The sequence below is a fragment of the Macaca thibetana genome, chromosome 4, assembly GCF_024542745.1.
Source record: "Macaca thibetana thibetana isolate TM-01 chromosome 4, ASM2454274v1, whole genome shotgun sequence".
Classification (NCBI taxonomy): Eukaryota; Metazoa; Chordata; class Mammalia; order Primates; family Cercopithecidae; genus Macaca; species Macaca thibetana.
In genome coordinates this window covers 32,351,715-32,486,541 of record NC_065581.1, presented here as the reverse complement: position 1 = coordinate 32,486,541, position 134,827 = coordinate 32,351,715, and the positions used below count along the sequence as shown (strand labels likewise).

The 134,827-nt window shown below is 50.9% G+C and overlaps 11 protein-coding genes and 2 long non-coding RNA genes across 23 annotated transcripts in view; 6 read left to right on the top strand and 7 right to left on the bottom strand.

Moving 5' to 3' along the window:
- C4A (complement C4A (Rodgers blood group)) overlaps positions 1-8,224 on the bottom strand; it is a 21,226-nt gene extending 13,002 nt beyond the window's left edge. The window contains exons 1-9 of the mRNA XM_050788583.1: positions 8,081-8,224; positions 7,751-7,949; positions 7,343-7,544; positions 7,063-7,133; positions 6,896-6,984; positions 6,595-6,677; positions 6,328-6,424; positions 6,084-6,189; positions 5,860-5,992 (exon numbers count right to left, since the gene is read on the bottom strand). Of these exons, the coding sequence (XP_050644540.1) occupies positions 5,860-5,992; positions 6,084-6,189; positions 6,328-6,424; positions 6,595-6,677; positions 6,896-6,984; positions 7,063-7,133; positions 7,343-7,544; positions 7,751-7,949; positions 8,081-8,145 (1,045 nt within the window). The 5' untranslated portion in view covers positions 8,146-8,224. The remainder of the gene's footprint in view (positions 1-5,859; positions 5,993-6,083; positions 6,190-6,327; positions 6,425-6,594; positions 6,678-6,895; positions 6,985-7,062; positions 7,134-7,342; positions 7,545-7,750; positions 7,950-8,080) is intronic.
- Positions 8,225-8,796: 572 nt separating this feature from the next.
- On the bottom strand, positions 8,797-16,483 carry STK19 (serine/threonine kinase 19). Its single transcript, XM_050788635.1, has 8 exons — positions 16,237-16,483; positions 15,942-16,151; positions 15,674-15,810; positions 11,186-11,281; positions 10,683-10,822; positions 9,691-9,788; positions 9,441-9,588; positions 8,797-9,238 (listed from the first exon to the last, which is right to left on the bottom strand). The coding sequence occupies exons 1-8, from the start codon at positions 16,481-16,483 to the stop codon at positions 9,193-9,195; spliced, it is 1,122 nt and encodes a 373-aa protein (XP_050644592.1). The 3' UTR covers positions 8,797-9,192.
- A 206-nt stretch (positions 16,484-16,689) lies between these two features.
- Positions 16,690-18,638, top strand: DXO (decapping exoribonuclease). 2 transcript variants are annotated; one of them, XM_050788609.1, is made up of 6 exons: positions 16,690-17,138; positions 17,309-17,544; positions 17,631-17,850; positions 17,978-18,113; positions 18,251-18,345; positions 18,430-18,638. In XM_050788609.1, the coding sequence occupies exons 1-6, from the start codon at positions 16,783-16,785 to the stop codon at positions 18,575-18,577; spliced, it is 1,191 nt and encodes a 396-aa protein (XP_050644566.1). In that variant the 5' UTR covers positions 16,690-16,782; the 3' UTR covers positions 18,578-18,638. The 2 variants fall into 2 exon arrangements, with proteins under 2 accessions (XP_050644566.1, XP_050644567.1); XM_050788610.1 differs by lacking the exon at positions 16,690-17,138 and adding an exon at positions 17,191-17,211.
- Positions 18,639-18,697: 59 nt separating this feature from the next.
- Positions 18,698-29,305, bottom strand: SKIC2 (SKI2 subunit of superkiller complex). Its single transcript, XM_050788593.1, is given in 29 exon segments — positions 18,698-18,934; positions 19,045-19,185; positions 19,375-19,593; positions 19,668-19,778; positions 19,926-20,136; positions 20,382-20,508; positions 20,602-20,749; positions 21,087-21,191; positions 21,335-21,472; positions 21,630-21,767; positions 22,466-22,696; positions 24,128-24,238; positions 24,345-24,557; positions 24,730-24,826; positions 24,904-25,004; positions 25,006-25,051; positions 25,374-25,480; positions 25,667-25,751; positions 25,880-26,026; positions 26,407-26,552; positions 26,786-26,914; positions 27,075-27,265; positions 27,369-27,422; positions 27,688-27,762; positions 27,882-27,996; positions 28,093-28,210; positions 28,312-28,421; positions 29,014-29,117; positions 29,200-29,305. Coding segments are annotated over 29 exon segments (3,741 nt in total). The 5' UTR covers positions 29,222-29,305; the 3' UTR covers positions 18,698-18,733.
- Positions 29,306-29,308: 3 nt separating this feature from the next.
- Positions 29,309-35,888, top strand: NELFE (negative elongation factor complex member E). Its single transcript, XM_050788612.1, is given in 12 exon segments — positions 29,309-29,522; positions 29,960-30,042; positions 31,423-31,492; positions 31,595-31,740; positions 32,832-32,906; positions 33,029-33,066; positions 33,233-33,440; positions 33,443-33,575; positions 33,688-33,832; positions 33,996-34,050; positions 34,295-34,397; positions 35,718-35,888. Coding segments are annotated over 11 exon segments (1,146 nt in total). The 5' UTR covers positions 29,309-29,522; positions 29,960-29,967; the 3' UTR covers positions 35,816-35,888.
- Positions 35,889-36,031: 143 nt separating this feature from the next.
- CFB (complement factor B) lies at positions 36,032-41,981 on the bottom strand. The gene is made up of 18 exons (XM_050788594.1): positions 41,815-41,981; positions 41,494-41,727; positions 40,907-41,092; positions 40,578-40,751; positions 40,256-40,357; positions 40,015-40,151; positions 39,608-39,746; positions 39,155-39,286; positions 38,775-38,876; positions 38,562-38,699; positions 37,968-38,065; positions 37,712-37,829; positions 37,346-37,496; positions 37,172-37,248; positions 36,873-36,973; positions 36,642-36,774; positions 36,511-36,560; positions 36,032-36,241 (listed from the first exon to the last, which is right to left on the bottom strand). Exons 1-18 carry the CDS (start codon positions 41,876-41,878, stop codon positions 36,086-36,088), a joined length of 2,292 nt encoding a protein of 763 aa, XP_050644551.1. The 5' UTR covers positions 41,879-41,981; the 3' UTR covers positions 36,032-36,085.
- A 445-nt stretch (positions 41,982-42,426) lies between these two features.
- Positions 42,427-61,010, bottom strand: C2 (complement C2). 2 transcript variants are annotated; one of them, XM_050788595.1, is made up of 18 exons: positions 60,694-61,010; positions 60,326-60,535; positions 59,573-59,758; positions 55,722-55,895; positions 55,540-55,638; positions 55,206-55,339; positions 53,164-53,302; positions 51,782-51,922; positions 49,930-50,019; positions 45,000-45,140; positions 44,780-44,874; positions 44,571-44,682; positions 44,289-44,454; positions 44,105-44,181; positions 43,872-43,963; positions 43,247-43,373; positions 43,070-43,119; positions 42,427-42,921 (listed from the first exon to the last, which is right to left on the bottom strand). In XM_050788595.1, the coding sequence occupies exons 1-18, from the start codon at positions 60,737-60,739 to the stop codon at positions 42,742-42,744; spliced, it is 2,259 nt and encodes a 752-aa protein (XP_050644552.1). In that variant the 5' UTR covers positions 60,740-61,010; the 3' UTR covers positions 42,427-42,741. The 2 variants fall into 2 exon arrangements, with proteins under 2 accessions (XP_050644552.1, XP_050644553.1); XM_050788596.1 differs by lacking the exons at positions 55,206-55,339; positions 55,540-55,638; positions 59,573-59,758; positions 60,326-60,535; positions 60,694-61,010 and having other exon boundaries at positions 55,722-55,832.
- A 25,622-nt stretch (positions 61,011-86,632) lies between these two features.
- On the bottom strand, positions 86,633-87,536 carry LOC126953239 (uncharacterized). Its single transcript, XR_007725159.1, has 2 exons — positions 87,389-87,536; positions 86,633-86,909 (listed from the first exon to the last, which is right to left on the bottom strand). It is a non-coding gene; the product is annotated as an uncharacterized LOC126953239 (long non-coding RNA).
- A 144-nt stretch (positions 87,537-87,680) lies between these two features.
- ZBTB12 (zinc finger and BTB domain containing 12) lies at positions 87,681-90,321 on the top strand. The gene is made up of 2 exons (XM_050788605.1): positions 87,681-88,099; positions 88,610-90,321. Exon 2 carries the CDS (start codon positions 88,630-88,632, stop codon positions 90,007-90,009), a length of 1,380 nt encoding a protein of 459 aa, XP_050644562.1. The 5' UTR covers positions 87,681-88,099; positions 88,610-88,629; the 3' UTR covers positions 90,010-90,321.
- Positions 90,322-91,252: 931 nt separating this feature from the next.
- On the bottom strand, positions 91,253-92,165 carry LOC126953238 (uncharacterized). The gene is made up of 3 exons (XR_007725158.1): positions 91,991-92,165; positions 91,666-91,699; positions 91,253-91,280 (listed from the first exon to the last, which is right to left on the bottom strand). It is a non-coding gene; the product is annotated as an uncharacterized LOC126953238 (long non-coding RNA).
- Positions 92,166-92,234: 69 nt separating this feature from the next.
- Positions 92,235-111,192, top strand: EHMT2 (euchromatic histone lysine methyltransferase 2). Of its 7 annotated transcripts, none has more exons than XM_050788590.1 (28): positions 92,235-92,297; positions 92,944-93,010; positions 93,109-93,327; positions 93,416-93,669; positions 97,656-97,740; positions 97,832-97,872; positions 98,003-98,155; positions 101,277-101,411; positions 101,537-101,651; positions 101,811-101,912; positions 102,132-102,280; positions 102,373-102,516; positions 102,603-102,838; positions 102,918-103,100; positions 103,220-103,302; positions 103,777-103,883; positions 103,981-104,103; positions 104,194-104,295; positions 105,917-106,021; positions 106,134-106,288; positions 106,374-106,541; positions 106,980-107,124; positions 107,497-107,574; positions 107,951-108,066; positions 108,175-108,261; positions 109,854-109,932; positions 110,106-110,281; positions 110,689-111,192. In XM_050788590.1, exons 1-28 carry the CDS (start codon positions 92,256-92,258, stop codon positions 110,867-110,869), a joined length of 3,630 nt encoding a protein of 1,209 aa, XP_050644547.1. In that variant the 5' UTR covers positions 92,235-92,255; the 3' UTR covers positions 110,870-111,192. The 7 variants fall into 7 exon arrangements, with proteins under 7 accessions (XP_050644547.1, XP_050644545.1, XP_050644549.1 ...); XM_050788588.1 differs by having other exon boundaries at positions 105,917-106,042; XM_050788592.1 differs by lacking the exon at positions 101,811-101,912.
- Positions 111,193-111,910: 718 nt separating this feature from the next.
- SLC44A4 (solute carrier family 44 member 4) lies at positions 111,911-128,419 on the top strand. 3 transcript variants are annotated; one of them, XM_050788602.1, is made up of 21 exons: positions 111,911-112,016; positions 113,858-113,906; positions 114,805-114,878; positions 115,004-115,082; positions 116,223-116,322; positions 116,405-116,530; positions 116,732-116,792; positions 120,009-120,096; positions 120,173-120,256; positions 120,523-120,758; positions 120,867-120,966; positions 121,627-121,722; positions 122,010-122,109; positions 125,452-125,705; positions 125,794-125,888; positions 125,988-126,091; positions 126,201-126,274; positions 126,509-126,579; positions 126,679-126,773; positions 126,855-126,939; positions 127,867-128,419. In XM_050788602.1, the coding sequence occupies exons 1-21, from the start codon at positions 111,977-111,979 to the stop codon at positions 127,983-127,985; spliced, it is 2,130 nt and encodes a 709-aa protein (XP_050644559.1). In that variant the 5' UTR covers positions 111,911-111,976; the 3' UTR covers positions 127,986-128,419. The 3 variants fall into 3 exon arrangements, with proteins under 3 accessions (XP_050644559.1, XP_050644560.1, XP_050644558.1); XM_050788601.1 differs by having other exon boundaries at positions 111,989-112,016; positions 113,715-113,906; XM_050788603.1 differs by lacking the exon at positions 114,805-114,878 and having other exon boundaries at positions 111,953-112,016.
- A 228-nt stretch (positions 128,420-128,647) lies between these two features.
- Positions 128,648-132,373, top strand: NEU1 (neuraminidase 1). The gene is made up of 6 exons (XM_050788580.1): positions 128,648-128,964; positions 129,386-129,578; positions 130,128-130,390; positions 130,955-131,137; positions 131,312-131,534; positions 131,631-132,373. The coding sequence occupies exons 1-6, from the start codon at positions 128,803-128,805 to the stop codon at positions 131,855-131,857; spliced, it is 1,251 nt and encodes a 416-aa protein (XP_050644537.1). The 5' UTR covers positions 128,648-128,802; the 3' UTR covers positions 131,858-132,373.
- The last annotated feature ends 2,454 nt before the right edge of the window (positions 132,374-134,827 follow it).

Here is a 134,827-nt window from a genome sequence, read left to right as displayed (position 1 = left end):
CTCCTTGGAATTCCCCAGTATTTGTAATTAAGAAAAAGTCCGGTAGATGGCCCATGCTGACCGACTTGCCAGCAGTCAACGCTGTAATTGAACCGATGGGAGCTTTACAACCCTGGCTCCCATCCCCCACTATGCTCCCTAAAGACTGGCCACTTGTTATTATAGATTTAAAAGACTGCTTTTTAACAATTCCTTTAGCAGAGGCAGATTTCAAAAAATTTGCCTTTACCATCCCTGCCATTAATAACAAAAAACCTGCATCCAAATATCGTTGGAAAGTTTTGCCCCAGGGTATGTTAAACAGTCCCAAAATTTGTCAAACTTTTGTAGGCAGAACTATCCAGCCTGTTAGAGATCAATTTCCAGATTTGTGCAGCAAAAAATAGAGACCAACTTATTCAATGTTATTCATGTTTGTAAAAAATTACAAATGCTGAATTACTTACAGCACCTGACAAAATTCAAATAACCACTCCTTTTCAGTATTTGAAAATACAAGTACAGGATAGAGCTATGAAGCCTCAAAAGGTTCAAATTAGAAGGGATCCTTTCAAAACCTTAAATAATTTTCAAAAATTATTAGAAGATATTAATTGGATTTGGCCCACTTTAACAATTCCTACTTATGCTATGTCTAATCTTTTCTCAATATTGAGGGGAGATTCCAACTTACACAGTAAAAGAGAACTAACACCCAAGGCCATGAAAGAGTTATGAGTAATTGAAAAAAAAATTCAGCAAGCCCAGGTCTGTAGGATTGTCTCAGACTTGCCTTTACAATTCATTGTGTTCCCTACTTCACACTCCCCAATGGGGGTTATTGTTCAAAATGATGATTTAGTTAAATGGTCCTTTTTGCCACATAATACCATAAAAGCACTTACAGTATACTTAAATCAGATGGCAATTCTAATTGGACAGGCTCATATACGAATTATTAAACTTTGTGGCACTGAGCCCAATAAAATTATAGTTCCAATAAATAAAAATCAGGTTAAACAGGCATTTATTAACTCAGTTACATGACAATTTAACAAAATTTGTTGGATGTATTAATAATCATTATCACAAAAATAACACTTTCCAGTTCTTAAAATTAACTACATGGATTCTTCCAAAAATTACTTGTGATGCCCCTTTGGAAGGAGCCATAGCTGTTTTTACTGGTGGGTCTGGTAGACATGAAAAAGCAACAGTCTGGTGGAGACCACATAATCCAATCACTTGATCTGAATTTACTAACATTCAGAGAACTAAGGTTATTCTGTTTATTTATTTAAAAACTTTTAAAGCCTTAAGTTTGCTCTGGAGCCCACTGTGTGCGCTCTTTTTCTTCAACTTCAGCAATTACTAGACCAAGGTACACATCCTATTTTTATTACACACATTCGAGTCCACACTTCTCTGCCTGGCCCATTGGCTTATGGCAATAATCAAGCAGACCTTCAGGTTATGACATCACTGATTGACCAAGCCACCCAATCACATCAATTTTTCAGCAAAATTGGAGAAACTTATCTAAATAATTTCAACCTACACAGAGGCTGGCTAAACAAATTATCCTACAATGCCCAGATTACCAGCTCACAGTCACATCCCCTCCTCCAACAGGTATTAACACTAAAGAATTTGAACCTAATCAGTTGTGGCAAACAGATGTTAAACACATCCCTAAATTTTAAAAACTAAAATACGTACATATATCAATTGTTACCAATACTCATCTAATTATTACACATTTTAAAAAATAATAATAAAGTTAAAAAAAACTAAAAAAGACAAAAATCAAAAAATAAATAAATAAATAAAAGTAAAAAATTTTTAAAAGTTATAAAAATGTATCTTTAGTAAAAAAATTATAAAACATGAAAAGACAAGCCGGGCGCAGTGGCTCACGCCTGTAATCCTAGCACTTTGGGAGGCCGAGGCAGGCAGATTACAAGGTCAGGAGACCGAGACCATCCTGGCTAACACGGTGAAACCCCGTCTCTACTAAAAACACCAAAAATTATCCAGGCGTGGTGGCAGGCACCTGTAGTCCTAGTTACTCGGGAGGCTGAGGCAGGAGAATTGCGAGAACTCAGGAGGCGGAGCTTGCAGTGAGCGAGATCGTGTCACTGCACTCCGGCCTGGGTGACAGAGCGAGACTCCGTCCCCCCTCCCCCCCAAAAAAAAACCATAAAAAGACATGTTAAAAATTGTCTGTAAAAGTCATAAAAAATTTTATAAAAATTTATACAAAAACGGTTGTATAATTTATATTTTAAAGGTCTAAACAAGTTTTAAAATGATAATTGTAAAAAATTCTGGTGTTAACATGTTTACTAAAGTTAGAAAGGTATCCAGTTTTTCTATAAACTAAACATTAACAAAAACACAAGTTTTTCTTAAAATAGTAACCTGCTCTTTAAAAATTGTAAAGAGTCTCTTAACACAGACACCACCCCTAAAATTTCCAGTACCAGCCTAAAGACTACGTCCTCATCAAAGGATAAAAAAGTTTAAAATTAAAAAAAATTCGAGCCAGCCTAAAAAAGACCCTACAGGAACTACAGCCTCAACAATACGACTTCCACAAACAACACAGGCCCCAGACATTATACTAAAATAAAGAAAGTCTAAGCCAAATAATTTATTCATTTTTAATTCTCTCACTTTGCCTACTACCTATACCTGCTACACTCTATTTAAAGTTCATACCTTAAATCCACCTTTCTTCTGCCCTGCTACTTTAACGAACACCCCCTTCTCAGTTTCTAAGAACTGCTTAGCTGAAATAAATTAACATACCCCAGTGGCATTCCTCATTAATAACATATAGTAAACTAAGATGCCAAGTAACACTACAGGTCACTCTTTAACTAAAAAAAAATGTTACTAATTATACTCATGTTTGTCTTCTGTTATTTACTAATCCTAGAACACCAAGCCAAAATAAAAACAGTGACCTCCTCACCTAACAAACCTGTGGCTACAACTGCCCAAAATTATACCTATTGGGCATATGTCTCATTCCTCCCTTTAATTAGGCCTGTCACATGGTTAAAACCCCCAGTTGAGGTTTATGTTAATAATAGTGTTTGGATGCCTAAGCCTACAAATACTCATGGGCCCTCTCACCCAAAGAAAAAAAATGTTAATAAATGTGTCCATAGGTTATTAGTTTCCCCCTCTTTACATAAGGCCAACTATCGGTTGCCTAAAAGGCTACCGACAACATTGACTAGTTAAAATTCCAGGTCATAATCAAAGACCAGTATCCTATCATTTATTTTCTGGATGGAGCCTGGATCATTCACAGAGTTCAATTCAATTAAAACAGTTTAAGCCCCCAAAAAAGAGGTGCTGACAACCTCAACAATGGACAAGGAATTTTAAAATATTAATTTTTAAAAATTACATATCTGATCACACTATGGTACTACAAAATAATTCCTATGAAATTATCATTATTTGGTCCCCTAAGGGGACCTTTACAGTTAATTGTACCAATCAAAATAATAAATACAAGACAAAACTAAAACAGAAACTATACTATCAAAAAGATAACACTACTTACACTGAAAAATGTGCTCATTTTCCCATAATTTGGATCAATTTTAGTACGGCCAGCCCACATCCTAAAATAATTAATCCAATAATAGGCCCTAAACACTCCAAATTATGAAAGTTAATAATGGCCCAATTTCATATTTAAGTTTAGAAAAAACTATATTATCTTTAAAAAAAGGTTAAAAACTTCAATTTGTGTATCAGTTTTCTTCCAACCAAACGGTGACCATTTGGAGTTGTATCAACCCTCCTTTTCTGTTAATGGTCAAAAATATTGATATTCGACCTAATTCGCAAACTATGACTTGTCAAAACTGTCACCTTTTCACCTGTATTAGTTCCACATTCAGTGTAAAAACATCTGTGTTACTGATAAAAACTAAAAAAGGAGTTTTGATACCGGTTTCCCTCAATAGACCTTAGAAAGCCTCTCCTTCCATTCATATCGTCACAAATATGTTTTTTTAAAAAAAAGTATTTACCAAAACAAAGAGATTTATTTTTACCCTTATAACAGTCATTATGGGCCTTCTTGCAGTCACAGCTACTGCTGTGGCTGCTGGAATTGCTTTACACTCCTCTGTTCAAACTACAAAATATGTAAATAGTTAACAAAAAAAATTCCTCAAAATTGTGGAATTCTCAGACCCAAACAGACCAACAACTTACAAATCAAATAAATGATCTCAGACAGTTTTTTTGTTTTTGTTTTTGTTTTTTCAGATGGAGTCTGGCTCTGTTGCCCAGGCTGGAGTGCAGTGGCCGGATCTCAGCTCACTGCAAGCTCTGCCTCCCAGGTTTACGCCATTCTCCTGCCTCAGCCTCCCGAGTAGCTGGGACTACAGGCGCCCGCCACCTCGCCTGGCTTGTTTTTTGTATTTTTTTAGTAGATACGGGGTTTCACTGTGTTAGCCAGGATAGTCTCGATCTCCTGACCTCGTGATCCGCCCGTCTCGGCCTCCCAAAGTGCTGGGATTACAGGCTTGAGCCACCGCGCCCGGCCTAGACTGTTATTTAAATGGAAGATTGTACGATAAACTTGAAACATCAATTACAAATACAATGTAATTGAAATACTTCTAATTTCTACATAACTCCTCATTTGTATACTACTACTAAACATCATTTAAAAATAGTTAGACATAATCTAAAAGAAAGAAATAAAACTTCAACATTAAATATAACCAAATTTTCAAAAAGCAGGTTTTTAAAGCATCTCAGGCTCATGTAACTCTCCTGCCTGAAACTGACATTCTCACTGGACCTACTGATAGACTTTCAAACGGAAATCCTCTTAAATGGATTAAGACCATTAAAGGATCAACTACTGCAAATTTTACTTCAATGTGTATCTGTTTATACTGTTTACTTTTAGTCTACAGATGCAAAAGATGCTTCTGAAAACAGACCAAATACCACAAATAAGCCATAATAGCAATAGCAGTTTAAAAAATAAAAAGGGGGGGTGCATTTGGGAAAAGGACTTGTGAGGTGCCTGTATAAACTGGCCATAAAAATATAGGACAATAAGTTGTGGAAAGCCACAAGAGGCCTCTCAGGAGAAAAGTCTCCTAATTGCCATCATGTTCCCATGCTCTGAGTGAGACACGCTCTCTTATCTGTAAACACTGTGTTCAAGGAGAAAGACCCTCCTTTGAAGCATTGGAATGTGGACAGAAGTACAGGCTCCTAGTTAAGCCCACGTCCACTAGCTACTCTCCAATAAGTTAAAGACATGCTGTTTGAGCACAAAAGAGATTCATTTAAACCTCTATTGCTATACATTACGCCTATGATGCACTGCCACCCTTTCACTGTTTCGCCCTGAACATCTGCTTCTTAGATCTAAGTGATTGTACTCAATAAATAGTGTGGAGACCAGAGCTCTGGGCCTTTTGCAGCCTCCATTTTGCAACTGGCCCCCTGACCCCCACTCTTTGTGAACTCTTAAACTGTATCTTCTCATTCCTTTGTTACCACCAGACCTCAGGTACCCTACAGGTGGTGTTGAGGCTCGTCCCCAACCTGTCTGTGCATGCTGGGGCCCAGCACAGGACATTGAACAACACATGTCCACTGGAGGAGTGAATGAATAGCAGAACAAGGAAATAAATACACAAACTGAGCCAGGGAAAAGGGCCAAGTCACAGAGACAGAGTGGGAGAGAGACCAGGTCTCCTGGGTGTTTCCTGGTTTTGAGTCTGAGACGAGGTGGGAGAAGTGGCATGGTGTTGGTGCTGGAGGACAGAGGGTTAGCTCAGAGGTCAGAGGCGAGGTCTGGGGTTACAATAAGGGAAAGTCACCCACCTGGAGACTCAATGATGGCTGCAGCAACGTAGAGGCGTAGCCCCAGGAGGTCAGTAATGCCCATATTCAGCTTCCCCAGGGCATCCTGGAACTCTGCCTTTGAGAGGGAAATGTGGCTCTGTCCATTCACCAGCTGGGGCATAGAAAGAAACAGGACATATGATGGTGACTGAGTCTCACCTCCCTTGCCCCTTCCCCTCCCCAGTCCCTATTCTCCTTCCTACCTTGGTCTGACTCTCCAGCCCCCGAAGGAAAGTCTTCTTACTATCCTCATCTAGGAGCCCAAAGCGCACATATGCCACCCCCTGCACTGGCTTCCCATAGATGTACCTGTCGTGACAGAGAGAAGAGGGTGGGCCAAGGGCTGGGGGGAATAATGGCCTGAGGGCGGGGAAGCAGGAGCCCATTCATACTGAGTAGGGAGCAGGACACAGTGCTGGCGGGCAGAGGTGGGGAGGGAGGTATTACCTGGCCTGGATGTCTAACTGGATTTCATCAAGATGGCCTGGCACCGTCAGGATGTAGGGCTTTCCAGGGGTGATCTTCACCTCAAAGTTGGGAAGGACTGACCCAGGGTGAAGGGATAGGCAGGTCAGACTCTAGTTCAAAGAATCCCCTCCACCCAGGGCTGTGGCACCCATCTCTCCCTGCCCTGAGCTGCACCCACTATGTTTCCTCCCACCCTTATTTCCTTCAGGAAAGCAGTTGCCTGTCCCTCCAGTTTCCAGCTCTCACCATATTTCTTCACCTCAAACTGGGTGCTGCTATTGGATTCCAGGCCATCTGAGAATCGGGCTGAGATCTTCCAGGTCCCTGGCCTGAGAATGGACAAGGAAGGGACTCAGCCCATCTGTGCAGTGGGGCACGGAGAGCCAGAGGCCTGCTTCCCTGGGCAGAGGACTGTGGGGGTTAACCAGAGGCTCAGGAGGCTGAGGGCCAGGGCATCCCGGGACGTCCCTCTGTGTGGGAGGTGGAGAGCCTAACAGGAATTGGGGTGGTGTAGCTTGGGGACAGCCCCCACATTGGGAGAGCTCACTCTGAGATGTCTGGGATCACAAAGTCATCCTGGAAGATGGACGAGGGCAGGTACACGTCCTTCTTCCGCACGCGGAGGCCGTGAGAGTTCTGCAAGGGGAGAAGTGGTCACAGGCAGGAGGTCACATCAGTGGCCAGGATCAGGAAGGCCAGAGGTCGGGGACTCACCTCCACCGTGACTGTGATGGTGTCAGTGCTCGGGCGCATCTTTTGATCCAGAGCAAAGACCCGGTACCGAACTGGGAGAGGAGGGGGAGAGAGGTGAGCAGGGATCCATGTGCAAGGGGAGAGTGGGTCCAACTCCACAGAGGGAGTGGGGGACAAATATTTCCTAAGCAGCCCTCCCATGTGGCACTTTCTTTCCGGTTATCTCACTTAGGGGGCACCAAACTCATCCTGACAGGGCTTGGAGGGGGTTCAATGTTGAGGCCCTGGGGCTGAGACTCACCCCGCTGGCCAGGGTTGTAAATGGGCTGGTCCGTCTGCAAAAAGAGGTGCCCCCGGCGAGAGGAGAAGAGCAGGTTGACGCCCTGGATGTTCGTCTTTCTGGACAGAGAGTCCTTTAGCCATGGCGACTGGGCCACCAGCTGGACCTCAGGGCCTCTGAGGAGTTGATGGAGGCCACAGCTCTTCACATCTTTTAAGGGCACCTGTCAGGAGAGGGAGACGGAGCGGGTCACAGAGCAAGAGAGAGCTGGCCAAAAAGGAAAGAGACCAAGGGAGAAACACAGAAGGAGAATGCGAGGCTGGGAAGACAGGAGGAGAGGAGGCCGGTGGGAAGATGAAGACACTTACAGGACAGAGGGGAACAGGGCGGGAGCCCCACAAGCAGCAGGAGGGCGTGGGGTCTAGTTACCTGGAGACTGAGGAGTGCGAAGTCTCTGTCTGAGCTAAGGGTGAAGTCCACCTTTGGGGAGCAGGGGACATTATTATGAGATGGGTTTCGCAGGAACACTGATCCTTTCACTACCTGTCCTCGGGGCACATCCTGGAGCTGCACCCCCACCGATAGGGGGACCCCCAGATGAACCACAGAAGGAGAGAACAAGAGCAACCTGGGGAGAACAGACAGGATCAGCAGTCAGACTTGGCTCTGACCCTCCAACCCTGCTCTCCCTCACTCCTGAATCGGGTCCTGTTGCCAGCCCTGCCCCAATCCAAGCACCCAGCATCCCGCCTCCAGGACCTGGGCTTCTGCAGAGACAAGGTGAAGAAGCTGGATGCCCAGATCAGCCCCCAGAGGAGCCTCATGGCTGGAGGATGCAAGAGGGGTTAGATCCGTCTGTCTGTCTGCTACCTTCTGGCCAAGCTAGGGCTTGGGGCAGAGTTGACTCTGGACCTTGCTCCTCCCCCAGCCCAGCTAAGCTGGGAAACCACGTGACAGCCAAGAACTGCAACTGGCCTCGGGCCCAGTGTTGTGGGGGCGCCCCGGACACCTGGGTCTCCAGGGGAATCTCTGAATCTTGGCCCAGAAATAACCTTGTCCTTCCCTGTTAACCCCTCATTCCAGTGCCTGAGCACCTCCCCCTACCAGGTATATCTGTATCAGGGTATAGGTGCACACAAGCTCCTGTGTACATGGGCGTCCAAAGGCCCAACATGGCCCACGAGTGCAGGATATTTAAAGGCCCTCACAAAACAGCGACAGGTTTCTAAGACACTTGTCTCTTACTTTCATTCCAACACAAATTGAACAATACTAGGCTTTTGCTTTTTCAGGCCCTAACAGAAATTCCATGGTTTAGGAGATGACGTACACCCCTAACACTCCACAGGGAGAGTGGTCTGGTGAACCCCTAACCCCTTTCCTCTCTGAACGAGGCAAAGCTCAGACTTCACCTCTACCCCTAAACAAGGCACCCAAGCGCACGTCTCAGTAAATAAAGGACGTCCAGAAAATACCACAGGCAGAAGTACTTTATTTGGCAATTTTAACATGACATGTAGGGAAAAGAACCCTGCCCTCCTTCACCAGCCTCCCCAGAAATCCCACCTTCCTGTTTCAAGACAGAGTAATAACAGCACCATTTTACACGAAAGGGAACAGCCACAGCCTTGGCACCATTTCTGGTTCCACTTTCCGTGGAAGGACAGAGAAGCACTGCTCAAACCCCACCACCGGGTCAGAGCCCAGGCAAACAGCAGCAGCCACATCTGACGCTTTGCATACACGAGAGCCCAACACTCTTCCTGGCTCCCAAGCCTTCCCAAGGTGACCCTGTTTCAGCCACCATCATGCAGCAATTCCAGTCCCCTCCAGGCCCACTCTGGGGAGCTGAGCAATGATGAGCAGAATCTTCATGTCTCTGGCAGGCGGAGGAGGGTTCCAGAAGTGGTAGAGATGCTGTGCAGGAGAAAGACAAGGCTGGAGCCAGACGCCTAGGCTCAAGTTGTGAGGAGAGCTTAGAACTTGGGAAGGGGTGTTCCCGGGTTCCAGAGAAGAATGAGATCCACTGGCCTTCACTAGGGAACTAAGCATGAGCTGGGAGGAAATCCGACCTTGGGTCATTGCTCCGTCATCTGCCAGAGGCCCGGGCAAGACTCACCAGTCCACTAGCTGGGCCCCAATGAGGTCGTGCACATGGTAGGTGAGACCAAGCCGTACAACGGCAGGAGCCCGCCGGCCCAGGAGCTCTGATAGGAGCAGCTCCCGATACTTGGACTTCCGGACCATGCCAAGGACAGCCTGGCGCCCTGGAGAAGTGGCAAAGGAGAGGGGAAAGGTGAATAAGGCGTAGAGGCCTGAGGAGTCACCAAAAGGTGAGGGGCTGCAGGCCTGAGCTGCAGATGGGATACCTTTAACAAAGTACTTGATGAATCTCCCAGCTCCAGGCACAGCTAGCCACCAGCTCCCAGCATCTCGGACGGTGAGGACTCCGGCGTTCACCAGATGCCTGAGGGCAGTGGGAAGCCAGCAGAGATGAGGTCTGGGCTCTGAGAACAACCTCTTCTCCTCATCCATTAATATTTACACAAGTCTCGAGAAACATGGGCAACCACGCAAGAGAAAGTGGTAACAACAGCCCAACCTGGGGTGGTTGTGTGCTTGCACCAACTGCCTCTGTTGGTGCAGTTGCTTGTTCCAGGACCCCTACGTGGACTGCCCTCCCTCCACTCTCTTTTCCTGCTACTATTACTCATTCATTTAAATAGTTTCTCTTCCCTGACTACACATCCTGACACACATTCAGTCTCAGGAGTGAGGAGAGGAATCAGGGTCTTCTGCGCTCCTGCCACCACCTAGGTAGACCTCGCCAAGGCTCCCATCACATCTCTCTGAGAGTGTGTCTGCCCATGTGAGACCGGTGCTACAGCTCTTCAAATACTTTCACATATTCCATGCGTTACAAAGTAGGAGGCCTGAGCCAGATAGAGCCTCTCAAAATTATATTTTTCTTTAGCGCCTGCCCAGTTGTTTTTTAGCTTTGGGGTTTTTTTGTTTTAATGTGAATGTTTAGGGGTATCCCAACTCCTATCATTCTCTATCCTCTTAGTCCTAGTATAATTAACATCAAGCTTTTACGGTTCCTGCCAGGCCCCTGCATACTTTTGATAAGCCACCAAGGACTGAATTCTATTCCAGGGCTCTTTCTAAGGCCCCAGGTAAGATAGGTCTCCTCTCTTGTGGGGAGGAATAAAAACTTGGGTCATTTTATTAAAAAGAAGAGTCAGCCTTTTGGCAGCTTTTCTGGCAGGTTCACCAAAAAAGCAAAAGGACAGGCTGCATGGAACTGGAGGGAGCCAGGGAGGCGTCAGATGCCTGACTTTGTTGGTTCCACAAGTCTCACGTGATTTCTGAGTCCCTGAAGCCAAAGGTCTGTGTCATTTGTTCCTGCTGGAAACTAAGGTCCCCACAGGCTGGAAGTACTGAAGCTAGAAATTTCTGCACTGCCCCAGCATACGGTCGGCCATCACAGGCCTTGAGGACCTAGAAGCAGAGATGAGAAGCATGGTCCGTCCCCACCCTCACTCTCCACCAACCTCTCCACCCCTAGGACAGCATTTCTCTTCCTGTCTTACCTCTTGCTCAGATCCTTCCACCTCTCATACCCTTCCTCCTCCTCCTCCTCCTCCTCCTCTCCCTCCTCTCCCCACTCTTTACCCTCTCGCTCCTCCCTCTTTCCCTCCTGTCTCTCTCCCTCATATTACTATTTACCAGGGCCTGTGCCCTCTCCATGGGATGTGGGGGCAGAGAAATTCTTTCTTTTGTTTTTATTTCTGTTTCCCAACTTCCCTATCTCCCCCAACCTGTTCTCTGCCCCTGGCACCCCTGACACACACAGTCACATACTCTGGTCCTGTAGTCCTCAGTGAAGATAATTCCATGGGCATCCAAGTCGAAGCCCAGCTGGACGATTCTGATCTCCCCCTGCTCTTGAAGCTCCTTCTGTCTCCACAGAGAAGAGAGTGAAAAGAGGGGTATCAGGGTAAGATGCTCTGCTATACTCTGGGCACTCTCAGGCAGGGAGATTTTGCCAATATTGGGGCAAATTTCTCTTAGTAAAGAAAAAACTGTGTGAGAAGATAATCAGGTAAATGACCAAGCAGCCTTTTCCAACTAGCTACCCACTATCTCATCCACCTGCCTTATCTATGGTCTGTCAAACAGTCAATATAATTTTCTAAGACCAAGCACTAAGATAAAACAATGATTAAGATGCAGGCTCTGGCTTCAAAACATTAACAGGAAAATTCTGGGTGGGGTAAGGTGGGGAGGAGTATGGGATTCAATGTTTAAAACAAACAAAAATGAACCAGGACTTCTGTTTATGAGAATACAGCAAGAACTAATACACCTGTTGAAAATTAACTAAAATGCTGGATAAAATGTTATTTAAAAATTGTTTAAGACCAGGTACAGTGGCTCATGCCTGTAATCCAGCATTTTGGGAGGCTGAGGTAGCAGGATCAATTGAGGACAGGAGTTCAAGATCAGTCTGGGCAACAGTGAGACCCCCATCTCTACAAAAAATGTAAAAACTTAGCCAGGCGTGGTGGCAGAGACCTGTAGTCCTAGCTACTTGGCAGATTGAGGCAAGAGGATCACCTAACCCAGGAGTTTGAGGCTGCAGTAAGCTAGGATTGCAACTGGGCAACACAGTGAGACTCCGTCTCTTAAAAAAAATTGTTTAGACACTAAAGACCTCACAAGATAACAGGAATTACCACTAATATAACATCTAAGTAGGCCGGGTGAGATGGCTCACACCTGTAATCCCAGCACTTTGGGAGGCTGAGGGGGGGTGGATCACCTGAGGTCAGGAGTTCAGTATCAGCCTGACCAATATGGTAAAACCCTACTAAAAATACAAAAATTAGCTGGGCGTGGTGGTGTGCACGTGTAGTCCCAGCTACTCGGGAGGCTGAGACAGGAGAATTGCTTGAACCCAGAAAGTTGCTGTGAGCCAAGATCATGCCACTGCACTCCAGCCTGGATGACAGAATGAGACTCCATCTCAAAAAATAAAAATAAAAATAACTGGGGCCGGGCACAGTAGCTCATGCCTGTAATCCCAGCACTTTGGGAGGCTAAGGGTGATCACTTGAGGTCAGAAGTTCAAGACCAGCCTGGCCAACATGACGAAACCCAGTCTCCATGAAAAATACAAAACTTAGCTGGGTGTGGTGTCAGGTGCCTGTAACGCCAGCTACTTGGGAGGCTGAGGCAGGAGAATCACTTGCACTCAGGAGGCGGAGGTTGCAGTGAGCCAAGATCGTGCCACTGCACTCCAACTTGGGTGCCAGGGTGAGACACTGTCTCAAAAAAAAAAAGTAATTGGAACATGGAGTGCATTTATTAATCTAGGCAAATCTGCCCAGAACATTTTCAAAAGTAACTGGGTGCATAAGGAAACAAAACGCAAAGAGACAATAAAAACAAACCCCAAAAGACAAATAATAGTGGATTTATCGAAAAGACAAAAAAAACAAAACAAACAAACAAACAAAAAAATGGCATTTTGGGAGGCCGAGGCAGGCAGATCATTTGAGGTCAGGAGTTTGAGACTAGCCTGGCCAACATGGTGAAATCCCATACCTATTAAAAATACAAAATGTGGCCGGGCGCAGTGGCTTATGCCTGTAATCCCAGCACTTTGGGAGGCCAAGGGGGGCAGATCAAGAGGTCAGGAGATCGAGACCATCATGGCCATCATGATGAAACCCTGTCTCTACTAAAAATACCAAAATTAGCTGGGCGTGGTGACATGTGCCTGTAGTCCCAGCTACTCGGGAGGGTGAGGCAGGAGAATTGCTTGAACCTGGAAGGCAGAGGTTGCAGTGAGTTGAGATCGTGCCACTGCACTTCAGCCTGGGCAACAGAATGAGACTCCACCTCAAAAAAAAAAAAGGAAAACCAAGGGAACAATGACCATAGCAGTCACCTCCCAGGGACACTCTGATCAGAGACATTTTGATCAGAGAGGAATATATGTGGGATACTGGCCATGTTCTATAGTTTGACCTAGGGAATAGCTAGATGGGTATCTGCTTTATAAACATCATTTAAATTATATATGTTTATATTTTCATTCAGCAACTTTTAAAGGTTTTTAAAATAAAAGCTAACACTAATATATTAAAGACAACAAATACTTCTTAAGGAGTGGTTCCATCTGGCATGCTTCCTCACAGGAGACCTAGTGAGGGAGACTAGCTCACCTCAAGGGACAGCCAGACTGCCTTCCTTTTCTTCCCTCTTTTCTTGAAAGATCACTATTAACCTTCTACCTGCTAAATCCGATGAACAGATTTCAGTTCTGGGTTTTTTTTGTTGTGTTTTCATTTTTTTTTAGAGACAGGGTCTTACTCTGTCACCCAGGCTAAAGTGCAGTCGTGCAATCATGGCTCACTGCAGCCTCAAATTCTTGGGCTCAAGCAATCCTTCTGCCTCAACTTTCTAAACAGCTAGAACAACAGGTGCATACCACCATGCCCAGCTAAGAATTTTTGTGTTTCAATTTATTTTATTTATTTAGTAGAGATGGGGTCTCAGTTATTTAGTAAAGACGGGGTCTCACTTTGTTGCCCAGACTGGTCTCAAACTTTTGGTTTCAAGCTATACTCCTGCCTCAGTCTCCCAAAGTGGTGGGATTACAGGCATGAGCCACCACACTCAGCCTAGATTTCAGTTTATATTTTACTTTACCTCCTCCCTCTTCTTAGACCACTGTCTTGAATCACAGGTTCTAATACTGCCAACTACTTCACTTTCTCAAAAATCTCTTTACTTTTACAATAGGCCTCTTCCTGGGTTACCTTTTTTTTTTTTTTTTTTTTTTTTTTTTGAGACAAGGTCTAGCTCTATCACCCAGGCTGGGGTGCAGTGGTGCTATCTCAGCTCACCTCCCCAGCTGAAGCAATCCTCCCACCTCAGCCTCCCCAGGTGCATACCACCATGCCTGGCTAATTTTTGTATTTTTTTTGTAGAGATGGGGTTTTGTCATGTTGCCTATGCTGGTCTCAAACTCATGAGCTCAAGAGATCCACTCACCTCGGCCTCCCAAAGTGCTGGGATTACAGGCGTGAGCCACCGCCCCGGCCTCTGGGTTCCTCTTAACTCAGGCAATTCCTTCTCTGCCTCTGCCACAGATTCCTCTTCTTCTGCTTTCCCTTTATGTCAGTGGATCTCAAATTTTAAGGCACACTTAAAAAGGACTTGAGGCAGTTCAAAAGTGTAGAGTCCCAAATCCCACCCCAAGTGATTGTAACTCATTAACTTTGGATGAGTCCCAGGAACCTGTATTTTTTAAATAAACAGCCCATGTAATTTTGACACAGGCATAACTCAGCTCATACATTCAGTAACACTGCCTTAAATGACAGTGTTTCCCAGCATTGTGGATTTGACCCTATCAACTTCCACTCTAAACTTGGAGTCCTTAACCATGGACCTCAGAAGATTAGTGAAGTATTTCCCCCCAACTGTACATACATCCTATGTATATGTGGCATACGTGCATTTTTCTGGAGAGAAATAGCCATAACTTTTATCACCTTCTAAAGATTATAAAAAGGTTAGAAATCACTCCTCTACCCACTCTTCCTACTGGATCTCACCACATCCACAGAATTAACCACTTGCTATTCACACCTCCATGACTTGTAATTCTATTATCACTGGCCAGAATTCTCTCCAACTCTAATATCCACTTGTCTAATACGTTTGTCTTTGGATGCTCCACATGCACCATCAACTCAACTTGTACAAAATTAAACACATTATCCGTAGTCCAACAACTAAATGTGCTCCTAATACCACCAGCCACGCAGTCATCCGGAAAGTCTGAGTTTTCCTGGACTCCTCCCTTTCTCACTCTCCTCTCCCTCCGTACTGCACTGACCTAATTTAGGCCTTCACCACTTCTCAGATGCAGTGTCTTCTTAGCTGACCTCCCTGCCTCATCCACTACCTCCAATACACCATTCCCTCTCTCTATGACATTCTCTACCAGCCCATCGCCTCAGTGTAAGATGGAAACAACACTGATGTACAAGGCCTGTCATGATCTGACGTCTGTCTGCACTCCCAGTGCTCTATGTTCGAACCATGCCCCATGACTCGGTTTCCCCAAAAGCCTCGTTCTTCTCCCTCCATGGTTGAAATGCCCTGTACTGCCTGCGACCCATTTAACAGGGTCTCTGTGGCACCCCAGTGCCCGGAACAGTGCCCTCCCCTGAAAGGCCTAATGCTTGCTGAACAGCTGGCGGAGTGACTGAGGGACAGGAAATTTTAGGAGTCAGGAAAGGGGCCTCCGGCGGTCGCACCGACGCCCCTCACCAGCTGCCGGTCGGCCACGGTCCTGTCAGGCACGAGGCTGTACACCTGGCTCCTCAGCACGATGGGCGGCAGAGCGTCCTCAAACAGACCTCGCGGGAACAGCTGCATGAGCTCTGAGACAGCCGCGCGCGCCGACCCTGGACCGAGAAACCGGGTCAGAGACAGGGAACTGGGGCGGGGACGCGGTTCCAACAAAACTCTCGGCTACCGGAAGCGAGGCCCCACCCAGCTGGGGTCTTTAGCCCCGCCCCGGGGTTGCCATGGTTACCTGGCTCGCCACGAAGAGGATCCGACTCCACAAGCCCTCGCTTCCGCCGCCTCTTAACTCCAAAGGTCTCCGGGACCAGGTGATGCCTTTTTCGGCTCATATCCCGGGATTTTATGGTACCGGGGAAGAGGTAGGAATGGAGGGAAGAGAACCTGAAAATAGGGTCTTCCGGCGCAGAACAGTGACGTACGGTCTCCCCGGGCGTCCCTCCTAGACCAGGTGGTGACGAAAAGGGCGTCAACTTGTCATCCCTCAGGCCAGTCAGTGTTGGGAGGGGCGGTGGCGACGCAGATACCCGCACCACGTCCGCCGGGCCGGGCCTCACGCCGACCGCGGATTGGCTCCCTCCAAGGGCACGCACGCCTGGGGACTCGTGGGCGGCGTGGAGGGGCGCCGGTGGCCACGTTGGGATCAGCCTCCTTCGTAAAGCTCACACCTCCCCGGCCCCGGGAGGGGTTTGCCCGCCACTGTCGCTGAATGATTGCATCATCGAAAGCAGAAAAACCACTTTTGCATCCTTCGGCCTCTGGTGTGCCTGCCATGACGTCATAGCCCTGCGGAGGTGGAAGTTGGGGAAGTGGATTTGAGGTAACTGGATTCTTGATCTGAGCGCAGGCGTCCTTCCTAACCTCACTGCATTTGGAGGACCTGGAGGGAGGGTGGGTGAAGGGCAAGGAAAGAGGCAGGATGAGAGGTTGGCCGCGGTGGCGTCTGAGGGGCCTGAATGTTTCAAGGCCAGAACCTGGCGATCAGGTGGCTCGCTTAGTCCTAAACCAGTCATCCTTCTCCAGGCCTCCTCTGTAAAATGGAAACTCTGTCCCCCTGCTTCCCTTAGGACCTCATGGATCCCAGGGGGACCAAGAGAAGAGCTGAGAAGACAGAGGTAGCTGAGCCTCGGAACAAACTACCCCGTCCAGCACCTTCTCTGCCCACAAACCCTGCCCTCTACTCTGGGCCCTTTCCTTTCTACCGGCGCCCTTCGGAACTGGGCTGCTTCTCCCTGGATGCTCAACGCCAGTACCATGGAGATGCCCGAGCCCTGCGCTACTATAGCCCACCCCCCACTAACGGTCCAGGCCCCAACTTTGACCTCAGAGACGGATACCCGGATCGATACCAGCCCCGGGACGAGGAGGTCCAAGAAAGGCTGAACCACCTGCTGTGCTGGCTCCTGGAACACCGAGGCCGGTTGGAGGGGTGAGCAAAGCGTGGCAGGCAGTATATCTGGAGACCCGTACTACCCTCTAAAATTAGGAGAGCCACAGCTGGGGTGAGAATCAGTCCTTAAAAGAAACAGACTATTCTTCGAGGGGAGCATCTCACTAATGCTTGTGTCAGACCTTCAGCCTGTAACTCCTGCCTCTCAGGGGTCCAGGCTGGCTGGCAGAGGCCATAGTGACATGGCGGGGGCACCTGACAAAATTGCTGACGACACCGTATGAGCGGCAGGAGGGTTGGCAGCTGGCAGCCTCTCGGTTCCAGGGAACACTATACCTGAGTGAGGTGGAGACGCCGAAAGCCCGGGCCCAGAGGCTTGCTCGGCCACCGCTCCTCCGGGAGCTTATGTACATGGGATACAAATTTGAGCAGTATATGTGTGCAGGTGAGTTGCCCCTGCTTCATAGCCCCCTTCCCCTTCCCAGAGATTGAGAGTCCCCCACCCCTGCTGCTGCTTCTCTCCTTGTGCAGACAAACCTGGAAGCTCCCCAGACCCCTCTGGGGAGGTTAACACCAACGTGGCCTTCTGCTCTGTGCTACGCAGCCGCCTGGGAAGCCACCCTCTGCTCTTCTCAGGGGAGGTAGACTGCACAGACCCCCAGACCCCATCCACACAGCCCCCCACCTGCTATGTGGAGCTCAAGACCTCCAAGGAGATGCACAGCCCTGGCCAATGGAGGAGCTTCTACAGGTTCAGGACAGGGGTGGGCAGGGCGAGAGCTTAGACTTGAAGGCTGGGAAAGGGACTTGGGGAGGAGGGTGAAGGCAGAATGGAGGGTGGACGAGGGGTCCCACTGACCCCTTGCTTTTCCTGACAGACACAAGCTCTTGAAATGGTGGGCTCAGTCATTCCTCCCAGGTGTCCCGAATGTTGTTGCTGGCTTCCGTAACCCAGAGGGTTTTGTCTCTTCCCTCAAGACCTTTCCTACCATGAAGATGTTTGACTATGTCAGGGTAAGGGAATGCTGCTGCAGCTCCCACCCGCATCCCCAAACACCAAGACCACAGGTCTAGCGTCCAGGGCAGCAGCCTGCCTTCCCCTCGTCCCACCACCCCCACTGCCAATCTTCTGCCTCCTCTGCCTGCTCCAGAATGACCGTGACGGCTGGAATCCCTCTGTGTGCATGAACTTCTGTGCCGCCTTCCTTAGCTTTGCCCAGAGCACGGTTGTCCAGGATGACCCCAGGTGAGGCATTCGGCTCTGTCCATCCTCTCTGGATCCCAGGATCCAGCCTCTGGTCCTCAGCTGATTCCTCCATCTGCCCCCCAGGCTTGTTCACCTCTTCTCTTGGGAGCCTGGCGGCCCAGTCACCGTGTCTGTACACCGAGATGCACCCTATGCCTTCCTGCCTATATGGTACGTGGAAGCCATGACTCAGGACTTCCCATCACCCCCCAAGACTCCCTCCCCCAAATAGTGATGTTTAGAGGGGGGCAGTCATATCTCTGTGTGCAGATAATAAAAGCATATTTCTAAGAGGTTCTGCTATCTTCTTAGCTGAGTCATCCCTGCCCAACAACTCAAGCACACACAGTGGTTTGCTGTTTTATCATCACATTTTTACATGGGGCATTCACTGGGTGTAGAGGCTGGCCGCAAATACGATGTCCCGCCGTAGCAAGGTAGCCGCTGTCTCCATCTTCGCGCCCAGCACAGGCTCTCCTACTAGGCGGGCTGCCCCCCGCAGTGAGCGACACATCTCAGCCAGGCGCTGAATGCAGCGGACCACCAGGCCCTCAGGGGTCCCTGAGAGCCCTGCCAACTCAGAGAAGGGCTGTGGGGAAAGTAGGGTGAGAACTGGATGTGCTCACCCTGGGCAGGCTCACCCTGGGCAGGCTCACCCTCAGCCAGCCGTCTGCAAAATCCCAAACCTCAGGTACTCACCATGCCCCGGGCCCACTCATACACAACCTCGACCAGCCCAAAATTCAGCTCGCCCACAAATTCCTCCACCGTCTGGTTCAGGCCACAAGCCACCTGGACCTCACCAATCCGCTTGGCCACAGCCCGAACACGTTCTATTCCCTGCAGGGAAGAAGGAGAGATTAAGGCCTGCCTTCCTGCTCCAGGAGAGGGAAGGACTAGATCAAGAAGGCAGCCATTCCCATCCTCGGGGCACTTACAGGGCAGCAGGGGGTCACCTGGGGGACTACCTGAGGGTGGAGGTGAGGAATGCCACAGCCCTGGCAGGGAGAAAGGAGTGATATCCCCTACCTGCTTGAGGGTGTTTGGGAGCTGATCTCCAGCGTCCCCAGGGCTCTGGCAGACCAGGCCAGAGAGCAAGGCAGCAATCTCCTCAGGCCGCAGGGTGCTTAGTGCATTGTCAAACATGAGCTCAGTGAGGAGCAACTCATGGCTGCTCATGGCACAAGCCACCCGCCCTGCCAGCTTCACAGTGCCTGCCTCGTCCACGTAACCCAGGGTTCGGAGCACCTGTAAGAAAAAGAGTGGGCATTGGACACCCTGCTATCCCCTAGCCCCCCCGCCCCAACCACTGCCCCGCCCACCTCTACTCGCTGGTGGTACTCAGGAAGCAGCAGCAGTGACTGATCTGACAGTAGGAAGCGCAGCCGCTCCATCTCCTTCTGTATCTGCATTCGCTCCCGCAGCTTCAGGTACTGCAGAGAGCCACCCGTCAGCCTTCTCCTTGCCCCTTAGCAGGGGTGGACTGAAGACAAGGGCTGAGATGGGGGTGGTCGGTCTACAGGGAACCACAGAGGAAAAGCCCCTACTCCCAGCTCGGGAGTTAGCACCCAGGGTCCTACCTGGGCAGGAAAACGGGGGCTGTGTACACACTGAGCCCCCCGGATCAGCTCCTCCAGCTTCCGGGCCCGGAGCCCACCCTCTACAACCGACACGTCTTTGAGCTGCAGGTCATTGACAGGGTCGAGGGTCGGGGGTCCGGCTGGGTGAGCCTGAGCCAGACGCAGTAGTTCCTGAACAGCAGTGGTCACGGCTGCAAGGGGAGGATCCTTCCTGAAGAGGGAGGAGATCTTAAGATCTGGGGTGAGATCTTCTCTCCCACAGAAGCCCCCCTCAGGCTGTGGGAGCCCTCTTACTACAACCCCCACTTCACAGTCTCCCTTAGGCTGGAAGGGCCCCCTCACTACAACCCCACCACTTCATAGTCTCCCTCAGGCTGGGGAAAACTCCCAGACCACTGCCCCTCCCCGCTTCTACATGCCCCTCTGGAGGAAAAGGGCCTCCCTAGCATCTCTGACTTGAATTTTGGCTGCTGCCTCTTGCTGAAGTCCTCCAAGATCTTCTCCCCATTCACCCGGAGCACTTTGGTGGTGATGGCAGCCATATCTGCTGGCTGGAGCTTGACTACGGTGTGCTCACAAGGCCCTGTGAAAAAGGGAGAGCAGGGCAGACCTTGCCGTGGACCCAGGCATCCTGCTCATACTGCTGGCAGAAAACAGGCATCTGCCGCACTCTCACCTTCAGGCAGGAACAGCTTGAATCCCACGAGGTCATCTGGATAGGGCACCTCTGGAGTGGCCGGCCCCCTGTCCTGTGGGTCCTGGGACAAGGGCTTATCACACAAGACCAGGGTTGTGAATACTCTGCTGGTGGAGTTCGAGGAGACCTGGGGGTGGTCAGAGAGGCCAGGAGAGCGGGGTGTGAGGAGTAGACATCAAAGGTAGGAACCAGATACCTACCCTTGGGCAGGAATCAGGAAGCAACCATGCAGAGCTCACCAGTAGAGAGGGGCGACCAAGTCAAGCGATCAGAGCAGACTTCTTGGGGTGGTGGGAGGAAGGAGTGAGCATGATGTGGTGATGGGAAGGGAGAGGGTGAAAAGGAGGGCAAGAGGGGAAAATGAGGACCCTGTGGTAATGCAACCTGCCCTGGCCAAGTGGGGAAAATGGAGAGAGGGCTTGCTCCCTCCCACCCTCTGGAGTCCAAATTCCCATCGCCCTCACCTGTAGGATCACTCCCAGTGCGTTGTGATGCTCCTGATTCTTCACAACCACCACCCTTCCTGCTGAGAGAGACTTCAACCCGTTCACAGACTCCATGATGCGTCGCTGAAGAGCAGGGACGCACACAAAGCACAGATGGGAGGAGGCATCACAGGGACAGACACTTGGACTAAGTTTAATAGCACCTAGAGTGACACGATCTCCTCCTCCCTTCTCCTGTCACCCCCTCAGCACTCACACTTGCTCACCTGAATCATGTGCTGGGTCTCTGTCAGTTCCTCCCCCCAGCCGTAATATTCAGGCAGGTCGACCAGTTGGCCAGTCACGTCAGGCTCCTCCAAAGCCCCCAGCCTCTTGGTCAGTTCGGCCAGGGCTTGTTCATGGGCCTTGGGTGGAAGCAGGGGGAAGCTGTGAAAGGGGACTCTCCAGGCCCAGTCTGCCACACCCCCGACCCTCAACACACTGGCCTCTGGATGCCTACCTATTCCCAGCCTGGCTTTGTACAACCTCCTGCTCCACATACTGGTTACCCAGGCTCCTCACCTTGCTGTCCTTGCGGGAGGGAAACTCAGAGAAGCTCCTCTTCATCATGTCCTCCACCCTGAGGGCATCCACCCGCAGCAAGTTGAGGATCATAGTGTACGTGAGGCGGAACTGGGACTGCAGCTGGGATGGCTTCCCCTGGAATCAGGTCAGAGAAGTCAGTGAGATCACGGTGGGACCTACTGCACCCCAGCCAGTCTTCTGGACTGGGCCTACTCCCATCAGACCTGGTCCCAGCTCTGCAACCATGGGGCCTTTGACAAACCACTTGCTCACCTCTTCTGTAACATAAGGGAGCAAACTGAAATAAATAGACTCAAAGGCCCCATCTAGCTCCGTATTCATGGGAGAGAAAACTGGAAGAGATAGGCTTCAATCTCATCCTTGGATTCGCTCACTCCTACCTCGGCTTCTCCCAGACAAAACAAAAAAGTCAGAGGAAGCTGGGCGCTGTGGCTCACACCTACAGTCCCAGCACTTTGGGAAGCTGAGGCAGACAGATTGCTTGAGCCCAGGAGTTCAAGACCAACCTGGGCAACATAGCAAAACCTCATCTCTACAAAAAATAGAAAAAAAAAAAGTTAGCCAGGCATGGTGCATATGCCTGGAATCCCAGCTACTTGGGAGGCTGAGATGGGAGGATCACTTGAGCCTGGGAGGCAGAGGTTGCGGTGATCCAAGATTGTGCCACTGCACTACAGCCTAGGTGACTCTGCCTCCAAAAAAAAAAAAAAAAAAAAAAAAAGAAGAAAAAGAACAAGTCAGAAGAGAGGAGAATGGAAGAATCCAGCAAGGTCCTGGAGCTGGGGCCCTGCCCAGGATGCTGGGTCACTCACCATCATCATGCGGTGCAGGTCTGCCATCTCGGGCACTCGGCCCTTGCAGAGCAGGATAACAGTGCCTGTGGGGTCCAGGCCCCTCCGCCCTGCCCGGCCTGCCATCTGCACATACTCCCCAGGGAGCAGGTCCCGGAAGGTGGAGCCATCGTGCTTGCGCATGGAGTCAAACACTACTGTACGAGCCGGCATGTTTACTCCCATGGCAAAGGTCTCTGTGGCAAACAAGACCTGGGACAGAGGAGAACGGAAAGGATCAGCAAAGGCTCTACATATACACGCCCCCAGCCCTGGCCAAGCCCACCTTACTTTGTAGGCACAAGGCACCATCCCAGTTGTTACTTATGGGATCTCATCGAACTCTCCAGGCAAATCTATGGGATTGGTACTATTGTTTTCCTCATTTTACTTATGTAGCTACTTATTTCTATTTCTTTCCTTTTACCCCCATATCCCATTCCCATCCCTGACTGCAATCATTCCAATATATCCAACAAATATTTTTATATAAATATATTATAGAACATGTCTTCTTTTGTGAGCTTGTAGTTTATAATTCATATAAAAAGTGGTTATATATCTGATTTTTTGTTTCTTCTTTTTCTCCACCCTAGTGTTTCAACATCTGTCCATGTTCCTGTGGTCACTGCTTCCAACTGCTGCAGAACACTCTGAGTGCACCCCCCACACTAACTTTCCCTCTCTCCCAGGGAAGGGCACCCTGGTACTACCAACACCCTGCCACCACAAACAAAGGAAGGGTGGAAATGTTCTCTCTCAGACCACGGTGAGAATTTCTTGGTGATACATACCCAGGAATGAAATATAGACTCAGAGTACGATATACCTTTTGTTTGTTTCTTTGTTTGTTTTTGTTTTAAGATGGAGTCTCACTCTGTCACCAGGCTGGAGTGCAACGGCATGATCTTGGCTCACTGCAACCTCCACCTCCTGGGTTCAAGCAATTCTCCTGCCTCAGCCTCCCGAGTAGCTGGGACTACAGGCACGCGTCACCGTGCCCAGCTAATTTTTGTATTTTTAGTAGAGACAGGGTTTCACCACGGTGGCCAGGATGGTCTCAATCTCTTGACCTCGTGATCCACCCACCTCAGCCTCCCAAAGTGCTGGGATTACAGGTGTGAGCCACCATGCCTGGCCAATATAGTTATTTTGTCTAAATAGTGCCAGGGTGCATTCCAAACTGGCTAAGCATCCTGTACAAGGATTCCCAGAACCCTGCAACTTCCTACAACTCTGGCAACACTCGGCATTAACTAGTTTCCTAAATTTTACCAGTCTAATAGCTATAAAGTCGTATCTTATGCGTACTTCCATTTGTATATTTCTGATTATTAATAACTTTTCAAATTATTAGCTAGCTTGCTAGCTTCCTGGGTTTCTTTTCTGAGACCTACGTGTTCATATCTTATGCATCCCCATTTTAAGATGAGAAACCTGAAATTCAGGAAGGTTAAGTAATTTGTCCAGGATGATACTATGAATACACGGTGGACCTGGGATTCAAACCCAGGTAGTCTGGATCCAGAGCCCAGGTTCTTAACCACAGCACTGGCCTGCCTAAACCTCTGCCCCTCTGCCCTCTGGGCAGCCCCTAAGCAGGTAACAAACACCGAGGAGTCCCTTTCCCACCACCACATGCACCTTGACCAGGCCACGGCTGAAGAGCATCTCCACGATCTCCTTGAGGATGGGCAGGATGCCGCTATGGTGCACACCCAGGCCACGATTCAGGAGCTCTGACATGTGCAGGACCTTTGGTGGGAGGAGGCCCATGGTCAGGGATGGAGTCTCAGAACACCCTATCCTTACCAGTCTGCTAAATGGGTACATGCATACACACATACACACATAGATGCACCTGGGGCAGCTGGCGGTCAGAGCCACGGAGGCGAGCAAGGCAGCGCTGCAGGAAGAGGTGGATCTCACTCTTCTCTGAACTGGTGGTGAGGTCAAGGGAGGTGAGGCCTGAGGCCTGCTCATCACAGCGGCCCCGGGAGAAGGTGAACACCACCACAGGCAACTGGGCCCGTGTGCGGAGGGAGGCCAGGAGGGACAGGTACACTCCGCGGTCCTGGAGAAGGAAGGGGAAGGGGCAGAGGTTGAGTTCCTGAACCAACGAGAGGTGAGCTAGTGTTAACTGGGGCAGTGCTCAAAGTTCAAGTCAAAACCCCTGGGGAACAACGAAAAAAAAAGATGGGAGGAAAAATGGGTGCTGGCAGGTACAAAACCCTCCCAGTTCTCACCTGTGCAGGGCCCCCCTGATGTGTGGGCTGCTTGGCCCCAAAGGTCTGGGCATGTTTGCTCATTCTCTCCTTCTTGGCCTCCACAGCTGCATAGTACCTGGGGCACAGGGAGGGGTAGCCGTCATGTCCAGCTAGGGGCCCAGCCCTAACTCTTTCCCCCATCTCGGGGCTCACCCTTTTGTATGGAAGGCTCCTCGAGAGTCCAGCAACAAAAAGAGCTCCCCCTGGGTCTTGGAGCTGTTCCCTGTGAAAAGATAGTGCTCCAGGGGCACAGGGGCGGGTTACAGTGCTAATCACATAGATCTGACGACGCTTCAGTCGCCTGAAGGAAGGAGAGGGTAGCAAGTCAGGGATGGGAGTGTGGGAAGGAACCCACATCCCCACCCCCTTCCCTACCCCTCCAACTTTACCCAGTCTTTCCTGAGACCCAAAATGGAAGGCTATCCCCCAACATCCCATTCCATTTCAACATGCAAAGTAATCTGGACCCAAAGGGGATCCCACAGCCACCAGGTGGGACATGTTCCCCAGCATCACCCCTAAGGCCTGACCACTCTCCTTGCTGTGGTAGACTTAGTCCCCCCACTCCAATCAAGCAGTACTGTAGCCCCCATCAACCAGGCAACCCAGGACACACGTCTCACCCAATCCAGTCAGCAAACTCAAGGGCGTTGGGGACGGTGGCACTCAGAAGGATGATAGAAACGTGGTCAGGGAGCATGATGAGCACCTCCTCCCACACGACCCCACGCTGGGCACAGAGAGGGAAGAGAGGTCACAGGAGGGCAGGGGCTGCCCTTCTGCCCCTAAAGAGGCACGGGATTCCGTATGGGGGTAAAGAAAGCAGGAAGGTGCCCTGAGTGTGTAGAATAAGGGAGCCGTTCAACTGGTCCCAAAGGAAAGGACTGCCGGCATCTGCGGAGCCCAAGGCCCTTACCTCGGCATCGTTGATATAGTGAACCTCATCAAAGATGACCCACTCCAGGTCCCGAATAACATCTGAGCCACTGTACAGCATGGAGCTGGGGAGAAGAGGCCAAGGATTGACTCCCCAGTGGCTCGTCTCCATCCCCTCTTCAGACAGCACACTCTCCACAACAGCCACATCTTCCCAGCCAAAACTCCCCTGTATTGAGTGTCCATCTCTCACCGAAGGATCTCTGTGGTCATGATGAGGCAGGAGGCCTCCGGGTGCAGCTGCACATCCCCAGTGAGCAACCCCACATCCCCAAACGTGTTTCGGAAGTCCCGGAACTTCTGGTTGCTCAGGGCCTTGATGGGCGAAGTGTAGATGGTGCTGGGGAAAGAACATGAAGTTAGCCAGTCCCTCTGCAGACTCATGGCCCACGCCTCCTCTCCCACATGGAGCTCTCGAAGCATGCCCCAGAAGCTTAGTTGCTCTACTTCTTCACCCAAACTGCCCTACATTCTCTTTCATGATATAACCTCAGAAAAATTCTGTCCCCAACCCCTTCCTAAACTAACCCAGGTCATTCTTCTAACCTTTCTCCCCACCATGCCTTTTTGTTTCTCTCTGAGCTCTTGTCTCAGTCTCACGCCTGAACCTCTCACTTAAAGGATGAGCTAGAGAGGTGGGGGAAGAGATGGGATTTTCAAAGGCTGCAGGAGAAAATGGGGCTGGCTGGTGAAGGGGGAGGTTGGCGAAGCAACTCGTACCGTGTCATGTGTTTCTGGGCCAGGGCAATGGCATATTCAGCCACAACTGTTTTTCCTGCAGATGTGTGAGCTGCAACAAAGACAGAGTCATGCCGCTCCAAGTGCAGGATGGCCTGTTTCTGAAACACATCTGGCTCAAATGCCCACTATGGGAGAGAGAAATAGATAGGAGCTGAAGAAAGGAGCAGGGCCTTCCTGCCTCCTGCTCATGGAGCACACAGGGCAGGGGGATGAAGGCCAGAGCCAGCCGAGGCTAGGACTAAGGACCAAGAATGGCCTGGGATGGATATGACCTCTGGCGGACAGAGGAGACAAGGGGTCAGCTGGGAGTGTGACCCAGCAAGAGGTAGAGGAGCATGTGAAGATGGGGCCAAAGTACCTGGAAGGCTGGCTGGGGAATGAGGCGATAGAAATCACCAACGGGGGAGGTGGCATCCACAGGTATGGCCCACTGCTCCTGAGGTGGAGGCTCTGGGGCTTCTGGGGTGGATACAGCTGTGGACGCTTCCTGGAAGAGTCAGGGGTAGGGGTGACAAAGATACAACCAGAGGGCTCTCGATTACCACTGCTCCCAAAAGATGTCCCTTTCTTCCCCTCAGACCCATCCTAGCCAGCCCACATCCTGGTGGCAAGGCTCTTTCTTGCCTCCACTATGCAGAACCACCAACCTTCAACACTAGGTCCTCCAAACTGCTTGCTCGGGCCAGGGGAGTACTGCAGGGAGAGGCTGAAACAGCGTCCCTTCTGGAACCTCCTGGCTGTCCCACTGCCTCATTCTCATCCTCGTCACCCCCACCCAAATCCAGAGGCTCCAACAGATAGCTAAGGCTTAGTAGTCCAGGAGCTGGAGTTGGACGATCTGAGAAGCAACGCAACAAGGTCAACCTCGTCATGCTGACATCTCTGTTCCTTAGGAGAAAGACATGATTTCTCCTACACCCCACTCAAAAACCAAAACGAACCTTTTGGTGCAAAGTCCATGCCTTTCTTGAAACCAGGTGGAACAGTAAGAAGATCTGTAGGACAGGGACATGGAATCAGGGTCACTGCACACTGGTGAACAAATTGTGTACATTATATAAACCTAAAAGATATCATTTACAAGACAGATGCTATAGATGGGGATGTTTGCTATGACACTTTCCCAACAGATGACAGTAAAGGTTGTTATGGACAGGATATCTTTTTCTAATTTTCTCAGAGGCATGGGAGGGCTAGTAGTAGCCCAGTGATAGCGTGGGCTCTTCCTCCTCAGGGCTCAGACTCAGAGCCCTACCTTACCTTTCTCAAAGTCTATCTCCTCCTCAGCCTCCTCCCATGTGTTCAGATCTGTTATGGTGGGTTCATCCATCCCCCCTGGGAAGAGACAGGACAGACAGGGATTCATGGGATGAGGATAATACGAGATAGGTGGGGAACCCTTCCCTGGAGATTAAGGACACCCTCTTCTACCATCCCATCTCCACAAGAGTCACCTGGCCAGAAGGGATACTGAGTTGGATTTCCCCATAAGGACTGGGAGGCTGGCCCTGGAGGCCGGCGAAGAGACAAGGAGGTTGTGGCTGAGAGATTTGTGTTCTCCAGCAAGACCTAAAGCAAGAGATCAGAGCCCCAATGAGGCTGAGCTTGTCTCTGATCACCTCCCCTTCTCCCCAACTCTGTTTCTTATGACCCCTGACCTCCTACCTCTTTGTAACCCAGTATCTGGCCTGTGGTTGGGTGTCTTTGGGCCTGTAGGTCAGATGGGACTGGAGCTCCCAGGACAGCCAAAAGAGACCAGGGATCCATCTTCCTTTGCCATTTTCTGGAGAGAAAAAAAAGTAACTTTTGGGTCTTTTTTCTTCCTCTGCCCCAGCTTCCTTCAGGAACCCATCACCCTAGTCTAAGCCCCTCCAGACTCCTCACCGGGCTGAGTGCTCCACACCATGCAGAGGCAGCCAGGCTGGGGATGACAGAAACAACTGTTCTGCTTCTTGCTGCAGATCTGGGGCACAGGGAGGGAGGCCATGGGGAAGCTGAAACAAGGGCAAGATGAGAGGCATTAGGTAAGGAAAAAGAGTAAAATGCAGACAAAAGAGGTGATGGGATTTGTGTTCAGATCAGAAATGGTAGATGTGTCAAACAGACTAGGACAATCAGGCTTGGCCAAAAACTACCCGCTACTGAATTACCTGGGGCAGATTTTGGATTTCAGAAACATGGAGGCTGGACCTAGGAATCTGCATTTTTAAAAAGCTCCCTTGCTAGTCATGAAGCACATGAAATTTGAGACTCACTGATTTTAGAAAAAGGGGTCCCAGACCTAAGGATGAAGAGTTGGAGGCTCAAAGCCTAGCATCTCAGTCACCAAGTGCCCTGGTGCTTGGAGACAGAAGGGAGCTCCATGGAGAAAGCGCAGCTCTGAAAGCAAAAATATCCCCAGGACTCTCTGCTGTCTTCACATGGACTGCAGGTACACTGGGCTGGAAGCTGTCCAACACCCGTTCAGGCTGGGATGGACAGCAGTACAAGCACAGATGAACAAGGTTAAGCTAGATCCTACTGTGAGGAGGGTGAAGGAGGTTTGGACTCAATGAGGGTCAAAGGTTAGGGTCAAAAGTCACTCACGCTGCTCTCCGGAGCTCCAGGCAAGTTCAGCAGCTCCCAGCGACCTGTGCATCCGAGCTCCACGGCCCGAAGGGGTAGGTCCAGGGGATCTGGAGGAGGTAGCACTACGGGGAAAAGTCAAAAGTAAGGGGTCAAAGGTCATTCCATGTCTGCTACTCCGTGCCATTTCACTCCCCTCCCCCTCACCGAGTCGCTCTGTCTCCATCATTCTGGAGCCACAGCGGCTGCCGAGCCGCCCGGAAATGCTGCAAGCAGTCCCTGCGAGGTAAGCCCCGCCCCGGAACGGGCGGAAGTAGAGACAACTTCCGGCACGGCCCCGCCGAGAGCGTGAACTATCGCTGCGGAGGTGCAGACCTGGACCGGTGGAAGGCCGGGCGGAAGTGCGTGCCTGGGGCCGCCTTGGTTACCGCGTTTTCCGCCCTTCGCTACGTCATCGTTGTGAGCCCGCTATCAGCGGCCAGCGCGGGCGCGGCCGGAGACCGTGGGGCCCGCGGTTGCCGCCCCCTCAGGTAAGGCCCTCTGCTTCTCACTCTTCGGCCCCTTTTTTCATAGCCTTTTCTCTCTTCTTCCTCTTTGAGTTGCTCTGAGGGCGCTACGCTGGCTCCACCGCCTTCTCTGCCGTTCGAACCCCGCGGCTGTCCTTACCCCAGCGAGGGTAGGGGGGTCGGGTGCCATCGTCTTGCCGACGGAGTGGGTGTTTGTCCCTCCCTGAGCCACATGGTTCCTCGAGGTGCTGGTGTCTGTGATCCCTGGAGACAGGAGGGAATGCTGGATGATCCCGACCAGCGGGAGCTTGGACAGCATCCTGTTTTAAGCAAGGAGTAGGGAAAGCCAAAGGCAAGAGTAGGCAGACCTGAAGGGGTGGAGTTGGGTACAGTGTGGACGGCGTGCGAACCCCGGGTGGTAACAGGGGAGAAAGATGTCTTGGGCCCTGCCCCTGAACCAGGAGCCACCATGTTGGTGATACCCCCCGGACTGAGCGAGGAAGAGGAGGCTCTGCAGAAGAAATTCAACAAACTCAAGAAAAAGGTGAGGGACTGTGTGTGGACATGGCCTAACCTTTCACAGACTGTGCACTCTGAGAAGATCTGGGGTGAGTGTGAGCGAATGGGAAAGTTTTTCTGGCCCGTATCTAGAGATATATCACCCACCTCACAGTGTAGCTTCGAGAGGTGGGCTTTCCCAAGCCCTGGTGTGGACCTTCTGTCTTTTCTATGCAATCGGCCATGGGATTGTCTTCCTTTGCAATGGCTTTTAGTACCACCTAAGGGCTGATGATCCCCAAGTTTGTTTTTCCAGTTCTATCCAGTGTCATACTGATAAACTTCAGATACCCAAAGTTGGAGCTATCATCTTTCTATTCTTGATCTTCCAAGTAAGATTGACTACACCAATTCTGCCACGCGTTTGGACTCAAAATCTCATCTCTGACTTCTCCACTATTTGCATAGTCAAGCGTTTGCCAAGTCTTCTTGTTTTTTCTTTTGAAGCAATTTTTCCTGTTTATTCTTCATTGTGTATTCCCCTGAGCAGGGCTTTATTGACATTTACATGAGCGATTATAATGGTCTCTCAACAAATTTCTCAGTCTTTTTTTTTTTTTTTAACAGACTTCTTCACTCTTGGTCAAACGATCCATTGAAAACACAAAATTCTGCTCCCTCTGTTTCTCAAAAACCATAAATGGCTTCACATTGTCTATATAACAAAGCCCCAAAACCTTAGTTTGGCAGCCTTGTCTAGTAAAGTAGAACTATTCACTACTCCCAAAACATGCATTCCCAAAGCGTTCTTACCTCTGCATGTTTGCCATCCTGTCTTCTTTTTCTAAAATACCCTTCTTCTCTCTGTGTCGTGCAGAGATACGGGGGAGGGCCTAGTTTAATAGCCATTAAACATCAGAAAATCTTACTAGCTTTCAGCTATGAATAATCTGCACCTCTTACCGCATTGCTAGCTCACTCAGTTTATTTTTATTTCTCAGACTATAAGCTTCTTGAGGGTAGGAACAATGCTTTATCCTCCTGGATATCCCTGTTACAAAGTCATGTCTGGGCCTTATTCAATATGCAGGAAATAGATGGATGAAGCCTCCAGGAAAGGCACATAGACTTATACTTACTTGCAGCTTATATCCTAGGATTCTAGTCCATGATCAAATTCTTTGTCTTCAACCTCAAAAATGTAACACTCTGGAAAACCTTTGGGTTCCGTGGTTTGGTTAGATTAGGAATTTCCGGCATCATTCATGATCTAGGGGACCAGAGGCAAGAGGCAGAGCACATCAATGCACCACTCTAAGGACATCAAGAAAGATGGTCCCTGGAGTGATGTGCCCAGGGGTCTTGGGAGAGGAACCGGCTAGGGGCTGGCCCTCACTGACCTCTCTCCTCTCACCCTTGTTCCCAGAAAAAGGCATTGCTGGCTCTGAAGAAGCAAAGTAGCAGCAGCACAACCAGCCAAGGCGGTGTCAAACGCTGTGAGTGACAGGGGAAATGGGGATGGACTGGAAGTGGGCAGCATGGGGCTGACCTTCATCATGGCCTGGTCAACATAATGCCTCTTCCCCTTATCACTCCAGCACTATCAGAGCAGCCTGTCGTGGACACAGCCACAGCAACAGAGCAGGCAAAGCAGCTGGTGAAATCAGGAGCCATCAGTGCCATCAAGGCTGAGACCAAGAACTCAGGCTTCAAGCGTTCTCGAACCCTTGAGGGGAAGTTAAAGGTGAGCACAAACAGAAGGATTGTTTAGAGGGCATCCCTCCAAGTTGGAATGTAGATGGGTTTGGGGAAAAATATGCATACTCAAGCACTGGCAAATTGCTGTACCATTCTGAGTTTTGCCTCTCAAATATAAAATGAAAAAACTAGATGACTCCTGAATTCTCCATTTTACAAATTTTGTAGTTCTAATCCACTTTGGATTGGAGCTCTTGGAATATGTCGCTCTAAGGGATGGAAAGGGCAGAAAATGTTATCAGATTCAAGAGAGGTTGAAATAAACTGAATATATAACATATCAAGTTACTTATAAAAAGTATCAGCCAGGCGTGGTGGCTCATGCCTATAATCCCAGCACTTTGGGAGGCCAAGTTGGGCGGATCACTTGACGTTAGGAGTTTGAGACCAACCTGGCCAACATGGTGAAACCCGTCTCTACTAAACATAACAAAAATTTGCAGGGCATGGTGATGCACGCCTATAGTCCCAGTTACTGAGGAGTCTGAGGCCAGAGAATTGCTTGAACCCAGGAGGCACAGGTTGCAGTGAGTGGAGATCGCACCACTGTACTCCACCCTGGGCGACAGAGCAAGACTCTATCTCAAAACAAAACCAAAAAGCTGCAATGGCAGGTGTGGCAGTGGCTCATTCCTATAATTAGAGCACTTTAGGAGGCCAAGGTAGGAGGATTGCTTGAGCCCAGGAATTTGAGACCAGCCCTGGCAACATAGTGAAACCCTATCTCTACAAAAAAAAAAAAAAAAAACAGAAATTAGCCAAGCATGGTAGAGCGCATCTCTAGTCTCAGCTACTAGGGAGGCTAAGGTAGGAGGATTGCTTAAGCCTGGGAGGTCAAGGCTGCAGCAAGCTATGATTGCACCATTGCACTCCAACCTGGACAACAGAGCAAGACCCTGTCTCAAAAAATAAAAACAAATAAATAAAACCACATAGTCAAATAAGAAATGTATATAGTGTTAAAAGGAAAGAAGAGATCAGAGGAAATCTAGAAGAGGGTGAGGGAAGAGGAACATCTCTGTTCCATGGTTGGGCAGCCTCCTGCTCCACACTGAGGTAGGTCTCTCCCCTCTCCAGGACCCCGAGAAGGGACCAGTCCCCACTTTCCAGCCGTTCCAGAGGAGCATATCTGCTGATGATGACCTGCAAGAGGTAAAGGCTTCTAATTTCTGTCCCTGAGGGGTTGGGGATGGAGGAACATGAGAAACTAACTTATTTTGGACTACATGTTAGCAACTGGGAATCATCTTAACTGTTCTTGGTCTCTTTTACAGTCATCTAGACGTCCCCAGAGGAAATCTCTGTATGAGAGGTTAGAGAGTAGAGATAAGACTGGGCCCACTTGGCGGGGTTGATTGCCTGAGTCCTTGGGAGGTTTGGGCTGTAGAAGCTGTGCTATTGAGGGAATATTGAGTCTCCACAGGGTCCAAGGGGAGAAGGTAAAACCCCCCTTTGATCTTCAGTCTGCATCTCCCCAGCTTTGTGTCTTCTAGCGATCGACTTCGAGAACTAGGGCCAGATGGAGAAGAGGCAGAGGGCCCAGGGGCTGGTGATGGTCCCCCTCGAAGCTTTGACTGGGGCTATGAAGAACGCAGTGGTGCCCACTCCTCAGCCTCCCCTCCCCGAAGCCGCAGCCGGGACCGCAGCCATGAGAGGAACCGGGACAGAGACCGAGATCGGGAGCGGATCGAGACAGAGACCGAGAGCGGGACAGGGATCGGGATCGGGATCGAGATCGAGATCGAGATCGAGACCGGGAACGGGACAGGGATCGGGAGCGGGAGCGGGATCGAGACCGAGACCGAGAGGGTCCTTTCCGCAGTGAGTGATCTTGGCTGGAGGTCAAGGTGACCTTAACTGAGGTTTATGTGGGTCCTACTAAGTGAAGTGTGGGATGGACCATGTCTTGTGACTGTGATTCCTGCTCCCAAAGGGTCGGACTCCTTCCCTGAACGGCGAGCCCCTAGGAAAGGGAATACTCTCTATGTATACGGAGAAGACATGACGCCTACCCTTCTCCGTGGGGCCTTCTCTCCTTTTGGAAACATCATTGACCTCTCCATGGACCCACCCAGAAAGTAAGGATGACGACAGGGCATGATGAGAAGTCCTGGGCGAATCCTGGGGTGTGAGACTTGAGGGAGGAAGCTGCCCTCCCGGCAGCCGCCTGTGATCGCTGGGTTTGGTTGGGTCCAGAAGAGCCCCTTGGCTCTCCACTGACCCTGTTTTTTCTTATCCCAGCTGTGCCTTCGTCACCTATGAAAAGATGGAGTCAGCAGATCAGGCTGTTGCTGAGGTTGGAACTTCGCAAATCTGTTCTTCCCATCGCTTCTGCTGTTCTCATGTGTTCTCATCAAAATACTAGATGCCAGGAAGAAGTTGGTTCCTCTTGATAAAGTCTCTCCCTATTCACACAGAAAAACTTACATTCTCAGATTCCTTATTCAGTCTACTCCTAGGATAGCAACTCCTGGAATAGCTTCTTTGGTGTATCTGTAATGTTTTCCTCCCCATCCTCTGCCTCCCCTCTTCTGCTTTAGCTCAACGGGACCCAGGTGGAGTCTGTACAGCTCAAAGTCAACATAGCCCGGAAACAGCCCATGCTGGATGCCGCTACTGGCAAGTCTGTCTGGGGCTCCCTCGGTAAGAATGGGATTTTCTTTCCCGTCCTCTCCCCTACAGCACACTCCTTTTGGTTCCCCCACACATCCTTGGGTTTCCTAGAGATTATCGAGGTCAGAGTGTGTGCAGAGGCTGTGGGAATGGGAAGGAAAATTTCAGATCATATGTTAGTTAGAGGTAAAGAAAGGAGAGAAAAGGATTGAGAACAGCTTCCAAAGCAGCAACTGGAACAGGGAAGAAAATGGGAGCTGGAGTGAGATTGGTGAGAAAGATGAATGTCTCATGGGGCTTGTTCATTTTGAGATGGAGTAGAGTGAATTTCGTAAGTATTTGAAATTAGGGGTCTGGAACTCAGGTGTGAGGTAAGGAATGAAAACATAGATTAAGTCATCTGCATCACAGGGTGGCTCCCCGATCATGAGGGAGACTGATTTCGGAGAAAAAAAACGACCCAGGACTAGACTTGAGGAATACTCAGGGACTATGTTAGGAAACAGGACTGTCCACCTTACGCCCCACGTGTCTCCAGCTCTCCTGACACGTTAGGCTAACGTTGAGCCTAACGTTAGCAAAGGAGACAGGAGGAGGGGTCAGAGGGCTGGGAGCAGCACCAGAGGGGCCTGGGCCACTGAAGCGAAAGGACACGTGCTTTGAGAAAGAGGGAGTAGCCAGCAGTGTCAAGGTACAGAGATCACAGGATGAGAAGTGGGTGGGAGAGATTCTCTCTAGGTCAAGGGTGGTGGGGATGGAATCTTTGGATGGGGTGAAGAGAGTAACATGTCTGGTGGAGGGAGGAAAAGAGGAAGGGGAAGAAACAGCTAGAGGCTTGAGAAAGAATGGTGAGGGCCAAAGCTACATGCTGGATGAGTTCTGGTGGAGCTAGTAGCATTCCTTAGTATGAGTAACCCATTTACCTGAAAGTAGATTTTCCTGGGAAAGGAGTGAGCAGAAAGAAGGACTCAGAGCAACAGTGGCCTTTCAGGCAAAAGAAAGGAACTAGAGTTGACCAGCATGTCAATAAAGGGCTACAGAGGTTTTCTAGTTTTTAGCTTCTGACATACTGACTATAAGTAGTGGGTTAATATCATTCATATATCTCAACAATGACATTTGGGATTTTTCTAAGAACAAAACATTCATCAAAATGTCCACTTACACTCTCCTTGGCCATGGGTTGGCACAAAGGAGCTAAGGAAGACAGGCCATCCTGGCCACCAGAGGGCAGCGTGGAAACTGGGTTTCCAGGGGCCAGCAGCCAGGACTGAGGTGGTCAGGAGTCAGCCTCAGGGTCTGATCTATGATCTCCTTTAGACCTTAACTGTTCCTCTCCTCCCTCCCTAGCTGTCCAGAACAGCCCTAAGGGTTGCCACCGGGACAAGAGGACCCAGATTGTCTACAGTGATGACGTCTACAAGGAAAACCTTGTGGATGGCTTCTAGGGAACAGAGCTGGATTCCTTGTGCCTCAAATGCCCCAATGCTGGTCTCAGTAAAACACTGAGGTGGAAGCTTACACATCTCCCTCAGCCTCTGGTTTTTCAGCACTTGGGATTGGGGTTAAGCCTTTAAAAATGGGTGTCAGGTTTGATCTCAGTGTAACAACATGGCCAGTGCCCGTTCCCCACTCCCTTGCCCCAAAAGGATCTGGAACACAAGTGTTGTCGCAGCTGTTTTAATTCAATCCCGCGCCCCTGTCCAGCAGGAAACCCCTTAGAGAAAACCCAAATCCTCATCTTGGAGTTTCTCCTTCAGCCAGGGCAGCACTTGGAAGAGGTTGACGTGAAAGTCTCGGGCGTGAGCAGGTACCTGCTTTTGCCGCTTCTGGTTTTTGCAGACATCCACTACTCCCCAGCTGATGACACCAACCTGCAGAGGCAGTGGGGTGCCATGGATCATTCATAGAATTCCTAATCCTGGAAGCATGACTGTTCCTGATTGTGTCTTAGCTGACCTAAAGGAATCAGGCTAGGGACCCAGCTCAGCCTCATTCTTGACACACACAGGCCAGACATGCAGTCCTAAAGTGAGGCAGGCTCTGCCCACCTCGAATTACTAGCCACATGCATTGTGCTTTCCTGCTTTGGGGCCCATGCTGACCACTTGGCATCTCCCCAGATAGGAAAGGGAGGACTCACTTGAATGAAACGACTTCTCTTGTGAACTATCAAGGGGCCGCCAGAATCACCTGCAAGGAGAGGAGAAGCTGTAGGGAAAAGGACTCTTGGCCCTCGGGCACTTGGAGCACAACCAGAGAGCGTTCTCTCACCTCTGCAAGTATTGGGGTCAGCATAGGGACTCACTCCTCCAGTACAAAGGAACCGAGGGGTGACCACCTCCGAGATGTCCTTGACTTTGTCATAGCCTGGGGCATATTGAGCATCTCTCTCACAGCTGCCTTTCTGTAGGGGAGGTGGGAAGCATGGAGAAAGGTAATGAACAGAGGTGGCTTAGGAAGGATTAGGGCCTAGAGTGCCTCCTTAGGATGCCCATTTCTCACCTTATCCCCATTCTTGATGTAGACCTCCTTCCGAGTCAGCTTCTTCTCCTCCTCAGACACAAACAGAGCTTTGATATCCTGTGCAGGGAGCAGCTCTTCCTCTGGACAAATAGACTGCATCACTTCAGCTGCTCCCACCACTGTCATCTCCCTATTGACTTTGTCACTCAGCAGATGTCCCCTAAGCCCTTCCTAGTGCTAGGTTCTGGGCCAGGCATCGTCTCTTCCTATTGCATCTCCCTCTCATGCCTCACTTGTCTCGGGATCTCATCCTTATCCTCCCCCCTAGTATGTCTTACTCTGTTGCTGGCAAGTGGTAGTTGGAGGAAGCCTCAAAGCTCGAGTTGTTCCCTCGGTGCAGGGGAGACAAATGGGCCTATAAAGGATGGAGAAAGAACAGCAAACTAGGCCTGCTCCTCACCCCAGTCCTCCAGCCTTTCCCAGCCTTTCCTCAGGGATCTGGATGCTCTCACCTGATAGTCGGGTCATAATTCAACTTATTCTTGAGCTTGATCAGGGCAACGTCATAGTCATAAAATTCAGGAATTCCTGCTTCTTTTTTCCCGCTAATGTTGTAGTCGGGGTGAAATAGGACTTTTTCTATCTCCAGGTCCCGCTTCTTCCCTTGAAGTAGGAGAATAGGTACCACCTCTTTGTGGGCAGCTTCTTGCCTCTGGCCCCATGTCATTCCTAACTTCAAGTCTTCCCCATCCCTGACTGGTCTGGGGTGCAAGGGATGGGGCTGCATTGCAGATGAGTGGAGTGTGGGATCTGTAGAAAGTGGGAGGTGTTGCCTGGAGGGCGTAGGTGCAGCCCGGGACCTTCAGTTGCATCCTTACCCACGCTGACCTTGATTGAGTGTTCCTTGTCGTCCACAGTAAAACAATGTGCTGCTGTCAGCACAAAGTACTCAGACACCACAGCCCCCATACAGCTCTCATGTCCCTTCGAAGGGCGCTGGGAACAGAACAGTAGAAAGGGAAAACTCAACTTTCACAAACCACCATCTCTTACGGCCATTTTGCCCTTCCCCTACTCCCATTTCACCTTGACCTCACCTCCCCCAAGTCCTCACTACTGGGATTCTGTGCTTACAGTGACTGAGATCTTGGCCTGCCATGGTTGCTTGTGGTAATCGGTACCCTTCCTGTGTTCCCAAACCATGCCACAGAGACTCAGAGACTGGCTTTCATCTGGCAGAGAAGGAGAATGTGCTGAAAACTTGGAACACTTCATTCCCAAACGGCAGCAGCCTTTGGGTAGAAGTCTGTGGGGGGCAGAGGCCCAAAAGGAGAAAGGGAAAGGCCACAGGTATTTGTTTCCTCGTGTTAGGAGAAAACTGCTGTGGTGGAGTGAAAAGGGAAAGAACTTGGGATCAAGCTATCAGAGGCCTGGCTGTTTTCAAGCCCAGCCCTGTTGCTAGCTTGCTGCCCCTTGACCTCCTTTGGCCTTTGTTTCCACATGTGTCAAATGTAGGACAATAGAAAGATCTCTGAAGTGCCTAGAGCTCTGTGATTCTAAGGTTAAGAAGCAAACAGTGCCAGGAAACAAGAATAGTGATACTGAGGTAGAGAAGGAGGAATGAAGAAGGCTTTCCAGGCAACTAGAGCTTCAGGGGTAGAGGAAGAATGAATTATTTCAGGGGAAGCTGAGGAGAGTTGCGTTCTTGATTCCCTTGTATCTGCCTACCAATCATTTGGAAGAAAACGTCTTCCAGGTTTTCCATATCCTTGACTTTGAACACATGTTGCTCATTGTCTTTCTTGGAAGCCAAAGCATTGATGTTCACTTGGTCCACCAAAGGTCCAACCCCAAACACATAGACATCTGAGGGAGAAAAAGGAAGGATGACGGTCCAAGCCCTGAGGAAGTAGGGTGCTGGGTCCTAGGCAGGTTACTCACCCAGATAATCCTCCCTCGGGTTTTTGCGATCCTTGCCGATGTATAACAAGTCCCGGATCTCATCAATGACAGTAATTGGGTCCCCGCCCATGTTGTGCAATCCTGCAGAAGAGACGGGACCATGAGGGTAGGAGATAAGATAAATTGGCTAGAGGCAGTGATACACGTGGCAGGGTGAGTAAGTTGAGGAAGGGTTAGAGGTAGTTGATCACAGGGCTTTAGGAATAATTCTTTATGAAGGGTCACAGGAGAGATGAACAGCCAGTTATGAGTCACATTCAGGGCCCCAACCATGGGTATAGTGTTACAAGTGGACTTAAGGGCCACATGCTGGTCTGAGAAGGTGGGGAGGCTGGGACAGGAGAGAGGTCCCTTCTGACCATCGGTCATGAGGATGATGACATGGCGGGTGCGGTTCCAGCCTTCAGGAGGGATGTCCTCTGGCCAACTCATCATGCTGTACACTGCCTGGAGGGCCCTCTTGGTGTTAGTCCCTGACTTCAACTTGTGGTCTGTGGAGAGGGAAGAGAGCATCGTCTCACCTGGTCTTCCAAGCCATCTTTTAACCCCAGAGACCAATCTGCAACTGAAATCTCACATCTTTCAACTTTTTAAGTTAATCATCATATGGACTTCCCTTTGACCACAAAGTGGCCCTTCCAGCCCTCAGCAGGTTCCCACTAACCTCCATTGCCCAATGACCCTGCTGTTCAACCTTTGACTACAAAGTGGTCCCCCTGTTGCCTTCAAGGTAGTCTCATGACCCCCTCCACACAACACTCCTGAACCTCCTGACCCCAAAGTGAACCTCCCACCATTCCCTAACCTCTGACCTTCATAATTGATTTCACTGAGCTTCTTCGTGACCCAGTCTGCATTGCTGCTCTCTTGGTCAGACACTTTGACCCAAATTCTGGGGTATGTGGCATATGTCACTAGAGCATATCTTGGCTTCACACCATAACTTGCCACCTGTGGGTGAGGAGAACAAGGCGCCATGGCATTGAAAGTAGAATACTGTGATTGGGAGACCAGCAACGTTGCTGGGACGGAGGCTCTTAGGAAGAGGCTCAAGCACTGAGGTTCATGGAGGAATCAAGTACAAGGGAAGGAAGACAGAATAGGACCTGGAGACTTTCCTGGGGCCCTGCGGTTCAGAGGGGCTGGAATGATCAGGGAGCTAGTCCTGGAAGATCAGCAAGATTCCATTCCCCCAAGTTCAGGGATAGGAGGACTCCACCTTCTCAATTAAGTTGACTAGACACTTTTTGGCTCCTGTGAAGTTGCCGGCCCCAATGCTGTCTGATCCATCTAGCACCAGGTAGATGTTCATGGAGCCTGAAGGGTCTAGGATGATCCTCCGCTTCTGTTGTTCCCCTGGGTGCCAGGAGAGTGACTCAGGCTCCAGCATGAATGATTATCTTGTCCCTTCTCCATTTTCCCCCAGTTCCCTGCCTTGCCTCCCCTCTCTGCCTTCAAACCTGGGCTGTGCCCATCCTCGGCATCGACTCCTTCTATGGTCTCCGTCAGGGAAGACAGGAAAGCTTCGGCCACCTCTTGAGGGGTGTCGTACATGAAGGAGTCTGGGAGAGTCAGAAATGAGGTCAAATGTCTAGGAGTGTCAGGGACACAGTGACCAAAGAGACGGGGGATTGTGGGTTTCCAGGGTAGAAAAGGCTCAGAAGTGAGACAGTTCTAGAGGAAGGTTTAAAAGAAGTGAGGAAAGAGCAGGGTTGAGGTGGGGAGAGAAGACAGTAGGATGCAAGATCAGGATCTGACCTGGGGGTACAGGTCAAGGGTCACCTTGGCAGGAAGGCTCCGTCCCGCTCCAAGAGCCACCTTCCTGACATGTTCGCCGCTGGGAGCCACGCAGGGTAAGCCCCCGGCTGCAGTGGTAGGTGACGCTGTCTTCAAGGCGGTACCGGCTGCCCACCTTCCTTGTGCCAATGGGGATGCCTGGGTTGGAGCAGTACCCCGCTGCAGAGGCATGAGACATGGAGGTAAGCGCTGAAGCCTGAGGCCCCGAGGGCAAGGTAGAGAGCAAGAGTTACAGTGTCCGGGGGCAAATGCCCACTCCTCAGGCTAGGCGCTGTCAGGGAGACAGCAATGTGGGGGGAGAGGATGCTTCTCACCTCCGTTGTCACAGATCGCTGTCTGCCCACTCCACCGGCCATTCACTTGGCAGGTGCGATTGGCAGAGCCCCGGAGAGTGTAACCGTCATAGCAGTGGAAAGAGATCTCATCACTCACATTGTAGTAGGGAGACCGGGGCCGGTATTCCCCGTTCTCGAAGTCCTGTGGTCGTGGACAGCGGATTGCTTTGAGAAGAGGGGAGAAGTAGAAGTCATCAAGAGGGAAAGGCTGCCTTAGGTGTTTCCCTCCTGGTCTCAGAGACCAGGTCACTGAGAAACAGAGCATTCCCAGTCCTGCAGAAGCTGCATCTTACCTACCCTTCAACCCATAGGGGTTTCCGCTGCTCCTCCCTCCCCATTGCTGAGTGTTCTCTTGACTTCCAGGGCTGCGTGGAAGCCCAGGGTAAATGCTTACTAAAGGTTAACTCCCCTTTTTTTTCCCTTCCTTTCCCTCTACAACCCTAAAACTGCTCCTACTCCTGGTCAGCCCACCTTGTCACCCTGCCTAGTCTCATCCTAGTCCTGACCTTGCTGCCACCTGCCCTGTTTCTCCCTTAGGCCACTGCCCACACTCATTGCCCTCAAACCTCTGCACTCTGCCTTCTTGACAGTTTTTCGATCTTGAGTCTGCAGGGTGCTCCAGGACCCCGTGGATCTGCAGGTACGTGTCTGCACAGGGTACGGGTAGAAGCCAGAAGGACACACGTATTCCAGTGCCTGGCCCTCTTGGAGAAGTCGGAAGGAGCCACCTTTGATCTCTACCCCCTCCAGAGAGCAGGATCCTTGAGGCTGGGCCGAAGACAATGGAGTGGTGGTCACACCTGAAGAGAAAGGCTGATGAAGCCTGGCCCCAAAAGGCCAAGGAGGGATGCTGGGGACAGCAGGAAGGGAAGGTTACCCTCACTTACCTCCAGATAAGAGGCCCAAGATGAAGGGCATCAGGTAGAGCTGGGGGCTGAGACTGCTCCCCATGGCGTTAGAAGGCAGGAGAGAAGCTGGGCCTGGGGCAGGATGGCGTGTCCTGGCTTGTTTTGCTTGTCTACTTAGCTCAGTGTCCAAGCTGAAACTCCAGACCTAGACCTGGTCACATTCCCTTCCCCTGCCCCCCACCAGCTCCCGGCCTTTTATGCAATCTGTGTTCTGGCACCTGCAGCTTGCCCCGCCTGTCCTACCCTCATCACTTTCCCGGAACATCCAAGCGGGAGGGCCCCGCTGAGCTGCCAGTCAAGGAAGCAGAAACTGCAGAAGTCCCACCCTTTGCTGCCCAAGGTCCAGGACTCTCCCCTTCAGTACCTCCTTCTGGCCTCAGCTCCTCCCCAGCAAGCCCAGACCACCCACTTAGGGACCAGAAATAAGGATCCAGCTCACTCCCCTGTTGCTTGTGTGTTATGGTACAGAGTCCAGCCACTGTTTGTCCAGTGGGGTCTCTGACCTGCCTTCCTGTGGCTCTTGGAGTCATTCTGGCCTCCCCTTCCCCCCAGGCCAGCCCTACCTGGCCTCCAGATAGAGTCACAGACAGATGTGGAAACCACTGATTTTTATTAATTTCATAACTGGGAAATTCCATATGAAAGTGAAATGAGCATGAGTCAAGTCAACCAGGGGAGGAATTTGGGGACAAGCCAAGGAGCGGGAGGTGGGGCAGCGAGGCAGTCCCGCTGGTAGGAGCCCTGAGGATTTCCCAGCTTGTGTGCGCTGCCCCTGGCATCCTAGAGACCCAGATTTACTCAACTAGGAGACGGCATGGGTCACAGAGTCTAAGGGTGGGCATTCAGAGGTAGAAGATGGAGGGGGGGCGGATTCTAACAGGACAGCAGAGGGCTCAGTGGCCATGACTAAAGGGGTAAAAAATTCAGGACATCCCCCAGGTGCTGCCTCAGCCAGGGCTGCATGCGGAAGAGATTGATGTGAAAGTCTCGTGGCGGCGGGACCTTGCTACGAGGGGCCCTTTTGCGGGAGTTTTTGTCAGCAGAGCCAAGGCAGGGGTTGTAAAGACCCCAGCTCACCAGACCCACCTGGAGAAAAGGAGAGAACTGGCTGGGAGGCTGCCACAGCTCCAGCTGTAAGCCCCAACCTCCCTAGATCCCTCAAAGGCCTCCCTCATCCCCCCAACAAGGCTGACATCCTGTAACCCCTGGGTCCTGCAAGCTTCCACCTTCTCACCTGAAAAAACCTGAATCTCCGCTCAAGGAAAACTGCTCCCCCAGATTCTCCTGCCAGTAAAGGGTGACAGGAGACAGCGTCATACAGGGCAGTGGACTGGTGTTCTGGCATGCACCCTGGCCACAGAGACACAGGTGGCCTTCCCCTTTGGGAATCCAGGCATGGTGAGGGACTCACCCTTGCAGGGACTCTCATCCTCCTGGGTCCCACTGCATAGAAACTGGTCTGTCACCACCTCCCTGACATCTGTCAAGTTGGGGAACATGGTTTTTTCTTGGGAGACGACCTCGGCACAGCTTGTCCACTGCCGTAGGGGTGGAACCAGAGAGAAGGGAAGAATAAGCAGACCTGACTGGGTGCAATGGCTCACGCCTGTAATCCCAGCACTTTGGGAGGCTGAGGTGGGCGAATCACTTGAGGTCAGGAGTTCAAGACCATCCTGGCCAACATGGCGGAATCCTGTCTCTACTAAAAATACAAAAATTAGCTGCATGTGGTGGCAAGCACCTATAATCCCAGCTACCTGGGAGGCCGAGGTAGGAGAATCACTTAAATCTGGGAGGCAGAAGTCGCAGTGAGCCAAGATCGTGCCACTGCACTCCAGTGTGGGAGACAGAGCAAGATTCCATCTCAACAACATCAAAAGAATAAGCAGACTCAGGGACACCTAGCAGGTTTGTGAGACTTGGGAGGAGAGGTGACCCACGTCAGAGAGAGAAAGCAGCCAGAGCTGGAGAAGGAAGAGAGAGATTCTGCGAGCTGTCACAGGGGGATCCCAGCATCCCCAACCTGAGACCCTCACCTCCACTCCCATCTTAAGGTTAATGTTCAGTTTGCTCCCATTCAAGGCGACAAAATGAGCAGGAACACTCTGTTTGTTCAGCAGTTCATTCTCTATAGTCAAGAGAAGAGGATATTGGTGCTGGTCCTTTTACCCAGAATCCAGATTCCTGGCTTGGGGACTGCAGCCTAGTCCTTGTTATCACCCCTAAACCCCGGCCCCAGCTCTCAAGCACCATAAGTCCCAGCACTCACCATGGTCCCTACAGGTGCTGCCTTGAGGTCTCCGCAGAGCCAGATTGGCCTCCATGGTGCAGGGAAGGCAGATGGGCCTGGGGAGAAGAGCAAGAGTCACACCAGCCTGTCCCCAGTATCTCTTCCAGGGCTCTCCAGAGCACTCTCCCCTGGAGGGCACCCTCCCATCCCAGACTCCAGGCACCTGGCATGGGTGGACATCTTTACTTTCTGGGCCAGCTTCAGCAGGGCGATGTCATCACCATAGAACTCCAGGATTCCCTGGTTCTTTTTGGCAAAGACATCAAATCCTGGGGAAATCACTGCCTTCTCAATAAGGAATTCTTTGCCCCACTGGGATTTGGGGTCTCCTGGAAATGATATGCCAGATTAGGCTAGACCAGGGCTCCTGCAGGGGCCAGAGGCTGGGTCAGGTGGTGGGATCTGTGGCTTCAGGATCGGGAGCCTGGTGCATCCCCTGCCTTACCCACATTGACCCTCCATAGGGAGTGGTCGTTGCCATCGCGGAAGCAGTGAGCCGCTGTCAGGACCCATTGGTCGGAGATGAGGGCTCCCCGGCAGGTCTCTTGGCTCTTGGGCTACAGGGGGAACAGGTGATCTTCAGGGATTGCAGTATCTCTGGCCCATGGCCACTTTCACCTCTGGAATCCAAGCCCCGCCCCTCCTTCCTGGTACCTTAATAGTGACATGCCAGGGTGTCCTCTCTTGGTCAGAGGCGTTTGCTGACATGTTCCCCACCCCGCAGATGGTGTCTGTGAGCTTGGAGACATCTGTGGGTGTGAGGATCAGATGGGGAAGGAAGCAAATGAAGGGCACTGTGTCTAGCTTCCCAACGTGGGCTTCTGACGGGCTCCTCACCATCCTCCCTACACCAGGGAGGGCAACGCTCACTCACCCAGCATATGTTCAAAGACCTGGTGCAGAGCCTTTGTGTCCTGCAGAATGAAGGCATGCCTCTCGCCATCCTTCTTGGACCCCAGCTCATTCAGTTCTCTCCAGTCCACATCCAGCTTGCCCACCCCGATGGCATAGATGTCTGTTGGGGAAGAAGGAAATCACCAGACTCCTGTGGCTTTGGGGCTACCCCATGAGACAGGAGGCTGTCATCTGAAACTCACTGTGTCCAACCAAGACCTACATAAGCTGGACCCCTGCGTCCTCCCCACTGCTACCTGTCTGCCCTCATTTCCTGCCACTGCCTGCCCTTCACTCTCCTGTAGCACACAGCCTCTCTGAAGTTTATCAAATCCTTAGGCGTAGTCACACCTCAGGCCCTTGGCCCCAGCTATGCCTCTGCCTAGTTCACTCCTCCCCTAGACTTCCACATAGCTCACTTTCGTACCTTTTTAAGTCTTGGCTCAAATGTCACCTTCTCAGTGAGGCCTTCCCTGGTCTTCCTGTCTAAAACTGCAATGCCCCAGACACTTTCATCCCCACTTTGGGAGGTAAAGTGGGAGGATCCCTTGAAGCCAGAAGTTTGAGACCAGCCTGGGCAACATGACAAGACCTCTTAGCTTGTGTCACCTACCACCTGCTGGGTTCTATGGTTTTCTTATCCTGTTTATTGCCTATAATGGTAGAATTGTGTCCCCCAGAAAGATGTGTTCAAATCCTAACCCTTAGTATCTGTGACCTTATTTGGAAAAAGGATATTTGCAGATGTAATCAAGTTAAGATTGAGTCATACTGGATTAGGGTGAGCTCTAGTCCAATGACTGGGGTCCTTATAAGAAGAGGTAAGCCAGGCCAGGCGCAGTGGCTCATGCCTGTAATCCCAGCACTTTAGGAGGCTGAGGTGGGCAGATCATGAGGTCAGGAGATCGAGACCATCCTGGATAAATGGGTGAAACCCTATCTCCACTAAAAATAATAATAATAAAAACAAGAAGAAGTAAGCCGGGGCCAGGCATGGTGGCTCACACCTGCAATCACCAGGAGGCGGTGGTTGCTGTGAGCCGAGATCAATCGTGCCATTGCACTTCAGCCTGGGCAACAAGAGCGAAACTTCATTTCAAAAAAAGAAGAAGAAGAAGAAGTGAGCCAGGCGCGGTGGCTCACGCCTGTAATCCCAGCACTTTGGGAGGCTGAGGCAGGCAGATCATGAGGTCAGGAGTTCGAGACCAGCCTGATCAACATAGTGAAATCCCGTCTCTACTAAAAATACAAAGATTAGCTGGGCATGCTGGCACATGCCTGTAATCCCAGCTACTCAGGAGGCTGAGGCAGGAGAATCGCTTGAACCTGGGAGGCAGAGGTTGCAGTGAGCCGAGATTGCACCACTGCACTCCAGGCTGGGCAACAGAGCAAGACACCATCTCAAAAAAAAAAAAAAAAAAAAGTGAATTGGCTGGCCATGGTGGTGACTCATGCCTGTAATCCCAGCAGCTTTTGAGGCTAAGGCAGGCAGATCGCTTTGAGGCCAGGAGTTCAAGACCAGTCTAGCCAACATGGCGAGACCATGTCTCTACTAAAAATACAAAAATTAGCTGGGCATGGTGGCACATGCCTGTAATCCCAGCTTCTCGGGAGACTGAGGCATAAGAATCTCTTGAACCGGCCGGGCGCGGTGGCTCAAGCCTGTAATCCCAGCACTTTGGGAGGCCGAGACAAGCAGATCACGAGGTCAGGAGATCGAGACCATCCTGGCTAACACGGTGAAACCCCGTCTCTACTAAAAAATACAAAAAAACTAGCCGGGCGAGGTGGCGGGCGCCTGTAGTCCCAGCTACTCGGGAGGCTGAGGCAGGAGAATGGCGTAAACCTGGGAGGCGGAGCTTGCAGTGAGCTGAGATCCAGCCACTGCACTCCAGCCTGGGTGACAGAGCCAGACTCCATCTCAAAAAAAAAAAAAAAAAAAAAAAAAAAAAAGAATCTCTTGAACCCAGGATGCAGAGGTTACAGTGAGCTGGGATCTCGCCACTGCACTGCAGCCTGGGCTCCTGGGTGACAGAGCGAGACTCTGTCTCAAACAAATGAACAAAAGAAGAAGAAGGGAATTTGGACACAAAGACACAGGCAGTGGGTCTCCTATCTATATAAGAGAACAGCATGTAACGACACAGAGGTGCACACAGAAAAGAAGGCGAGTTGAAGACAGAGGCAGAGAATGGGTTTGTGCTGCCACAAGCCAAGGCACGATTGGAGCCAACGGCAGCCAGAAAAGACAGGAAAGAATTCTTCCCAAGAGCCTTCCAAGGAAGCACGGCCCTGCAACACCTCGATCTCAGACTTCTAACCTCCAGAACTGTAAGAAAAAGAAATTCTGTGTTCTAAGCCACCCAGGTTTGTAGTACTTTGGTAAGTATTTTTAAATGACTGAATGAATAGAAAGAACTCAGAACATAACATGGAAACAAAACCTCAGATGTGGTCTTCCTCTGTAAAAGGTAGCATCTGGGAGAAGGGCCTAAAGCCACGTCCTCCCACTGGAGGCCCTGGACCCACGCAGCAGGCCGCGCCTGTTCTCTGACTGCGGTGCCAGTCGGAACTGCCCTCAGGCAGATCACGGAGTCTGCTCCTCTCTCAGCCTTTGCAACCCTTGTGGCGCATTTTTGCTCTCAGAGAGCCCTGCGTTGTGTGTAAAAGCAAGGTGCTTAGGTAGACCAAGAGAGCTTCATCCAGGAGGCAATCTGGCAATGGCCCAGAGAGAAACAGTTACAGTTGGAGCTAGACAATGATCATGACTTGTGCGTTTTCTTTGACTATTTTCATTTGGTTTCCTACTTATTTTCAATAAAATGTTTTTGTAGCATTTGGCCCAGTGACGTAACCTTGGCCCAGTGATGCTAAGGAGGAAGGGAGTGGGCTTTAAATTTTGTCTTCCTTGGGCCGGAGTTTTAAAGAGGAATCAGCTTACCCCCAGGGCCAGGTGAGCTGGGAGGGAGCAGTGTGAATGGAAAGGAGAGGAGCTAAGGGGAAGACGAAATGTTGGGGCTCAAAACCGGTTGCCCTCCCTGTCTGAGCATCTCTCTCTGAAATTACTTTCTGATCAAAAGTCAGTGCAATTTGTGTTTAGTCTGAACCTGAAGAATTGTTCCTTTAGAGGCTGCAACTGCCAAAGCCTTAGTTAGCCAGCTGTGCTGCTGAAAGAGAAACCACCAGGGACATTCCCTAGAGGGAATCGAGGTCTCTTCTTCCTGGAAAGTTTCCTGAAACATGAGATACTGATGATGATGATGATGATGATGATGATGATGATAACGATGACAGTCATAGTCATGGCTAACATATGCTGGGCATTTTTCTGTGCCAGGCAGGCAGTGTTTCTCTGAGCATCTTCCCCTGTCAGCTTGTGAGCTGGGTCCTAGTACTATTCCCCTTTTGCAGATGAAGAAACTGCCCATGGCCACAGCCCACTGAAGATGAAACCAAGATTCTCTGTCTAAAGCTGTTGATTAAAAATAATAGGCCGGGCACGGTGGCTCAAGCCTGTAATCCCAGCACTTTGGGAGGCCGAGACGGGCGGATCACGAGGTCAGGAGATCGAGACCATCCTGGCTAACCCGGTGAAACCCCGTCTCTAGTAAAAAAAAAATACAAAAAAATAGCCGGGCGAGGTGGCGAGCGTCTGTAGTCCCAGCTACTCGGGAGGCTGAGGCAGGAGAATGGCGTAAACCCGGGAGGCGGAGCTTGCAGTGAGCCGAGATCTGGCCACTGCACTCCAGGCTGGGTGACAGAGCGAGACTCCGTCTCAAAAAACAAAAACAAAAACAAAAAAATAATAATAATAAAGGCCGGGCGCAGTGGCTCACACCTGTAATCCTAGCACTTTGGGAGGCCGAAGCGGGCGGATCACGAGGTCAGGAGATCCAGACCATCCTGGCTGACACGGTGAAACCCCATCTCTACTAAAAATACAAAAAAAAAATTAGCCGGGCACGGTGGCAGGCACCTGTAGTCCCAGCTACTCGGGAGGCTGAGGCAGGAGAATGGCGTGAACCCGGGAGGCAGAGCTTGCAGTGAGCCAAGATTGCGCCACTGCACTCCAGCCTGGGCCACAGAGCGAGACTCCGTCTCAAAATAAATAAATAAATAAAAATAATAATAATTTAAAAATTAAAAATTGGCTGGGCACAGTGGCTCACGTCTGTCTATAATCCCAGCATCTTGGGAGGCCAAGGCAGGCAGATCACTTGAGGCCAGGGGTTTGAGACCAGACTGGCCAATATGGTGAAACTCCACCTCTACTAAAAATACAAAAATGAGCCGGGCATGGTGGCACACACCTGTAATCCCAGCTACTCTAGAGGCTGAGGCAGTAGAATCACTTGAAGCCAGGAGGTGGAGGTTGCAGTGAGTTGAGATCCAGTTACTGCACTCCAGCCTGGGCAACACAGCAAGATTCTGTCTCAAAACAAAAAATTAAAAATTAATTTTAAACAATTCGTAAAGATGGGCTGAGCATAGTGGCTCATACCTGTAATCCTAGCACTTTGGGAGGCTGAGTTGAGAGGATCGCTTGAGCCCAGGAGTTTGAGGTTGCAGTGAGCTATGATTGCACCACTGCACTCCATGGGTGGACATCTTTACTTTCTGGACCAGCTTCTGGGCCAGCATGGGTGGACATCTTTCCAGGGATATACCCTGAGTGACAGTGAGACACTGTCTAAAAAAAAAAGAAGAAGAAGAAGAAGAAAAGGTTGAGACCATGGGCAGTAGTTTGACTCCAGACTCTTCAACATGATACTCAGTTGCCTTTGTACAGAACGACGCAGAAATAAAACCGTGTGGCTCTGGACCAGAGCTAAGATGCTGGGATCCCTGGCTGAAGATATCGTGACCTCTGCAGGAGCAGCACAAATGTGGTGGCAGTGGCGGGGGCTCACCCAGATAGTCATTCCTCTTCTGGTTGATATTCAGGATCTCTCTGATTTGGTCAACAGCTGTTTTGGGAGAGCCACCCATATTGGACTTTCCTAGAACAAAGAGAATAAAGACTTCTTCTAGGTAATATCAGGATTTCCCAGGGCCCTGGAAGAGTAGGAAAACATTTAGCCTGGGAACCTCAACACTTACACTGCCTATAAGAGATTCAAAGTATACTTTTAGACTGGGCATGGTGACTCACGCCTGTAATCCTAGCACTTTGGGAGACCGAAACAGGTGGATTGCCTGAGCTCAGGAGTTCGAGAGCAGCCTGGGCAACATGGCAACACCCTGTCTCTACTAAAACTGCAAAAAATTAGCGAGGTGTGGCCGGGCACGGTGACTCATTCGTGTAATCCCATCGCTTTGGGAGGCCGAGGCAGGCGGTCACCTGAGGTCGGGAGTTTGAGACCAGCTTGACCAACATGGAGAAACCGTGCTTATACTAAAAATACAAAATTAGCCGGGTGTGGTGGCACATGCCTGTAACCCCAGCTACTCCAGAGACTGAGGCAGGAGAATCGCTTGAAGCCGGGAGGTGGAGGTTGCAGTGAGCCAAGATCACACCATTGCACTCCAGCCTGGGCAACAAGAGTGAAACTCTGTCTCAAAAAAAAAAAAAAATTAGCCAGGTGTGTGACAAACACCTGTAGTCCCAGCTACTCTGGAGGCTCAGGCATGATAATTGCTTGAGCCCGGGAGGCAGAGGTTGCAGTGAGCCAAGATCACAGCACTGTAGTCCAGCCTGGGTAACAGAGTGAAACCCTGTCTCAAAAAAAAAAAAAAAAAAAAAAAAAAAAAAAATATATATATATATATATATATATATATATATATTTTTTTTTTTTTTTTTTTTACTGAAATTTTCTACATTCCAGGCACTGGACCAGGTGCTTCCTATACTTTATCTCATTTAATTCTCATGAAACCCCAGGAAGAGTCGGTATCCTCATCTTATAAACTAAGTCCTGGAGGAACTGTGTAATTTGGATAATATCAAGAGGCAAATGACAAGGCCAGATCCACTACAGACTGTTCCTTGCATCTGTGCCCCTCGACATTCCTGCTCGAGAGCCACGTTTCCTCACCTATCTCCAAGTTATCTCCCAGAGGGTAACAAGAGCTAACACAAAGCACTTTCACACAGGCAACTTAAATAGCTTTCCATAAAAATTGTGTAAGGAAAGGAGGACAGCTATCATGATCATCGTTGCTGTCGTTGTGGTTACAGTCATCATCATCAACACTAATTCTATTTTTTTAATTTAATTTTATTTTATTTTGAGACAATGGAGGGTCTCGGTCTGTTGTCCAGGCTGGAGTGCAGTGGCATGATCTTGGCTCACTGCAACCTCTGCCTCCTGGGTTCAAGCGATTCTCCTGCCTCAGCCTCCCAAGTAACTGGGATTACAGGCATGTGCCACCACACCCAGCTAATGATTTTGTATTGTTAGTACAGACAGGGTTTCACCATGTTGACCCCTCTGATCTCAAACTCCTGACCTCAAGTGATCCACCCACTTTGGTCTCCCAAAGTGCTGACCACACTCGGCCCTATTTTATAAATAAGAAACTAGGCCAGGTGTGGTGGCTTATACCTGTAATCTCAGCACTTTGGGAGGCTGAGGCAGGAGAATTGCTTGAAGCCAGGAGTTTGAGACCAGCTGGGCAACAGAGCAAGGCCCCATCTCTAAAAACAAAAAACCAGGGCCCAAAGTGTCAGGCAGAGGGAGAATCAGAACTCAGGGCTTCTGACCCCATATTGTTGCCCCTTCCACTATTCCAGACACACTCAGAGACCATGATACCCACCATCTGTCAGAAGGATGATGGCATGTCGGATTTCCTGCCAGGCCATCGTTTTCATGCCAAGGAGTTGCATTTGATTGTTCATCATGAGATAGACACTGTTTAGGGCTGCATAGGTATTAGTCCCAGTTCCATTTTCATGATCTGGAATATGCCAAAAGGAAGGACTCTCTTAGAAACTTCCTGCCTACCACTAAGGGATAGGGGATCATTCTATTCCCCCAATTATTGGAAATGCAATTTTTTTCTTTTGTTTTTTTTTGAGACAGAGTCTCACTCTGCCACCCAGGCTGGAGTGTAGTGGCGTGATCTTGGCTCACTGCAACCTCCGCCTCCCCAGTTCAAGCGATTCGTGCCTCAGCCTCCCAAGTAGCTGGGATTATAGGCACTGGCCACCATGCCCAGCTAATTGTTTGTATTTTTAGTAGAGATGGGGTTTCACCATGTTGGCCAAGCTGGTTTCCTGACCTCAAGTGATCTGCCCATCTCAGCCTCCCAAAGTGCTGGGATTACGGGCATGAGCCACCACACCCGGCCTGGAAATGCAATTTATCAATTGCTTTGATAAACTCAGACATTTGCCATTCAGATAGAGATTTGGCATCTTTGCTTGTTCAAACATTAAAAGCCTTTCCACCTTAGAGATGTTCATTGCATAGGGCTGGGCAAGGTGGCTCACACCTGTAATCTCAGCACTTTGGAAGGCTGAGGCAGGCGGATCACGAAGTCAGGATCATAAGACCAGCCTGACCAACACAGTGAAACCCCGTCTCTACTAAAAATACAAAAAATTAGCCAGGCGTGGTGGCAGGTGCCTGAAATCTCAGCTGCTTGGGAGGCTGAGGCAGGAGAATCACTTGAACCCAGGAGGCGGAGGTTGCAGTGAGCCGAGATCGTGCCACCGCACTCAAGCCTGGGTGACAGTGCGAGACTCCATCTCAAAAAAAAAAAAGAAATGTTCATTGCATAACCCCAATTCAAGACCACACTAAAGTCCCAAGATTCAAAGATGAGGTTTCCAAAATCTTGAGAGGCTTCAGCCATTTGCTAAGTGCCAGCAGGCAGCTTTACATGGCGTATGGGTGGCTAATGACATGGGGAGATGGCAATGTGCAGCCATGCAAACCAGACAGTGTGGTTTTGGCAACTGGAAGGAACTGAAGACCTGCACAGTGTCTTTGGACCTGCAGCACCTTAGAATGAGCTATGAGCGGGGGACAGCTGGGCTCCCCCATCATAACCCTGGACGTTGAAACTACCCCAGACTTGTGGGACTCAGGTGCCACCAAGAGGCCTTACTCTCTAACTCATCCAGAATTTGTTTGCAGGCCCTGAGAGGGTCCATCTTCTCCTCTCCCATCGCTATCATGTGATGACACCAGTACCTTTGTATTTGGCATTTTCCAGGCTGCTGATCACCTCAGTTATATCCCGGGAGTTGACGTTCAGGACAGACATGAGGACTTTGGGCTCTGAGGCAAAGGTGATAATGGCAACACTCACATTGATCTCAAAGCTGAAGATCTGTGTGGGGCAAGTGAGAGGCAGTGTAAAGGGCCCTGAAGTCAAAGGGGAGATGGTAAGAGAGCAAGCAAAGAGCTCTGGAGGAAGCAGAGAAACTGGAATGAGACCGACAGAGGCTAGGACCAGTGGAGACACTAGGAAATGGCTGTTAGGAAGAAGCTGTGGGCCAGGCGCGGTAGCTCATGCCTGAATCCCAACACTTTAGGCAGGTGGATCACCTGAGGTCAGGAGTTCGAGACCAGCCTGACCAACATGGCAAAACCCCATCTCTACTAAAAATACAAAAATTAGCCTGGTATGGTGGCAGGCACCTATAGTCCCAGCTACTCAGGAGGCTGAGGCAGGAGAATCACTTGAACTCGGAGGCAGAGGTTGCAGTGAGCCAAGATCACGCCACTGTACTCCAACCTGGGTGACAGAGAAAAACTATCTCAGGGAAAAAAAAAAAAACAAAAAGTAACCTCTGTTGAGCATCTTTCTCTTTGACAGACTCTCTCCTCATTTAATCTTCACTCAACCCTGTGAGGGGGCATGATGGCCCCTATTTTATGGATAAGGAAATTGAAGCATGGTGCCTCGTCCCCCTCCCCCCATCACATCATGAGGAGGAGGTGGAAGTGGGATCTGAACCTGTCACATGACTCTCAGTCACTGCTGGAACTTGTGTGTGTTGCTGCCTCACAGTGCAACAAGTTACTTAATTTTGAGTCCCAAGAGAGCACAGAAACTGCCCTCTTTAAAATGTAGGTGGGAGGGAAAACCATTTATAATATTACATGAAGTATTGTGAAAAGCATAATTACAAAACAAAGTTCTGGTGAGGAACTTAAACCAGTGGCTTCCAAACTTCTATCACACATATTTTATTTTATTTATTTTTTTTGAGACGGAGTTTCGCTCTAGTTGCCCAGGCTGGAGTGCAATGGCACAATTTCAGTTCACTGCAACTCCACCTCCCAGATCCAAGCGATTCTCCTGCCTCAGCCTCCCAAGTAGCTGGGTTACAGGCGTGCACCATCACATGTGGCTAATTTTGTATTTTTAGTATAGACGGGGTTTCACCATGTTGGTCAGGCTGATCTCAAACTCCTGACCTCAAGTGATCCACCTGCCTCGGCCTCCCAAAGTGTTGGGATTACAGGCACTAGCCACCACACCTGGTCTATCACACACATTTTAAAGCCTGCACAAAATGTTGAATTTTTTTTTTTTTTTTTTTTTTTGAGACAGAGTCTCGTTCTGTCGCCCAGGCTGGAGTGCAGTGGCCGGATCTCAGCTCACTGCAAGCTCCGCCTCCCGGGTTTACGCCATTCTCCTGCCTCAGCCTCCCGAGTAGCTGGGACTACAGGCGCCCGCCACCTCGCCCGGCTAGTTTTTTGTATTTTTTAGTAGAGATGGGGTTTCACTGTGTTAGCCAGGATGGTCTCGATCTCCTGACCTCGTGATCTGCCCGTCTCGGCCTCCCACAGTGCTGGGATTACAGGCTTGAGCCACCGCGCCCGGCCATAATGCTGAAGTTTTAAGAGGAAATTATTAAATGTTAAATTATTAATCTGATTGAAATTATTCCACAGGGGCATCAGTATTTTTCTCTTCACTCCTGTGTGTTATCTCGCTACCTTTCTGTGGAGACCACTGTTCTAGATGATGAATTCCTGGAAAGCAAGACCTCAGGCTTTCCATCTTTGCTGTTCCCCAGCCCCCAGCACAGGGTCCTAACAGTGCTTGTGGAATAAAAATTATGGTTGTATAAATTGAATTCATGATTCCTACATGGCATGAGTAGAATCTGAGAAGATTTCTAGGAGGAGGTGGGCTGTGAGTGGGGCTCTGAGGAGGAGAAAGAGACAGAGAGAGTGAGCGCAGGAAGGCCTCTGCTGCAGGCGGGCTCCTGATTCCTGACCCGGTCCACCATGAGGGAGGCGCTCTCCTTGAAGATGAGAAAGTCATTTTCCGACACACTCTGCGAAGAGTCCAGGAGCAGGTAGAGGTTCAGGTGCCCAGAGCGCTGGATTTGGATTTTACGGCCCAGGCTTTCTGGAGAAATGTGGAAGGGGAGCATTGAGATCCCCACCTCCTTCCTGCGCTCTTGCCAAGCAGGTCCAGCTTCTCTGCCTCCCTCCCTTCCAGTGGCTGAGCCCACCAAGGCTCCTGGCCTCCAGGAAGCTCGCACCCTACCTTGCTCCAACCCAGATCTAGCACCCTGCTCAACCAGAAACCCCACCTCAAACACTCACCCTTTGTCCTCTGGGTGGGATTGGTGGCCCCAAGCATGTGGGAGAAGGAGGTGCCCAGGGCAGGGGCCACGTCCTCAGGGAAGTCATAAGAGTAGGGCTCTGTGGGGGGAGCCACACAGGGGTCAGCCAGGGCAGCGGCCGGGTGTGCTGGGGAGTCTCAGGAGGGTAGGGCAGCTACTCACGGCGGCAGATGGGCTCCGTTCCACTCCAGACCCCGTTGCCCTGGCACTCCCGCTCCGCAGACCCCGTGAGCACAAGATTCGAGGAGCAGCGATAGCGGACCTTGTCCCCATGACCAAAGCGGGAGCCTGTCCGCACCGCGCCCAGCGAAATGCCGGGGTTGGGGCAGTGGCCAGCTGTGAGTGAACAAAGGAAGGCAGAGGTGAGCAGCCCCTCCCATCAGGCTCTGCCTCCTCAGCCGCCTCAGTTGCCAGCAGAAGCTTCCCAGTTCCAACCCAGGGATGCACCCGTGTCTGTCCCAGAGCCCCCAGAGACCCAGGGAAGACGTCAGCTGATGGTCCCTCCACTCCCTCAGAGAACATTTGTATTTCATAAACCATAGTGAGGCATCCCTACACACCCATCAAAACGGCTAACACTGAAACGACCCGTAATTCCAAGTGTTGGCGAGGATGCGGAGCGACTGGAACTCTGTTACCTTGCTGGCATGTACGTGGGAGAAACTTTCTCAGCCTCTACTACAACTAAACATATGCCAGCCTCTGATGTGACAATTCCACATTTAGATCATTTACTCAAGAGAAGCAAGTGCATACATGTACCAAAATCACATGCAAGAATGGTCCTAGAGCTTTACTTCTAACAGCCCCAAACTGAAAATAACCCAAATGTCCACCAAGAGGGGAATGGATAAATTGTAATATATCCATATAATGGAATACTACACAGCAATAAAAAAGAACAAAGTACTGATACACACAACAGCATGGATAAATCTCACAGGCAGAATGTAGAACAAGGGATGCCAGAAGCAACAGACCACATCCTGCATGATTCCATTTACAGGAAATGTGAGCACAAGGTAACTAGTCCATGGAGACAGAGGTCGGAAGAACCATTACCTTGTGGGAGGGGACAAGAGGGAACCTCATTCTCTGTCTTGGGTGATGATTAGATGAGTGGGTGCTTGTGTAACAAATCGTTGAGCCTAATATTTAAGATTTGTACATTTTGGCCAGGCGCGGTGGCTCAAGCCTGTAATCCCAGCACTTTGGGAGGCCGAGACGGGCGGATCATGAGGTCAGGAGATCGAGACCATCCTGGCTAACACGGTGAAACCCCGTCTCTACTAAAAAATACAAAAAATTAGCCGGGCGAGGTGGCGGGCGCCTGTAGTCCCAGCTACTCGGGAGGCTGAGGCAGGAGAATGGCGCAAATCTGGGAGGCGGAGCTTGCAGTGAGCTGAGATCCGACCACTGCACTCCAGCCTGGGCGACAGTGCGAGACTCCGTCTCAAAAAAAAAAAAAAAAAAAAAAAAGATTTGTACGTTTTACAATAAGTAAATTATGCCTCCATTTTAAAATAAGTTAGAGTCACGTCTGAATAAATGGCCATTTGGCAAAGAGCCAAGGGCATGAGCGGGGAGCCACGGTCTGGACCACTAGATGAAGGTGGTCCTGCCATCTTGTGGACTCCGTGTCTTCTGTATGATGTGCTGAGAACCATGATCCAAGAAGCTCCCAAACCCACAGGCAAATGCGGCTCCAGGAAATCCTAGGAGCCCTACTTCTGCCAAGCAGAGCCCCTCACCATTCACAGCGGCAGCAATAACCATGATAAAAGTGCTTATGGGCCAGGCGAAGTGGCTCATGCCTATAATTCTAGCACTTTGGGAGGTTGAGGTGGGAGGATCACCTGAGGTCGGGAGTTCAAGACTAGCCTGACCAACATGGAGAAACCTCATCTCTACTAAAAATACAAAATTAGCTGGGCGTGGTGGCGCATGCCTGCAGTCCCAGCTACTGGAGAGGCTGAGGCAGGAGAATTGCTTGAACCCAGAGGCAGAGTTTGCAGTGAGTCGAGATTGCGCCTTTGCACTCCAGTCTGAGCAATAGGAGCAAAACTCTGTCTAAAAGAAAAAAATGATTATGGCCAGGTGTGGTGCCACATGCCTGCATTCCCAGCTGAGGTAGGAAGATCACTTGAGCTCAAGAGTTTGAAGCCAGCCTGGGCAACACAGCAAGATCCAATCTCTTTTTTTTTTTTTTTTTTTTTTTGAGACAAAGTCTTACTCTATCGCCCAGGCTGGAGTGCAGTGACGCGATCTCTGCTCACTGCAAGCTCCGCCTCCCGGGTTCACGCCATTCTCCTGCCTCAGCCTCCCAAGAAGCTGGGAGTACAGGCGCCCACCACCACGCCCGGCCAATTTTTTTGTATTTTTAGTAGAGACAGGGTTTCACCGTGTCAGCCAGGATGATCCCGATCTCCTGACCTCGTGATCCGCCCACCTCGGCCTCCCAAAATGCTGGGATTACAGGCGTGAGCCCGGCCAAGATCCTGTCTCTTAAAGAAATAAAATATATCCATATAAGGCCGGGTGCCATGGCTCACGCCTATAATCCCAGCACTTTGGGAGGCCAAGGTGGGTGGAATCCCCTGAGGTCAAGAGTTTGAGACCAGCCTGGCCAACATGGAGAAACCCTGTCTCTACTAAAAATACACAATTACTGAGGCGTGTTGACACATGCCTATAATCCCAGCTACTTGGGAGGCTGAGGCAGGAGAATCACTTGAACCTGGGAGGCAGATGTTGCAGTGAGCTGAGATTGCACCACTGCACTCCAGCCTGGGCAACAAGAGCGAGACTCCATCTCAAAAAAAAAAGAAAAAAAAAAGTACATGGCGTGTATCAGATTCCAGGGCTGTTTTTCTTGGTTTTGTTTGTTTGCTTGCTTGTTTGTTTGTTTTGAGACAGAGTCTCACTCTGTCACCCAGGCTGGAGTGCAGTGGCACGATCTAGGCTCACTGCAACCTCCGCCTCCCAAGTTCAAGTGACTCTCCTGCCTCAGCTTCCCAAGTAGCTGGGATTAACCACGCCCAGCTAATTTTTTGTATTTTTAGTATAGACGTGGTTTCACCATGTTGACCAGGCTGGTCTCAAACTCCTGACCTCAGGTGATCCACTCACCTCAGCCTCCCAAAGTGCTGGGATTACAGACATACAGACATGAGGCTCCGCACCCAGCACTTTTTTTTTTTTTTTTTTTGGGAAACAGAGTCTTACTCTGACACCCAGGCTGGAGTGCAATGATGTGATCTCGGCTCACTGCAACCTCCACCTCCTGGTTCAAATGATTCTCCTGCCTCAGCCTCCTGAGTAGCTAGCATTACAGGCGTGCGCCACCACACCTGGCTAATTTTTGTATTTTCAGTAGAGATGGGGTTTCACAATGTTGGCCAGGCTGGTCTCGAACTCCTGACCTTGTGATCCACCCACCTTGGCCTCCCAAAGTGCTGGGATTACAGGCGTGAGCCACCGCACTCCAGGGGCTGTTGTATATGCTTACTAATGTTAACTCATTTAATCCAGATGGCAACCCCATGAGGTCAGCACTCACTATCCTTATTTTACAGATGGGAAAACTGAGGCTTAGAAAAGTTAAATAACCTTCTCAAAGTCTGTCAAAGTCAGAGCAGGGCTTGGAACCCAAACCTGGCTTTAAAGGCAAGGCATTAAAGCACAGTACTTGACTCTCTCCCAGCATATCTTTCCTCCAATAATTTGTGGGGCCTGAATATGAAGTGTTGCTTTGAGGCATTTAGAAAAGCCGGGCAGAGTGTGTGGAGGTTTTATGCTACATCTGAAGCTTAGCACCAGCTGCCTGGGGCCTGGCCCTTGCAGACTTCTGATGTGTGACCTGTAGACCTCAATTTACCAAAATCCAGGAATATTATTATGGCACACTGAACAACAGACCCCTATCCCCATAGAGGCTTCCTGGATGCACATTGGGCCCCAGGGTTCCCCAGGAGACCCCAGCCCCCGTGTAGCCTATCAGCCAGAGCACTCACCCCCATTATCACACACAGCTGTTTCTCCATCCCACATGCCGTTGGGGCGACACTGACGCACAGGCGAGCCCCGCAATATGAAGCCATCCTCACACTCGAAGCTCACATTGCCACCCACGGGGTAGGACCCCAGCCGTGGGGTATAAATGCCATTCTCAAAGGAGACAGGGGCTGGACAGCGCACAGCTGGAGAGAGAGGAAGTGGGTGGGGAAAATAGGGCTGGATGGATAACACCTGGGCTGGGGATTAAGCAGGTGATTTTATACCGCAATGCATGGGAATGGCCAACTGGCTGTCAAAACACTGATATATTAGGTTGCAGCATGTGAAATTACTGTTTTTGGCAACTCATTGAATATTGCCAATTTCACAGAGTCTAAGTGAATTGATTGATAAATAACCACTTCCCTCAGCCCCCTGAGGGCCATGGCCTCCCCAGACACTCCCCTTGGGATCCTCAGATGTCTAGAGGACTCCAGGACCATTCAGCCTCCATTCAGAATGGTCACTACTAGACAGTCAGTTGTACATAAAAAGTCATCCCTGGCTTTAGCACCCCACAGTCTCCATCAAAACCTGTTCCCAATTCCTTGCTACTGGCCATTGATGTTTTCTGGATATTTTGAAAAGCCCTCTGCAAAAGCAACTTTGCCATCTAGTCAGGTTAAGTCCCACCCTGAGCAACTCCGAAACAAAAGTTCTGGGGTGGCGCCTGGTGTAGCACCCTGAGCAAAGCCCACAGGGAGCCTCACGTTTGCAGACCGCCTTAGTCAGAGACCGGGTGGCTCTTGGGGTCTGCCACTGTCCGCTGCTCTTGCACAGCCGTGACGCTGGGGATGGGTACAGGCCCTGGGGACAGGAGTAGATGAGAAGGCTCCCAGGGGCCCAGCCATGGCTGAGGGTGAAGGTGCCACCAGAGATATTCACGTTCTGAGGGCAGGAGGTAGCCGAGTCTGCCGGACCTGGAGGCGTGGGAACAAGGAGACAGCAATGGAGAAAGAAGGAAGACACAGATGAGAAAAGGAAAGCAAAAGAGACTCTGTTTCGCACGTGGGAACTCAAGCTGGGAGCACCAGCCTCACACACAGGACCCTGAGGCTCCCCCTTCCCTGCCTCCTACCTGGGTACAGGAACAGCAGGCAAAAAAGAACCATCAGTGGGTCCATGGTGTCCTCCCTAGGGACAGCGAGAGGCAGAGAGCCGCGGGAGGGAAAAGGTCATCTGACTTCCCGAAAACCAGAGCTGGCTCAGCAGCTGCTTCATTGCTGCCAGAGAAGAAAACCCAGGGAGTGGCAAGGGGGATGGTCTTCTGTTAGGGAAATAATAAGCAGGGACTGGGGACTGAGCTGAAGGGTGGAACCTTTGCCCTGTCTCCCTGATGCTAATATATCTATAGAATCAATAGATCTCCCCCACAGGCTTTGTGTACTGCCCCCATGCTCCACCCACCCATGTGTGCACATGTGCACCAGACACGCATGCTCACAAACACGCAGGCAAACACATATTTGCGCTCGTGTGTGCACACATGCACCTTGCTCTTGTGTGAATAGTCTAAAGCACACAATCCCACAAACCATCCAAAATGTTGCAAAATACTTTATTTAAGTAAAGTTTTAGTGTTATTTTGGGTTTTACCAAGTGGGTTTTACTTTCTGAGAGCCTAGAACAGTTCTGTCTTCTTGAACACAAATGTCCAAGGGGGGGGGGTGAAACTAATTTTTTTAGAACTTCTTGATAAATAGGAAGATTGACAATACTTTTATTCCCTACAATCCTTCCCCAGAGAGAACCTGGGCGGGGGGGAATGAAATCAACACTTAGTTTTGGAGACAGGAAAAATGTTTACAACATTGTTACGGAAAGTCTAGTAGATGAAATTCCCAACTAGCAAAGTAAATACATTTGGGGTTGGTTACTCAAAGGAATGAAAGTTTTGGGGGTGCTGGGATGTGCCTTTACATCATAACCTACACTTGTATGAAATGCAGGAAGCAAAGAAACTTGAGGCTAGTGTGTTAGTCTCCCTGACCCACAGAAGTCTTTTCAGTACCTTTTGAACAATGTAGGGTAAAAATAAATAAGATCAATTTAAAAAATGAAGATGAAACCTCTCTGAAGTGATCATTAAGTTCGTAAAAACCCTTTTGATTTACAAGTGAGTCCTTAGAGAACTGATTGAACCCAGAAGGTGGAGGTTGCAGTGAGCCAAGATTGTGCCACTGCACTTCAGCCTGGGCAACAGAGCAAGACTACATCTCAAAAAGAAAAATAAATAAATAAATAAGACCAGGCACGGTGACTCACGCCTGTAATCCCAGCACTTTGGGAGGCTGAGGTGGGTGGATCATGAGGTCAGGAGTTTGAGACCAGCATGGCCAACATGGCAAAACCCTGTCTCTACTAAAAATACAAAAAAATTAGCTGGGTGTGGTGGCAGGCACCTGTAATCCCAGCTACTTGGGAGGCTGAGGCAGGAGAATCACTTGAACCCGGGAGGCAGAGGTTGCAGTGAGCTGAGATCATGCCACTGCACTCCAGTCTGGGTGACAAGAGCAAGACTCTGTATCAAAAAACAAAAACAGCCGGGCGCGGTGGCTCAAGCCTGTAATCCCAGCACTTTGGGAGGCCGAGACGGGCAGATCACGAGGTCAGGAGATCGAGACCATCCTGGCTAACACAGTGAAACCCCGTCTCTACTAAAAAATACAAAAAAAGAAACTAGCCGGGCGAGGTGGCGGGCGTCTGTGTTCCCAGCTACTAGGGAGGCTGAGGCAGGAGAATGGCGTAAACCCGGAAGGCAGAGCTTGCAGTGAGCTGAGATCTGGCCACTGCACTCCAGCCCGGGCGACAGAGCCAGACTCCTTCTCAAAAAAAAAAAAAAAAAAAAAAAAAAAAAAAAAAAAACAAAGAGTCCTCAGAAACACATGTATACAAAGTGGGACTCCCCTTGGACAGGGCTGAGTGCATGAAGATCAGGACCCCCTGGTGTTAGGGACTCCAAAGTGGCTGCTGTGGCAGGGCTGCTGTGGCAGAGCTGCTGGTGCCTCCCCTGCCTCTTAAATATCTTTTCTCCCTCCTTCCACAGGAAGAGATGGTTAGGGGGGACACACAGTCACCCAGCTAAAGACCATATTTCCTAGCTTCCCTTGCAGCTAGGTAACCAGGTGACTTGGCTCCAGCCAATGGAATGTTAGTAGAACTTATGTATGTAATTTCCAAGTTATGTCCCTAAAATAAAAAGGCAGTGTGCCTTTTCTTTTCATGGAATATAACCTAGTGGAGATCCGTCTTCCACCAGGAGGATGAGGGCAACATGCTGGAGATGACAGAGCAAACAGACAGAGGAGCCTGGGTATCTGACACAGCGTTGATGTCATACCAGCCCTGCACAGCCACTTAGATTGTTACAAGAGAGAAATAAACTATCTTAAAGGTGGGGGGTACTTAAGGATGTTCACAAATATTGTGGCCTTGTCTTCTTTCAGTCACATGGTAGGATAGAATTTCCCCCAGCCACTTGTTTTAGCCAATAAGATGTGAGTACAAGTAATATGTATCACTTCCTGATGGAAGCTCAATGCAGTCTTCACCCTGCTCTTCCCCTCTGTATAGTAATGTTTGAGATGGTGGCTGCTCCACCAGCCAAGATCCCTGGGTGATATCAAAAGCACAGTACCAGCCGGGCGCAGTGGCTCACACCTGTAATCCCAGCACTTTGGGAGGCCAAGGCAGGCAGATCACCTGAGTTCAGGAGTTGGGGACCAGCCTGACCAACATGGTAAAACCCCATCTCTACTAAAAATACAAAAATTAGCTGGGTGTGGTGGCATACACCTGTAATCCCAGCTGCTCAGGAGGCTGAGGCAGGAGAATCGCTTGAACCCAGGAGGCAGAGGTTGCAATGAACTGAGATCATGCCACTGCACTTCAGCCTGGGCGACACACGGAGACTCTGTCTCAAAAAAAAAAAAAAAGAAAGGCAATACCCAGCTGACTCTCAGTGGATAAGTAATATGACCAAAAAGTAAACCTTTGTTATTTTAATTCATTGCATTTCTACTAATGCAGGAAAAAAAGTACCACCCAATGTGTAGGAAATTTAAAAATGATTTATTCTTTCTCATCTTGGCCAGACGGTTCTTCTGCTGGTCTTCCATGCAGCGGCAGTCAGCTAGGGGCTGAGTTCAGTGGAGAGCAGGACAGCCGGCACTTCCTCCTCAGGGTCTTTTATCCCTAGCCATCATAGCATGGCAGTCTCAGGGCAATTTCTGAGGAATCCAAAACATAAACTGCAAGGTCTCTTGAGGCCTAGCCCCAAAAGTCACATAACATCACTTCTGCCACATTCTATTTGTCAAAGCAAATCACAAAGTCAGCCCAGATTTAAGGCTGGGAGCCTAGAATTTACCTCTTGATAGGAGGAATGGCAAAGTCACACTGCAAAGGGGCAGGCACATCAGAATAGGAGAGATTGATGGCTATATTTCGTAAGCCCTCCTAGGGCAACAAATATTTCTAGGTTGTTGGTTACCAGAACGTAATGAAGCCTAACCTGACTGAACATTCAAATCACTAAACTTTGGGTGCCTTTTAGAGCCATCAAACTAATATGTAACAGCTGCCTTCAAAAGAAAAGTCCTTTCTTTCAAGAGTTTCTCCCAGTATTTGTTGAGTTAAATCAATTTGGCACAGTGTAGCAGAATTCATTTTCTCTTCCTGCTTAAGTAATAAAACTCCCAAGTTTTCTGGGCCCACGGAGTATGTTCTTAAGGAGAAGTGTTTCCTCCTCAATCTGTCTTCTCCCTTCCCACCAGCTGGAATGTGGACGGAATGGTGGACTTTGGAACAGCCACCTAGATCACAAAATGGAAGTCAGATGTGGATGATGATAAAGAAACAAATTAAAGAGGCCCTGCTCTCCAATCCTCTAGAGCTAATAGGATTGACCTGGACCACTTATGCTCAGACCATTTAAGCTGCTGTTATTCTAGCTTGGTTATAACAAAGCCAGACCATGTCTTACTGATATACCTAGTGAGAAATAAATGTGAGAGCCACAGGCAACACTCAGAGAAGTGTGTTTATTAGGATACAAGTTAAACTTCTGTAATAAAGAGACCCTAAAATACAGTAACTCAAATAAGATAGAATTTTGCAGCACTTTCAAATAAGAGCCTCAGGGTAAGCAGACAAGGCTGAGATGGCGTGTGTGACCCTGGCTGGCAGAGCTGCTCATCAGCCTCCTTCAGGCCTCCAGGTTCCTTCCATCTGTGGTTCATGCCTTTGGAAACTGTCCTTGGCCGCATGGTTGAAACAGGGTCTCCATCAAGTCTGCCTCCCACCCCACTCTTCCACTCATATTCCACTGGCAAAAACTCAGTTACCGTCCCCTGTCAGCTCTCCAGGAGGCCCAGTCGAATGTGGAAGGACCATGACCTGACCTGCAGGGCTAAAGACACAGACCTTTATTCCCCTCGGCGCTCCCGATTAGCTTTTCAGTAGACCCCACCAGATGAGGGCGATCTTGGCTTCTCTATTTCTTGTACCATTCAAAAGCCCAGCAAATGTAACCGTGTTTTCACTCCAGGTAGAGGGAAGGAGACGAATAATATCTGAAAAAACAGACGTGCCTCTCCTGCCAGCTTCTTCCATCTTGTCCAAATTTCTTCTTATCAATTCTAGGTTCTAATATCTGCTTCCTGGGGTACAATTCCAAAGAGAAAAAACCAATACCCCAATTCTGTACTTCATCCCCTAGTCAGAGTTGGGTTTTTTTTTTTTTTTTTGAGACGGAGTCTTGCTCTGTCGCCCAGGCTGGGGTGCAGTGGCCGGATCTCAGCTCACTGCAAGCTCCGCCTCCCAGGTTTACGCCATTCTCCTACCTCAGCCTCCCGAGTAGCTGGGACTACAGGCGCCCGCCAACCCGCCCAGCTAGTTTTTTTGCATTTTTTAGTAGAGACGGGGTTTCACCGTATTAGCCAGGATGGTCTCGATCTCCTGACCTTGTGATCCGCCCATCTCGGCCTCCCAAAGTGCTGGGATTACAGGCTTGAGCCACCGCGCCCGGCCAGAGTTGGGTTTTTATGTTTGTTTGTTTTGAGACGGAGTCTTGCTTTGTTGCCCAGGCTGGAGTGAAGCAGTACGATCTCGGCTCACTGCAACCTCCACCTCCTGGGTTCAAGGGATTCTCCTGCCTCAGCCTCCCGAGTAGCTGGGATTACAGGCATGTGCTACCATGCCCAGCTAATTTTTGCATTTTTAGTAGAGATGGGGTTTCACCATGTTGGCCAGGCTGGTCTCAAACTCCTGACCTCAGGTGATCCACCTGCCTCGGCCTCCCAAAGTGCTGGAATTACAGGTGTGAGCCACTGTGCCAGGCCCCCTAATCAGAGTTTAAAAATCAGAAATGATGTTGTGATGGCCTCTCAGGATGCCTTCTTCTCCCCTGGAGAGCTCAGCACCTTGCAGCTGAAAATTTCTGAGGAAACGTGGCAGATAGCACAGGCCGATCCCACTCTAGTGGCCAGTCTACTCCTTATCCAGTCTGGCCACTTGGACATGGACTTCACTGTCATCCTAGGATCTGCCACCCCCTCAACCTTCTATGGCAACTGCAGGTCAACACCCAGATTGGAAAACTAGGCTGACTTGGCCTGGTTCACAGCCTGAACGTGTGACTTTAGCTGAGGATTCAATAGTGCTCTGCAAGCCTCTTGGTGGTTGTAGTGGATCTGTCCTTACCCCCCATATCCCTTGGGCCTTATCACTGGGGTGCTTCACTGACTTGCAGCTGCAGCATCTCTGTCTCTGCCCAAGGACTGTTTTTGGTGTCTTGCACCATCTGTGCACAGAAAGCTGGAAATGACAGAGAATTAAAGTCTTCAACCAATGACTGACTGGTACAAATACCAGGCTCCCTCACCCTGGACCATGGGATAACTCTGCACCACTCCAGGGTTCCTGAGTGGGATTGGCCTCCACTCACCCACAATGGTAAATTTGCCCGATAACACACCCTCATGGACTGCTTTCCTTTTCTATCACACTCCACTACTCATGTTTCCTGCGATCACCTCCAGAATGCACTCTGTGCACTGGAACCCTCATCTCCAGGTCTGCTTCTGGGGGAGGAAGACTTCGTATTAACAGGACATAGTGCCAGACACTATTTTTAAGTGTTAAATGTAGGTGCTCACTTAATCCTCACAACAAGCTTATGACACAGGTTCTGTTGTTACTCCCACTTTACAGATGAGGGAACTGAGGCACAGAAAGGTTGAGTGAGCTGTCCCAGGTTCATATAGGTACGAAGCAGCAGAGCCAGGATTCAAACCCAGGCAGCATGGCTCCTGGGTCCACACTCGTAGCCAAGTGGTAGTGCCTCTTCCTCACATCTTCTCTTTAGTGACTGCTGGGAGCTCCTTGAGCATCCCTGAAGCCCTCTCTCCCCTAGGCTCTTTTCCTCTTGGCACCCCCTCTCCCACAACACCTTCTTCTCCATCCTTCTCAAATCCCTCATCTTCCAGACTTCTACAAGACCTGTCCACGCCACTTCCCACCTTCTAGTTACTTGTGCTCTTGTCTCAAGCTCCCCAGAGGAAGGATCCAGGAGGTTTTTTTGAAACAATGAGCTATACAAGTAAGGTCAAAGCCAACGCCCTCCCCCATCCTATTTCCACTCCAAGTAAATGGCATCTTTCAGGTCAGCAACAGAATTGGCTTTGGTTTCTCATCCATTTCTTTTTTAATAAAAATATTTACATTGGGTCAGACCCCACCCACTTCCACACAAAGGCCTCTGCTAGGTTCCTCAGTACACACACCATCCCCCATCCTAGCAGGCACTGCCTACTAACTTTGAAGTGGTTGCCCAATTGTGATCTTGAGGAATCTCCACATATATCACCCTTAGAGCCTCAGAAAGGGTTATGCCCTGCCCCATGGGGCTCCTCCTTATGCCCAGGCTCTTCCAGGGCCCTGGGCCTCAGAGGCCATCGTGCAGGCCCAGACACTGGGTGAGACACTGAACCTCCTGTCCTTGTCCATCCATTGCACAAACAATTCGTGAGAATGGAACGAGGAACTAAGGGGTGGGGTAGGGCCTCCCAAGAAACAGAAGACCTGTCCCTGACCTTCGGTAGGTGCCGTATCTCTTTCAGACAAAAACTCAGCCTCTAAAGACTCACAGGCCTGGGGTGTACCAGGGTGTCTGTCTGCCCACACCACAGCTCTTACCTCATCCCTCTGAGGTCTCCACTATCCTTGGGCTGATGCGGGGTGTGGTGCATGTTATCACCCATTTCTTGCTACCCATTGGGGAGGCTGCCCTGGGTAACCCAGGTGAGAGGGTGGTAAACACAACTCGGGTGCTCAAGGTTCAGCTGGGGATGGGCCGGGGGGAGGGGTGGCCTATGGCTGAACTGCCCTGGCTTCTGTCCTCACCACCCCAACCCCAGCTCTGAGCTTAGCATTGGTGGAAGTGGGGACCTCACTAGCCTCTTCCGCCCTTTCATTGAAAATTCCTCTGTAATGTTTTCCTATATACTGGGGAGTGGGGAGATATTCATCCCCTTCCCAGTTCTGGGTACCAGTCCCCTCTTGCCAAAAGGATAGCCCGGGGCTCACGTGGGAGAAGCCTCCTGCCCTCACTCCTCCAGTGCTGCCAAGGGGTGAAGAGGGAACTTGCCAGGTAGAAAGACATACGTTCATGCCTTGCTTTCCTGCCCAACACAAATGAAAGGTTATACCCAAGAAGAGCTCCTCCTGCCTCATCTCTGGCCCCAGCCCCAGTGTGGTATGAGGAATTCAGCCTTTCACTTAAGACAGCCTGGAACCTCAGGTTTGGCTTGGCAAATTCACTAGCTATTTCACAGCCTTACTCACCCTGTTTTGTCACCTGTCATCCACAGAACCAACAGCAAAATACACTCCCCTTAAGGTTACCTCCGAGAATTAGGACCATCGAAAGGAGAAGATCAGCTACCCTACAGGTGTAAAAGGTGCCAGGATATTTGCTTTAGCATTCACTGTTACCAAGAGCAAATGTTTGGAAACAACCCACGTCCATTAATAGGGGACAGACACAGCACATTGTGGTATGGGGACAACTGAATACTATGCAGGCTCTGCAAGCTTAAAGGCTTATCTGTGTGTACAGAGCTGAATGTCTCCAGATATATATGTAATATAATATACACTTTTAAACTAGATAAACATTCAGAACTGTATGGATGGGATGCCACCATTTATGCAAAAAAAGGGGGAAAAGAGGATAGTAGCCACATATGCTCTCTCTGTGTATATAATTTCTCTGGAAAAGTTTACAGAAAACTGGATAGGAAAGTTGCCTCTAGGGAGAAATGGGGGATGGAAAATGGGGTGGGAGGTAAAGAAGGCAACTTAATTTTCACCAAATCCCCTTTATTACTGCTTGTACTTTTCATTGGGTATATATGATACCTATTCAAGGCCAGGCCAGGCTCAGTGGCTCACACCTGTAATCCCAGCACTTTGGGAGGCCGAGGCAGGTGGATCACCTGAGGTCAGGAGTTCGAGACCAGCCTGACCAACATGGTGAAACCCCCGTTTCTACTAAAAATACAAAAATTAGCCAGGCGTGTTGGTAGGTGCCTGTAATCCCAGCTACTCAGGAGGCTGAGGCAGAAGAATTGCTTGAACCAGGGAGGCAGAGGTTGCGGTGAGCCAAGATTGTGCCACTGCACTCCAACCTCAGCAACAAGAGCAAAACTCCGTCTCCAAAAAAAAAAAAAAAGAAAGAAAGAAACACCCTACTGGACTATTAATAAGAGACCCTAATACAATCTCTCTGCAGATTAGGTTTTATTTTGTAAAATTTCTTTTTTTTTTTTTTTTTTTTTTTTTTTTTTTTTTTTTGAGACAGAGTCTCACTCTGTCGCCCAGGCTGGAGTGCAGTGGCCGGATCTCAGCTCACTGCAAGCTCTGCCTCCCGGGTTCACGCCATTCTCCTGCCTCAGCCTCCCGAGTAGCTGGGACTACAGGCGCCCGCCACCTCGCCCGGCTAGTTTTTTGTATTTTTTAGTAGAGACGGGGTTTCACCGGGTTGGCCAGGATGGTCTCGATCTCCTGACCTCGTGATCTGCCCGTCTCGGCCTCCCAAAGTGCTGGGATTACAGGCTTGAGCCACCGCGCCCGGCTATTTTGTAAAATTTCAAACATATTGTAAAGTAGAGAGAATAGTAAAATGAACCTTCATGTATGTATCCATCGTCTGGCTTCAGTTCATAGATGGTCTAGGTTGATGTCTATATACCACCCATTCCTTTAAGGATTTTTTTTTTTTGAGATGAAATCTTGCTCTGTCGCCCAGGCTGGAGGGCAGTGGCGTGATCTCGGCCCACTGCAACCTCTGCCTCCCGGGTTCAAGTCTCCAGAGTAGCTGGCATTACAGGCGCCTGCCACCATGCCCAGCTAATTTTTTTTGTATTTTTAGTAGACACAGGGTTTCAACATCTTGGCCAGGCTGGTCTTGAACTCTTGACCTCGTGATCCACCCGCCTCGGAATCCCAAAGTGCTGGAATTACAAGCATGAGCCACTGCTCCCGGCCAGGAATTTTTTTTTTTTTTTTTTTTTTTTTTTTTTATAAGTTAAAGACAGGGTCTGACTCTGTCATCCAGGCTGGAGTTTAGTGGTGCAATCACTGCTCACTGTAACCACAAACTCCCGGGCTCACATGATCCTCCCACCTCAGCCTTCCAAGAAGCTGGGACAACAGGCATGCATCACCATGCCCAGCTAATTTATTCATTCATTTATTTTTGTAAAGACAGGGTCTCAGTGTGTTGCCCAGGCTGGCCTCAAACTCCTAGCTTCAAGTGCTCCTCCTACCTCAGTCTCCCAAAGTGTTAGGATTACAAGTATGAGCCACTGTGCCCGGCCTCCAGGAATTTTTTTTTTCTGAGATGGGGTCTTGTTTTGTTGCCCAGGCTGGAGTGCAGTGACCTGATCATAGCTCACGGCAGCCTCAAAATCCTGGGCTTTCACAGTCCTCCCACCTCAGCCTCCTGAGTAGCTGAGATTACAGGCATGTGCCACCATGCCAGGCTAAGTTTTTTTTAATTGTTTAGCTTAATTAGAGATGAGGTCTTGCTATGTTGTCCAGGCTGGTCTTGAACTCCTAGCCTCAAGCAACCCCCCAACCTAGGCCTCCCAAAGTGCTGGGAATTCATTAAAAATTTTTTTACGGAAAAGCCCAAATTTTTCATTTAAAATATTTCTCTTTTTTTCTTTTTTCAGAACATTTCTCACTTGCATAAGAGTGCATTTTCTTTCCCTTTTTTTTAGATGGAGTCTTTCTGTGTCACGCAGGCTGGAGTGCAATGGCACCGTCTCGGCTCACTGCAACCTCTGCCTCCCGGGCTCAAGCAATTCTCCTGCCTCAGCCTCCCAAGTACCTGGGATTACAGACGGCTGACATCACACCCGGCTAATTTTTGCAATTTTAGTAGAGATGGGGTTTCACCACGTTGGCCAGGCTGGTCTCCAACTCCTGGCCTCAGGGGATCCGCCTACCTCAGCCTCCCAAAGTACTGGGATTAGAAGCATGAACCACCGCACCAGGCCTTTTTTTCTTTTTTAAAAATTTCAACTTTTAGTTTAGATACGGGGGTACAGGTGCAGGTTTGTTACACAGGTATATTGCACCTAGGTAGTCATAGAACCCATTAGGTAATTTTTTAACCCACACTCCCTCCCTCTCTCCCCCTTCTAGTAGTCTTCAGTGTCTATTGTTCCTATATTTATGTCCATATGTGCTCAATATTTAGCTCGCACCTAAAAGTGAGAACATTAGGCATTTGGTTTTCTGTTCCTATGTTAATTCATTTAGGATTTGGTCCTCCTGCTCCATCCATGCTGCTGCAAAGGACATGATTTAATTTTTTATGGCTGCAAAACTATTTATCTTTCACTTCTTGGCTTTTACCAAAATAAAATGTTTCTTTTGAACTACACATTTATAAAACATCTCATTGTTCTCTGTATCATAATTTTTTCTTTTCTTTTCTTTTTTTTTCTGAGACAGTCTCACTCTGTCACCCAGGCTGGAGTGCAGTGGTGCAATCTTGGCTCACCGCAACCTCCGCCTCCTGGGTTCAAGCAATTCTCCTGCCTTAGCCTCCCAAGTAGCTGGGATTACAGGCACCCACCAGTGCACCGGCTGATTTTTGTATTTTTAGTAGAGACGAGGTTTCGAGGTTTCACCATGTTTGCCAGGCTAGTCTTGAACTCATGACCTTAGGTAATCCACCTGCCTTGGCCTCCCAAAGTGCTGGGATTACAGACGTGAGCCACCGCACTGAGACTTTCTTTTTTTTTCTTTTTGAGATGGAGTATCGCCCTGTCACCCAGGCTGGAGTACAGCGGCGCCATCTCTGCTCACTACAACCTCCACCGCCCGGGTCCAAGCGATTCTCATGCCTCAGCCCCCTGAGTAGCTGGGATTACAGGCACCCGCCACCACGCCCGGCTAATTTTTGTATTTTTAGTAGAGACAGGGTTTCACCATGTTAGCCAGGGTGGTCTCAAACTCCTGACCTCAAGTGATCTGCCCACCTCGGCTTCCCAAAGTGCTGGGATTACAGGCACAAGCCACCGCACCCAGCCTGTTTCCATTTTTAAAGTATGTGGAATAACAAAAGATCTGACTTCTACCACAAATAATTGTCACGCAAAAATGGAAGAGGAATTGTAATGGATTGAACAACTCTGGAGTCATGTTAACCAAATGCAATGTGTGACCCTTGCTTACCTGAGTCTAACAAACAAAAAAAGGTATTTCTGAGACAATCAGGGAAATATGAACATAAACAGCATTGCAGATATCATGGAATGTGGTTAATTTTGTTAGATGTGATCATGGTATTATGGTGATATTGTTTTAAAATTCTTCTTTTGGCTGGGTGCAGTGGCTCATGGCCTGTAAACCCAGCACTTTGGGAGGCCAAGGTGGGTGGATTACCTGAGGTCAGGAGTTCAAGACTAGCCTGGCCAACATGTTGAAACCCTGTCTCTACTAAAAATACAAAAATTAGCTGGGCATGGTGGCAGGCACCTGTAATCCCTGCTACTCAGGAGGCTGAGGCACCAGAATCGCTTGAACCTGGGAGGTGGAGGTTGCAGTGAGCCGAGATCGTGCCATTGCACTCCAGCCTGGGCAAAAAGAGCAGAACTCCATCTCAGAAAAAAAAAAAAAAAAAAGGCAGGGAACTAATGCCCCAGCGTCAACCTGCAACATTACAGAGTGGGAAGCAGTAGACAGATGCTCCTGCCTTCTGTCCTTCGAGTGGAAAACGTCTGGAGACATTCAGCTCTCTCCTCAGGAGGGCTGGTGGAATCGAACCACACTGCACACAACAGTGACATCACTCTTTTTTTTGAGATGGAGTCTCGCTCTGTTTCCCAGGCTGGAGTGCAATGATGCAATCTCTGCTCACTACAACCTCCGCCTCCCAGGTTCAAGCAATTCTCCTGCCTCAGCCTCCCAAATAGCTGGGATTACAGGCACACGCCACCATGCCAGGTTAATTTTTGTATTTTTAGTAGAGACGGGGTTTCATCATGTTCGCCAGGCTCGTCTCGAACTCCTGACCACAGGTGATCCACCCACTCAGCCTCCCAAAGTGCTAGGATTACAGGCATGAGCCACCGCACCTGGCCAACATCATTCTCTTAAACTGGCCTTTCCTTCTTCAGGATCTCACACTCCCTATAGCCTGGCTTCTGCTTTCTGGGATCACCTAAATTAACTACTTATGCCCAAGTCCTGTCTCCAGCTCTGCTCTCAAGGTCACCAAAATTAAGATCATCCCTTTCCATCCTCCTCTCCCTATAAACTACTGCCCTTCTTCCACAAACTCCTTCCATGCCAGCAAACCCAGACTGTAACATTAACACAGAGTTATAATCCATCGATATACTGGTCTCTCCACATCCCTGGATCACAAACTGCCGAAGGGCAGGGACCCTGTGACACGTTTGGTTCCCCCACTGTCCAGTGGGAGAGAGAGATGTGAGCCAGTCAGCGCTACACCGAGTTGAGGCAGCCGTTGAGGCTCTTCACGAATTTTCCCATTTTCTGCCTTCCAGGCACATGATAGGATGGAATTTCTCAGCCCTCTTGAAGTTAGGCCACTGCAAGAGGCCTAACTGGCTTGCTTTGGCCAGTGAAATAAGAGCAGAAGTCACATGTGTTGTTACTGTCAGGCACAAGTATTTAACTGCCAATGTAACATAAGACACTCCAGCAGCCTCTTTTGATGGAGCTTCCTGTGATCTGGATGCCTGAGTGACTATGATGATCAGAGACTCCAACACCACTCCTACTGACCCACCAGACAGCAATAGTGAGAAATAAAACTGTTGTGTAAAGCTACTGAGATTCCAGGGTTATTACTGCAGCATGACGTAGCCATCCTGACTGATACAAGCTGAGATAGGAGTCCATATAAAGTTCACAGGGACACAAACAGGGGAATATTAGGTCTCTCTAGAGGCTCAGAAAAGTTTCATCAAGGAACTTGAGATAGCCTTAAAAGATGAGTGTTTACCTGACAAGGAAGAGAGGCAAGCATCCGGGTGAGCAATGAAACCCCAGAGCACATTAAAGGAACTGCGAGGAGTTCAGGACCTTTCAGGGCTTGGGGAGGGAAGGGAGGCCACAATGACACTAGACCAGGGAGGAAGGAGAGAATGCCCGATGGAGGAAACAGCATTTACAGTGTATATGGCGATTTGCTATATGGAATTTTGGACAAGGAAGTGATATGATTTGATTTGCATTTCAGAAATATTATTCTGGAATCAGTACGTAGGGGCTGGAAGACCAGTTAAGAGACATTTAGAGTCCTGGCAAGACACCAGGGGCTAAAAGCAAGCACAGAAATGGGGAAGGGAAAGCCAGCACCAATGTTGAGGCATAGACTGCGGGGCCCCTGAGCCCTCCTCTGGACTCTCAGAACACCCGGGTGTCTTATCACATTGCACCATGATTGCTTGTTAATTTTTTTTTTTTTTTTTTGAGACAGAGGCTCGCTCAGTTGCCCAGGCTGGAGTGCAGTGGCGTGATCTCGGCTCATTGCAAGCTCTACCTCCTGGGTTCACACCATTCTTCTTCCTCAGCCTCTCAAGTAACTGGGACTACAGGTGCCCGCCACCATGCCCGGCTAATTTTTTTGTATTTTTAGTAGAGACAGGGTTGCACCATGTTAGCCAGGATGGTCTCAATCTCCTGAACTTGTGATCCGCCCGTCTCAGCCTCCCATAGTGCTGGAATTACAGGCATGAGCCACTGCGCCTGGCCGATTGCTTGTTCATTAACTGTAGTCTTCTTCTTCTTTTTTTTCTTTTTGAGACGGAGTCTTGCTTTGTTGCCCAGGCTGGAGTGCAGTGGCACGATCTCAGCTCACTGCAACCTCTGCCTCCTAGGTTCAAGCAATTCTTCTGCCTCAGCCTCCCGAGTAGCTGGGACTATAGGAATATGCCACCACGCCCAGCTAATTTTTGTATTTTTAGTAGAGACGGGGTTTCACCATATTGGCCAGGCTGGTCTCGAACTCCTGACCTCATGATCCACCCGCCTCGGCCTCCCAAAGTGCTGGGATTACAGGCATGAGCCACCGTGACCAGCGAACTATAGTCTTCTTGAGGGGAGGAAATGTGTCTTACTCTCCTTTTGCCATCAGCACTAGCTCGCTGTTGGAACATAATAGGTACTCATATGTTTATTAAATTGATGGGCAAAGGATTTGCTGGCCAAGTATATAGGAGGGATGAAGGGGGAAGGGAGCCTATGTTGAATCTCAAGTGTTAGCTTAGGTGATAGGATTGATGGTGGCACCACTACTTGTGACTGTAGGAAGAGAAACAAGTTTGGGGAGAAAAAGAACAAATTCCGTCCAGGACATACTGCGTCTTAAGTACCTTTAGCACACCTGGAGAAGATGGAAATTCCAGACTGGAAACAGGGGCACAGCTCTGGCTGGGCATAGAATATGGGAGTCTGCATCAGTCAGGATTGTCCAGAGAAACAGAACCAACAGGATATACACACACAACGAGATGCATTTTAAGGAATTGGCTCATGCCGTGGCAGGAGCCAACCTAGTCCAAAATTCAAACAGCAGGCCAGCAGGCTGGAAACTCAGCAGGATTTCTATGTGACAGCCTTGAGGCAGAATTCCTTCTCTGGGAAACCTTAGTCTTTGCTCTTTAGGCCACATTATTAAGAGTAATATCCTGGCTGGGCACAGTGGCTCATGTCTGTAATCCCAGCACTTTGAGAGGCTGAGGAGGGCAGATCACAAGGTCAGGAGATCAAGACCTTCCTGGCCAACATGGTGAAACACAGTGAATACCAAACTTAGCTGGGCGCGGTGGCACATGCCTGTAATTGCAGCTACTTGGGAGGCTGAGGCAGGAGAATCACTTGAACCAGGGAGTTGGATCGGAGGTTGCAGTGAGCCGAGATCGTGCCACTGCACTCCAGCCTGGGTGACAAAGCGAGATTCCATCAAAAAAAAAAAAAAAAAAAAAAAAAAAGGGCCAGGCACAGTGGCTCATGCCTGTAATTCCAGCACTTTGGGAGGCCAAGGTGGGTGGATCATCTGAGGTCACGAGTTCAAGACCAGCCTGGCCAACATAGTGAAACCCTGTCTCTACTAAAAATACAAAAATTAGCTGGGTGCGGTGACACGTGCCTGTAGTCCCAGCTACACGGGAGCCTGAGGCAAGAGAATCACTTACACCCAGGAGGCGGAGGTTGCAGTGAGCCAAGATCACACCACTACACTCCAGCGTGGGTGACAGAATGAGACTCTGTCTCAAAAAAAAAAAAAAAAAGTAACCTCCTTTACTTAACGTCAAGTGAGTATAGATGTCAATGCCTTTGTTTCATTTTGTTTTATTTTTTTGAGACGGAGTTTTGCTCTTGTTGCCCTGACTTCTGCAATGGCGCAATCTCGGCTCACTGTAACCTCTGCCTTTCAGGTTCAAATGATTCTTGTGCCTCAGCCTCCCAAGCAGCTGGGATTACAGGCGCCCGCCACCATGCCCGGCTAATTTTTGTATTTTTAGTAGAGATAGCGGTTCACCATGTTGGCCAGGCTGGTCGCAAACTCCTGACATCAGATGATCCGCCCACCTTGGCCTCTCAAAGTGCTGCAATTACAGGCGTGAGCCACTGTGCCCAGCCAAGATGTTAATGTTACCTACAAAATGCCTTCATCGAAGTAGCCAGACTTCAGTCAGGCATGGTGGCATGCTCGTAGTCCCAGATACCCAGGAGGCTGAGGCAGTAGGATCACTTGAGCCTGAGAGTTCGAGCCCAGCCTGGAGAACACAGTGAGCGTCTATCTCATTAAGATAATATATATAGTGCCCAAGGGCACCATAGCCTTGAAAAATGACACCTTTTTTTTTTTGTAGAAATAGGGTTTCACCATCTTACCCAGAGTGGTCTTGAAGTCCTGGGCTCAGGTAATCCTCCCACCTTGCCCTCCTAAACTGCTGGGATTACAGGTGTGAGCCACCGCCCTTGGCCTCACACATAAAATTAACCATCAGGCCGGGCGCGGTGGCTCACGCCTGTAATCCCAGAACTTTGGGAGGCCGAGGCGGGTGGATCACGAGGTCAGGAGATCGAGACCATCCTGGCTAACACAGTGAAACCCCGTCTCTACTAAAAATACAAAAAATTAGCCGGGCGTGGTGGTGAGCACCTGCAGTCCCAGCTACTCGGCAGGCTGAGGCAGGAGAACGGAATGAACCCGGCAGGCGGAGCTAGCAATGAGCCCAGATTGCGCCACTGCACTCCAGCCTGGGCGACAGAGCGAGACTCCGTCTCAAAAAAAAAAAAAAAAATTAACCATCACAGAGTCATCAATGTGGTAACCAATCTCTCTCTTTTTTTTTTTTCTTTTTTGAAATGGAGTCTCACTCCATCACTCAGGTTGGAGTGTAGTGACACTATCTCGGCTCACTGCAGCCTCTGCCTCCCAGGTTCAGGCGATTCTCCTGCCTCAGCCTCCTGAGTAGCTGGGATTACAGGCACACACCATCACACCTGGTTAAGTTTTTGTATTTTTAGTAGAGACAGGATTTCACCATGTTGGCCACACTGGTCTCGAACCCTCCCAAAGGCGATCCACCTGCCTCAGCCTCCCAAAGTGCTGGAATTACAGGCATGAGCCACTGCGCCCAGCCTGGTAACCAATCTCTAAAGAACACATGGTACCACCCAGAGAGAATGAGATAAAGGCCAAGAAGGCCAAAGGCATCAACAGAGGAAAAGGTCAAGACAGGAAAGGACTGAGGGTTTATAGAACAGACTGAAATTATAGAAGGAAGGGAGCCTGGATACAGGAGTGTCATGGAAACCAGGGAAAAGTAGTGGATCAAACAGTGTGGTCAAGTATGTCACAGACTGCAGAAAGCTCAAGTGAGATGAGCACTGAATAATATCCATTAGATTTGAAGCCGTTAAATCTTTTTTCCCAAGAAGCAACAGTCTCATGGCTGGTGTACAACTGCTTCAGAAAATAGTTTGGCATTATCAGGGAAGCTGAACAGGTGCAGACCTCAACATCCAGCAACTCCACTCTTAGGAATATGTGGATACTTGCTACTCAGACTGTGGTCCACAGACCGACAGCATCAGCATCAGCAGGAGCTTGTAGAAATGCAGAATCTGGCCAGGCACAGTGCTCACGCCTGTAATCCCAGCACTTTGAGAGACTGCAGCGGGTGGATCGCTTGAGCCCAGGAGTTCAAGACCAGTCTCGGCAACGTAGCGAGACCTGGTCTCAAATTGAAAAAATAAAAAGGGGCCGGGCATGGTGGCTCATGCCTGTAATCTCAGCACGTTGGGAGGCTGAGGTGGGCAGATCACCTGAGGTCAGGAGTTCGAGACCAGCCTGGGTAACATGGTGAAACCTCATCTCTACTAAAAATACAAAAATTAGCCAGGCGTGGTGGCACGTGCCTGTAGTCCCAGCTACTTGGGAGACTGTGGCAAGAGAATTGCTTGAACCGGGGAGGCAGAGGCTGCAGTGTGCCACTGCACTCCAGCCTGGGCAACAGAGCGAGACTCTCTCAAAAAAAAGAAAGAAAGAAAGAAAGAAACGTAGAATCTCAGGCCCCACCCAGACCTACTGACTCAGACTCCAAATTAAAACTCCAGATGACTCATGTTCATGCTGATTTCGAGAAGCATTTAATCTTCAAACCCTCTTGCTCACATTAAAAGAATTTTGCAAATTATGTACCCTTTGCATGTTTTTATGCTGCTATCTAAAACCTTCCCCAAATGTTTAGTTGCAAAAGAATGCCATTTCCAGTGCGTTGTAAACATGGATCTTTTTTAAAAAGTGTTATTTCACTTTTTAACCATTCCCTTCATGATTCATTTTATTTTATTTATTTGTTTATTTTTTGAGACACCAGTCTCACTCCGTCTCCCAGGCTGGAATGCAGTTACGCCATCTTAGCTCACTGCAAGCTCTGCCTCCCAGGTTCAAGCGATTCTCCTGCCTCAGCCTCCCAAGTAGCTGGCATTACAGGCACCCGCCACCACGTCTGGCTAATTTTTGTATTTTTAGTAGAGACAGGGTTTCACCTTGTTGCTCAGGCTGGTCTTGAACTCCTGACTTCAGGTGATCCACCCGCTTCAGCCTCCCAAAGTGCTGGGATTGCAGGCATGAGCCACCACACCCAGCCCAATTCATTTTATTTATTTATTTTTTATTTTATTTTTAAGACAGAGTCTTGCTCTGTCGCCCAGGCTGGAGTGCAGTGGCACGATTTCGGCTCACTGCAACTTCTGCCTCCCAGGTTCAAGAGATTCTCCTGCCTCAGCCTCCTGAGTAGCTGGGATTACAGGCACAAGCCACCACGCCCCGCTAATTTTTGTATTTTTAGTAGAGACGGGGTTGCCCCATGTTGGCCAGGCTGGTCTTGAATTCCTGACCTCAAATGATTCACCTGCCTCAGCCTCCCAAAGTGCTAGGATTATAGATGTGAGCCACCATGCTGGGCCCATGATTCACTTTTAAAGTATGTTATTGTAATCTTCTTTAACAGTCAGAAATTTCACATTGTTCTATTTCTTCTAAATTCTTATTTTCACACTTCTATTTCTACCCCCAAGATATTATCCTAATGTAATTAATTTTGTGCTTTAAAGCCTTCTAAGCCTGAGCAACATGGCAAAACCCTGTCTCTACAAAAAGTAACAAAAATTAGCTGGGCGTGATGGCATGTGCCTGTAGTCCTAGCTACTCTAGAGGCAGAGGTGGGAGGATTGCCTGTGCCCGGGGAGGTCAAGGCTGCAGTGAGTCATGATTGTGCATTCCAGCCTGGGCAACAGAGTGAGACCCTGTCAAAAAAAAAAAAAAAAATGAGCAAAGAACTTGAATAGATATTTCTCCAGAGAAGACACACAAATGGTCAACAAGGACATGAAAAAATGCTCAACATCATTAGTCATTAAGTCAATGAAAATAAAACTATAATGAGTACGACTTCATATCAACTAGAATGTCTATTTAAAAAAAAAAACAGAAAATAACAACTGTTGCCAAGGATATGGAGAAATTGAAGCTTATGTACAATGTCCTGGTGGGAACATAAAATGGTGCAGCTGCTGTGGAAAACAGTTTGGCAGTTCCTCGAAAGGTTTAACATATAGGGTGGACACAGTGGCTCATGTCTGTGATCCCAGGCTGAGAGGAATTTGGGAAGCTAAGGGTGGAGGATCGCTTGAGCCTAGGAGTTCGAGACCAGCCTGGGAAACACAGCAAGACTTCATCTCTACAAAAAAAAAAAAAAAGGTCGGGGGCAGGTGCCGTTGCTAACGCCTATAATCTCAACACTTTGGGAAGCCAAGGGAGGCGGATCCCTTGAGCTCAGGAGTTTCAAAGCAACCTGGGCAACATGGTGAAACCCTGTTTCTACAAAAATACAAAAATTAGCCAGGCATGGCGGTGCACACTTGTAGTCCTAGCTACTAAGGAGGCTAAGGCTGAAGGATTGCTTGAGCCTGGGAGATGGAGGTTGCAGTGAGCCAAGATCACACTACCGCATTCCAGTCTGGTCAACAGAGACCCTGTCTAAAAAATAATAATAATAAAAATTTAAAATTTAACATATAATTGCCACATAATCCAGCAGTTCCACTCCTAGGTATATACCCAAAAGAACTGAAAATAGGTATACAAACAAATTCTAGTATTATAAGCATCAATTAAAAAACAATGAATGAATTACAGCTACACAAGTCAATAAAACCATAATGTTGAGTGAAAAGGCCAGCCCCAGAACATGTACAGTATGATGCATCTGTGTGATGGTCAAACAGACAAAACTAAACTGTCTGGGAACACCTACAACTGCACAGATACTGAAACTATTACAATAAGCAAGTGAAGTATACACGGTCATACCTCAGAGATATTTTGGGCTTGGTTCCAGATCACCTCAATAAAGTCAGTCATATCAACGACTTTTTGCACACAAGTTATGTTTACACTGTACTGTAGTCTATTCAGTGTGCAATAGCATATGTCTAAAAACAATGTATGTAATCTTAATTTTAAAATACTTTATTGGTAAAAAATGCTAACAGTCATCTGAGTCTTCAGTGAGTTGTAATATTTTTGCTCGTGGAGGATTTTATTTTGATATCGATAGCTGCTGACTGATTAGGGTAGTGGTTGCTGAAGGTTGGGATGTCTGTGACAATTTTTTTTTTTTTTTTTTTTTTTTTTTTTGAGATGAAATCTCACTCTGTCGCCCAGGCTGGAATGCAGTGGTGCAATCTCGGCTCATTACAACCTCCATCTCCCGGGTTCAAGCGATTCTTCTGCCTCAGCCTCCCGAGTAGCTGGGATTACAGGCATCCCTACCACATCCAGCTAATTTTTGTGTTTTTGTGGAGATCAGGTTTCACCATGTTGGCCCAGGCTAGCCTCGAACTCCTGACCTCAGGTGATCTGCCCACCTCAGCCTCCCAAAGTGCTGGGATTACAGGAGTGAGTCACTGCGCCCGGCCAACAAATAAGACAACAATGAAATTTGCTGTATCCATTGACTCTAACTTTTATAAAAGATTTATCTGGGCCAAGCACGGTGGCTCATACCTGTAGTCTCAACACTTTTGGAGGCCAAGGCGGGAGTATCACTTAAACCCAAGAATTCAAGATCAACCTGGGCAACATAGAAAGACCCAGTCTTGCCACTTTTAATTAAAAAAAAAAAAAAAAAAAGTCTGGTTGCGCTGGCTCACGCCTGTAATCCCAGAACTTTGGGAGGCCGAGGTGGGCAGATCACGAGGTCAGGAGTTCGAGACCAGCCTGGCCAACATGATGAAACCCCATCTCTACTAAAAATACAAAAAATTAGCTGGGCGTGGTGGCAGACGCCTATAATCCTAGCTACTCAGGAGGCTGAGGCAGGAGAATTGCTTGAACCCGGAAGGCAAAGGTTGCAGTGAGCTGAGATCACACCACTGCACTCCAGCCTGGGCAACAGGAGCAAAAAAAAAAATTAGCCAGGAGTGGTAGCATGCGCCTGTAGTCCCAGCTACTCCGGAGGCTGAGGCAGAAGAATCAGTTGAACCTCGGAGATGGAGGTTGCAGTGAGCCGAGATTGTGCCACTGTACCCCAGCCTGGCAACAGAGCAAGACTCCGTCTAAAAAAAAAAAAAAAAATAGCCCAGGGAAGTCGAGGCTGCAGTGAGCCTGGCTTGCACCACTGTACTCCAGCCTGAGCAATAAAAACCACATTTTTTTTTAACAGGGTCTTGCACTGTCACCCAAGCTGGAGTGCAGCAGTACAAATAAGGCTCAATGCAGCCTTCTCCTCCCCGGGCTGAAGAGTCCTCCCACCTCAGCCTCGTGAATAGCTGTGACCACAGGCTGCACCACTTCCCGCAGCTTTTTTTTTTTTTTTTTTTTTTTTTTTTTTTTTTTTGCTGAGACTGGGTTTTGCCTTGTTGCCCAGGCTGGTTTCAAGTGATCCTCTTCCCTTGGCTTCCCAAAAGTGCTGAGTTTACAGGCATGAGCCACCATACCCACCCTTGTACCCTCTTATACATTTTAAATTTTGAACAAAACTTTATAATTTGAATTTCGAATTGTACTTATACTTTTTGAATTTTGAACAAAACTACATTTTGAATTTTGAACTTTGAATTTTGAGTTTGTAAACAAAATTTTGCAAACTCTATTTCTTTCCTTTCTTTTTTTTTTAAGACGGAGTTTCACTCTTGTTGCCCAGGCTGGAGTGCAGTGGCGTGATCTCAACTCACTACAACCTCCGCCTCCCAGGTTCAAGCGATTCTCCTGCCTCAGCCTCCTGAGTAGCTGGGATTACAAGTATGCACCACCACGCCCAGGTAATTTTTGTTTTGTTTTGTTTTGTTTTGTATTTTTAGTAGAGACCGGGTTTCACCATGTTGGCCAGGCTGTTCTCGAACTTCTGACCTCAAATGATCCGGCCACCTCAGCCTCCCAAAGTGCTGCGATTACAGGTGTGAGCCACTGCACCCGGTCCTACAAACTCTAATTCCTAACTTGACAGCTTTTTGTATTTCTGCTCTCACGAATGACTCTATGAAAAAAATAAAATAAAATGAACAATTTTTTTAGAAACTTGGGATACGGATTAGGTCATTTGCAGGGACACAGGCAGGCCTGGGGAGGACAACCTGATCCAGGTATCACAGGCCCGAAAATCAGTTGCTCAAGCAGCAAGGATGACAGAGGGTAGCAGAGCAGACTTGGTGAGGCTCAGAGGATACAATGTTTGGCGAGAAGTGGAAGAGTCTTTTTCTGTCTGGAATTCACAAGGTGCTGGGAGAATCTGCCTCCATTTCCCCAGAGAGACCTGGAGCTGGGCAGAGTCAGCAAGGGTGTGTGGAGGACTTGGACGATGGCAAAGGTGGTGGGCTGCAGGGAGTAAATTCCCTCTGAGGTAGGAGAGGGAGGGAAGAGCTTGTCTGGAGGCAGGTTGAGGCTGGGAGAGGGCTCCGAAGAGCTAGGGATAATGAGCTCCGAGGAAGGAGGAGCCAGCATTGAGGAGCAGTCAAGGGGATGGATGGGAGTTCAGAAAAAGTGGTTTTGCAGATGGATGGGAGTGGTGCAGGCACTTTGTTTTCATATGGCTTCTTTCCCCAAGCAGTGAGCCCCTTCCAACATTGCCAAAACTTCCTGCAGTTTTCACCAGGGTTCCTGCACTGAGGGCAGAGCTGAGTGCAGATCAAAGGAGAAAGAGAAAGAAGTTGGAGGTTTTGTTGTAATGCAAGACGGTTTCATCAGCCTATGGATTTAAAAGTCCAGACTGACTTACCTCTTCCTTTTCTATAGGTTGCTCAGGGAATATGGTTATTCTAGTGTGTGTAAGCATCGTTCTAAAAACTAAGCCCACAGCCTAAAATACTTTGAATGTCTCAGAGAAATGTCTGATGTTTGCTACAGTTTTGGATTACCAAGGCCACTCCTTACCTCTATGAGTAGCCAAGGGCAGTGCTCTAAGCTGTGAGCTAGTTTCTCTCAGACACGCCGACAAACATACACACCCCTTTTCAAAGTAAGCTGTTATGGACTCATAGGACTGCCAAATACTTCAGAGAGTAATCCCTCCATTTTGTTAAAGAGAATACTGAAACCTGGGGAGCCTTGATGACTTGAAGATGGACTGCAACCTGGACCTTCTGTCTCCTAGTTGTTCCTTGCATCCCTAGTTAAATTTTGTTTCCTTTTAAAAATATATTTACTTTTATTTGTTATTTTATTATTTTCGAGACAGGTGTCTTGCTTTGTTGCCCAGGCCGGTCTCAAACTCCTGGCCTCAAGTGATCCTCCCACCTCAGCCTCCCAAAGTGCTGGGATTACAGGCATGAGCCACAGTGCCCAGCCCAGATTTTATTTCTAAAGCTCACTAAGAATCCTAATTTTTTTTTTTTTAAAGACAGGGTCTTACTCTGTTGCCCAGGCTGGAGTACAGTGGCACTATCAAGGGTCACTGCAGCCTCAACTGCCTGGGCTTAAGCAGTCCTCCCACCTCAGCCTCTCGTGTAGCTGGGATCACAAGCACATGCACACCATCATGCCCTCCTAATTTTCTTATTATTTGTAGAGATCAGGTCTTGCTATGTTGCCCAGACTGGTCTCAAACTCCTGGGCTCAAGGGATCCTCCTGCCTCGGACTCCCAAAGTGCTGGGATTATAGGAATGAGCCTGACCCAAGAATCCTACATGTATCTCCTAAATGTATCTGTTCTTGACACCACACCAAGGCATTTGTACTGCAAGCTAAGGACAGGAGAGCCCCTGGTTTTATACTGGCAGAAGTTGGTGAAGAAGGGACAAGGATCTAAATGACAGCTTGTGCACCTCTGCTTGTCTTTATGCAGAGCTGTAACTGGGTGGGCTGGACACTTGAAGGATTCATTGGCTCTCAACTCCACCTGCCACCAAGGACTACCTGTCTTAAGCCATGGACTGAGATTAGGCCCCCTGTCCCATCCACATTCCCAGAAAGGAAAAGTAGCAAGAAAGGGATAGGAAACAAAATTTTACCAACTCTAATTCTTAACTTGACAGCTTTATGTATTTCTGCTCTCAATGAAATGTGAACTGTTCTTCTGAGAAGTTTGGCAATGAGGAAAAGAAGAGATGAGAGAGAAAAACAGAAGTTTTAAAGTTATTTTGGGTCAGGCGCAGTGGCTCATGCCTATAATCCCAACACCTTGGGAGGCTGAGCCAGGCAGATCACCTGAGGTCAGGAGTTCGAGACCAGTCTGGCCAACATGGTGAAACCCCATCTCTACTAAAAATACAAAAATTAGCTGGATATGGTGGTGGGCGCCTGTAATCCCAGCTACTTGGGAGGCTGAGGCAGGAGAATCGCTTGAACCTGGGAGGCAGAGGTTGCAGTGAGCCAACATCATGCCATTGCACTCCAGCCTAGGTGACAAGAGCAAAACTCCAGCTAAATAAATACTTAATTAAAATTCTTTTGAAAATTTCACAGTACATCTCCCAAATTAGGAAAAGGGAAACAGAGCCATTGTTTACTCAGCATCTACTGCATGCCAGGCTCATTTAAACCTCACACTAGCCCTGTGAGGGATCAGGGCCTTCAGGATAAAAATGCTTTCAGATGAACTAAGGATGGGCGGGGGAGACAGAGATAAGGACACTGTGATTCAGAGAATTAAGTAACTTGCCCAAAGGGCCTCAGTTAGTACAGGAATATGGCTTTTATTTTTTAAAAATGATTTGTGAATCTGGCAGCCTTCTGAGCCAGAGTAGGCTCAGAAACTCCTAGGAATGTGGCTTTAAGCCTAGGTGCGTCTGACACAAAATCATGTGTTCTTCCTCAAATCTACATGGCCTAACTACAAAGAGAGCAGTTTAGAACAGACTTTTAGATTCCACAGAAGGAACTGGGTGCAAGCATAAAAATCAGATAATTTAAAAGAAAAAGGCAAAGAGTCAAGGTACCACCTAAACGCTGTCTACGCTGCCTCCGCCCTCCTGCCAAACAGCATCCCTTGAGTTCAAGAATTCAGTTTCAGCTCAAGCACAAACTTTTTATGGGTGGATGCTGGCTGAGCCAAAGAGGAATTACTTCAACAATCATTTGTTGCATGACCTTTTTTGGTTTTTTGTTTTGTTTTGTTTCAAGGAGTCTTGCTCTGTCTCCCAGGCTGGAGTGCAATGGCGCAATCTAGGCTCACTGAAATCTCCACCTCCCAGGTTCAAGCGATTCTCCTGCCTCAGCCTCCCCAGTAGCTGGGATTACAGGCACCTGCCACCGCGTCTGGCTAATTTTTGTATATTTAGTAGAGACAGGGTTTCACCATGTTGGCCAGGCTGGTCTCGAACTCCCGACCTCAAATGATCCACCTGCCTTGGCCTCCCACAGTGCTGGGATTACAGGCGTGAGCCACCACACCCGCCCTATTGCATGATTTTTTTGTTGTTGTAGTTGTTTTGCAAAACATAACCCACAACATAATTCCTGCAACCAAGAAGTTTATAGTCTCATGGGGAAACCAGATATTGAACACATTATAAGAAACTTCATCAGAATTGAAACGTAAGGAAAACGCACTATTCTCCTGAAGGACGTAAAAAAGAAATCCAATTGGCAGGAAACAGTGGCACCTTCACACAGACTTGGATAGGTGGGGAAGTGAGTGTAAGTATCAGGTGAGAAGAAGGGAAAGAGAAGGGAACAGCCTTCAAGATGCTCCTAAATGCTGTCGCTGAAGCTGTGGAGACCGTAACTTAGTCTGAAAGAGACAAGAGAAAGAGAAGGCCCGGGCGCAGTGTTGAAGGGAAGTTTTGTTTAGAGCTGGACATTTTCAGTCTGGAGGAGAGGTGAGAAATAAGGGGGATGGTGCAGTGGAAGATTAGAGTAGAATCATACTAACATAAATCACATCATTAAAATTAGTCCTAGGGTTAATTATATACTAAAGGTGAAATGGGCAAGGTCACAGATAGCACAAGTGGAGGGCGACTGTCTTGGCAAGAAGTTAGGATTAATCCTGAGAATGGAGGGGAGTGCGGATGTGATTTTAAAGGACTGACATGGAGTGGAGGAGAGCTGAGGGCACTGGATCGTCTGGTTTTGTGGCAAGTGAAATCATATTTCAGGCCTGAAGGGCTGAGGCGGTTACTAGCTTTACAAGAGTTGAAAAGCCTGGAAATGTGGCTGGAGCCACTGTGAACACACTCAGCAGCGGAGGCAGGCGTGGGCAATACCTACCAACAGCTCTGTTAGCCACAGGTCGGTTGGGCCCCTGAGAGGTGCCGCTGATGCACCCAGGGCAGCGCTCTGCACAGCTGGACCGGAGAGGCACCACCCCTGGGAGCAGGTGACAGCGCCGGCAGCCTAGAGAACGGGTGCGCGCGCGCGCGCTGCGGGATGCGGCGCAGGCGGGGCGCGCGGGGACGCGGAGCGGGTAGCGCCACGGGCAGCCGGGATTGGGGGGCGGGCCCGAGTGAGCGGGCCTCCGCGCGGCACTTGGCACGCACGCGCAGACTGGCCGCGGGGCCTGGAGGCACAGAGGAGGGGGAGCGAGAAAGAGGGGGGTGTGGAACGTATTTCCGCTCTGGCGGACAAATAATCCCGGCCAAAGAGGAGGCAAGGCCGTCCGGCCCTTTAACCGCGTGGGGGTGCTGGTGAAGAAAGGGGGGTCGGGAAGGGGGGATCCTGCTCCTTTAATTCCCTCCCCTCTTCCTCCTCCCCGAGTCCTAGCCGACGCCGCCGCCGCGCGCGCGGGGCCTGGAACACACGGCGCGAGCCGCCCCCGCCCCTCCCCCCTTACGCCCACGCGGAGCCGGCCCCGCGCGCGCGCCCCGTGCACCCCCGCGCCTGCGCGCTGCCCAGGCCCTGCCCGTGTGTGGGGGGCGCTGCAGGCCCCGGGGGGGTGGGGAAAATAGGGGATAAAAAAAACAGCGCGCGGAACCGGGCCAGGTGAGAGGAGCGTGCACTCAGGGTCGTGGGGCTGGGGGGGCGTGCCACGGAGCTCTGAGCGTGGGGGCAGGGCGTGCACGGTGCGTGCAGGCGGCGGGGGGAGGACGTGAAAAGCGCGTGCAAACGTGTAAGGGGGGGGGCGGAGGAATGAGGCAGCCGGTAAAGGGGGCGGGGTGAGAAGAGTCTGCAACCGGGGCCACCTCGGCGTCCAGAGCCCCAGGCCTCTGCCCCTCCTTTTCTCCGTCCTTCCACCGTGGGCGCGCGGGCTCGCCCCATCCTAGCGGGCTGCTGGGCTGGGGGGTGTGGACGCCGCTGCCCCGCCCCCGAGAACCACGCCTCCCTCCTCTCAGAGGGACAGCGCCTCCCCAGGGTTGGGGAAACTGAGGAAGAGATCTGAAGACCGGGAGATCGGATGCCGGGGGGCTGGGCAAGAATGGGGGCGAGGGTCCTGGAGCCTTGGCTTCGGAGAGCCAGAGACCTTTGTCTCTGACCGGTTTCCTTCCCAACCAGGGTTGCCCACCCCCGCCACAATGGCCTCTGGGGTGGAAGTCCTGCGCTTCCAGCTGCCTGGCCACGAGGCCGCTACGCTACGGAACATGAACCAGCTCCGAGCAGAGGAGCGGTTCTGCGACGTGACCATTGTGGCTGACAGCCTCAAGTTTCGAGGCCACAAGGTCATCTTGGCCGCCTGCTCACCGTTCCTGCGGGACCAGTTCCTGCTGAACCCCAGCTCAGAGCTGCAGGTCTCCCTGATGCACAGTGCACGCATCGTGGCCGACCTGCTCCTCTCCTGCTACACGGGCGCCCTGGAATTCGCTGTTAGGGACATCGTCAACTACCTGACAGCCGCCTCCTACCTGCAGATGGAGCACGTGGTGGAGAAATGCCGGAATGCTCTCAGCCAGTTCATTGAGCCCAAAATAGGCCTCAAAGAGGATGGGGTCAGTGAGGCTAGCCTTGTGAGCAGCGTAAGCGCCACCAAGTCCCTCCTCCCTCCAGCCAGGACCCCAAAGCCAGCCCCGAAGCCCCCACCCCCACCTCCTCTACCCCCTCCACTCCTGCGGCCAGTGAAGCTGGAGTTCCCACTGGATGAGGACTTGGAGCTGAAAGCGGAGGAAGAGGATGAGGATGAGGATGAGGACGTGTCTGACATCTGCATCGTCAAGGTGGAGTCGGCCCTGGAGGTGGCACACCGGCTCAAACCCCCTGGAGGCCTGGGAGGGGGTCTGGGCATTGGAGGCTCCGTGGGTGGCCACCTTGGGGAGCTGGCCCAGAGCAGCGTGCCCCCCAGCACTGTAGCCCCACCACAGGGTGTGGTGAAGGCCTGCTATAGCCTGTCCGAGGACGCAGAAGGGGAGGGCCTGCTGTTGATTCCTGGAGGCCGGGCCAGCGTGGGGGCCACCTCGGGCCTGGTGGAAGCAGCAGCGGTGGCCATGGCTGCCCGGGGGGCGGGGGGCAGCCTGGGGGCGGGGGGCAGCCGGGGACCCCTGCCTGGGGGATTCTCGGGTGGAAACCCCTTAAAGAACATCAAATGCACCAAGTGCCCGGAAGTGTTCCAGGGCGTGGAGAAGCTGGTCTTCCACATGCGGGCGCAGCACTTCATCTTCATGTGCCCTCGCTGTGGCAAGCAGTTCAACCACAGCAGCAACCTCAACCGCCACATGAACGTGCATCGTGGTGTCAAGTCACACTCGTGCGGCATCTGCGGCAAGTGCTTCACACAGAAGTCCACCCTGCACGACCACCTCAACCTGCACTCGGGAGCGCGGCCCTACCGCTGCTCCTACTGCGACGTGCGCTTCGCCCACAAGCCTGCCATTAGGCGGCACCTCAAGGAGCAACACGGCAAGACCACGGCCGAGAACGTGCTGGAGGCCAGTGTGGCCGAGATCAACGTCCTCATCCGCTAGCCGCGCAGGCGTGGAGGCCAGGAGGCTGGGGTCCCTGGGCTGGGTGGGAAAAGGGCTCTTTGGCCCAGGAGAATTGGGGGGTGGGGGGGTCTGGGGCAGAAAGGTAAGAGTAGGAGGCTGAGCAGATGCACACATCCTGAAAGAGGGAAGATGATTCCTTGGAGAGAAGACTGTTGCTCTTCAGAGTGCAAGAAGCTGGAGCTGGGGACAGGGTTCTTGGAGTAGGCCAGGGAAATACGGGGTCCCAGAGAAAGATTTCCTTCTCTTAGAGGTGCATGTGTATGTGGAGGGAGGGAAAAGGGTCCTATAGAACAAGGGAAGACAAAAATGTTTTATTCCTGGCTAAGGCTGCCCAGGGAAAGGTTCTGACATTTCTCCAGATAAGAAGGGTGGGTGGGTGGGTGGGTGGGTACAGGGAGGGAATTTGGCAGGAGGACATGCTCCTGCTTAGAATAGACCTGGGGTGAGGGAGTGGTAAGGGGAAAAGATTATTGAGTCCCAGAAAAGGAAGGGGGAGACAGTTCTTGCATGCTGGGGAAATGGGACTGCGAGTATGAGGCTTGCTGAAATTTGAGGGAGAACAAAGACGCCAGGTAAGAGAACATGGGGTGTGCATCCTGGGTAGATATTGGGAAGTGGGGGTACAATAGCAAGAACAATGGATAGTCATGGGGGTGGGGGGGTAGGGCACTTAGAAAAGAAAGAACACAAGAAGGGCTCTTGGGAGGGAGGGAGAGGAGTAGAGACATACAGTATTTTTTAAGAAAAAACATATTTTTTAGGATTTTTTCTGGAGTTTGGGGTTTTAGTTTTTCTGCTTTTGTTTTCCACAAAATAAAAAAACAAAAAAAAAAACCAACTTTTTTTTTCTTTACACTCTGGCAACTGCCTGTACATGACTATCCTGCCCTAGACAGCCTCGCCCTGTGATGCTGCATTAATACCTGGAGGTCACAACTCATGCATGTCCCTTGCCTGAAGGAGCCCAGCCCTAAACATAGGAGAGGAGTGTGACAAGTGAGCTCCTCTGGTCAGGGACTCCCCCAAGTCCCCGCCCCCAGCCTTCCATCAGTTCTGCTATCTCAACACTTAGCCAGGTACTTCACGGTACAAGTGATGGCAGTCGTGGGGATGCACATGAACTCTATTTGAGGGACTTAGATCAGTGCTAGGGATGAGCTACAGGTGGCCAACCTGCCCACGGAAATTGTAAGCAGGAATCTGTGTTGGTCATATTTTGTCTGGGGTAATGGTTCATGTCTTCAGGAAAGCTAAAAAAAAAAAAAAAAGCTAAGTTTGGATTAAGGTGCAGGGAAAACTACAATTCCCAGAAAGCTCTGGAATAGTTAACCAAAGAGAACTACAGTTCCCAGAAGGCCTTGAATTGGCCTCAGGTGCCCCACCTGCCTGTGTCAAATACTGCGTGTGAAATCATACAGATATTTTCTAACTCGACCAAAACGTAATACCTAAAAGGATGGTACCCTAAATACAGCTATCGAGGTTGTCTATCTTGGTGTACATCATTTATACTTAAAGTGTCCGCTGGGCTATGACCCACGGAGTACCTGACTGTGCTTATGAAGTGTTCGGCAAAAAAGGTTTACTTACTGCAGTGTCACCAGTCAGTAATGACGTTCGGGCCGCTGGGCTTACCTGGATCCCTAATGCGTGTGGAGGTGTAACACGCCTGATATAAACAGAAGAGACATTTTCCCACAGGTTTTCAAAAGGGCACGCTGCTCCAGGGGGCATGAAGCAATATGCTAGAAGCAGCCAAGAACAAAGGTGTCCTCCGCGTCCCTATCGCCCTCTTCTTGCTCGTTAGAAAGGCGAGGCCAAAACTGAGGCCGAGCCTTCTATCTGGTAACCCAAAAACTAGAAAGGCAGAAAAGCAACCAGAGGCGGGAAAAGCCCAAGCAGGCCAGAGGAAATACAGCCGCTGCCGAGAGCCGGGAGGTTCAGAAGCTCCGCTTGTTACCTAAAACCAGATGGGGACAGAGACGCCACACCTAGGCCCAGGCGTGCCTCGCCCTCGGTCCCTGCAGAGCTGAGGCCAGGAATGACAGGAATTCTCCCTTGCAGCTCCCAGCTTAGGACAGTCACAGCCATCTCCGAAGCCGCTGTCAGGGGAAAATGGCCAGAAAGCGTGTAGCGGCTCCTTTAAGGCTCCTCCTCGCCCTCCCTCCCTCGCCCACGTGACCCGGGGCGGCCGCGCGCCGGCTCGGCCCCCCGCGCAAGCGGCGATGGCGGCGGCGGCGGGAGCTGCAGCGGCGGCGGCCGCCGAGGTGCGGAAGGGGAGGGGGAGAGGCGGGTGCATGCCCGCGCGCGCGCCCGGGGGAAGCGCGCGCCCGTGCAATGCTCCGGGGGTGCAACGGGGCCGGGGGGCCCGGGCGGGACTTCCAGCAATCCGGGGGGCCAGCACCGGGGGCGGATGAGGGGACCAGGGGGTGGGAGGTGGGGGGAGTGGGCACGGAGGCGCGCGTGCAGCCGCCGGCTGCCCCTGAGTGGGCGGCGGGCGCCGGGGCCCCAGGAGCACGCGTGAGGGGCACGAGGGGCCGTCCACCGGGCTGGGGGGCAGCGGGTGCTGGAGGGGTTGGTGCCCGGGGTCCCCGCGGCCTGGGGGACAAAGGGGGAGCGGCGCGTGCAGCCGGGAGGAGGGGGCGGGGCCGGGGCACGGAGGCCCCGCCCCCTCCCCCTCCTCTTCTCTCGGCCCCAGAGATGCGGGGTCTACCGAGAGGGAGGGGGTTGATGCGGGCCCGGGGGAGGGGTCGTGCGGCCCCTCCGGGCAGCCGAGGCCGCGGAAGAGGGGGGCCCCATAGAGGAAGAGGTAGGCCCCGGAGCCTACTCTCTCTTCCCAGGGCCCAGGCATCCTGGACCCCCCAACTCTCTACTGGGCTGACCAGCCCTCCTGTCCCTTGTCTCCCCTCCCAGGGGGAGGCCCCCGCTGAGATGGGGGCGCTGCTGCTGGAGAAGGAAACCAGAGGAGCCACCGAGAGAGGTGAGTGCAGCTAAAACGGGCCCCAATTGGACCGTCACCTTCCCTAGACACAGGATCTCCGGAGCCCTTAGCTCTGAACTTTTTCTCTTCCTCTACAGTTCATGGCTCTTTGGGGGACACCCCTCGTAGTGAAGAGACCCTGCCCAAGGCCACCCCCGACTCCCTGGAGCCTGCTGGCCCCTCATCTCCAGCCTCTGTCACTGTCACTGTTGGCGATGAGGGGGCTGACACCCCTGTAGGGGCTACACCACTCATTGGGGATGAATCCGAGAATCTTGAGGGAGATGGGGACCTCCATGGGGGCCGGATCCTGCTGGGTGAGAGGCTGGGTAGCCTGGGGGGTGGGTGGGAAATTTCTGACTCTGCTTTCCTTCTTATCTTGCCTTCTACTTGCCTGTTTTTTAGGCCATGCCACAAAGTCATTCCCCTCTTCCCCCAGCAAGGGGGGTTCGTGTCCTAGCCGGGCCAAGATGTCAATGACAGGGGCGGGAAAATCACCTCCATCTGTCCAGAGTTTGGCTATGAGGCTGCTGAGTATGCCGGGAGCCCAGGGAGCTGCAGCAGCAGGGCCTGAACCCCCTCCAGCCACCACTAGCCCAGAGGGACAGCCCAAAGTCCACCGAGCCCGCAAAACCATGTCCAAACCAGGAAATGGACAGGTGAGTGGGATGGGAGAGATAGGATAATCAACCATAAACCTTTGGTGAGAGCTCTTTTACAGTTTCATTTAAGGCTTCTACTCCATTTACTCATTCACATGTTTAAACGAGGGGCTACTGTGTATCAAATATTAGGCTGTGCTTCATCTGTGAACCAACAGACAGGTTCTTCTCTTTCTGCAGTTTACATTCTTGGGTGGTGAGAGTTTGATGTTAAAGAGTCAATTATATAGTTAATGTCTTAATTACTCTTATGATAATGACAAGGTAAGGGAATTTCAAACCACTCTTCCTTTCTACCTCAAAGCAAGCCCTTGGGGAACTCAACTGTCACTGCTCTATTTGTAAAGTTTTTCATGGGAATCCCAGTGGGAAAGGAGATGAGGGCCACAGAAATAATAGAGGAGGGAAGTGGCAAGGGCCCCAGAGGCCCAGAAGCTTTATGACCAAGTTCTAGGGTTACTGGGTCATACCAATTGTTGACCTAAAGAAAAAAACTGAGGCAAACTTAACATTAAGTAGAATATATTTGGGCAGGTTTTGAGGACAGCCTTCAGGAGCAAAGATTCAAGTTGCCCTGAAAATACACTCTGATTAGCAGCGGTTACAAATAGGGTTGTTTGTTTGTTTGTTTGTTGTGTTTTGGTTTTGAAGACAGTTTCACTATGTTGCCTGGGCTGGTCTCAAACTGCTGGGCTTCCGCAGTCTTCCTGCTTTGGCCTCGCAAAGTGCTGGGATTACAGGTGCAAGCCACCACAACCAGCCCACAAGTAGGTTTTTAAAGGAAAAGAAGATTGGATGACATGAAGATATTGAAAAAAAACAGGCTGACTCTGGGCACACTGCCTAGGAGTTAGCCCTGCTCTGGAAGGAGCCACAAAAAGAAAAAAAAAAAAAAAGATAAAAATTTTTTAAAATATTGAAAAAATAAAACATAAAGGAAAAGAAGAGGCAGTTCCTAAATTGTTTACCAGAAGTTTACATTAGAATAACAAGCTATTGATCTGCTATACATTGTTCTTTGTCTCACAGATACTATGCACATGAAGATAATGGGTAAAGCAACACCCTAGTCAGATACAAAATGCCTTTAAGAAGTTGCCTCCAGGCATGGGCCCTAATTAGGTTCCATACTCACTTCTCTCTGAGCCTGATAAATTTTGCCTGCTTCGCATAGCACAGATTGCTATGAGCTACTTTTCCTTTCTCACTATGATAAACGTTAATTTTTATAGTTGCAGTTCATTTTGTAAAAAATAGGGAAGAAAAGAAAAATTGAATTTATAAATTAGGTACAGTGAGAGATTAACAACAATAACATAATAGCATGATTATAACAATAGGCTGGGCGTGACTTGCCTATAATCTCAACACTTTCAGAGGCCAAGGCCAGCAATCACTTGAGGTCAGGAGTTCGAGACCAGCCTGGTCAACATGGCCAAACCCTGTCTCTAACTAAAATAATAATGATAATAATAAATTGGCCAGGCATGGTGGCGTGTGCCTGTAATCCCAGCTACTCGAGAGGCTGAAGCAGGAGAATCACTTGCAGTGAGCCGAGATTGTGCCACTGCAGTTCAACCTGGGCAACAGAGCGAGACTCAAAATAAAATAGCATAATTCTAACAATATGCCACCATCACTGCTGATAAACTGGATAAGAGGGGACTAGTGTCACATAAAATTTACCATCTAAAAAACATTTTTAGGCCGTGCGCAGTGGCTCACGCCTGTAATCCCAGCACTTTGGAGGCCGAGGTGGGAGGATTACCTGAAGTCAGGAGTTCGAGATCAGCCTGGCCAACATAGTGAAGCCCTGTCTCTACTAAAAATACAAAAATTAGGCCAGGCCGGGTGGCTCATGCCTGTAATTCCAGCACTTTGGGAGGCCGAGGCAGGTGTATCACCTGAGGGCAGGAGTTTGAGACCAGCCTGACAAACATGGTGAAACCCCATCTCTATTAAAAATACAAAATTATGGCCGGGTGGGGTGGCTCACGCCTGTAATCCCAGCACTTTGGGAGGCCGAGACGGGTGGATCACGAGGTCAGAAGATCGAGACCATCCTGGCTAACATGGTGAAACCCCATCTCTACTAAAAAATACAAAAAAAAACTAGCCAAGCGAGGTGGCAGGCGCCTGTAGTCCCAGCTACTCGGGAGGCTGAGGCAGGAGAATGGCGTGAACCCGGGAGGCGGAGCTTGCAGTCAGCTGAGATCCGGCCACTGCACTCCAGCCTGGGCGACAGAGCGAGACTCCATCTCAAAAAAAAAAACAAAAAACAAAAAACAAAATGAACCGAGCATGGTGGTACATGACTATAACCCCCCGCTACTTGGGAGGCTGAGGCAGGAGAATGGGTTGAACCCAGGAGGCGGAGGTTGTAGTTAGCCGAGATCCTGCCATTGCACTCCAGCCTGGACAACAAGAGCAAAACTCCGTCTAAAAAAAAAATACAAGGCCGGGCGCGGTGGCTCACGCCTGTAATCCCAGCACTTTGGGAGGCCGAGGCGGGCGGATCACAAGGTCAGGAGATCGAGACCACGGTGAAACCCCGTCTCTACTAAAAATACAAAAAATTAGCCGGGCGTGGTGGCGGGCGCCTGTAGTCCCAGCTACTCAGGAGGCTGAGGCAGGAGAATGGCGTAAACCCAGGAGGCGGAGCTTGCAGTGAGCCGAGATCGCGCCACTGCACTCCAGCCTGGGCGACAGAGCGAGACTCCATCTCAAAAAAACAACAACAACAAAAAAATACAAAAATTAGCAGGGCATGGTGGCGTGTTCCTGTAGTTCCAGCTACTTGGGAGGCAGAGGTGAGAGAAATGCTTAAACCTGGGAGGTGGAGGCTGCAGTGAGCTGAGATCGCGCCACTGCACTCCAGCATAGGCGACAGAGTAAGACTCCATCTAAAAATTAAAAAATAAAATACAAAACATTTTAAGTGTATAATTTAATGGTATTAAATACTTCCATCATGTGCAGTCATCAGTCACCATAACTCATCTTGTAAAACTGAAACTTTGTATCCATTAAAAAGTAGTTCTCCATTCCCTCCACCCCCTAGCCCTTGGCAAGGACCATTGTCCTTTCTTTCTCTATAAATTTGACTAAGTACCTCATCTAAGTATAATCATACAGTATTTATCCTTTTGTGACTGGCTTATTTCACTTAGCATAATGTTCTTAAGGTTCATCTATGTTGTAGCATGTCAGAATTTCTTTCCTTTCACCTGGGCAGCGTACCAAGACCCCATCTCTAAAAGCAGTTTAAAAGAATTTTTCAGAGGCCAGGCCCAGTGACTCACACCTGTAATCCTGTACTTTCTGGGGAGGATCGCTTGACACCAGGAGTTCAAGACCAGCCTGGGCAAAATGGCAAGACCTCTTTTCTACCAAAAAAAAATTAAGAAAACATTAGTTGGGCATTGTGACATGTGCCTATAATCCCAGCTTCCCAGGAAGCAGAGGCAGGAGGATGGCTCGAGCCCAGTTCGAGGCCGAAGTGAGCCATGGTCATGCCACTGCACTCCAGCCTGGGTAACATAATGAGACCTTATCTCTTAAAAAAAGTATATCTTTCCTTTTAATGGCTGAATGTCATTCCATTGTGTATAAATGCCACATTTTGCTTATCCATTCATCTGTCAGTGGCACTTGCGTTGCTTCGCACTCAGCTGTTGTGAATGGTCCTGTTGTGTACATGGCCACATATAAAAGGACTTTTAACTTTGTTCAGCTTTGTTTTCTCATCTGTAAAATGGAAAAGGGCCTGCTCTGCATAGTTGCAGAGATAAGTGAGTGTTAGTGTGCTTGACACTCTTCCTCTGAGGAAATAGCACCCATGGTTGCCACTTTGTGGCTACTGGAGCCTCACATGGCATTTGGAGGTGTGGCTCACTATCCCACCCCCGCCTGGGGCTCCAGGCTAACCCAGGCAAAACTGTAGGTGCTCTCTGACCCTCAGTGTGCTCCCTCTCGGCCCGCAGCCCCCGGTCCCTGAGAAGCGGCCCCCTGAAGTACAGCATTTCCGCATGAGTGACGATGTCCACTCACTGGGAAAGGTGACCTCAGGTCAGTCCTATACCCCACCCCCGGTGGCTTGATGTGGCCTGTTCTGAAGGTTTCAGTGATAGACCCCACACCATTCTCTCTCTCCTTCCAGATGTGGCCAAAAGGAGGAAGCTGAACTCAGGAGGTGGCCTGGTGAGCAGCAGAGGCAGAGCCTCTACCCCGGGGGGCTGCTCTGAGGGAGGCTCAGAAGTGGGTCTGCATCTCATCCTCAATAGAAATGGGCAGGGTGTCAGTGGCCTCAATTTTTCTGATCTTTTTCTAGTCGGAGGAGTTAGGTTCTGCCCGGCGTTCAGAAGTGACCCTGGCGAAAGGGGACTCCGGGTCCCTGGAGGAGTGGGAGACGGTGGTGGGTGATGACTTCAGTCTCTACTATGATTCCTACTCTGTGGATGAGCGCGTGGACTCCGACAGCAAGGTGAGGCAGAGCTGGTCCGCCCTCCCCGCCAGTGCTCCCCCAGGGCTGGGGTTTACTGTCCAGTCTTCCTTGTTCCCTGTTTTTCTCCTTTCTGTCCTTTTTACCTCTGAACATCCACTAAGTCATTGCCCCATGCTGTCTGTAACTCCTTTTTTTGGGAGGGGGAGACAGAGTCTTGCTCTGTCTCCCAGGCTGGAGTGCAATATCACAATCTGGGCTCACTGCAACCTCTGCCTCCAGGGTTAAAGCAATTCTCCTGCCTCAGCCTCCCAAGTCACTGGGATTACAGGCGCTCACCACCACGCCCGGATAATTTTTGTATTTTTAGTAGAGACGGGGTTTCCCCTTGTGGGCCAGGCTGGTCTCTAACTCCTGACTTTAGTTGATCCACCCATCTCGGCCTCCCAAAAGGTTGGGATTACAGGCGTGAGCCACCGCACCCAACTGCAACTCATTTTCAATGTACGCTCTGCCCATTTCATCCACAAAGGTGGCCACCACCCTGCACATTGGATTTACGATTTTTTTTTATCAGCTAATGAAATGATCATTAAACAAACATGTACTGTTTAAAAAAAGAAAACAAAAAAGGAAATGACCAGAGAGCACTTTTTTTAAACATACATTATACTGTTTATATGAAATTCAAAAGCATTCCATTGTCATTTATTTGCTTATTCGTTGCTCTTTGTCTGGTTTTATCTTATGTTTGCCTACACAGTAGAATGTTTAGTCTGTCTAGTTTTGCCTTTTATTTAACGTTTTATCATGAAAACTTGCAAGCATTATCAAAAGAGTAGAATAGGAAATCCCCGTGTACCCATCACACAGGTCCAGCCATTATCAGTACACAGCCCATCTTGACCCATCTGTACTTCTCCCAACACACACACGTACTAGGTTATTTTAAAGCAAGTCCCAGACCTCGTATCATTTTACCTAAATGTATTTCCATATGTATATATAAATATAAGGCCTCTTTTTGTCGTTCAACATCACTACACTACTGTTTTCACACCTAAAAAAAATTACTGATTTCTTTTTTTTTTTTTTTTTTTTTTTTTTTTTTTTTTTTGAGACGGAGTCTTGCTCTGTTGCCCAGGCTGGAGTGCAGTGGCCGGATCTCAGCTCACTGCAAGCTCCGCCTCCCGGGTTCAAGCCATTCTCCTGCCTCAGCCTCCCGAGTAGCTGGGACTACAGGCGCCCGCCACCTCGCCCGGCTAGTTTTTTGTATTTTTTAGTAGAGACCGGGTTTCACCGTTTTAGCCAGGATGGTCTCCATCTCCTGACCTCGTGATCCGCCCGTCTCGGCCTCCCAAAGCGCTGGGATTACAGGCTTGAGCCACCGCGCCCGGCCTACTGATTTCTTAATACCATCAAATATCCTGTCAGTCTTCACATTTCCTCAGCTCTCATAAATGGGTTTTTGTCAAGATCCAAATGAGGCCCGCACCTTGATTTGATTAGCATTTGTCTTAGGTCGGCCGGGCGTGGTGACTCACACCTGTAATCCCAGCACTTTGGGAGGCCGAGGCGGGCGGATCACATGAGGTCAGGAGTTCGAGACCAGCCTGACCAACATGGAGAAACCCCGTCTCTACTGAAAAAAATACAAAATTAGCTGGGCGTGGTGGTGCATGCCTGTAATCCCAGCTACTCAGGAGGCTGAGGCAGGAGAATCACTTGAACCTGGAAGGCGGAGGTTGCAGTGAGCCAAGATCGTGCCATTGCACTCCAGCCTGGGCAACAAGAGCAAAATACCATCTCAAAAAAAAAAAAAAATTGTCTTAGGTCTCTCTTGGTATTTAGGTTTCCCCATCTTCTTTTTGTTTGTTTGTTTGTTTGTTTTTGTGTTTTGAGATGGAGTCTCACACTGTGGCCCAGGCTGGAGTGCAGTGGCACGATCTTGGCTCACTGCAAGCTCCGCCTCCTGAGTTCAAGCAATTCTCCTGTCTCAGTCTCCCAAGTAGCTGGAATTACAGGCACCCGCCACCACACCCAGCTCATTTTTCGTATTTTTAGTAGAGACAGGATTTCACTATGTTGGCCAGGCTGGTCTCAAACTCCTGATCTTGTGATCTGCCCACCTCAGCCTCCCAAAGCACTGGAATTACAAGCATGAGCCACCACACCTGCCTGGTTTCCCCATCTTCTAAAAAAAAAATTTCTGGCCAGGCGTGGTGGCTCACGCTTGTAATCCCAGCACTTTGGGAGGCAGGTGGGTCACCTGAGGTCAGGAGACCAGCCTGGCCAACATGGTGAAAACCCATCCCTAATAAAAATACAAAAATTAGCTGGGTGTGGTCGCAGGCACCTGTAATCCCAGCTACTTGGGAGGCTGAGGCAGGAGAATTGCTTGAACCCAGAGGTGGAGGTTGCAGTGAGCTGAGATCACACTATTGCACTGCAGCCTGGGCAACAAGAGCGAAACTCAATAAATAAATAAGAAAGACATTTTTTTCTTGCCATTTATTTGTCAAAGAAACCAGGTCAGTTGTATAGAATTTTTCACATTCTGTATGACGTTGGCTGTTTGGGTAGAGATTGACACATCCTCTCTGCCCATATTTCTTGTAAACTGGTAGATCTAGAGGCGTAATCGACTTCAGGTGCCAAGAAGACTTGACAGTGGGTGCAAGTGCTTCTGGCCACATCACATCAGGATGCATGGAACATCTCATCTGGTCATTTTTCTTAGTGATAAGATTGACCAGTGGGTTCAGGTGATGGCAGCCTGAACCTTTCATATAAAATTTCTCATGAGCTTCATGTCTAGTGTTTTTAGCAACCATTGGTGGTCTTGCCTGTTTATGAACATCATAAAAGGGGGATCAAACTATGTTTATCTTCTGGTACTTGTTTTTTGTTTTTTAATTTAATGTCACATTACCAAGATCTGTGTACATTGCTGTCTATAACTGTGGCACCTTTTTCACTACTGTGTAATAGTCCATGCACCCTCTCTTTATGTGGCCCTTTTTCTCCTCTCCTACCCACACTCATCTTCCCCAGCAGCCATCCGTGGGTAGTGGCGGGGGGCAATGGTGGTGGTGGTTTTTTTAATCTATCTCATTGTCTGAGTCCTGGGGATTGGATATGTCCTGTTCTGCCTCTCTCCCAGTCTGAAGTTGAAGCTCTAACTGAACAACTAAGTGAAGAGGAGGAGGAAGAAGAGGAGGAAGAAGAAGAGGAGGAAGAGGAGGAGGAAGAGGAAGAAGAAGAGGAAGATGAGGAGTCAGGGAATCAGTCAGATAGGGTAAGAGACGGAGGCTGATATCTCCAGAGGAGTGGGAGACTGTGGGGCTGGTGGTCTGGTCCTGAAGGTGTTGGGGGGCCCCCTTGGGGTGAGGGTTCGTAACTCCTCCTCCTCCCCCTTCCCAGAGTGGTTCCAGTGGCCGGCGCAAGGCCAAGAAGAAGTGGCGAAAAGACAGCCCATGGGTGAAGCCATCTCGGAAACGGCGCAAGCGGGAGCCTCCGCGGGCCAAGGAGCCACGAGGTAAGGAGGCTCTGCTGCTTTTGGGTGCCCTCCTCCAGCCCCCGCCCAGCCCCCAGAGTGTGTGCACGCACACACACGCTCTCGCATGTCCACCTGCATGTACCCACGCGTCCAGGCACCTGTGAGCTCGCACTCTCACTCTCTCTGTCTCTGTGTCAGGAGTGAATGGTGTGGGCTCCTCAGGCCCCAGTGAGTACATGGAGGTCCCTCTGGGGTCCCTGGAGCTGCCCAGCGAGGGGACCCTCTCCCCCAACCACGCTGGTAATTGCCAATTGCCGGGACAGGGAGCCACTAGGGGGCAACCTCAGGGCAGGAGGGAAAGGGAAGGAGGGGAACCACGCCAGAGCCGGGGTGTCCATGGCCAGGCTTTAGGGGTTCTGGGGCATGGGGGTGAGGTAGGGAGGGAGTGACAGGACCCGCCAGGGGTCCCAATGGGTGAAGTTCAGGGCCTCCCTCAGCTCCTCTTTTTCTCCGTCCAAGGGGTGTCCAATGACACATCTTCGCTGGAGACAGAGCGAGGGTTTGAGGAGTTGCCCCTGTGCAGCTGCCGCATGGAGGCACCCAAAATCGACCGTATCAGCGAGAGGGCGGGGCACAAGTGCATGGCCACCGAGAGTGTGGACGGAGAGGTGGGGCCATGGGCTGGTGGGAGAGGTGCCAGGGCGTCCAGTCCCGGGCCCCAGCCTCACCCTTTCTTCTCACCCATCCTCACCACGCACAGCTGTCAGGCTGCAATGCCGCCATCCTCAAGCGGGAGACCATGAGGCCATCCAGCCGCGTGGCCCTGATGGTGCTCTGTGAGACCCACCGCGCCCGCATGGTCAAACACCACTGCTGCCCGGGCTGCGGCTACTTCTGCACGGCGGTGAGTGACCAGTGGGGCAGACAGGTAGAATGCCCCATGGCAGACGGGGCCCCGGCAACCTGACCATGTCGTTTCCCTGCTCCCAGGGCACCTTCCTGGAATGCCACCCTGACTTCCGTGTGGCCCACCGCTTCCACAAGGCCTGTGTGTCTCAGCTGAATGGGATGGTCTTCTGTCCCCACTGTGGGGAGGATGCTTCTGAAGCTCAAGAAGTGACCATCCCCCGGGGTGATGGGGTGACCCCACCGGCTGGTGCTGCAGCTCCTGCACCCCCACCCCTGTCCCAGGATGCCCCCGGGAGAGCAGACACTTCTCAGCCCAGGTACTGGCCTCCCCCTTCTCTACTGTCTGTTCCCTGCCCCATCACTATTGTTCCTGGACATGAGCTCCTTCTTCCACAGCGCCCGGATGCGAGGGCATGGGGAGCCCCGGCGCCCACCCTGCGATCCCCTGGCTGACACCATCGACAGCTCAGGGCCCTCCCTGACCCTGCCCAATGGGGGCTGCCTTTCAGCCGTGGGGCTGCCACTGGGGCCAGGCCGGGAGGCCTTGGAAAAGGCCCTGGTCATCCAGGAGTCAGAGAGGTGAGTGGGGAGTTGTTCAGGCACAGTAACTGGGGCTGAGGCCAGAGGAGCAGTGTCAAGACTGATGCTGGAATCTGAGGAGCTCCCCTTCTCTCCCCACTCCCGTGCTCCCTTGGCAGGCGGAAGAAGCTCCGTTTCCACCCTCGGCAGTTGTACCTGTCCGTGAAGCAGGGCGAGCTGCAGAAGGTGATCCTGATGCTGTGTGAGTGCCACCTATTCCTTCAGCAGACCTTGACCAAGTTCCATGTATATACCAGGCACTGGGCACAGGGCCAGGAGTAGTCATGAAGGATATAGTCCTTGCCCTGAAGGACTTAGTGTGGTGGGGAAAAGACACACATAACCCGTGACGATGGGAACGGTGGTGACTCATAGGTGCTGGGTCCTGTTCTGAGTGCTTATACTTGTTAGCCTTGGCTTGCACAGGGAGGTTAGGGACGTTGCACAGTGCACAGCGGTACTGAGAAGCAAGGCAGGGTTTGAATTCAGGCAGAGCTGATGCCTTTGACTCCTTATTCTGATAAATGCCGTGGTGGAGGCAAGCCCAGAGAATGCCAGGAGGGGCCCTGACCCAACTTGGGGCTCTGAGAAGCCTTCCTGAAAGAAGTGCCACCTGCCCCCTAGCTTGCTTACCACTTGTCCCTCCCTCTCCCGGTGTGGCGGGCTCTCCCCGCAGTGGACAACCTGGACCCCAACTTCCAGAGCGACCAGCAGAGCAAGCGCACGCCCCTGCATGCAGCCGCCCAGAAGGGCTCCGTGGAGATCTGCCATGTGCTGCTGCAGGTCAGCACGGGCCCGGCCCCATGCCTCATTCACCAGGCCCTTAGGCCCCTCCCCTGCCCCATGCCTCCCTGGTGCCAGCCCTCCTGCCCCCTCACAGGCTGGAGCCAACATAAACGCAGTGGACAAACAGCAGCGGACGCCACTGATGGAGGCCGTGGTGAACAACCACCTGGAGGTGGCCCGTTACATGGTGCAGCGTGGTGGCTGTGTCTATAGCAAGGTGTGCATGCAGGCAGCAGGGCGTGGCCCCGGAGTCAGGGACCAGGTTTGGGGTGCCAGCCGGAGACTCATTTGCCCATGTCTCCCTCAGGAGGAGGACGGCTCCACCTGCCTCCACCACGCAGCCAAAATCGGGAACTTGGAGATGGTCAGTCTGCTGCTGAGCACAGGACAGGTGGACGTCAACGCCCAGGTCAGTGGCCCACCCAGCGCAGCTCCTCCGGCTCCCTGGTGCCTGGGTTCCTTGGCTCGGCCTCAGACTTTGGGCCCCCTTTCTACATCTGACCTCTGGCCCTTTCACTCTGCCTCAGGCCGCTTGTGTCTGTCCCCCTTGCTTTCTTCCTCATTTGTATTTCTCTTCATTCTTTTCTTTTTCTTGCTTCTTTCTCTTGATCAAGTTTCAGAATAATCAATTCCTGCCTTCATCTCTGAAAGTGTCCAGTGAGGCTTTTTTAACTCTCAGGTTGTCATACATTGGATGTGTTTTCGTCATTTATTGGGATTCTTCTCAGTCTTTGAATTATTCCATCATTATCTAGGAGAAGCCCCTTCAAGAGGCCTCTGTGGCCGTGACATGACCCAGTGGCCTTTGAGAGCGTCCTGACCTTTCAGCACATTTCCTGCCCCTGACTCAGCATCCACCATTTCTCTAAGAAACTCTGCTTCCTTTATGGGAAACTTTTTTTTTCTTTTTTTTTTTTTTTTTTTTTTTGAGACGGAGTCTCGCTCTGTCACCCAGGCTGGAGTGCAGTGGCCGGATCTCAGCTCACTGCAAGCTCCTCCTCTCGGGTTCACGCCATTCTCCTGCCTCAGCCTCCGGAGTAGCTGGGACTACAGGCACCCGCCACTTCGCCCAGCTAGTTTTTTGTATTTTTTAGTAGAGACGGGGTTTCACCGTATTAGCCAGGATGGTCTCGATCTCCTGACCTCATGATCCGCCCGTCTCGGCCTCCCAAAGTGCTGGGATTACAGGCTTGAGCCACCACGCCCGGCCTTTTTTTTTTTTGAGATGGAGTCTCGCTCTGTTGCCCAGGCTGGAGTGCAATTGCGTGATCTTGGCTCACTGCAACCTCCACCTCCTGGGTTCAAGTGATTCTCTTGCCTCAGCCTCCTGAGTAGCTGGGATTATAGGCACCAGCCACCGTGCCCAGCTAATTTTTGTATTTTTAGTAGAGATGGGTTTTCACCATATTGGCCAGGCTGATCTTGAACTCCTGACCTCATGATCCACCCACCTCGGCCTCCCAGCGTGCTGGGATTACAGGCGTGATCTGGCCACTGCGCCGGCCAGAAACATGTTTTAGAGAATAGTCTATGGACCTCGGAGTGTTTATTATTACTGGGTGGTCACTGCTTCTAGGACTTGTGAATGGGCAGACTGAGGAAATTTTTGTTTGTTTTTTGTTTTAAGAGACAGAGTCTTGCTGTGTCACCCAGGCTGAAGTACAGTAGCAATTCACAGACAGTCATAGTTCACTGCATTCTCGAAATCCTGGGCTCAAGCGACACTCCCATCTCAGTCACATGAGTAGCTGGGACTACAGGCACGCGCCTCCATGACCAGCTCCTGGCTGTATTTTTTGGAAAGAGAACAATTACTCACTTTACTTTCTCTCCGGCATCAGGCAGTAGGCACTACTAGTCCCATTTTTTAGATGAAGAAACTATGACCCAGAGACGTTAAGTGACTTACCCCGGGTCCCACAGCTCGTGAATGGTGGAGCTGGGATTCACACACACAGCCAATCTTGACCATTTGCAGCTTTGGTGAGCAGGCCCAGCCGCCCCCACCCTCACTCCCTTCCCACCCACAGGACAGTGGGGGGTGGACGCCCATCATCTGGGCTGCAGAGCACAAGCACATCGAGGTGATCCGCATGCTACTGACGCGGGGCGCCGACGTCACCCTCACTGACAACGTGAGTGAGAGTTTGGTTGAGGTAGGGCAGCCCCAGGCCCCTGAGCAAGGTGGAGGCTGGATTCAAGGGCCCAGCTGCCTGCACCTCATCTGTTCCCCTCCTATCTCCACAGGAGGAGAACATCTGCCTGCACTGGGCCTCCTTCACGGGCAGCGCCGCCATCGCCGAAGTCCTTCTGAATGCGCGCTGCGACCTCCATGCTGTCAACTACCATGGGGACACCCCCCTGCACATCGCAGCCCGGGAGAGCTACCATGACTGCGTGCTGTGAGCCCCTGCCCCGCCCTTGATGCCCCTGCCCCCACTTCTTGCAGCCTCAGACCCCACATTGGGCACCTTGTCCCCTCTTCAGGTTATTCCTGTCACGTGGGGCCAACCCTGAGCTGCGGAACAAGGAGGGGGACACAGCATGGGACCTGACTCCCGAGCGCTCTGACGTGTGGTTTGCGCTTCAGCTCAACCGCAAGCTCCGACTCGGGGTGGGAAATCGGGCCATCCGCACAGAGAAGATCATCTGCCGGTGAGCCCTGGGCCCCTCTCTGCACCCAAGGCCACCTCCCCACCCACCCTCCCCAGGCTCCGTTGCATCATCACAACATTCCCCAACCCCTCCCCATGTACCACTGAATCCCCAGAACCACCCACAGGCCCCCTCCCCACTGGGGTTGCCAGATACAGCAAGTAAAAATAGAAGATATCCCGTTAAACTGGAATTTCAGATGCACAGATGCATACTTTTTTAGTGCGAGAATGTCCTGTGTAATTTTTGGGACATAGTGTACTAAAAAGCTATTTCTTGTTTATCAAAAATTCCACGTTAACTGGCTGTCCTGCATCTTACCTGCCAACCTTACTCCCCTGCCCCCAGCCCCAGGAACCTCCCCAACTGTCTCCCTGTACCTGGAGTAGCTCCTCACCCCGTTCCAGCCTGCCATCACCTTCTCCCCGTCTTCTGCAGGGACGTGGCTCGGGGCTATGAGAACGTGCCCATTCCCTGTGTCAATGGTGTGGACGGGGAGTCCTGCCCCGAGGATTACAAGTATATCTCGGAGAACTGTGAGACGTCCACCATGAACATTGACCGCAACATCACCCACCTGCAGGTGAGTACGGGGCCGGGGCCTCCCCAAAAGGACACCGAGAGCTGCCAAGTACAGTTAGACAAGCTTCAAACCAACAAAGGCACCTGGCCTAGGAAGGGTTGGCTGAAAGGGAGCCCTGGTGTGGGGTCGCATCCACCCCAGGGGAGGGAACCTTTTCCTGGGTCACAGAAAGGTGTCATATGAACTCCCAGTAGCCGTGGGGACATCACCATGAGCAACATACTGATTCCCCATCACCCTCGGACCATCGCCACTCACTGTTGTAACACATGGACCCCAAAGAGAGGACAGTGGTTAGGGGGTCGGGGCACCGAGAGTAGAGGAACCCAGACCTATCGTGGGGTTGAGCTGACCCCTGCCTCCTCGCCCCAGCACTGCACGTGTGTGGACGACTGCTCCAGCTCCAACTGCCTGTGCGGCCAGCTCAGCATCCGGTGCTGGTATGACAAGGTGCGTGCCCCTTGCCTTGGCCACAGACACCCGGCCCCTCCTTCAGAGGAGCCAGCCTCCAACAGGCCAGCTCCCTGGGACCTTGTTCTTCACCTACCCTGTGGGGGAAGTGACTGAGAGGACGGGGCAAGGCCTGGGAATCCTGGGACATGGGTGGGATGGTGATGGGCGTGTGCCCAGATCTATGCAAATCAGGGATGATGCTCCTGCATTTCCTGCTCTTGGATCTCAGAGCCTGTGTGACCTCCCCAACCCCATCTTCTCTGTCTCTGGGTTGGGTTCAGCAGTGGATTTTTCTGTAGAGTCTTGGGGTTCCTGGGCGGGCAGCTGAGGTGGCCCCCAAGGTGAAACCACTGTGTTCCCCTCCGCACCCTAGGATGGGCGATTGCTCCAGGAATTTAACAAGATTGAGCCCCCGCTGATTTTCGAGTGTAACCAGGCGTGCTCCTGCTGGAGAAACTGCAAGAACCGGGTCGTACAGAGTGGTATCAAGTGAGGCCCTGCTCCACAGCCCACCCTCTCCCCACCTCACCCTTTCCTCCCTGCCCCTGGGGCTTTTCCAGGGCCTCCACCCAACAGCGCCCTCTCTCCTACTCCCAGGGTGCGACTACAGCTCTACCGAACAGCCAAAATGGGCTGGGGGGTCCGCGCCCTGCAGACCATCCCACAGGGGACCTTCATCTGCGAGTAAGTCACCAGGAGCACCTTGACACCTGGTGGGAAGGAGATACATGGCCACTGCTGACTGCTAGGCCTCCCTCTCATCCCCCTGCCCTGATGAGTCACATGTCTCCATCTGGCCACTCTCTAGCCAGCCTCCTCTGACCCCTGTTCCTGCAGTTGAGCAGCCAGCCTCCTCTGACCCCCATCCCCGCAGCTGAGAATGGCACCTGCCTCCACTCTGCCCAGACCACAGGTCTTCCCTCCCTCTACCTCCACCCTCTACCTTCCCCTCTACCCCCTCCTCGCCCTTCCTAGCTGGAGAAAGTGCCAGTTTGGGAGACAAACAGACTTGGGTTTGAGCCCCTTTCTGCTTCTGGATGTCCTTGGCCAAGTTACTTAACTTCTGTGAGCCTTATTTTTCTTGTCTGTAGAGTGGAGGTGGTAACAGCTACCTTTCTGTCCACCTCCTCAGGGGCCTGTCCCTCTCCATCAGTTCTCTGCCCAGCATCTGTAATCCCCCCCTTTCTCTTGGCTCCCATCTCATGACCCTCAGTCTTACCTTGGTCTCCTTTGGCCTTTATTTTTTATTTCATTTTATTTATTTTTTGAGATGGAGTTTCACTCTTGTTGCCCAAGCTGGAGTGCAGTGGCACAATCTTGACTCACTGCAGTCTCCACCTCCCCAGGTTCCAGCGATTCTTCTGCCTCAGCCTCCCAAGTAGCTGGGATTACAGGCACGTGCCACCACACCTGGCTAATTTTTTGTATTTTTAGTAGAAACGGGGTTTCACCATGTTAGTCAGGCTGGTCTCGAACTCCTGACCTCAGATGGTCCGCCTGCCTCAGCCTCCCAAAATGCTGGAATTACAGGCTTGAGCCACCGCGCCCAACTGTCCTCTGGCCTTTAAAAAAGATAGTCCTCTAAGCATACTTGCCTGTTCAAGAGACCATCCAGTTTCTCTCCATCATGTCATCTCTCAACTTCTCTAGCAAGCAGCCCTTTCCTGCTGGGCCTCAGTTTCCCCACCATCCACTCACTGTCTGTCCCTGGCAAAACCGGCCTTTGCCCTCCTGCTCTGCTGAAGCTGTCTCTTGACAGTGACTCCCCGCCCCACATCCTCTCCATGTGTCTTAATCTCCCAGTGTCTGCTCGCCCCTCCTTAGATAGCCGGCTCCTCTCCTCCCTCTGGTGTCCAGATATGGGTGCTCTTGCCCTGACTCATGCCTTGAGTTCCTTGCCGCTCCTGTACCTCTGGCTCTTCCTGCAGTCCTGGCCCCTCTTCTGTCCCATATCGCCCATTCCTGCCGGGTGGCTCCTAGTACACAAACCTCTCTGTATCCAAACCTGAACATCCCCACCCAGGCCAACTGCCCCTACACACTAATCCCCTTAACCACAGAGCCTGTGATCTCTCTGTGCTGACTGAAGGCTTCCTCTGTTGAGGCTGGAATGCTGCCCTTTCACTTGCCCACCACTGCTACTCCAGGCCTTCCCTTCCCCACACCTGCCAGCCCTGCCTATTCCAGATTCCACAGGCTTGTGAGGAGAGATGGGGCCTAAGCTGCCTCCTAATAGCCCACACTCACCTTCAGAACCATGGATTCCTGTCCCACAGGTATGTCGGGGAGCTGATCTCTGATGCTGAGGCTGATGTGAGAGAGGATGATTCTTACCTCTTCGACTTGGACAACAAGGTGAGCAGGAGACCCCCCTTATCCTGCTGCTCCCCAGGGCTGGCTTTCAGGAGCTCCTGGGAAGTCAGTAAATGGAAACCTGGGGATGAGGGACTGGGGAGTCAGTGGGTGGGGAGGGCGATCAGGGAAGCAGGGCGGAGGGAGATGTGAAGAGTGCCGTCCCCCCACCCCAGGATGGAGAGGTGTATTGCATTGATGCCCGTTACTATGGCAACATCAGCCGCTTCATCAACCACCTGTGTGACCCCAACATCATTCCCGTCCGGGTCTTCATGCTGCACCAAGACCTGCGATTTCCACGCATCGCCTTCTTCAGTTCCCGAGACATCCGGACTGGGGAGGAGCTAGGGTGAGACTCTAGGGGTCTCTAGGGGCTCTGCCAGAGGGTGGGAGATGCAGCAAACCTGGGACCTGAAGGCTGGCGTGTACCTGGTGTCCAGGCTTGGAGCAGTGCAGAGCTTCTCAGACTTCAGTGTACATAAGTATCTCTGGTGAGACTTGGTGAAACAGTCCTGCGCCTCCCAGCGAGATTCTGAATCAGGAGGCCTGGAATGGGACCCAGGATTCTGCATTTCTAACAAGTCCCCAGGCAGCACTGATGCTGCACGTCCATAGAACAGACAAGGGCTCAGATCCCATCTGGGGAAGATAGGTTGGATGCGGGGTCCCTCTTAGGGAGTAGGATCCACAGGGTCTTCCGGGTGGGCTCTTGGTGGCTGGGTCCAGCTCCCACAAGCTCCTGTTTTCCTCTGACAGGTTTGACTATGGCGACCGCTTCTGGGACATCAAAAGCAAATATTTCACCTGCCAGTGTGGCTCTGAGAAGTGCAAGCACTCAGCCGAAGCCATTGCCCTGGAGCAGAGCCGTCTGGCCCGCCTGGACCCACACCCTGAGCTGCTGCCCGAGCTCGGCTCCTTGCCCCCTGTCAACACATGAGAACGGACCACACCCTCCCTCCCCAGCATGGACGGCCACAGCTCAGCCGCCTCCTCTGCCACCAGCTGCTCGCAGCCCTTGCCTGGGGGTGCTGCCATCTTTTCTCCCTACCACCCCTTCACACATTCCTGACCAGAGATCCCAGCCAGGCCCTGGAGGTCTGACAGCCCCTCCCTCCCAGAGCTGGTTCCTCCCTGGGAGGGCAACTTCAGGGCTGGCCACCCCCCTGTTCCCATCCTCAGTTGAAGTTTGATGAATTGAAGTCGGGCCTCTATGCCAACTGGTTCCTTTTGTTCTCAATAAATGTTGGGTTTGGTAATAAACTATTTTTGTGTTGGGGTGGGGAGAAAGCACACTCTGCTGGAGGGAATGTGGGTCCAAGGGCCAGAAGAGGATGGGAAGCAGGCTGGATGGGTGTGGCTGCTGTGACGGCTGCCCAGTGTGGGGCGGGGAGGTGGGGGGTTGTGGGGGCCCGCTATGAAGATCCCATTTCCCAGGCGCAGTGGCGCACGCCTATAATCCCAGCACTTTGGGAGGCTGAGGCAGGAGAAACCTGAGGTCAGGAGTTCAAGACCAGCCTGGCCAACATGGTGAAACCCCATCTATACTCAAAATACAAAAAAACTTGCTGGGCGTGGTGACGGGCACCTGTAATCCCAGCTACTCGAGAGGCTGGGGCAGAAACGCTGAACGCAGGAGGCAGAGGTTGCGGTGAGCCAAGATCAAGCCACTGCACTCCAGCCTGGGCAACAAGAGTGAAACTCCATCTCAAAAAAAAAAAAATACAGGTCCAATTTCCACACTTGAATCTTTGGCGGGAGCGTGTTGTGAGTGTACGGCAGTTAAGGTAGCTTGTGAGATTATAAAGTGTTTTCTTATCAGAGCATGCCAGGTCGTTCACTGTGGTCCGTAGTGCCCCCGGGAAATAGCCCTGAGCCCCAGTCCCAGGCTCCAGCTCCCCAACCCACTGGGCAAAAGTTGAGAAGAAGGAACTAGAGTGTGTCGGGGACCACAGGCGGGGGTGGGGCTGTGACGTGTAGGAGGGCGGGACAGGCAGCAGGTGAGTCGCCAGGTCTCCAGGGCTCCAATCACTCTGGAGACTGAACCATGGGGGGAAAACAGCGGGACAAGGATGATGAAGCCTATGGTGAGACCCGGGCAAGGCCCAGGACCCTGTGGAGGGAGGGGAGGAAGGGTGCTACGGGAATGGTGGCTGGGGCTGGCTCCAGGTAGAGGAACTAAGGAGAGTCCTGTGTCCCTGAGGGGAGGGCCCGGGAACCGGGAGCCATGGAGGGAGGGAGTCAGGATCCTGGGAGGAGGATGGGGCTTGGGGGCTGGGGCTGTTGCTGGAGAGCCCGTGGGGAGTGAAGCTAGGTGCTTCTGAGGAGTTGGGGCTGAGGTCCTTGGGAGGAGGGAGAGATTTCAGGCTTGGACTCTGGGTCCCTAAGGGCAGGGCCGTAGGAAACAAAGCCGAGATGAAAGGTGGCAGGTTGGGGCCCTGAGCAGAATGGGGCTGGAGGCTGGGAGTGTACTGTGCTGCAGAGCCTGGGTGAGGCTAGGGTCCCTGTAAGGAGGAAGAGGTTCAGCCTGGAGTCTGGGTCCCTGATGGGGAAAGCTGCTTGTAGCCTGCCGGCTCCCTTAAGGAGTCAGGGGACCCTGAGTGGGCTGGCCTCCACCTGCCAGGCTCTCCGGGAGAAGTGGCAGAGGGAGTGGGTTCTGCTGGGCGTCCCTGTGAGGAGTTGGGGTGAAGGTCTTTGTGGAAAGGGGGCTGGGGTCCTGCCTAGGGGTCTCTGTGAGGAGCTAGGAGCAGGAGCTGGTCTTGGAGTACTTTGAGGAATAGGGACAGGGCCCCTGGGGTTCCTGTGAAGGGTGAGGCCTGAGGGGAGAAACGGCAGGGAGCCTGTTTCCAGAATCTGCGAGGAAAAGGGGCTGGGGTTCTGAGGAGAGAAGGAGCTAGGGGCCGGCGTACAGATCCCCATGGGCAGCGAGGCTGGGGACTCACCTGCAGAGTTTCTGCTCTGAAGGGGAAGGAACCCACATGAGGGACCTTCTCAAGGAGAGGCTCGAATCCCTTAGGGCCACAGGGGAGTGGGCAGTGAGAACTCCCGAGTAGACTTCCTGGAACGGCTTCAGGTCAATCATTGTCCATAAGTCATGGAGGGACAGAGTCCAGGGCACCTGGGGAGAGCAGACCCCACCCGCCCCTTCCCAGACTCCTGCCCAACCCTTGGCCCTCCCTCCTCAGTGCCCATAAGGAACCCTGACTGCCTGGCCCTCCTCCTCCGTGTGTGTGTACTCAGGGAGGACCAGGAACTCGACGTGCCTGCAATCTCTGTAGCCGGGCTCAGGTGTCACTCTGACTGCTGGCCCAGAGCCCGGAGCATACTGTGGCCAGAGGACTGAGGTCCCACTGGAGTGAGGATGTACAAGGCTGCTTCCCTCCCCAGGCCCTGCTGGGGTTGACACCTTTGTCTCCAGTTTCTTTCCCCATAGCCTTGAGCCAGAGTGTAAGGCAGGGCCTGGGACAGATGTGGGAAGAAACTATGACCTCCCTGAGGGGACTGTGGGTCTGTGTGGTCCCCGGGGAGGGATTAGGGAGGAGAGAAGGATGAGAATGAGGGTGTGAGAGCCACTGGGAGTCCCACATCCCAGCTAAAGGGAGACTCAGGAGAACCATGCGAGGGTAGGGCAGGGGACCAAGGCCATTTCCCAGACTGACTGCCTTGAGATGTGAGCCGGAAACTATAAAGGCCTTCCTTCCCCTCCCCGTGGCCGCCTGGGTGGAGTTCCCAGGGAGCTGCTGAGCTGCTGACCAGGCGTGGATCCTAACTTTCCTACTCCCCAGTTTTCCCCTCCTGCAAGTCCTGCTCTAGCCCATCTCCCTCCAAACACCTGAGGCCTGGGTAGGATCCTGGGGCTAGGAGGACTCAGCAGGACAAGATATGCAGAGAGAGACTCACTCTCCACACCTCTTCCCATGTCCCTCAGGGAAGCCAGTCAAATACGACCCCTCCTTTCGAGGCCCCATCAAGAACAGGTGAGCTCGGGGTACTGCTCTGGGGGCTGGCAGGGGTGGTGGGTGCGGTGTGGAATCCAATATCTGCTTTGTATTTGCTAAAATATTAGTAAGAAACTTGTGAAAAAGATGAACTCCTGCCCCAGGCGGGTGGTGCCCTGGGGGGATCGTTGTGTCTGGAGCAGGCATCCAGGGCTTCCCAGTCCCGGGGGATGTTCTGTTTCTTAAGTGCGGGCTTCACAGGTGGGAGGACTCACCCCGCTGAGCCCTTGAGAGCTGTGTACTTTCCTGTCTTTTGCTTCAGAAGAAAGTTTACCCACCCAGAAAAAAGTTTTCTTTCTTTTTGTGTTTTGGAGATGGGGGTTCACTGCAGCCTCAAACTCCTGTGCTCAAGTGATCCTCCCGCCCTAGCCTTCTGAGTAGCTGGGACTACAGGCACGCACCATCACACCAGGCTAATTTCTCTGAGTTGGGAATCTCATTATGTTGCCCAGGCTGGTCTCAAACTCCTGGCCTCAAGTGATTCCCCTGCCTTAGCCTCCTAAGTAGCTGGGATTACAGTCATGAGCCAATGTGCCTGGCTAGGTTTTCTAAATAAAATAATATATTTTTTAAAACTTAGCTGGGCAGTAGTGGCACATACCTGTAATCCCAGCTACTTGGGAGGCTAAGGCAGGAGAATCGCTTGAACCCAGGAGGCAGAGGTTGCAGTGAGTCAAGATCGTGCCACTGCACTCCAGTCTGTGTAACAGAGGGAGACCCTGTCTCGAAATAAAAAAATAAAAGCAATAAAAAATAAAAATAAAGTCTACTGATGCCCACGCTGCAGCATCCCCCAACTCTCTAACCCTTGACCCCTCCAGACCATAAGCCCTACCTTCCCAAGTCTCCTTAGCTCAGCCTCCCATTTCTCTCTCAGAAGCTGTACAGATGTCATCTGCTGCGTCCTCTTCCTGCTCTTCATTCTAGGTTACATCGTGGTGGGGATTGTGGGTGAGTTTCCAGCTGCTCAGAGCCGGGGCAGTGGGCAAGGGACAGTAACCCAGGGAGGGACCACTCTTATAATTGCCCCACCAAGTCCCTGCCCTCCAATGACTCAGCTGTGCTTCTGTCTGCAGCCTGGTTGTATGGAGACCCGCGGCAAGTCCTCTACCCCAGGAACTCTACCGGGGCCTACTGTGGCGTGGGGGAAAACAAGTGAGTACAAAGGCGAGAAGAGGAGGGCAGGAGCGAGGTCAGGTGGAGTGGGCAGGAGACACCCCCCCCCCCAACTCAGGCTCCAGACCTGTCCGTGCTCTTCCACAGCCATTCCCTGCTGTCCCCACCCCACCTCGGTCTCCCTGAATCTGACCACTCCAGGTCACGTTGAGAACCACTGCTGGACAGTTAGCTTCTTGAGTCCCCCCAGAATGGGAGGCAGTGGAGAGTCGTGTTAAGTGTATGAGTTTTACCGTTCAGAGACTGGTGTCTGGATCCCCAACTGGACCAACTTTTGGTTGCGTGGCCTTGGGCAAGTTACTCAAGCTTTGATTTCCTTATCTGAAATTCAAGGAGAATTCCATAAACAATGCCAAGAGTCCTCACCTGCAGATGTCCAATAAGTAATAAAACCTCTAATATGTGTATAGCATTTACTATGTTCCAGGAAGGCAGTAAACTTTACACACACACGCTCATTGAAATCTCATGAGGTAGGCACTATTCTTTTCTTTCTTTTTTTTTTTTTTTTTTTTGAGACGTAGTCTCACTCTGTCGCTCAGGCTGGAGTGCAGTGGCATGATCTCGGCTCACTGCAAGCTCTGCCTCACGGGTTCACACCCTTCTCCTGCCTCAGCCTCCCAAGTAGCTGGGACTACCAGCGCCCACCACCATGCCTGGCTAATTTTTTTGTATTTTTAGTAGAGACGGGGTTTCACCGTGTCAGCCAGGACAGGATGGTCTCGATCTCCTGACCTCGTGATCTGCCCACCTCGGCCTCCCAAAGTGCTGGGATTACAAGCGTGAGCCACTGTGCCTGGCCCACTATTCTTTTAGATGGAGTAGAACCAAGACCGAGAACAAGTGACTTGCTCAAGATCATAAAGATGATATGAAGTCATGGAGCTCCAAGTTCATGCTCTGAGCCATTGTCAGCTGCTGCAATGCTGACTTACCCTGAGAGATCTTCTAGGCGTCTCCCTACCTCCCCAGCTGAGCTAGGGCCAGGAGCTGGGGGGTGACTGGTCTGGGCCACGCTGGACTGGGCCCACTGTATTCTTTAGAAATCACCCTAGTGGTCTCTCCCCTCCCCCAACACCTGACCAGGCCCTGATGCACACGGTCCCTCCCCTCCCACAGAGATAAGCCGTATCTCCTGTACTTCAACATCTTCAGCTGCATCCTGTCCACCAACATCATCTCAGTGGCTGAGAATGGCTTACAGTGCCCCACGCCCCAGGTCAGAGCCTGGGACCTGCCTCTGCCCCAGATCTCACCCAGGGTCTCAGGTTCCAGCCCCTTAGCATTCTCTCTGTGCCCAGGTGTGCGTGTCCTCCTGCCCAGAGGCCCCATGGACTGTGGGAAAAAACCAGTTCTCGCAGACTGTTGGGGAAGTCTTCTATACAAAAAACAGGAACTTTTGTCTGCCAGGGGTACCCTGGAATATGGTGAATATTGCCCCTAACCTCATCACTGTCGCCCAGGAGGGCTCAGGGTGGGTGCAAGTGGGAGGGGGAGTTGGGTAGATGATCACCAGGTTGGCTCTCCTGGGGCGTGTGGGACAAGCTGAGCCCCATGGTGGTGGTGAGGGGACCCGCTTCTTCATCCTGCTCTGTGTCTGTGTGTCTATCCTTTCACTCCTGACACAGATGGTGATCACAAGCCTGCAACAGGAACTCTGCCCCAGTTTCCTCCTCCCCTCTGCTCCAGGTGAGAAGCACAAATTCCTTCCTCAGACATCATCTAGTCCAATGTTTTCTTTTTTTTTTTTTTTTTTTTTGAGACGGAGTCTTGGTCTGTCGCCCAGGCTGGAGTGCAGTGGCATGATCTCAGCTCACTGCAACCTCTGGCTCACTGCAAGCTCTTCCTCCCGGGTTCACACCATTCTCCTGCCTCAGCCTCCTGAGTAGCTGGAACTACAGGCGCCCGCCACCACGCCCGGCTAATTTTTTTGTATTTTTAGTAGAGACAGGGTTTCACCATGTTAGCCAGGATGGTCTCAATCTCCTGACCTCATGATCCACCTGCATCGGCCTCCCAAAGTGCTGGGATTACAGGTGTGAGCCACCACGCCCAGCCTAGCCCAATGTTTTCATTGCTTGAATAAAGAAACCAGGCCCAGAGAGAATGAAGTCACATAGCTTGTTGGTGGTAAAATTGGAATTAGCATCAGGTCTTCATTTTTATCTGTTATGTGGCCTTGCAGTCAGACCATCAGTGTTTTGGGGAACTACTATTTGCCAGATGCTGGGGACAGAGGCAGGGATAACAACTGGTCCCTGCTTCAGCTACATTCTAGGTGAAGAGATCAGAGTTATTCACAAAGAGACTGTATGAAAATCTCATGAAAACATACATAGGTGAATCTACACACTTTTTTTTTTTAGACAGAGTCTTCCTCTGTCGCCCAGGCTGGAGTGCAGTGGTGTGATCTCGGCTCACTGCAACCCCCGCCTCCCAGGTTCAAGCAATTTTCCTGCCTCGGCCTCCCAACTAGCTGGGATTACAGCACAAGGTGCCTGCCACCACGGCCGGCTAATTTTTATTTTTATTTTTATTTTATTTATTAAATTTATTTATTAAATTTGTATTTTTAGTGGAGACAAGGTTTCACTATCTTGGCTAAGCTGGTCTTGAACTCCTGACCTGGTGATCCACCCACCTTGGCCTCCCAAAGTGCTAAGATTACAGGCACAAGCCACCATGCCCGGCCTGCACAATTATTATTTTTATATATGCACAGGGAAAAGGCTAGAAGGATATTTGTTCAAATGTTATAAGTGAACGTGGCTGGGTGGTAGGATCACAGTTGAACTTTTTTTCTTTTACAGTATGCTCTTCCTTCCAATAGCAAATGTCTTTTTTTCTTTTTTTAAGAGATGAGGTCTTGCTATGTTGCCCAGGCTGGTCTTGAACTCCTGGACTCAAGCAATCCTCCCACCTCAGCCTCCCAAAGTGCTGGGATTACAGACATGAGCCCTGACACAATGTTGCAAATGTCATTTTTAATATAAAACATTTTTTTAGGCGAGGCATGGTGGCTCACGCCTGTAATCCTAGCACTTTGGGAGGCTGAGGCAGGCAGATCACCTGAGGTCAGGAGTTCGAGACCAGCCTGGCCAACATGGCAAAACCCCATCTCTACCAAAAATACAAAAATTGGCTAGGCATGGTGGCATGCACCTATTATCCCAGCTACTTGGGAGGCTGAGGCAGGAGAATTGCTTGAAACCAGGAAGCAGAGGTTGCAGTGAGCCGAGATTACACCACTGCACTCTAGCCTTGGTGACAGAGTGAGACTCCGTTTCAAAAAAAAAAAAATTTTTAGGCCGGGAGTGGTGGCTCACACCTGTAATCCCAGCACTTTGGGAGGCCAAGGCAGGCAGATCACAAGGTCAGGAGTTCGAGACTAGCCTGGCCAACATGATGAAACCCTGTCTCTACTAAAAATACAAAAATTAGCCAGGCATGATGGTGGGCACCTGAAATCCCAGCTACTCGGGAGGTTGAGGCAGGAGAATCGTTTGAACCCAGAGGTGGAGGTTACAGTGAGCCAAGATGGTACAACTGAACTCCAGCCTGGGCAACAGTGAGACTCCATCTCAAAAAAAAAAAACCATTTTTTAAAACAATTTATAGCATAAGATAAGATATCCAGTTATCAATTTAAGTACAATAAGGAGTATCTCAAGTGAATGCTTCAAAGTCACGTAGATCTGAATATAAATTCTAGCACTTTCCAGCACTATGGTCTTGACCCAACTAGGCAACCTCTCTGAACCTTGTTTCCTCATCTTTAGAATGTAAATGACAGTGAGGTGCGGTGGCTCACGCCTGTAGTCCCAACTGTTTAGGAGGCTAAGGCAGGAGGATCACTTGAGTCCTGGAGTTTGAGGTCACAGTGAGCTATGATTATGCCACTGCACTCCAGCCTGGGCAATAGAGTCAGAGACCCTGTCTCTAAAAAAATAAATAGGCTAAATGAGGTGACTCACACCTGTAATCCCAACACTTTGGGGGACTGAGGTGGGAGGATTGCTTGAGCCCAGGAGTTCAAGGCCAGCCTGGGCAACATAGCAAAACCCCATCTGTAGAAAAAACTTTAAAAGTAGCCAAGTGTGGTGGTGTGCATCTGCAGTCCCAGTTGCTTGGGAGGCTACGTGGGGAGGATCGCTTGAGCCCAGGAGTTTGATGTTGCAGTAAACTATGATCATGCACCTGCACTCTAGCCTGGGTGACAGAGCCAGACCCTGACAAATAAATAAATAAATAACAAAGCAAGCCTGCCTGGCAAAGTTGTTGCAAGAATGGCAGTAAGTGGCTCCATAGGCACATAACAGGTGCCAAAGGAGGTAGGGATAAGGTCAGAAGGCTTCCTGGAGGAGGTGAGATGCAGCTGGATTTGAACAGGGAGTCATGGATGGGATTTCTGGTGGAAACAGAGCCCTGAGAGAGAGGCACAGTAAGAGCAAAGGTATAGAGTAGAAGGGAACATGGGCTGGATTTGGACAGCAGAGCCTGGAAGGCTGGCCAGGGAGTGCGGACGCTGTCTCTGGGGCAGAGCCTCTGGAGATGTCTGAGTCACAAAGGGACCCAGAGCCCTGGAGTGACGAAGTCCAGGCTGTGCCACGGTCTCCCTGGCACTCCACTCGGGTGGAGGGCGGATGGAAGGCTGACAGGGTGTTCTAAGAGCTGAGGCCAGCGGAGAGGAGGGTCCAAACCAAGGCAGCGATAGGGAGGGGAGGCAGGGGATGGACTGGGCTCCACAGGGCAGAAGCCCATTTGTGAAATCAAAAGCAGCCCACTGAGGGACGAAAAGCCCATCACCCTTCCCTCCCCTAAGGGCACTGTGGACTGGGAGGGGGCCAGAGACCTTCCAGGCAGAGCTCCTGGCCCCCCACCCAGCAGCCCGGCTCTCCCTTCTAGCTCTGGGGCGCTGCTTCCCATGGACCAATGTCACTCTACCGGAGCTCCCAGGGATCACCAATGACACCACCATAGCGCAGGGGATCAGGTAGGCACCTCCTCCCCCCACATCCTGGCCACACCCCTTCCACCCACAGCCCCGTCTGACTCTGTCTCCCCAACAGTGGTCTTATTGACAGCCTCAATGCCCGAGACATCAGTGTTAAGATCTTTGAAGATTTTGCCCACTCCTGGTATTGGATTCTTGTGTGAGTCACCAGATTCCCCTTCTCTCGTGTCCTTGCCTTCTCCCTCCCTGATCCTCTATCCCCTCGCCCAATGTCTGAAACACAGGCTTTGGACAGAGGAGGAGGAGCCAGAGCTCAGAATGGATTCCAAAACCAACAGGATTTATAAGGGAAAGAGGCCTAATCTGGGGACGTTGGGTGGTGTGTGGAAAGGCAGGGGGAGTCTCTGAAAGGGGAAAGATTTGAGGGACTAGGGCTGAACCTCACTGTCCTCACCCTGCCTACAGAGCCCTGGGAGTGGCTCTGGTCTTGAGCCTACTGTTTATTTTGCTTCTGCGCCTGGTGGCTGGGCCCCTGGTGCTGGTGCTGATCCTGGGGGTCCTGGGCGTGCTGGCATACGGCATCTACTACTGCTGGGAGGAGTACCGAGTGCTGCGGGACAAGGGCGCCTCCATCTCCCAGCTGGGTTTCACCACCAACCTCAGTGCCTACCAGAGCGTGCAGGAGACCTGGCTGGCCGCCCGTGAGTGTCCTGCCCACCCCCAAGCCACCAGCTGCCCAAGGACTGCCCTGGGCCATGCCCGGCCCCAGCCCTGCCCCTGACCTAGGTCTGTCTGCCCGTCCCCTGCAGTGATCGTGCTGGCGGTGCTTGAAGCCATCCTGCTGCTGGTGCTCATCTTCCTGCGGCAGCGGATTCGTATTGCCATCGCCCTCCTGAAGGAGGCCAGCAAGTTAGGGCCTGCCTGGGAGGGACATGGGGCTGAGGACAGCATGGACCCAGGACGGGGGGTGCTAGAGAGGTGGGAGGGAGCCTCAGAGGAGAAGGGAGGAATAGCACAGTGGTGAACACTGCTGTGGCTTTGCCTCTCTAAGCCTCTGCTTCCCCATCTGTAAAATGGGGGTAACAATAGTTCCCGCCTTCCAGGGTTGTCGTGAGGATTAAATGAGTGCCTGGAACATGACATAGGCCTTCTAGAGGGGTTGGTGGGAGTGGTGGTGGCTGAGTGGAATGGCAGGAATCCAGGCCAGGAGGGGCAGCAGCTTGCTTCTGAGCAGGAACTGCCACACATACCTGCCAAGGGATCACACTTGGGGGTGATCTTCCCTTACTCCACCTGAAGCTGCCCCAGATGGTTTCTCTGTGACTCTAGTTTCCTCTAAGGGTCCTGTGAGCCTGATTTATTCAGTTCTGTTTATCCAGTGAGCACCTACAGTGTGCCTAGCCCTGCACCAGGCCCTGAGGACACAGATATGAAAGACAATGTCACCGCCCCTGTTGGTCCCACCCTGGGGGAGTGGGGCAGGCCCCAGCGAGGGCAGAGATGGGGTCAGCCCCTTGAGAAGATGGACAGCTGGGGCAGTGACAGTGAACAGCTCTTGTTTCCCTGCAGGGCTGTGGGACAGATGATGTCTACCATGTTCTACCCGCTGGTCACCTTTGTCCTCCTCCTCATCTGCATTGCCTACTGGGCCATGACTGCTCTGTATCCTCTGCCCACGCAGCCAGCCACTCTTGGAGTCCTGGGGGGTGATGGAAAACAAAGCAATACTTGCCCCTTACAGTGCCTTGGTGTCACTGGAAGAGGTGCCCCTTTCTCTGGGCAGACACAGCAGCACTGTGCCTGAACAGAGTTGAAAGGGTACACACAGGCTGAATTTCAGTCCTCTCTGTGCAGCAAAAGATCTGCACAAGCACCTAGGAACAGGTCCCTAAGGAGTGAGTGGTCTGTGGAGACCTCGTGTGACCAGGCTTTCCTTGACTCCCCTCTGGGTACCTGGCTACATCAGGGCAACCCCAGTATGTGCTCTGGGCATCCAACATCAGCTCCCCCGGCTGTGAGAAAGTGTCAATAAATACATCATGCAACCCCATGGTAAGAGAAAGCGGGGGACATGGAGGCAGGACTGGTAGGGCTGAGGGGCCGTAGGGATCACATTCCTCATTGTACAGAGAAGACTGAGACCACAGAGGGCAATAAACTCATTCAAGGTCACACACCCAACTCCCAGCAGCACTAGAAGAAACCAGTTCCCAGAATACCTGGTATTCCTATTGAGCCGTCCATCATGTGGGGAGGGAAACTGAGGCTGGGAGAGACAGCCCTGGATACCAGGACTTACTCCACCCCTCCCCAGGACATTCCTCTGACTTAAGGACCATCAACCCACTTCACCCTCTGAGTCTCAGCCTACTCCTGTCTGTTTGTTTGTTTGTTTTAAGACAGGGTCTCGCTCTGTTGCCCAGGCTGGAGTACAGCAGTGCAATCTCAGCTCACTGCAACCTCCATCCCCCAGGCTCAAGCAATCCTCCCACCTCAGTCTCCTGAGTAGCTGGGACTACTAGCGTGTGACACCACGCCAGGCTAATTTTTTTTTTTTTTTTTTGAGATGGAGTCTCGCTCTGTCGCCCAGGCTGGAGTGCAGTGGCGCAATCTCAGCTCACTGCAAGCTCCGCCTCCCGGGTTCCCGCCATTCTCCTGCCTCAGCCTCCCGAGTAGCTGGGACTGCAGGTACCCGCCACCACGCCTGGCTAATTTTTGAATTTTTTAGTAGAGACAGGGTTTCACCGTATTAGCCAGGATGGTCTCGATCTCCTGACCTCATGATCCACCCACCTCGGCCTCCCAAAGTGCTGGGATTACAGGCGTGACCACTGTGCCCAGCCACGCCAGGCTAATTTTAAGCTTTTTGTAGAGGCAAGGTCTTGCTGTGTTGCCCAGGCTGGTCTTGATCTCCTGGGGTTGCCCCGATGTAGTCAGGTACCCAAGCGATATTCTGGCTTAACCTCCCAAAGTACTGGGATTATAAGAGTGAGCCGCCACATGCCCCACTGCTCTGTAAGATAGGGACAATTATAATAGCCATCCCTGGGGTGGCTGAGAAGATGAAATTACTTTGGGCACATAAAGTGCTTAGTACTATGCCTGGCACCTGATAAGAGCTCAATAACAGGTTGGAGTGTATTGTATTGTTAAGTCTTCCTCCCTTGGAACACAGAGCCCTAGGTAGTAGCTAGGTGGGACTCCCTGGGGGGGAACCCGGGAGAGAAGCTGCTTCCAAAACTCTCTCCGAGGTTTCCCGGGAGTGGCGCTGGGTTGCTGGGAATTTACTCTTCTCAAACCTGCCATGTCTTCACCTCGTCTGAACTGGAAACATGAGCTGTGCTGCAGGCATTAGCCTCACTCCTATTAAAAAGGGGAGGTTTGGCCGGGCGCGATGGCTCACGCCTGTATTCCCAGCACTTTGGGAGGCCGAGGCAGGCGGATCGCCTGAGATCAGGAGCTTGAGACCAGTCTGGCCAACATGGCGAAACCCTGCCTCTACTAAAAGTACAAAAATTAGAAGGGCGTGGTAGCAGGCACCTGTAACCCCAGCTACTTAGGAGGCTGAGGCAGAAGAATTGCTTGAACCCGGGAAGCGGAAGTTGCAGTGAGCTGAGATCACGCCATTGCACTCCAGGCTGGGCAGTGAGACTCTCCATCTCAAAAAAAAAAAAAAAAAGGGGGAGGTTTATTTACATGTACAGAGGACCCACTATGTGCCAGGCCACTGGGTAGACAAAGCCCAAAATGATGTGGTTCTTTTTCTTTTTTAACGAAAAAAAAGGCTGTTACCCAGGCTGAAGTGCAGTTATGCGATCATGGCTCACTGCAGCCTTGTCTCCCAGGCTCAAGTGATCTTCTCACCTCAGTCTCCCAAGTAGCCGGGACTACAAACGAGTGCCACCATGCCCGGCTAATTTTTTTTTTTTTAAGAGATGGGGTTTCACTATGTTGCCCAGGCTGGTCTCGAACAACTGGGCTCAAGCAATTTGCCTGCTTCAGCCTCCAGAAGTGTTGGGATTACAGGCGTGCGCAACTGTGCTGGGTATGACATGAGTGTTGTTTTCAACTTGCTTGTGATCTAGCAGTAAAGACTGACAGAAGGCCGGGCACGGTGGCTCACGCTTGTAATCCCAGCACTTTGGGAGGCTGAGGCAGGTGGATCATGAGGTCCGGAGTTCGAGACCAGCCTGGCCAATATGGTGATAGAGTGAGACTCCATCTCAAAAAAGAAAAAAAAAAAAAAGATTTTTTGATTAGCCAGGCATGGTGGCGCACACCTGCAGTCCCAGCTACTCGGGAGGTTGAGGCAGGAGCATTGCTTGAACGGGAGAGGCAGAGGTTGCAGTGAGCTGAGATTGAGCCACTGCACTCCATTCTGGGCAACAGACTGAGACCCTGTCTCAAAAAAAATTTTTCTTGGTTATATTTGCTATAAAAGGTTGTTTTTTAATTTGTGACTTTTTACTTTTTATTATGGGAATTTTGAAATATATGCAAAAGTAGAGATGATAGCAGAGTCAGTCCCTGTACCGAGATTCCACAACCCTCAACTTTCTACTATTCTTATTTCATCTATATCCTCACCCATATATATATATTATAGATATATATATTTTTTTTTTGAGACGGAGTTTTTCTCGTCTCCCAGGCTGGAATGCAGTGGCGTGATCTCGGCTCACTGCAACCTTTGCCACCTAGGTTCAAGCGATTCTCCTGCCTCAGCCTCCTGAATAGGTGGGATTATAGGCGTCTGCCACCATGCCCAGCTAATTTTTTGTATTTTCAGTAGAGATGCGGTTTCACCATGTTGGCGAAGCTAGTCTTGAACTCCTGACCTCAGGTGATATGCCAGCTTTGGCCTCCCAAAGTGCTGAGATTACAGTCTTGAGCCACCATGCCCACCTTGTTAATTTTTTTTTCTGGAGACTTTTAAGGCAAATTCTGGACATCATGCCATTTCACCTGTACATACATCGGGATGGATCTCAACAGATAAGAACTGTTTAAAAGCATAGCCACTATATCATTATCACATCTCACAAAATTAACAATAATTCCTTAATATCATCAAATACCCAGCCTGCTCTATCTGCTGGAAAGGGTTTTGGTAGACGTTGCAGAGGCTGCTCTGGAAGAGGAATGCTGAGTGAGTGCCTTCCCCTGTGATTGAGACTGAGGGAGCTGATTATGCTTATGCTATAGGCAGACCAAACTGAGTTTGAGCCTAGAGATGGAACCCTCAGACAGAACTTGACTCCCGCAGTTCAGAGAAGCTGCTACTTCCCACCTGTCAACTTTGGGAGGGACAGAAGCTACTGGGAATGGGATGCCCAGGCTCCATACTGAGGTGCCCGAAGCCTGAGCCTACTCTATCTCCGTCTACCCTCCCAGGACCAGCCTGTGAACTCCTCGTGCCCAGGGCTGATGTGCGTCTTCCAGGGCTACTCATCCAAAGGCCTAGTCCAACGTTCTCTCTTCAACCTGCAAATCTATGGGGTCCTGGGGCTCTTCTGGACCCTTAACTGGGTACTGGCCCTGGGCCAGTGCGTCCTGGCCGGAGCCTTTGCCTCTTTCTACTGGGCCTTCCACAAGCCCCAGGATATCCCTACCTTCCCCCTAATCTCTGCCTTCATCCGCACACTCCGGTAAGGATGGGGCAGGGGCCTGGTCATTGTAAGCACGGGGGCCCCAGGGGTCCTGGAGCCGTCTCTGACTGCATGACACCCTCTGCAGTTACCACACCGGGTCGTTGGCATTTGGAGCCCTCATCCTGACCCTTGTGCAGATAGCCCGGGTCATCTTGGAGTATATTGACCACAAGCTGAGAGGTGAGCCTGGAGTCAGAGTAGGAGTCAGGAGCTGGGGAAGGCCATTAGGGAGGGGCTATAAGAGGCCAGTTACCAAACATGAGCTTTCCTCGCTCCCAGGAGTGCAGAACCCTGTAGCCCGCTGCATCATGTGCTGTTTCAAGTGCTGCCTCTGGTGTCTGGAAAAATTTATCAAGTTCCTAAACCGTAATGCATACATCATGGTGAGCCACACTGCAAGCAACCCTTTGTCCTGGTGCCCTTTGGTCTAGACACCCCCATCCTGGTCCAGGCAGCTCACCTTGGTAACTCTGACCTTTCCACCTCGCTCAGATCGCCATCTACGGGAAGAATTTCTGCGTCTCAGCCAAAAATGCCTTCACACTACTCATGCGAAACATTGTCAGGTTAGGCTGTTCCCCACTCCCTTTGTGGCTCCCTCGTCTGATCTCCCACGCAAGGCTGGCTTCATGGGCATGCTGTGCTCATCCGGGCCCTAGACTTGGTTTAGTGCTCTGCTCTTGCCATCTTGAAATGTGAACAAATTTCGTTTTGCACCAGTCCCCACAAATTACGAAGCCAGTTTTACTCTCAGCATTGCCAGGCTTCTCACCCTCAACCTCCCCTAACTTCTGGCACAGGGTGGTCGTCCTGGATAAAGTCACAGACCTGCTGCTGTTCTTTGGGAAGCTGCTGGTGGTCGGAGGCGTTGGTAAGGGACCAGGAGCTGTGGGGACAGAGGGTAGGTGTGCTGGGCAGCTGAAGAGGTGGCCTCAGAGGAGCAGCACTAACCCCCAGAATTATTCCACAGGGGTCCTGTCCTTCTTTTTTTTCTCCGGTCGCATCCAGGGACTGGGTAGAGACTTTAAGAGCCCCCATCTCAACTATTACTGGCTGCCCATCATGGTGAGTGACTCCCCTCTCTGCCGCTCCACCCCCAACTCCCCAAAGGAACCCTATAACCCCAACGGGTCGTGTGTCTTCCAGACCTCCATCATGGGGGCCTACGTCATCGCCAGCGGCTTCTTCAGCGTTTTCGGCATGTGTGTGGATACGCTCTTCCTCTGCTTCCGTGAGTGACACCCCCAGCCACCTGTCCCCAACCTCAAAGTACTGAGCCATTCAAGCATTTTTTTGGAGATGTGGTGCTTCTAGAAACAGTTCCTTCGTGAGCTAAACGAACCAGAGGGAGCTTCTTGTGACATCCTGAGGTCAGGAGTTTAGGGAAGAAGGGAGAGAGTGAGCCCCCAGGCCAGTAGGCTCTCCAAAGAAGGAGTATTCTGATGGAGAGGTCTCTGCTGTCTTCCCTAGGAAATCTCGGGTAGAAGTTAGCCATTAGAGGCCGGGCGCGGTGGCTCACTCCTGTAATCCCAGCACTTTGGGAGGCCGAGGTGGGCAGATCACTCTGAGGTCAGGAGTTCGAGACCAGCCTGGCCAACATGGTGAAACCCCTCTCTACTAAAAATACAAAAAATTAGCTGGGCGTGGTGGCGGGCGCCTGTAATCCCAGCCACCTGGGAGGCTGAAGCAGGAGAATCGCTTGAACTCAGGAGGCGGCGGTTGCAGCGAGCCGAGATTGTGCCACTGCACTCCAGCCTGGGCGACAGGGCAAGGCTCCATCTCAAAAAAAAAAAAAAAAAAAAAAAAAAAAAAAAAAAAAAAAAAGGTTAAAAAAAAGAAAAAAAAAGCCATTAGAGAGACTTCCCAGCAGGTGGCTGTAGCGGCAGGGGATTTTCTTAATCTACAGCATGCATCCATTCAGGGTTTGCCAGGCTCCTCCTTAGCGACTGACACGCATTTTCCTGCTAATTCTTATCATCACTCTATGCAATATAATATTCCCGACCCCAGTTCACATGAGGAAACTGAGATTACATAACCTGCCCGGGGGTAGGGGTGGTAGTGCAGCTTGGATTCCAAACCCGGCAGGCCTCTTGCCTCCCAGTCCCCGATTTCCCGGCCCCAGGGTCCGCTCTAACCCGTCTCTGTTGCGGCTTAGTTGAAGACCTGGAGCGGAACGACGGCTCCCTGGACCGGCCCTACTACATGTCCAAGAGCCTTCTAAAGATTCTGGGCAAGAAGAACGAGGCTCCCCCGGACAACAAGAGGAAGAAGTGAGAGTTCCGGCCCAGATCCAAGACTGCACCCCACCCCCACCGTCCAGCAGTGCAGCCTCACTTTGCCTTACAGGTCTCCATTTTGTAGTAAAAAAAGGTTTTACGCCAGGCGCGGTGGCTCACGCCTGTAATCCAACACTTTGGGATGCCGAGGCGGGCGGATCACCTGAGTCAGGAGTTCGAGACCAGCCTGGCCAACATGTTGAAACCCCCGTCTCTACTAAAAATGCAAAAATTAGCCGAGCGTGGCGGCATGCACCTGTCATCCCAGCTACTCAGGAGGTTGAGGCAGGAGAATCGCTTGAACCCGGGAGGCAGAGGTTGCAGTGAGCCGAGATCGCGCCACTGCACTCCAACCTGGGTGACAGACTCCGTCTCCAAAACAAAACAAACAAACAAAAAATTTTATTAAAGATATTTTGTTTTCTCTGTAAATCTGTACTGGCGGCCTTTTTTTTTCCGCGCCCGGCTCTTTAAAATCGGCCCGCCCCTGTGACGCGTCCTGGTGCCGCGGCCAATGAAAAAGCCCAATACGGATGGTGCAGGTCCCTTCTTCGCCCCAGCCAGTCCGCTTCCCGTTCGAGTCACGCGCTCCGGGCCTCCAAGAGGGCCAATCGGAAGGGCAAGCTTCGAGGCGCTGCGTGATCACGTGGGAGAAGATGTGCTGCTTGAAGGCCAATTAGAGTCCTGGAAGCGCGGTGGGGCCTCCAGACGGGGGCGGGCTTAAGGGTGACATCTGCGCTTTAAAGGGTCCGGGTCAGCTGACTCTCGATCCCTGTGGAGTCTAGCTGCTGGAGTCACGGCAGTTGCGGGGAGAGATGACTGGGGAGCGACCCGGCACGGCGCTCCGGGGCAGACGCTGGGGGCCGCGGATTCTGGGCTTCTGGGGAAGCTGTAGGGTTCGGGTGTTTGCCACGATCTTCCTGCTGCTGTTGTCTCTGGCAGACTCCTGGTCCAGGGCTGAGAACGACTTCGGTCTGGTGAGTCACCCGTCACGTAGCCGTATCCCCGACCCGATCACCACGCAGGTGATCGACACCTAGTGTCCCCCGGGACGCGGGCGGCTGAACCGCCTTTCCGCGACAGGACCCTTTTCTTTCTCCCAGACCCCGTTTCCTCCGACCGCTCCCTCTCTGGGTCCCCGTCTTCCTCCTCATTCGAGCCCCTTCCTCTTTTGGGGTCCCCATCCCTCCCTGAAGGCTCCTTCTCCTCTCGTATACCCTCCCCTGCTCCGAACCGCTAGCTTCGCTCCAAATTCTCCTTCGTGTTCCTCTTTCTTATTCTGGGACCCCAGCCCCTACTCGGGATCCCCATTAGATCCTCCCTCTCCCATCGGAACCTGAGTTCCTAAAACCCCCAAGACAAGGTTGTATTTGTTGACCCTTCCTTCTCCCATGACAGGTGCAGCCGCTGGTGACCATGGAGCAACTGCTGTGGGTGAGCGGGAGACAGATCGGCTCAGTGGACACTTTCCGCATCCCACTTATCACAGCCACTCCGCGGGGCACTCTCCTCGCCTTTGCTGAGGCAAGGAAAATGTCCTCATCCGATGAGGGGGCCAAGTTCATCGCCCTGAGGAGGTCCATGGACCAGGGTATAAAGATGCCTGGGTGAAAGAGCTGGTGCTAGGTCGGATGAGTAGGCAGCCCAATGGGCCCAAGGGCCCTGAGGATAGGGGAACTTAGAGGGTTGGTTGCCTGGGTCCCTGAGGGGTAGGGAGAAACTAACAAGGGCAAGTGTCTAGGACAGTGATCTGGAAATTGGGATCACCAAGGAGTTGGACATTCACTCAGCAAACATTTATTGGGTACCTACTATATACCTATACCAGGCACTATTTTAGGTTTAATGAATATAGCCACGAACAAAACAAAAACCTCTGCCCTCACAGGACTTAAATTCTGTTGGAAGGAGACAGACAAGCATAATAAACGAGTAAACTTTTTTTGTGTGTTGCAAGGTGATAAATGCAATGGAGAAAAATAAAACAGGATAAGAGTTATAGATAGTGCAAGTGTTGGATTGCACCCTGGGGCTGTCAGAAGGCCTGGGGTCCCTAGCAGGAGGTGGGAAATTAATGGGAAGTGGTAGAAAGGGTACCTGTGGAGTGCTCACTCTGGGTTTCTTCCTCCACTTTTTTCAGGCAGCACATGGTCTCCTACAGCGTTCATTGTCAATGATGGCGATGTCCCCGATGGGCTGAACCTTGGGGCGGTGGTGAGCGATGTTGAGACAGGAGTGGTATTTCTTTTCTACTCCCTTTGTGCTCACAAGGCCGGCTGCCAGGTGGCCTCTACCATGTTGGTTTGGAGCAAGGATGATGGTGTTTCCTGGAGCACACCCCGGAATCTCTCCCTGGATATTGGCACTGAAGTGTTTGCCCCTGGACCGGGCTCTGGTATTCAGGTCTCTGTCCTAGGAGATAGGTAGAGGGGGCTGCCTTGTGGAGAGTCTGAGGGATACCCCCAAGTGGACTCCTTTCCAAGGGGAAGATTCTCTGAAGTCAGATTTTCTGGCTTGGGTGGGATTCCTTGAAAGACAGGGCAGCCTGAAAGGAACACACCATCAGGAGTAGAAGGAACTTTGCCATTGGCTTCCCATTTGGCATTGTCAACAGGACTGTGCTAGTCCATGCAATACCCTCATGCAAAGTGGAAAAAGGCACAGCCTCTTTGGACAGACACAAGCCTGTGCCGGGGTGCACAGCTTGGCAGGTGAGCACAGGTTGGGCTTAAGCTCTCGTGCACCCTGTGGCCGGGCCCCCGGTGCACATGTCCAGCTGTACACCCTGGGAGAGCTTCTCAATTCAAACAGGGTGTGTGTTTATGGGATCCAACTGGAACCCTCAGTGAACAAGGGCCAAACTGAAGGGGACCATACATGTGATTGCATTTGGGAAGTGGGGGGTTTCCTGTCCCTGCCTCTGAGCCTCGAGTCTCCTCCTGTGACACCCAGTTCCCTTTCCCACAGAAACAGCGGGAGCCACGGAAGGGACGCCTCATTGTGTGTGGCCATGGGACGCTGGAGCGGGACGGAGTCTTCTGTCTCCTCAGCGATGATCATGGTGCCTCCTGGCGCTATGGGAGTGGGGTCAGCGGCATCCCCTACGGTCAGCCCAAGCGGGAAAATGATTTCAATCCTGATGAATGCCAGGTCAGGAGTCCATGAGATGTTCCCTACCCACTTGACCCTCCCTGCCCTCCAGAGCATCATTTCGCACACAGACCCAGGGTCTGACTGCTCAGCTCAGTGCCACACACCCTTGCTCCCCTCAGGGACAGGGCATTTTGCCTGTTCCCTCCCTGAGGTCCTGTCCTCTCCCCTCAGCCCTATGAGCTCCCAGATGGCTCAGTCGTCATCAATGCCCGAAACCAGAACAACTACCACTGCCACTGCCGGATTGTCCTCCGTAGCTATGATGCGTGTGATACACTGAGGCCCCGTGATGTGACCTTCGACCCTGAGCTCGTGGACCCCGTGGTAGCTGCAGGAGCTGTAGTCACCAGCTCCGGCATTGTCTTCTTCTCCAACCCAGCACATCCAGAGTTCCGTGAGTGCCTCATGGGTGGGGTCAGCAGGGAGAGCCCTGTGTCTAGATAAGGCCTGGGTGGAGACCCTCCCTCCCTGACTCTCCTGCTCTCCCCAGGAGTGAACCTGACCCTGCGCTGGAGCTTCAGCAATGGTACCTCATGGCGGAAAGAGACAGTCCAGCTATGGCCAGGCCCCAGCGGCTACTCATCCCTGGCAACCCTGGAGGGCACCATGGATGGAGAAGAGCAGGCCCCTCAGCTCTATGTCCTGTATGAGAAAGGCCGGAACCACTACACAGAGAGCATCTCCATGGCCAAAATCAGTGTCTATGGGACGCTCTGAGCTGTGCCACTGCCACAGGGGTATTAGGCCCAGGACTCTGCCTTCAGGACCACGGGTCTGTAGAAGGTCTGCTGGAGATGTCTGAAAGACAGTTCCATCTTCATTTAGACTCCAGTCTTGGCAAAATCACCTTCCCTTTACCAGGGAAATCACTTCCTTTAGGACTAAAAGCCAGGCGTCCTCTACCACAAAAAAGTCCTGCCCACATCCTTCCCATGTGGCCAAGTGTGGCCCCACCACCCTCTCTGCCCTCCCTCCCAGGACATAGATTGGTCCTGTCTTGGACAGGGCTAGTGAGCTGTAGAATTGAATCAATGTGAACTCAGGGAACTGGGGAAGGTTGAGCCTCCTCTTTGGTGTTGGGGTAGGATAACCGCTTTCAAGAGGGCTGGTGAAAGTCCCCAGATGGCAGGATATTTGGTTTCAGAGTAAGGACTAGGTGCACCACCCCCATTGATTATTTATCAATCAAAATGTTTGTAACTTAAAATTTTTAATGAAGGATAATGAATATTTGTAGAGTCTCTGGTTCTGTCAATGTACATCTTCATGTCTGTTTTCCTCATGTATCCTTGTGAGCCTGGGTGAGTTCTGGGGAGAGAGCTGATGTGCATATTGCCTGTGAAAATCTGACTTTGGCAAATCAAATCCTCTTTTCCTTTTGACATTCCCTCTTTTTTTGTTGTTGCTTTTTTTGAGACAGGGCTCGTCGTCACCCAGGCTGGAGTGCAGTTGCACAATCACGGCTCACTGAAGCCTCAACCTCCTGGACTCAAGTGATCCTCACATCTCAGCCTCTGGATTAGTTGGGACTACAGGTGGGTGACATCATGCCTGGTTAATTTTTTTTATGTTTACTTTTAGTAGAGACAAGATTGTGCTATGTTGCCCAGGCTGGTATGGAACTCCTGTGCTTAAGCAATCCTCATGCCTCAGCTTCCCAAAGTGCTGAGGTTACAGCTATGAGCCACCGCACCCAGCCTACATTTCTTCTTATCACTGAGAAACAGGTTGATCTTCACAGGTGTAATGAGTATGAAGGGAGCGCCATAAGATATTATTATTATTTTTTTTTTTTTGAGATGGAGTCTCACTCTGTCACCCAGGCTGGAGTGCAGTGGCGCAATCTTGGCTCACTGCAACCTCCACCTCCCGGGTTAAAGCGATTCTCCTGCCTCAGCCTCCTGAGTAGATGAGATTACAGGCACCTACCACCATGCCCAGCTAATTTTTGTATTTTTAGTAGAGACAGGGTTTCACCATGTTGGTCAGGCTGGTCTCGAACTCCTGACCTTGTGATCCACCCGCCTCAGCCTCCCAAAGTGTTGGGATTACAGGCGTGAGCCACCGCGCCTGGCAATATTTTTTATTTTTGAGATAAGATCTCTCTGTCATCCCGGCTGGAGTGCAGTGGCACTATCAGAGCTCACTGTAGCTTCGATCTCCTGGGCTCAAGTGATCCTCCCACCTCAGCCCACCAAGTAGGAAGTAGGGACTACAGGTATGTGCCACCATGCCCAGCTGATTTTTTTTTTTTTTTTTTTTTTTGAGACGGAGTCTCGCTCTGTCGCCCAGGCTGGAGTGCAGTGGCCAGATCTCAGCTCACTGCAAACTCTGCCTCCCAGGTTTACGCCATTGTCCTGCCTCAGCCTCCTGAGTAGCTGGGACTACAGACGCCCGCCACCTCGCCTGGCTAGTTTTTTGTATTTTTTAGTAGAGACGGGGTTTCACCGTGTTAGCCAGGATGGTCTGGATCTCCTGACCTCGTGATCTGCCCGTCTCGGCCTCCCAAAGTGCTGGGATTACAGGCTTGAGCCACCGTGCCCGGCCCCAGCTGATTTTTTTTTTGAGACAAGACTCATTCTTGTCCCCCAGGCTGGAGTACAATGGCGCAATCTCAGCTCACTGCAACCTCTGCCCCCCAGGTTCAAACGATTCTCCTGCCTCAGCCACCCAAGTAGCTGGGATTACAGGTGCCCGCCACCATGGCCGGCTAATTTTTGTATTTTTAGTAGAGACGGGGTTTCACCATGATGGCCAGGCTGGTCTTGAACTCCTGGCCTCAGGTGATCCGCCCGCCTCAACCTCCCAAAGTGTTGGGATTACAAGTGTGAGCCATGGTGCCGGCCGGCTGATGTTTTTAATTTTTAGTAGAGACAAAGTCTCACTATGTTGCCTAGGTTGGTCTCAAACTGCTGAGCTCAAGCAATCCGCCGGCCATGTTCTCTCAAAGTGCTGGGATTACAGGCTTGAGCCACCGCATTCAGCCTATAAGATGTCTTAAAATCGGCCAAGCGCGGTGGCTCACACCCATAATCCCAGCACTTTGGGAGGCTGAGGTGGGCGGATCACAAGGACAGGAGTTCAAGACCAGCCTGGCCAATATGGTGAAATCCCATCTCTACTAAAAATACAAAAATTGCTGGGCGTGTTGGCATGCACCTATCATCCCAGCTACTCAGGTGACTGAGGCAGGAGAATCGCTTGAACCAGGAGGCAGAGGTTGCAGTGAGCTGAGATGACACCACTGCACACCAGCCTTGGTGACAGAGTGAGACTCCGTCTGAAAAAAAAAAAAAAAATCCATGTTGTTTTATATTTCTAACATGGGGTAGGATACTATCCTCCATGAAATAGGGTGCAAGTGTGTGAAATACAGATGGGAATCCAGTCCCGGCTAGCCTGACAGGGAAGTGAGCACTTCCTATGGCAAATTATGTAAGAAAATGTTCCCCAGGCAGATGCTTATGAAAAGAATCTGGGCAGCCTGCAGGTGAGTGGGAGAGCCCTTGCTTTCCTCCATGTGGAAGGAAAATGCAGTGCCTAGATGAGATGTTAAGAAAGTTAAAAGGCTGGGCGTGGTGGCTCACGCCTGTAATCCCATCAGTTTGGGAGGCCAAGGCGGGCGGATCATGAGGTCAGGAGTTCCAGACCAGCCTGGCCATCATCGTGAAACCCCGTCTCTACTAA

Coding starts and splice junctions, on each gene's coding strand:
- STK19 (XM_050788635.1), bottom strand. CDS start 16,483: ATGGCAGGCACACCAGAGGCCGAAGGATGCAAAAGTGGTTTTTCTGCT. Junction 9,589..9,690: donor CATCAAGTACTTTGTTAAAG/GTATCCCATCTG, acceptor CCACTTCTCCAG/GGCGCCAGGCTGTCCTTGGC. Junction 9,239..9,440: donor GGGGCCCAGCTAGTGGACTG/GTGAGTCTTGCC, acceptor TCTCCTGCACAG/CATCTCTACCACTTCTGGAA.
- DXO (XM_050788609.1), top strand. CDS start 16,783: ATGGATCCCAGGGGGACCAAGAGAAGAGCTGAGAAGACAGAGGTAGCT. Junction 17,851..17,977: donor CAATGGAGGAGCTTCTACAG/GTTCAGGACAGG, acceptor TTTTCCTGACAG/ACACAAGCTCTTGAAATGGT. Junction 18,114..18,250: donor AGATGTTTGACTATGTCAGG/GTAAGGGAATGC, acceptor TGCCTGCTCCAG/AATGACCGTGACGGCTGGAA.
- CFB (XM_050788594.1), bottom strand. CDS start 41,878: ATGGGGAGCAGTCTCAGCCCCCAGCTCTACCTGATGCCCTTCATCTTG. Junction 41,093..41,493: donor CAAGAAGGCAGAGTGCAGAG/GTTTGAGGGCAA, acceptor CTCTTCTCAAAG/CAATCCGCTGTCCACGACCA. Junction 38,066..38,561: donor CGTTTTCTTCCAAATGATTG/GTAGGCAGATAC, acceptor CTTCTCTGCCAG/ATGAAAGCCAGTCTCTGAGT.
- C2 (XM_050788595.1), bottom strand. CDS start 60,739: ATGGACCCACTGATGGTTCTTTTTTGCCTGCTGTTCCTGTACCCAG. Junction 55,639..55,721: donor AACGGAGCCCATCTGCCGCC/GTGAGTAGCTGC, acceptor CTCCCCCCACAG/AGCCCTACTCTTATGACTTC. Junction 50,020..51,781: donor CATCATCCTTCTGACAGATG/GTGGGTATCATG, acceptor TCTTTGTTCTAG/GAAAGTCCAATATGGGTGGC.
- ZBTB12 (XM_050788605.1), top strand. CDS start 88,630: ATGGCCTCTGGGGTGGAAGTCCTGCGCTTCCAGCTGCCTGGCCACGAG.
- EHMT2 (XM_050788585.1), top strand. CDS start 92,368: ATGCTCCGGGGGTGCAACGGGGCCGGGGGGCCCGGGCGGGACTTCCAG. Junction 107,125..107,496: donor GCAACATCACCCACCTGCAG/GTGAGTACGGGG, acceptor TCCTCGCCCCAG/CACTGCACGTGTGTGGACGA. Junction 110,282..110,688: donor CGGACTGGGGAGGAGCTAGG/GTGAGACTCTAG, acceptor TTCCTCTGACAG/GTTTGACTATGGCGACCGCT.
- SLC44A4 (XM_050788601.1), top strand. CDS start 113,812: ATGCAGAGAGAGACTCACTCTCCACACCTCTTCCCATGTCCCTCAGGG. Junction 116,531..116,731: donor CAGGGGTACCCTGGAATATG/GTGAATATTGCC, acceptor CTCCTGACACAG/ATGGTGATCACAAGCCTGCA. Junction 126,092..126,200: donor ACCGTAATGCATACATCATG/GTGAGCCACACT, acceptor CACCTCGCTCAG/ATCGCCATCTACGGGAAGAA.
- NEU1 (XM_050788580.1), top strand. CDS start 128,803: ATGACTGGGGAGCGACCCGGCACGGCGCTCCGGGGCAGACGCTGGGGG. Junction 129,579..130,127: donor GAGGAGGTCCATGGACCAGG/GTATAAAGATGC, acceptor CACTTTTTTCAG/GCAGCACATGGTCTCCTACA. Junction 131,138..131,311: donor TCAATCCTGATGAATGCCAG/GTCAGGAGTCCA, acceptor CTCTCCCCTCAG/CCCTATGAGCTCCCAGATGG.